This window comes from Stenella coeruleoalba (assembly GCF_951394435.1).
Source record: "Stenella coeruleoalba genome assembly, chromosome: 19".
NCBI lineage: Eukaryota > Metazoa > Chordata > Mammalia > Artiodactyla > Delphinidae > Stenella > Stenella coeruleoalba.
The window spans coordinates 30,591,622-30,733,417 of NC_137165.1; the positions used below are offsets into that span (position 1 = coordinate 30,591,622).

The 141,796-nt window shown below is 50.4% G+C and overlaps 3 protein-coding genes across 15 annotated transcripts; all 3 read right to left on the reverse strand.

Moving 5' to 3' along the window:
- Nucleotides 1-7,590: 7,590 nt before the first annotated feature.
- On the reverse strand, nucleotides 7,591-16,110 carry MRPS23 (mitochondrial ribosomal protein S23). 2 transcript variants are annotated; one of them, XM_079905025.1, is made up of 5 exons: nucleotides 15,935-16,110; nucleotides 14,925-15,095; nucleotides 12,751-12,828; nucleotides 12,320-12,446; nucleotides 7,591-11,962 (listed from the first exon to the last, which is right to left on the reverse strand). In XM_079905025.1, exons 1-5 carry the CDS (start codon nucleotides 15,976-15,978, stop codon nucleotides 11,810-11,812), a joined length of 573 nt encoding a protein of 190 aa, XP_079761151.1. In that variant the 5' UTR covers nucleotides 15,979-16,110; the 3' UTR covers nucleotides 7,591-11,809. The 2 variants fall into 2 exon arrangements, with proteins under 2 accessions (XP_079761151.1, XP_079761152.1); XM_079905026.1 differs by lacking the exon at nucleotides 15,935-16,110 and adding an exon at nucleotides 15,746-15,867.
- Nucleotides 16,111-24,962: 8,852 nt separating this feature from the next.
- On the reverse strand, nucleotides 24,963-101,306 carry CUEDC1 (CUE domain containing 1). 4 transcript variants are annotated; one of them, XM_079904947.1, is made up of 12 exons: nucleotides 101,012-101,306; nucleotides 76,362-76,435; nucleotides 45,230-45,781; nucleotides 40,842-40,969; nucleotides 35,825-35,951; nucleotides 34,981-35,173; nucleotides 33,821-33,904; nucleotides 32,124-32,195; nucleotides 31,187-31,280; nucleotides 29,817-29,875; nucleotides 28,906-28,976; nucleotides 24,963-26,501 (listed from the first exon to the last, which is right to left on the reverse strand). In XM_079904947.1, exons 3-11 carry the CDS (start codon nucleotides 45,548-45,550, stop codon nucleotides 28,909-28,911), a joined length of 1,146 nt encoding a protein of 381 aa, XP_079761073.1. In that variant the 5' UTR covers nucleotides 45,551-45,781; nucleotides 76,362-76,435; nucleotides 101,012-101,306; the 3' UTR covers nucleotides 24,963-26,501; nucleotides 28,906-28,908. The 4 variants fall into 4 exon arrangements, with proteins under 4 accessions (XP_079761073.1, XP_079761074.1, XP_079761075.1 ...); XM_079904948.1 differs by lacking the exon at nucleotides 101,012-101,306 and adding an exon at nucleotides 86,517-86,527; XM_079904949.1 differs by lacking the exon at nucleotides 76,362-76,435.
- Nucleotides 101,307-114,658: 13,352 nt separating this feature from the next.
- Nucleotides 114,659-130,745, reverse strand: VEZF1 (vascular endothelial zinc finger 1). Of its 9 annotated transcripts, none has more exons than XM_079906052.1 (8): nucleotides 130,213-130,745; nucleotides 128,161-128,286; nucleotides 127,381-127,601; nucleotides 124,800-125,494; nucleotides 123,976-124,039; nucleotides 122,736-122,937; nucleotides 121,120-121,254; nucleotides 114,659-118,038 (listed from the first exon to the last, which is right to left on the reverse strand). In XM_079906052.1, exons 3-8 carry the CDS (start codon nucleotides 127,384-127,386, stop codon nucleotides 117,611-117,613), a joined length of 1,530 nt encoding a protein of 509 aa, XP_079762178.1. In that variant the 5' UTR covers nucleotides 127,387-127,601; nucleotides 128,161-128,286; nucleotides 130,213-130,745; the 3' UTR covers nucleotides 114,659-117,610. The 9 variants fall into 9 exon arrangements, with proteins under 9 accessions (XP_079762178.1, XP_079762176.1, XP_079762175.1 ...); XM_079906050.1 differs by having other exon boundaries at nucleotides 128,127-128,286; XM_079906049.1 differs by having other exon boundaries at nucleotides 127,381-128,286.
- Between the last annotated feature and the right edge of the window lie 11,051 nt (nucleotides 130,746-141,796).

The following is a 141,796-nucleotide window of genomic DNA, read 5'->3' on the forward strand; positions in this document are numbered from 1 at the left end:
CAAGAAATACAGCCATAAGCATGTTATGTAATTGTGATTGTGATTTGTAACAAGAAATATGTATTGGTCTCTGCCCCCGGCTCCTGACACAGGGCTCTTGAAACCCCTGTAATTTCCAGGGTGATAGGAGTGTTTTTTGTTCCAATGAGGTGACTCTAGGTGGGCTCTTAGATAGCTGCTGGATGAGGGCTGGTCACCAGAAAGCCCAAGCCACGATTAGAAGCTTGGAACTTTTAGCCCCGCCCCCCATTCTCTTGAGGAGGGAGAAGAGCTGAAAATGGAGGCAATGATTGATAATGCCTATATGACGAAGCTTCCGTAAAATCCCAAAAGTATGGTGTTCGGAATGCTTCCAGGTTGGTGAACACGTGGGGGTGCTGGGAGTGTGGCGCCTTGGAAGCTCCACGTCCCTTCCCCATACCTTGTCCTAGGCGTCTCCTGCATCTGGCCGTTCATCTGATCCTTGGTCACGTATAAACTGGTAAACGTTAAGTAAGTGTTTCCCTGAGCTCTGTGAGTCTCCCTAGCAAATGAATGAAACCCAAGGAGGGGGGTCGTTGGAAGCTCTGATCTACATCTGTTTGGTCCGAAGCACAGATGACGACCTGGGCTTGTGACCTGCCGGCATCTGAAGTATGTGTGTGTGCATGCGGGGTGAGGGTGGGCAGTCTTATAAGACTGGGAGGCTGGGCTCTTAACCTGTGGGATCTGATGCTATCTCTGGGTTGATAATGTCAGAACCGAATTAAATTGTAGGATACTCAGCTGGTGTCTCAGAGAATTGCTTGTTGTAGGGGGAAACCTCCACCTATTTGGTGACCAGAAGTGAAGTGTTTGATGTGAGTCGTGAAGGTAACTGACAAGAAGAAACACCCAGGAGGGAAGAACTGGGTTTTCCCCTACAGAGGAATGTGGAAGACTGAGTTTTTCCCCTACAGTAACGCTCCAAAGATAGAGGAACCATATTAGTTTCCTAGGGCTGCCGTAACTGCCACAAACTGAGTGGCCTAGAACACCAGGAATTGATTCTTTCACAGTTCTGGAGGCCGGAGTCTGAGATCAAGTTGCCTGCAGGCCGTGCTCCCTCTGGGGGCTGGAAGGGAGAATCCCTCCTTGCCTCTTCCAGCGCCTGGTGGTTGCCAGCAAAACTCAGCCCTCTTTGGCTTGTGGCTGCATCTCTCCAATCTCTGCCTCCGTCCTCACGTGGCTGTCTTCCCTCTTTGTGTGTGTCTGTTTCCAAATATCCCTCTCCTTACAAGGGTGCCAGCCATTGGATTTAGGGCTCCCGCTAACACAGTATAACCGCATATGAATTTGATTACATCTGCAAAGACCTTATTGCCAAATGAGGTCACATTCACAGGCACCGGAAATTAGGACTTCAACGTACCTTTTGGGGGGGAACACAATTCAACCCAAAGTAGAACCTTAGTAGGAGTTACTATACAGAAGAACTAGGTGGAAATACACCCCAGTGGAAGGAAGAGAGAATCTAAGTTAGCTCAACCCTCATCTATCATAGCAGGAAGCCCAGACACTGTGACTGCGGTGGGTAAACAAGAAGTGGTGGTATAAACTACGATTTCTGGGAAAGTAATCACCAGAGGCACTAAAACCGGAAGTATTTAACAGTGGTTGACCCCAGAGACAGACCTGGGGTAGGAGGAGTCTGAGAGCCTGTTCAGGGAACTCTGGGGACATCTGAATATGGACTGGGTATTAGGCGATATTAAATTCATTTTTTTGGCTGCACTGCACGGCATGTGGGATCTTAGTTCCCCGACCGGGGATCGAACCCGCACCACCTCCAGTGGAAGCGCAGAGTCTTAACCACTGGACCACCAGGGAAGTCCCTAAATTACTTTTAATTACCATCTTATTAGGCTTAATGATGGTATTGTGTTGATGTAAGAAAAGGTCTTTTTTTTTTCAGAGAAGCAGGCTGAAGCCTTGGGTGAGGGAGGTCATGTCTGGACTTGCTTTAAAATACTTCAGAAAAAATACAGGCGAGCAAATATGGCAAAATATTAATAAGGGTTAAGTCTACACGATGAACGTATGGAGGATCATTACACTATTTTCTCTTCCTTTACGAGGGCTTCCATAATCAAAATTGAAAAAGTGAAAAGATTTTAAATAAGTACTTAGTAAGTCTTGGAACGTGCTCGCTCGCCCCATCTTTGTGGCTCTTCTGGGACCCACAGACCCAAAGAATAGGCCTTCTGAGGTCTTGTAGTTCAACCCCTTATTTTACAAATGGCTGAAAAGGTTTAATGACTTTCCAAAGTCACAGCCAATTCGTGGATGAGCTGGGGCCGGGCCGGGGTCTCCAGGAGCCTCAGCCGGTGCTCCATCTACTGTCTCAAGTCTTCTTCTCCTGCGTCGGTTTTGGGCTTAAGGGAGCTATTTTTAAATGTTAGTAAGAAGGGGCTTCCCTGGTGGCGCAGTGGTTGAGAGTCCGCCTGCCGATGCAGGGGACATGGGTTCGTGCCCCGCTCCGGGAAGATCCCGCATGCCGCGGAGCGGCTGGGCCCGTGAGCCATGGCCGCTGAGCCTGTGCGTCCCGAGCCTGCGCGTCCCGAGCCTGCGCGTCCCGAGCCTGCGCGTCCCGAGCCTGTGCTCCGCAACGGGAGGGGCCACAGCAGTGAGAGGCCCGCGTACCGCAAAAAAAAAAAAAAAAAAAAAAAAATGTCAGTAAGAAGCGGCAGCACACTCAGTTGTTTTTTTGTTTCTTCTTGTGTTGTGTTGTTAAGGCAGACATCACCTATGAGTTCTCATACGTACGAAATTTTGACTATACCCTGAAAGTTTTATTCTCTTCAACGTGACAGTAAAGTACATTCAAGTCCTTTAGATCTTAAAGTAACCCCTTTGGGGGTTGGCAACGCATGCCAGTTGAGCAGTAAGCATCTGTCATCTATCCTTCATTAATATTAATTATAGGTGGCCAGCAGCTCAGGGGAACAAAGTCCTGTGGGTGAGAGTTTCCTAAATTCGACCTTCCTGACTTTACAGGTATTCAAGGTGGTTCTTTTCAGAAGCCAGTCTGAATTTGATTTTGATTACTTCAGCAATCAAAAGGGAAGGAATAAACAGGTCCAACCTTAAGAACATGCTGGATTGGAGGTTAGGTTGCCCAGGCCAGGAGAGACCCGGCTGGAATGCTGTAGGACTGTGGAATGTTCTGGTGCCCATTATCTGCCTGGAGCTCAGGTTACCAGACCGTTCCTACTCACCTGGCCTGTCTCCCAGGGCCCCTTCCTCTTCTCACACATCCAAAATTGGGAAAGTGAGGGGATGGGGCAATGTTGCCAAAGACAAGTTTGCCTTCTTAGGATTTAATGTGGAATTTTTCTGACATTAAGCCTCTTGTTCTAACCTCAGGGGCCCCATGAGTGTGGCTGGACAGCGAAACCGGGAGCCAGGGCTCAGGCACAGTCACTGAGGTAAGCCAGGCCCTGGGCTTGCACCCTTCCTCTGCCCGGTCTGAACTGGAGACCCTGCCTCGCTGTGAGAGGTGACAGCCCAAGGCTGGCAGCAGTGACAGCACAAGCCCATTGTTCCTTGAATTATACCCTCAGGGGGCTGGAAGGGAGCCAAAGTGACACATAGGCCACGGCAGGGGGATGGATCCCAGCAGGAAGCCAGGCCTTGGGAAGAGGATGCGCTCCAGGAGAGCGAGGAGGCCATGACCCTGCCATGAGCTGGAGCGGGGCCATTTCACCTCACTTGGCAGGAGCCAGGGGAAGCTGGTGCTAAAGCTCAGGGTCCTCCTCTCTCCCCGTGTTTAATATTCTAGAGATAATCCTGAGCATGTCTAGAGTTTCAACTGAGCACGCCGGGAGGGGGTTTGAGGAACAGTGGGCATTTCCTGCAGAATTCTTTAGCAGGAGAGACGGGACCATCATCCTCTCCTGCTGTTCTGCACCCCTCCTGAGGCCACAGTCTCCGGCTCTGCTCTCCTGGAAGAAGCCCAGCCCTGCAGCTCCACACCCATTTCCATCTTCCCACACCTTTATTTCACGTAACTGTAGAAGGCTTGAGAGTTTACGAAGTTCTGCCACACCAGCATCTTGGTGGCATTCTGCCCCCCAAAGCATCCTTGGTGCCAGTACGATTATCCCCATGACATAGATGGGGGAGCATTCCTTTGTTCATTCACTGTGTATCAACAAATACACTTTCAAGGACCTATTAGGCTCCAGACCCTGTGCTGGGACTGAGTGTGGCTTAGAAGGGTTAAGTGACCTGCCCAAAGTCGCAGTCACACAGGGAGCATCAGGATTTGAACACAATTCTTTTGACTGAGGCCTCGAGAGGAAAGAAGGCAGAGAGCTCTTCCTCCCAATGCACCCGGGTGGCACCCTAAGCCTTGTGCTCCTCTGACCTAGCATCCCGGGTGACCAGAGGCAGAGGGGTCCCACGACCCACCTGCAGACCAGCCAGGGACAAATGGAGGGAGACGGGCACTGGACAGGGGGAAGGACAATGAATAGATCTTTCTGGCTCTCCGGACCGCACTCCCATCCGACCCACCATTTCAGCCCTGGTACCCACGACCTCCTGCCCTTCATTGGGAGGAGGACAAGAGAGAGTTCCAGAAACTCCTGCCCCAACTGCTGAGCAGCCCCGGGTCCCAGAAACAATGTCTCTGAGGTCTTCTTCTGCTGGGCCTCTAGGTTGTGACCCTCTAGCTTCCCTCCACAATCTGGGGTGCAGGGGGGAGAAAGAAAGGAGAAAAGTTTAACATAAGGAGGGCAGGGGAGCAACAATGAGGAAGGAAAGAAGGGACAGAAGGAATGCCATTAAGAAACTGGTTTCTACACACACACACAAACACACACACACGTACACACACACTATCTGCCTAAGCAATAACTAAAGAAAAGCAGTTTTTCAGTGCAACCTACCAGCGATGGGTAAGTTCCAATAGTGGACAAGTTTGCAGGCTGGTGTTTGGTTTCCTCCTTTGTCTTCTTTGATTGATTGATTGACTGATTGATTGATTGGGTGCTAGAAGGCTGGAAGAAGATAAAGGAGATGGTAACTATTAGAGGGGAAGGGTTGAGAAAAGATAAATGGTTAAACAAGCGGCTGGTGAAAAGGTACTCGACACCACTGTTTGGTTTCTTCTGCATTTTGATCTAAAGCACATTCGTCTCCACCCAGTGGGAATCAACAGTTGCTGAGGCCTTCAAGCAGGGAGAGCAAAGACACATCTGATTTGTTCACGCTCATTTGCTCACAACTCCAAGAGGTAGATGTGAGTATTCCTGTTTTACAGATAAGGAAATTGAGGCACAAGCTATTCATTCACTCACTCCCCTAACGTCACAAGACAAAGCCATCTATCTGGGTTTCAAACCCAGGTCTGTCTCTGCAAAGGCCCGGGTTTTTTCCACTACTCCGCGCTGCTCCCCTGCCTGCAGCATTTTCTCCCTCCATCCTCCGGAGCAAATTCGCAGATGTGTCACTGACTGGAGGAGGTTAGAGAACACTGCTCTGGGCAGGGTCCCCAGGGGCTCAGCACCAGTTAGGGTCCTTCCCCTTCTGCTCCTATTATGATGCAGACAGTGCTGGATTCCCCGCCCCCTACCCGGTAAGTCTTTGTCATCTGCCCTGAGGCCCATCCGCTCCCATCTCTACCCTATCCCAGGCACCCCAGGACCTCAGCTTCCTAAATCTCAGGCAGAACACCATTTTACAAGGACACTCTCCAACCTTGAAAGGCAAGGTACCCCGAGGCAAGGAAATAAAAATGATTGTGGCCGATCAGCATGAGAGTGCAGCGCCATCTAGCGGTGCTGGGGCCAAGGTCCCAGGCGGTGACATTTTCAAACAATCGATATCTCATTATTAACCATAATCACAACCTGATGTTTACTTTTGGAGAAATGTTCAGCAGCAAGGGATGCAAGTGCACTTTTCTGCATGTTTCAAGAGGTCTGCGATCCTAAATGCCACAATGACTATTAAACAGTGTCCTGCCCATGAGCAAACAGGAGGGAGCAGAGATTGATCGTATGTCTTTTCATCTAAGCTGCTCACCAAAAACAAAGCATCCATTGAAGCGACTGACCTTTCACTAACTGCTGGAAAGAAAATGCTTGATAAATAATAAATAGACCACTACTGGCTGTTACTTAGAATCATCTTTTAATTAAAAGAACTGAGCAACTAGAAGGTCAGGTGACTGACATTTAAGTTCCAGTCCAGGAAAAGCATCAATCGAGGGTAAAACTATCCCCCCGATGTAATTTCATTGTCAGCTAACATTTAACGAAAATCCCTTCTCTGTAATCTGCCCCGATGGTGGGGGGTAGGGGGTGAGCCAGGGAGGCGGCATTTGTAGGGAACATAGCACTTAACTTCCGGCCTCCTTTGCCTTCCCCTAGCAACCTTTTCATTTTCATGCTGCAGCAATAAACACTTGTCTGGTTCAGCGTCTCCACAGAAACTGCTCCAGTGCTGGGCTCATCCAATCGGAGACCCACTTGCCACACTGAGCGCTACCCTAGGAGTGACAGGAAAACCATTTCCTGCCTTTTCCACAGGAGGGCAGGTGCCCTTCCTCCATCAGCTAAGGTGACCTCAACCAAGCTGCTCACTGAACATGCTCAGGCATCCATCTCGTCGAGCACCATCAAAGGCTCAAAACACACGATTAACCCAGCCAGCTGGTCCTCCACCCTTTGGCTGTTCTGGAATAGAACGCAGGAACACAGGGACCAGGAACAAAGTAATAACCTTGCCCCCACCCTCCCCACCCCCCAAACACACACGACTCACCTTTCCTTGTTCCTAGCTCCACGGTGCCAGCCTGCTTCCATTATCGGAGCCACACCATGTCACATGCCCCAGGTCCCAGTAGTCAGGGAAACAGACCGCCTGGTTCTGAGCAAGGCTTGGTCAGAGCTGAGAGCCTAGAAGGATGGATAAGGCCGCACAAGGCTAGCGTGCCTCAGCTGGGTGCCCAAGAACAGAGGCAGGCACCAGTGCTAGCCTCAGAGAAAATCTCGTCATCCCACCTGAATGACTTTGTTTAAAAAAAGAATCTGTTGAATGTTTTCAAGTGGCAAGCCATCATTTATTTAGGGGGAAGGGTATCATTCTAACAAAATCAGGAATCCTTTGGAGGCACAGGTTTTCTGTAATTCCACATTCACTATCAGGAAAACAGGACATTAAATATTATATAGACAGTCCCCGACTTACGATGGCTTGACTGACAATTCTTACACTTTACAATGGTGCAAAAATACGCATTCAGTAGACACCGCACTTTGATTTTTGAATTTTGATCTTCTCCCAACCTAGCAATATGCACTGTGATACTCTTTTCTTTTCTTTTCTTTTCTTTTTTTTTTTTGCGGTACACAGGCCCCTCACTGTTGTGGCCTCTCCCGTTGCGGAGCACAGGCTCCGGACGTGCAGGCTCAGCGGCCATGGCTCACGGGCCCAGCCGCTCCGCAGCATGTGGGATCTTCCCGGACCGGGGCACGAACCCGTGTCCCCTGCATCAGCAGGCGGACTCCCAACCACTGCGCCACCAGGGAAGCCCTGCACTGTAATACTCTTTTGTGACGCTGGGCAGGGCAGCTCCCAGTCAACCATGAAATCACGAGGGTAAACAACTGATACACTGACAACCATTCCGTCTTTCACTTTCAGTACAGTACTTAACAAATTACATGAGATATTTGACACTTTATATAAAAACAGGCTTTGTGTTGGATGATTTTGCCCAAGTGTAGGCTAATGGAAGTGTTCTGAGCATGTTTAAGGTAGGTTGGGCTAAGCTCTTATGTTCAGTAGCTTAGGTGTATTAAATGCATTTTTAACTTATGATATTTTCAACTTATGACGTGTTTATTGGGACTTAACCCCATCGTAAGTTGAGGAAGACTACACAAAATTACAAAAGACTTGTGCTTGCCTTTTAAGGACACACAATCAAGGATCGGTTCTACCCAACAAAAGCAAAAGAACTCTGTAAAACCTGGTGAATCTGGGACCACTTAAACAAGCCTCTCTATTTAAATGATGGACGATGCAGGACCTGTTTCATCTGCTGACCTTCTTGTTCCCCCGTCCTGGCTCGGTCCCCACACCCTGTGTCTCTCTACCCTCCCCCTGGAGAGCTCATTCATTCTCCTGGCTCCAACCCTTACCTGTGCTAAGGTTTCCTCCGCATCTCCCAGACACCCAACCGATCTCTGTCTGCCACTTGAACATTGAGCCACGACCTCTAACACAGCATGTTGAGAACTGAAGTTCTCTTCCCCACCTTGCTGTCTGTTAGTGATATCGTTATTCTTCTGGTCACTCAGGTTTGCAACCTTGAAATCCCTGCCTTCAAGTGGGATGGCTACAGAGACCAAAGTCTTTCTGACATGTCTCTTCTTCCCTCCCTCCCTGCCAACTCCCCCAACCCTATTCTTTATGTCACATCTGGGTGAACCTTCCTCTGACCTGACAGTTTTCATGATGTGTTACTTCCTCGCTCAAACTTCCTTATACCCACTCAAGTCCTCTGTGTAGTTCTCGAGGCCACCATGATCTGATCCCATCCTATCTGCTCAAACCTGTTTTCCACTGCTCAAGAGAGTAAGAAAGGCACCTGTCACACATGCTACAAGTGAGTTTTGCATTCATTATCTCAAGTAATTCTCACAGTACTAACTGGAAGCCAAAGAGGCAAACGTCATCCCTGTTTTGTAGTCAGAGAGATGGTGACAGGCACAAGGTCACACCAGTAAAAACTGGAACAACCAGAACTAGAACCCAGACCTTCAGACTTGTCTGGTGCAAACTTCACTGTAACCTGGACACGTGCCTTCCTTGGCTTCAGCTCAGCAAACCCACACGGAGGGTCTACTCCTGATTCAATGACGTAGTGCATACAAACAAGAATTTCTGCTGTTGTTCACACTCTCAACAGGGAGAGGACAGTTACCTCTGGCATGGAGGACCAGGGTCAACCAGGCAGGAGTACAAAGAGCGGACCCAGGGTATGAATACAGTGAGCGCAGCCTGGAAGTGTCTCGACAGGGACTTGAGACTCAGTTTGGATGTTGGTAAACCTTGCGAGCAGAGATAGCTTTTGAAAGGGCTGTGAAGGTGTGGTTTCTAAACACTGCGGTGGCAGGGAGGTGCTCCTGGCAAAAGAAACAGCGCACACACTTCACGTCCCACCTGCCCTTCAAGGCTCTCCAGGCAGTGGTCCTAGACTAGTCCAGGGCTCATCCCTCTCCCCGACTCTCTACACTTCCGTAATTCAAAACGATTCCTGTTCATCTTGTTTTGAAAGTCACTCTTATCTTCCCAACTAGATTTTAAGCTCCTTAAAGAAGGCCGAGAATGAGGTCATACTTCCATTCTCTCCAAACACTATAGGGACCTGGTGATGGCTTTTGCCCACACTGACCATGGAAAGAGTTCTGAATTCCCCAAGGAAGCTTCACACCTTTGACAATGTTTTGTTTTTTTCTTTTTAAAGATTTCCCATCCTGGCTTTCTCAGAAGCCTAGACTTTGGTCACCCACCCCCCTAGCAGCTGCCAGTGGGGAGGGGGGTGGCTGTTCAGGGATCCTTCTGTTTGGGGCGCTGGGGCTCCTGGGTTCTCTCTCTGGCTCGGGATGGGGGACAGGGAAGGCGGGAGCACGCTCACAACCCAGCCCCGCAGCACGCAGACCTCTCCTCATATCGTGCAACCCAACCCGGCTCTGTGGGAACTGGCAGCCGCCACCCAGCCGCTCACAATGACATTCCCTTTGACTGTGTTTTGATCACTGAGGTTCAACCTAAAGGTTTGCTACGCGTCCATACGAAGGATCTCTGAGACATTAAGTGGAAAACAAGGTACAGAACAGTATACGCTGTGTCCCCCTGTACACACTCAAAATTATTTCTGGAAAGAAAGGTGATAGTGGTGGCCGCAGGGAAGGGAAAATGGGAGGGGAAGGGAAAATGGGAGGGCCAGGGAACAGGAGTGGAAAGATTGACTTTTCACCTTCAAGTTTTGAACCATGAGCATGTATAACTTTTTGTTTAATTATGCAACAAATAATTTTTTTAAACGTCTTCATTTCTGTGACAAAGAAACCACCTTGGGCTTCCCTGGTGGCGCAGTGGTTGAGAGTCCACCTGCCGATGCAGGGGACACGGGTTCGTGCCCCAGTCCGGGAGGATCCCGCATGCCGCAGAGCGGCTGGGCCCGTGAGCCATGGCCGCTCAGCCTGCGCATCCGGAGCCTGTGCTCTGCAACGGGAGAGGCCACAGCAGTGAGAGGCCCGCGTACCGCAAAAAAATAAATAAATAAAAATTTAAAAAAAAGAAACCACCTTTTAAATCCCAGAAAGATAAGGTTTCTGAGCATGAGGGAGCCACGATCGCTCTTCTGAGAACAGAACCAACTGCTCCACCTGCCGCAGTCTTCCTCCCAAGGCCAGGCCCGGTATCTGGCACCCAATGGTTGCCTAATGTCGAATGGATGTAATTTACTTCCCCATCTAAATGTAAAGCATTCCCTAAACAAGAGGAATTGTACAACAGTGATAAAGGCGTGGGGGAGAAGCAGCATGGCTGAGAATGGCTTTTGCCTCATGTACTCATCGACCTTCCATTACCTGAGCACCATGTGCAAGGTGTACAGTCTGTGGGGTGTGGGCCCCGCCCTTGACATGCCAGGAGACAGAAGAGACTGCACACAGGAACAGGGGGGAAAGCTACACAAGTTTTAAAGTAAGAAGTTTCTGGAGCAGCAAATTACTGATAGCTGAAGGGTGTTTTATTTATTCAGTAAAAGATAAGGAAATGAAGAGAGCAGGAGAGTTGGTAAAAACTCGTAAGCACACCCTGACACCAGGGAGGAAGGCGGATGCCGGTGAAGAGCGCCATCCCTCTTGGCAACCCAGTTACCTACAGAGAAGTCATCTGAATTCAGTCTTCAGCGGGATGTAATCATTCATTCACTCAACAAATCTTTCCTGAGCAGCCTACTACCTGCAGGTCTATGCTAACCATCTCCAGCACTCAATCCATGAGATTAAAGTGATAGTCTCGGCCTTGGCCCATCATCAATGATAGGTCCTCATTCTCACTGCAAAGCACAAGTCAGCCTGGCCTCTCAAGCAGAAAGTACAAAGATTAGCTGCAGACACAGTTGGCCAGGGAACCACACCTGATGTGCAAGTAAAGTCAGATGGATCAAGAGAAGAGAAACGGGCTTCCCTGGTGGCACAGTGGTTGAGAGTCTGCCTGCTGATGCAGGGGACACGGGTTCGTGCCCCGGTCCGGGAAGATCCCACATATCACGGAGCGGCTAGGCCCGAGAGCCATGGCCGCTGAGCCTGCGCGTCCGGAGCCTGTGCTCCGCAGCGGGAGAGGCCACAGCAGTGAGAGGCCCGCGTACCACAAAAAAAATAAAAATAAAAAAAAAAGAGAGAGAAGAGGAACATACCAGAGAATCAAATGTGAACACAAAACCCCAAGCAAACCTACTAAGAATGAGTCCCACTCAAACAATACTTACAAAGGTTTCCTCATGCTATTTACAGTTTTAAAGTAAATTTACTTTATAAGCACCGAGGAATTCTTTGTTTAATACGGCCCTAACATAAAAGTTCACATAACTGCTTCTTCAAACCATGATACAGAGCTTTATGACAACCTGGAAGTGGAAACCAAGAGAAGGCAAACGTGATGCCTTAGAGATCGAGAAACATTTACACAGTTCAACTGTTAAAAACAGTACAACATTCACACAGTGAATCCAGTCTGGATGTCAGTGTACACAGCATACAATTCTTCAGGGAGGTGAGAGGCCTGTCGACTGCTCTCCAGGTGCCCCCAAATGCTGGGCCTGTGGATCTTCTTTCAGAGACTGGTTCTCCTCCAACGCAGTCTGGGGCTCGACACCCATGGGTTCAGATTTCCAGGAAATGTGACTACCATCCTGTTGCTTAAAAGACCAGATATAAGTACGTCACACAGATGTTATGACTTTCACTCAATCAGCTGAAGCTATATGACTAGCACATTCTATCACTGACTCAAAAATCTAACATTAATATCTCAGGTCAAATTTGATTACAACAAATAATAAACATGATAAAAGTCTCTACAGAACCACAATTTTAAAAGCCCTCGTGACAACTCACTTGTTCCAAGCCGCAGTCCTTACCACAAAAATCTAGTCTATTCAATCTAACGGTATTTGACCTGGAGCCACGGTCGGGGAAAGAAAACCAAGCCTTCCTTTAACCTCTGACAAACAGACAACCAATCCTAGTAACAGTTTTGCTAACAAAATACTCACAGTCCTTGCCTCTCCTACTCGTCTTAAAATGACACCTTCTGCCAATAAAGCCTTCCCTGCTTCCACAAATAACTTCTCTTCATCTGTTTCTCCAAGTTTCTGTAGCTCAATGTACTTCTCCACAAACCTAGAATTCCAAGCAGTCACATCTTCAGTCTGTATGTTGAGAGTCGTCAAGACATGCTATTACACAGTCCTGAGTATTCCCTTAAGAGAACTTCCTAGGGAGTTTGGGATTGACACGTACACACTGCTCTATTTAAAACAGATAACCAACAAGGACCTACGGTTTAAAAAAAGAGTTAATTAAAAAAAAAGAGATCTTCCTATAGGAACATCTTTTTCCTCAAGTGGAATGCAACAAAACCCCTCAAATTGACAACTAAATCCTAAAAAAAGAAAGGTAACCAAAGACTTATGGAATGGCTTACCGTTGACAGGTAGACTTGAAGTTTGGATTGAACAGATCAAAAGCTTTTGGACCAGATCCATAGGTTGAATAAAATTTCCTAGAAAGTACAAAACAATACAATATAAATCTCCAGTTATAGATCATGGCCAAGAATGGAGGAAAGAATAACTGCTGGGCCCTGAGGAAGCGAGTACAACATGACCTACAGACCTTTTTAGTTCGTTTTAAATAAGCAGTGCAGGCACATGGTAAATACATCAAATGTTACAGAAAGGTATCCAGTGAAAAGTAACACTCCCCCTCACCTCTGCACCCTAAACTCCCAGTTCCCCTCCCCTTAAGCAACGCTAACCCGTTTCTTGTGTATCCACCCAGGAATGTTCTACAACCGTACATGCATCTATCATTCCCTGTCCCCAGCCACGCTGTTTAACCCCAAGGATAGTAAACACATCTTCCCTTTTTACTTAATATTTCTCAGAGATCATTTCAAATCGGGGCACGTAGATTGTTTCTAGTCCTTTGCTACTTTAGACAGTGTTGCAATGATTACCTTTATCTATATTTCTTAGTGTACCGTGCAAATAAGCCTGTGGAATAATTTCATAAAAATGGTATTGCTGGGTCAAGGTATGTGCCTTTGTAATTTGGCCTTGCAAACTGCCAGAATGCTTGCCAAAGGGGCTGTGCCAACTTATACCCACACCGGGAAGGCAGGAGACCGCCTATTTCTATACACCCGCACCTAATTGTATCTCCTGACGTTTTGACCTTTGTCCATCTGACAGGTGAAATATTATAATTCATTGTAGTTCTGCTTTTCTTATGAAACAGGTTGAACATCTTTTCATGTTTAAAAGCAAATGAATTTCCTCTTCTGTGACCTGTCCACGTTCATTGCCTATTTTTCCTTTTGGTCTTTCTCTTGACTCATAAGCAAACTTTATAGCAATATAAACAGGAATTAGCCCTCTGTCATACATGTTGCAAAATTTTTTCCCAGTATGTCACCTGACTTTTGATTTTGCTTATGGTAGTTTTTGTGTGCAGACATTTTAATATTTTCATCTATGGCTTCTGGGTTTTTATATCATGCTTAGGTAGGCTTTTATCACAGAGATTATTTTTTAAATTACCCCATAGTTTCTTCTAGAACTTTTAGGACTTCACTTATTACATTTAGGTTTTGATAAACCTGAAATTTATTTTGTTGTTTTAAGTTCTTAAAAATATCAAAAACACCAAAAAAAAAAAAAAAAGGCCGAAAAGATAAAGGTTCAAAAAACGATTTAAGTATAAGGTGTTATTATTTTGGCCTGAACGGCAATAAAAGAGGAAGCAGTAAAATATTCCACATTCTCCAGTGACCATCACCCAGTTCCACTGCTACGCACACAGTAGAAGCACAAATGATTTTAATATGTAAATGACCTTGAAAGCATCCTGACCGAGAGCATGCAATGGACCTGAGCAGAAAACTACTGAAGAAGTATTTAATGCCCCAAAGATCTCTGAAAATTTACAAGCAGAGCCAGAACATACTTGTTCTCCTACCTCAAAGGAGTGTCGTGGGAGAAAAAAAAAAAAAGATTCGTCAAGTGAAAGGTGCCCGGACCTCAATAGAGAAAATGACTTTATAAATTGTTTTCTTACATCCAGGAATAGGTATAAGAATAAGGTATGTGTATTAATTTCAATTAGGCACAATCTCTGATCTTAACATTTAAAGACGAAAGAAACTGTACACACTCTGGATACTAAAAACTGACATCCGTATTTGAGGGAAAGGGCTTTGTCAGTGAATTCCCAGTAAGCTGACCTTGAGCCTCATTGTTCTCATGACTAAAATGGAGACAAGGATACCGACCAACCCTGCAGGGTTGAAGACAGACCTAAATGAGATAACGTTGGTTAAGGGCTTAACACGGTGCCAGCCACCAAACAGATGTGCAGAAACAGGTAGCTATCATTGCAATGATCAGTCAGTTGTTGGGCTCCAGATTCTACTTCTCCGAACTTCTGCTTCTCTCACATGGGTGAGGGGCTCTGATTCCCTAATCCGGCTAGATAGACAAGACCGGCTTCACAGAGCAAGCCCAGACTCAATTCCTATTTAAGTTGTCAGACTGCTGGCTAAACCTTTCCTTCTAAAGTTCTGCAGCCTCCTGTCCACCATACGGGCCCGGCACTCACGCTCTAATCCGATCCTCGTGGTAGAAAATGTCCTGGATGTGAGCTTTCGCTTTGCCGTATCGCAAGTGGGGCCTTCGGAAGACCGGCTCCCTCAGTGGCGGGAAGGCATTATATATGTCAAACCAGAGGGGCTTCTCCTTCAACACACCAGCCCGCATCAGGTCCCGCGTCCTGAAGGAAGGGTAAAGAACGAAGGTCAGAGGGCTTCCCTGGTGGCACAGTGGTTAAGAATACGCCTACCAATGCAGGGGACACGGGTTCGAGCCCTGGTCCGTGAATATCCCACATGCACGGAGCAACTAAGCCCGTGTGCCACAACTACTGAGCCTGCGCTCTAGAGCCTGTGAGCCACAACTACTGAGCCCACGTTCCACACTACTGAAGCCCGGGCGCCTAGAGCCCATGCTCCGCAACAAGAGAAGCCGCCGCAATGAGAAGCCCGCGCACCACAACGAAGAGTAGCCCCTGCTCGCCGCAACTCGAAAAAAACCAGCGCACAGCAAGAAGACCCACTGCAGCCAAAAATTAATTAATTAATTTAAAACCAAGGTCAGTCAGTGAATCAGTGTAGCCGCAGCCCGGGACACCGGCGGGGTCACAGAGTCCGGAAGACACCCGGAAGGAGGGCAGGGCAGGAAGTCCCCTACCTACAGGTAAGATGTTTCCATATTCCAAACCAACCTAACAGTGCTCGGGAGTTAATCTTCCACCTTCTGATGTGCGTCCCACCCCCCTCGCCCCATCCCCGTCCCGTCAAGGAAAATGCAAAGACGGTCCAGCCAGGCCCATCAGCCCCTTCCTCCCTTCCTCTTCCTAGAGACCTCCACTCGGGGAGCGGACAGGTGCGATCTTGAATGTGAGAGCTAAGAAATTCAAGGGGTGACGTAGTCAAGCACAATTCTTCAGAAACAGGAGAGAGCACAGGAGAGGCCTGGCCGGGCTCAGACCCACCCAAGAAAGGGCGTAAAAAGGGGAGGCGCCCTCGGCCCACCCCGGCTCCGAGCACGCACCGCGAGAAAATGCTCCCCACGGTTTCCAAGCGGCTCCCCGCCATGCCCGGCGCCTCGGATCCCGTGCGGTTCCTCGTACCGGAACCGGAAGCGCCCGCAGCAGGCAAAGTGACTGTAAGTCGCGGGCCGAGCCGCGGATCTCTGGGCTACCGCCCCGGCCCCAACGGGAGGGCGGAGCCAGGCAGAAGCAAAGGATGGCCGCATCGGCACGCCATCGGCTACACGCCAGGTTCAGACAGGAGCACTCGATAGCCGAGCCGCCAGGGAGGGAGCGAGCTAAAGCCCGGCAGAAGCAATAAATGACCGATCCAGGGGAGGGGTTAATTGTGGTCGTTGGTTTACCCTCCCTGGCCTTATTGAGCCAACTCCGCCCAAGAAGACCGGGCCGTGCGGAGGGAAGATGATGGGGAGGGAGGAGGGAGGCGCAGCCTAGGTCCTGGGAGAGCCAACTAGTCTAGGAATTCGTAAGGCAGAGATAAGAGGTCACCAGCTCTAGGTACGGGCTGCACCTAATTTTGGTTGGAGCCAAAGACTGCCCGGAAGGAAACCGAGGCCCGGGGAGGAACGTCACCCGCCCAGGGTCACCCTAGAGCCCAAGCCTCCGTCCGCCGTCTCCTACAGTTTAGCGCTCCCCACTAAACCTTTTGGCCCTGGAGCGCCACCTGCATGCGCTCTAATGGGGATGCTGCGGGCAGCTAGGGTTTTCTCCCCGGGAGGCGTCGCTAGCTAGCTGTTCCTTAGAGCTTGAAAAGTGAAAGTGTCCGGAACAAACAAATTCCGAGAAGGAAACTCAAAAATCTGGGGAAGTATCCTCTCAGGATAACCTTTTGTCCCAACAGTCATACTTTGGGTAAAGTACCCCATAGAAATTAAAACACAATTTCACGAGGATATTTGTGCAGAGATCGTCATTGCAGCATTGTTTGTAATGCACCCTCCCAACCATCGAATGGGAGATGGCTGGAAAATTATGCTTCATATAATCTATGGAGTCCTATGCAGCTATTGAAATGAACGAGCTAGAGCCATACGTATTGACCTAGATGAATGCCCACGACTTATTGTTAAATGAAAAAGGAAATTGCAGAGAAGGTCTTTAATCAAAAGAAAAAAGAAATCTTTTAGACGTGTTTGTATGAGGATAGAAACTATGTGGAAAGGCACCTATGGCTGTGAACATTGATTATCTCCAGTGAGATTGCAGGAGGGGAAGGGAGAATTTTTTTCTTTATGTATTCTTCAGAGTTTGACCTGTGAAGAGTTTGTATTCATTTTTGAACTTTTTAATCCAGTGAAATGTCCTGAATCACACACACACACAATATGTCCGGGGAGCCCATTATCTTTGTCATCAAGAAAGTGTCAAGTCATCCCAGAGTCCTCCCTGCTCTCTGGGAGGCTGGTGAGGTGGAGGGGGATGTCTGATGAGCAGTTAATGCTTGCTTGTGTTCTCTCACCGAATCCACACACCTACCCACAACTGGCTGTTGTTATCCCCATCATAAATGAGAATGTGAGGCCACAGGGAGTTAAGTAACTTGTCTGATAGGTAACTGACAGAGCCAGGCTTCCAGCCCCACCTAGGCACTTTCTAGGACCCCACAATGCCTCCTTAGCCATGCCTCCGGCTGGAGACTGATGGGCTGAGAAGTCAGGTAAAACTGGCGCCAGGGGCAGGGGACAGGTGGTCTGAGGCCGAGGGCCGAGGGGTGGGTTTCACTGCTGCTTCAGGACCCTCTGGAGCAGGGAAGAGAGAGCACAGCTCTGGCCGCTGGGCCAAGCATGGAGTCCTAGGCAGGTCTACAAGACTTTGCTCTAGGGAGAGCAAACATACTCGCAGCTAAATATAGTCTTCCCAGGCTTCAAAACAAGTTTCTAATTCCATCCAAGTAAGAACTAGCTGCCAGCCCAGACCACAGACACACTTCCCTTCTCATACTCGGGACTGCCCTGTAGGCCACTGCTGTTACCCAGTTACCGCTGCTAAAGAATTAGAAGGGCTTATTGCAAGTTCAGGGAGGGGAGCCAAAGACCCAAACGCTCGATGGGGGAGGAATTGCAAGGTGGCAGTTTTCTCTCTAGATCTTCTTGGGGAAGTCCCTTCCTCTTCTGAGCCTTTCAAGTTTCCCCTCCAGCATCCTATTTCATGCTTCTGTGACTGAGAACGGAATGTTGGTGGGTAGTGTAAGGAACCATGGAGATGTGGGAGCAAAGATGCATTGGGAACCCTCTGAACCTGCAACAGGAAGTTGCATCCCAGGGAGCATTCATTCATCACGTAGGAGGGAGCTGGGGGCCGGCAGAATGGACAGTAGAGGTTTTCTGTCTTCTCACCCGGGCCTCTCAAAGCTGCAAGAAGCTGTGCACTCATGCCATGCACCACACCAGGGACCTGGATTATCTCCTTCAATAGTTCAACTACCTGAGGCCATAGATCATGTCCTGATAATCTTACAGATAAAGGAATAGAGCTTGTAAACTCTCCAGAAGGTCATATTCCTTCCACAATACCGCTGGGCCCCATTTTGTCCCGCTGCATCACACTGCAGATGTGCCCATTAATCCTGTCATCTTGGGCGCTTACATAACTTTTCAAGCCTCTCTTTCCCCATGGAACATTTAGCGGTGTCCGCTCATTGCCAGAGTAAAAGCGATCATTCGTGTAAAGCACGCATCACAGTGCCTATACGTAGTAAGTGCTTGTAACAGGCAAGTCTAGTGGCTGTTGTTACAGCATCACTTCTGTTGTGTCCTGTAATCCACTGATTGCCCCCTGAGACTGCAACATTTTGATGATATTCCATAGATCGCCTTAATGTTTGATTTTCTTGTTAAATGATCCATTCATCCCACAAACATTTTGGCGCCCACCTGACCCTGTGCTGAGTCCTGGAGAAGCTGGCTGTCCAGAGGGGGAGACAGAGAGGCAAATGCATAATTGATAAGTTATGTGCTGAATAGCTTATTGACTGTTGGGTAGCTAGGGCTGCCATAACAAAATACCACAGACTGAATGGCTTAAACAACAGAAATCCATTGTCTCACAGTTCTGGGGACTGGAAGCCAGACAGAGATCAAGGTGTTGGCAGGGCTAGTTCCTTCAGAGGCCTCTCTCCCCGTTTGTAGATGGCTGTCTTCTCCCTGTGTCTTCACACGGTCTTCCCTCTGTGTGTGTCCATGTCCTCTTCTTATGACTCCAGTCATATTGGATTCAGGCCCAAACTAATGACCTCATTTTTACTTAAATACCTCTTTAAAGATGCTATCTCCAAACACAGCCACATCCTGAGGTACTGGGGGTTAGGACCTCAGTGTATGAATTTTGGAGGGACACCATTCAGCCCACAACATTGATCAACAAGGACCGGCACTGAATAGCTTCCATTTGCCTGCCCAGAGCCACACCCACTCTGTGCCCTTCTTCACCCAGCTCTGCTTCCGCCCCCGGAGGCTGACTTCTAGGACTGCATCCTCCAGCCCCTTGCCCTCTGTTTCACCAATGGGAGGCATTGGCCAGGGACTGGGAAGAAGGAGGAGACAGAAGTCATTCCCACCCCTCCTCCCTATACAATCCAGGACTGTAAAGTCTTAGATCCGCAGGGCGGCCTCTTCACACCCAGCTCTCTCCCCAGGTTCCAGTCTCCTCCCTTCTCTTCAGGCCTAGAGACGGCCAACTGTGCCCCTCTGTACCACCCGTAGGGTCTAGGCCATCCCTTGCGGCTTTCCTACAGTCTGCCCACATCTTTGTAATTAGCGCCCAGGAGTTTGTCTGACAAAAAGAACAAGCGCATCTCCAATAGCAGAAGAGCTTTGGCAAGTGAACCCCCCAGCATGCTGATGAAATCATGAATACTGCAGAGAGCCAGGACCAGAGAGCAGTTAGATGTTGCTTTAAAAGGGGAGGAAAACACTAATATATATTCAATCCACAGGACAGGGCCCAGGAAGAGGAAGGGCATGGAGGGGGGGTCTTCAAGGAAGAGGCAGGAGTGCCCCCTCTCACCTCCATGCTGTTTGTCTCCTGGCCCAGACCCTCCCTCCTTGGAGGCCCACACCTCCACTTCCTTTCAACAGTCAGGCGGGAAGGCGCTTCAGCCCCAGCACACACTCAGCCAGACCGCATGGATGTGCCCCCGGGACCTGCTTGCTCCCTCACCTTCCCTCTCTCACTTTGCGGGCCTGGCGTTGTAACTGTCTGCTTGTCTGAGTCTGTCTAGCTGGGCCTCTTTGAGGCAGCAACCAGGACTCTTATCTCTGCCTCCCCACGCCCAGCCTGGTGCTTGGCCCAGAGCTGGCTCATAGAAAGAATTTTCCAGTTGAACAGCACGGAGAAATAAAACCAAGTTAGAGCAAATGAGGATGCAGTGACCTCAGCCCTCCTTTGCTGCCCTCCTTCCTGGAGGCCTTCCCTGGATACACCCATAGGGAGAAAGCTGTGGTTGAATGGAAGCAATCCTCCAGCCTATCAGGCCCCTGGTCACTTCCCGTTCTGGCTGTCCTCTGTGCCTCACTGATAGGATAGATCCCTTTTTATAAACCTCTGAGCCTCAGCTTGTCTTCTGTGAAATGGGCATCATCATAGCACCCACCACATAGCCTTGTTAACACCTATAGTTAACCAGTGGGTTAACAAGTGTAGTTATTACCAGTGGGTTAATATTTGTAGAGTGCTCAAAACTGTGCCTGGTGTATAGTAATTGCTCAATAAATAGGAGTAATGATGATAACAATTTCTGACCATTCCATGCCCAAGAGCAACAGATCACGATGTATTCAATCACACCTACAATTAAATCTCATCTAACAATTTTCAAGGCATTTTCTTTCTTTCTTTCTTTCTTCCTTCCTTCCCTTTCTTTCTTTCTTTCTTTTTTCAGGGATTGAACGCAGGCCCTCAGCAGCGAAAATGTGGAGACCTATCCACTGGACCACCAGGGAATTCCCTCAAGGCATTTTCACATGGCTGCCCATTCATTTCTTCAGCAAACAGCAGCCTTGCCCCCAAGGAGAATCCAGTTCAGGCAGAGGAGAGAGAAGCACTTTGTGCCTACCTGCCCTGGGTGGTCTGTATCACTGTGGAAACAGGAGCCAGCTAGGTCTGGCCTTTCGTTATCAGAATTAAAGTCCAGTGGGAACCACGCTGTGGAGTTTTCCCAGCAGAAGATGAGACCCTTGCAGGCACACATTTCAGGGCTGGGGTAGGCCCCTCTTTTCTTGGGGGAGGCAGAGCCCTCCATCTTTAATGTGTACCTGAAGGTCATGGGGTTCTTGGAAAATGCAGATTCTGACCCAGGAGTTCTGGGGTGAGGCCTGAAACTGCATTTCTAAAAAAACTTCCAGGCTGACGCCAATACTGCTAGTCTGCAGATACAGTAATCGACTCACCCAAGTTTGCCACGGACTTTCCTGGTTTTAGCATTGAAAGTTCCACATCCCCACATCCGAGGAAGCCACTCAGTCCTGGAAAACCAGAACAGTTGGTTACCGTATCCACAGACCACGCTCTGAATGGCAAGGTCAGAGCAAGACAGGCTCGTGCTGAGTTTGTACTGAGCTTCACAACTCCTCCCTGCAGAGTCCCTGGAATAATCCTCCTGGCCTGATAAAGGACTGTGACTCTTTATAGAAATGACAGGCCAGGTAGATGCTGGTTTTGTGGGGCCCGAAGCTTATGTAATCTCAATGGCCCTTTTAAGAAAATGGTACAAAAATATCCTTGCTTTGCAAATTTTACCAAACAGAAGACCATGTGAACAGAGTAAACTTCCTCGTCTGGCTTCAGGCCACACAGGTGCTCGGGTCTTCCTTCTGGGAACATGGTGTTTGGGCCCCTCGGTGACCAGCAACTGCCGCTTCTGAGAGATCACCACCAGGTGGCAGTAGATCTACACAGCCCCCTTCAACACCCCAACCCGCCCCCTCACCCCACCATCAACTCCAGAAACTTCCAAATCTTTCTCCAGCTGGTCTAGCCAATTAATCCAATGAATATTAATCTATGCTGTGATAATGGGCAAAAGAGGTTCATGTGTGGCTCTCAGCAGCATATTTGCCATTTAATGGAAATGGTAAGATTGTTTCAAAAATCAGATAAAGAATGCTAATAGGTGACTTCCGGGCGTGCTGTTGAAGATGTTTTTAAGCAGGTGGACCTTTCCGTGCTCTACAAATTGCATTTATGCAGGGGTTCTAAGTCTTATCACCTGTTCCCGCCACCCCAATATATAGCTTAGTGTTTAGGCACCAGCTCTGGAGTTCAGCTGCCTGGGTTCAAATTCAGGCACTACCACTTACTGACAGTGATACTGAGTAAGGACCTTAACATCTCTGGGCCTCAGTTTCCTGATCTGGGAAATGGGAGTATAAATACTGATTTCATATAATAGTTGTGGGATAAAATAATTTTTGTAAAGCACCCCAGAAAAATGACTGACATACGGTAAGCACTGATAAGCAGCTCTCAGCATCATCATCCCACACCTTACCTGCCTGCTTCAAACCAAGTTCTCCTGTGTTTCCTCCAACCTCAACCCCTTACCAGTTGCTTCAGGAGAACAGAGGGAGGGTTGAGACCCCAGCATGGTAATAACCAGGCCAGTTCTTCCGGGCACAGCATTCCCCAGCCCCATGAGCTCCTCGCAAGCTGGGACTGAGCCCTGAGGACACCAAAGCATACAAAGGGGGAGGAGCATTGGCTGGACCAGACTCCAGATAGCCCAGCTCAGCATTTTTGCAGAAGATGAATCTACAAGTATCACGTTGTGGATATCAAGAGCCCAGGACTTGCAGATGAGCATGGTGTGAGGCTGGGTGGCTGAGGCAGTCACCTGACCCAGCCCGACTCCTTCCTGGGTCCTCTACACACTGATCAACTGGGAGGGACTCATCATGGAGCAGGGGCTTCCTCTTCTGCACTCCTGTTGGACCTGGTAAGCTTTCTTTGCCTTCTTTCCCTGCACCCCCCTCTCTGGTTCCAATCACCTTCAGCCTCATCTACACTAATAGGCATAATAGTGAGTGTGCTCAAACTTTGCCGCACATTAGAATCACCCAGGAGCTTGTACGATCTGATTCCCAGGCTAAATCCCGAATCAATGAAACCAGAATCTCTGGGAATGGGACCAAACAACAGAGATGATCCCAGTGGGCAGCAAGTTTGAGAACCAGTGTTTCTCAAGCCTTACTGTGCACAGAAGACAACTGAGGAGTTTTTTAAAATGCACATTCTGGTTCAGTAGGTCTGGAGCAGAGCTGGGAATTCTGTTTCTAACAAGCTCCCGGATGATAGAGATGCTGCTGGTCTGCAGACCAGACTTTGAGTAGCAAGGTAGTAGAACTGTGGTTCTCAAACGTATCAGAATCATCTGGAAGCCTTGTTCAAATATACCCCAAGTTCAGATTCAGGAGGTCTGGATGGAGGGCGGAGCACAGGTTCTGAAGTCAGGCAGCCCTGGCCCCTTTTCTTACTTCACACCTTGCTAGCTCTTAGGTAAGTTACTTAACCTTTCTGAATTGTCATTGCATCATCTGTAAAGTGGCCATTATTGGGCAAAATTAACTGGGCTAATATGAAACACCTACCAGACTGCTTAGCGTGCTGGTCCGCAAACTTGAGTGTGAACTTGAATTACCTGAGGCGCTTTCAAAGAAACCAACCTATAACGGCTGATTTAATTGGTGTAGGGTACTGAGCATCAAGATTTTTTAAACTACTCTGGTAATTCTACTCTGCAGCCAGTACTAGGTACTGACCTAACACCACGGCTCCCAAACTTTAGTGCATATCAGAAGCACAGACTGCTGGGCTGCACCCCCAGAGTTTCTGACTCAGTTTGGGGTGGGGTTGAGAATTGGCATTTCTAACAAGGTCCCAGGCGCTGGTGTTATGCTGGCGGTGGGGGGATCTACACTGATCAACAGCTATCAGTAAAGAATGCACAGAGCAGGGATGAGAGGATAAGCTTGGGTTGCTGAGGTCCAAACACCAGGTCTGGAGCATTACCAGCTGTCCAGGTACGTCAATTTACAAGCCCACCTGGGTCTACCTGGGCTAGGGGCAGGGCAGGGGTGGGGGCAGAACATTTTTGTAGGGGAGGCAGGAAGAACCTGCATTGTTTATCCAGGAGAAAGGCCACTGAACTCAAACATGGCATGGGGACGGGGGGACTTCCCTGGCGGTCCAGTGGCTAAGACTCCATGCTCCCAATGCAAGGGGCCCAGCTTCGATCCCTGGTCAGGGAACTAGATCCCACGTGCTGCAACTAAGAGTTCACATGCCGCAACTAAAGATCCCTCATGCCACCACGAAGATCCCGCGTGCCGTGACTAAGACCCGGTGCAGCCAAGTAAATGATAAAATAAACAAATAAACATTAAAAACAAACAAAAAATCATGGCATCAGAGGAAAAGCAGTGACTTGGCCTGGGTGACTCGGAGCCCAGAAATAAGTTGTGTGGGTTGAAGCCACAAGGAGGCCCACAGCTCAACACCAGGAAGAACTTTTTAACCTTGAAAACCGCCCTGTCTGAAAAGGGCACCAGCCTCCTCCTCTGGCAGTGAGCTCCCTGGCGCGGGAGGTGGTTCACCGAAGCCTGGTAGTAGGGAAAGCGAGAGGGGTTTGAACTGGAAGATGTCTGCGGGCCCTCTGAAGCCCGACACTACACATCCCCGCAGCTCCAGGCGAGACGTTATTCTGGCAGCTTTCTGTTTATTTAGGAAGGTGACCGGCTGGAGCGCTCGCAACAGACTGCTGTTTCCCTGGCCTGCCAGCAAGCGGTTTACTTTCCCAGGCAAACAGGAAGGCGGGCAGCGCCAGCAGGTGGGCCGCGGTGCGGCACAGGGGCCACCTGAGGGGCGCTGCGGGGATGCCGAGCCCCGGGGCCCCGCGGGCACTGCGGGTGGGCCAGGCAGGCGGCCCACGGGCGTGGGGTGCCGGGGGGAGGGGGAGGCGAAGAGGAGGGTCAGCACACGCGCCGCCACGTCAGAGCACCAAGAGAACACCAAGTCTTTATTACACGAATTCCTATGAAACTGCTCCAAGATAAAACCCACACGCAGGAGAAAACACAAAAACAAAAAAACTGACAAAGCCACACACACGGACGGGGGGTGGGGGGCGGGGGGCGACTGGCGCTCCCCCTCTTCTGTGCCCGGTCATCAGGAGCCCTTGGGGGGCGGTGGGGATTGGAGGGCGGCAGCACTTCCGCACTCGCTCGGGAGGCTGAGCCGGGCCAGGGTCCCCCTCCGGCACCGCGGGGAGCCCGCCACGCCCTCACTATCTCGAGGTGGCTTAGGGCCACCAAGCCCCGCCAGGCTTGGCGCCCGCCCCCAACGCCCCACCGCCGTGCCGCTGGGCTGGCTCCCCGCTCGGGCCCTAGCCCCGTGCCTGCCCGGCTCCCCTGTTCTCCCGAGGTCGGCGCCTTCCCGCCTCCAGCCGGGCCACGGAAGCCCGGCTGCCCCTCCCTCACTCCCTCCCTCCCTCCCGTTGGCAGTGGTTGGTGCCGGGTCAGGTTCGTAGGACCCTTGTTTTCCTCCTGGCCATTTGCCTTCTCACTCTTGGCAAGGGGCACCCAGCAAGCCCTTCTGCCCCAGAGGCTCTGGCCCGGCTGGCAGCCTCTCCTTCTTGCCCCTCAGTCCTGCACCTTCTCAGGGTTACTGAAGAACTGGCCGCTGCCCACCCTTAATGACAGCAGAACTTCTAGTCCAACTGGGGAGTCAGAGCCCCTGGAGCCTCCACTGTCGTGGGACTACAGGATCCCATCCAGGACTGACTTTCGTCTTCTGTCAGAGTAAACACTACCCCTGCCTAGCTAGAATCCGCCAGCTCCGGGGTGGCCAGCCTCCCCATCCCTGCTGGGGGCCCTTGCCAGCCCCTAACAGAGGCAGCCCGAGGGGCCCAGGCAGGGTACTCAGCAGATACCTCTCTGCGGTGGCCCATCACTCCTCAGAGCGGGCCCGAGTGACTGCCCAGGGCTTTCTCACCCAGAGCTCCGTGCAGGGGAGTGCCAAGGACCAGCACCCCTGGGGAAAGACTGAGATGCAGAAGGCCATGGGAATAAAGGACCCTAGGTGCCCAGAAGGGAGCTGCGGATGGCGGTATGGGATCAGGCAGTGTCTGTGGCCCGACAGGAGAGACCAGGACAAGAGGGGGGCAGGGGCTCCACCTTCAGGCCAGCGAGCCTCTGGTAGGATCATCCTCCCCTTCTGGGTACTCCAACCTTTGCCAGTTTTCTGGGTGGTTTTTTTTTTTTTTTTAAGAAGAGGGGTTAGATCCTACATTTCCACTCGTTCCCCACAGAACAGCCTGGCTACGAAAGGGACTGTGGTTGGCTGCTGCCTCCACCCTCAGGCCCTTCCTCCAATCACAGCATGCAACTCCGAAGTTCTAAGTCCCTTGGGAAGTGGCAGTGGCAGTGGCTGGGCTGGACTGTGGCTGGAGAACCACTGGGCCTCAGAACTCAAGCACCATCCGTCCGGCTGCAGCTGGGCTCTTCAGCGGAGGGCCGGTTTGCTCTGTGGCTGCCTCTACCGGGTCAGATGGTCTCCGGCGAGGAGAAACTGCTACATCTGGCAGGAAAAAGGGATGGGAGAAGTCTTTTTCAGTGGAGCCCAGGGGTCTTTCCTCACCACTGGTTCCTGGAGAGATGGTTCTGGGCAGAAGCTTCTAAAGACAGGAGGCTTCTCCTTCCCCCAGGGACTCTGTGTCAGCCTTGGAACTCTGCCTGCGGTCACACCCACCAATCCAAGCTCCTAGAAACATTCCAACTTGCAAAACAGCAGGGACTCTGGCAGCTAGAGATGGAGTGGGGCGGGTGGGGTGAAGCAGCTGTCTGTGAAGGGCTGAGAGGTGTGCCTGGGTGCCTGGCCTGTTCTGTGATACAGCGGTAGCCCAGCTGAGCTACACCAAGGGCACCTGTAGGGGCAGAAAAGTAAAATGGGATCAGAATTTGGTGGGACGCCCACACCAAGCTGAGGAGACTTCGCTCGGAAGACCCGTTCAGAGAGCAAGGGAGAAATGGAACTGTAGTGGTGTCCTGGCGATGGGTAAACAGAGCAGGGGCAGTGAAGAGACCAGCAGCTGTTAGCCAGGCGATGAGAGTCTGCCAGGGCAGTGATGCGAGGAATAAGAAGAGAAACGAACCGGGGAAATCGGAAGTGGGACTGTCTAGCTTTCAGTGAGTTGACAGCCAGGGCTAGAAAGACCATCGTGGGCACAGCTGGGGCCGTGGAGTGGATTTGGAGAACTAAGAGGGAGATCCGGATTTGGGAACCAACTGCACAAAAGTATTGCTGATGCTGTAAGAGAGGCTGGTGGCACCGCTAGGGAGAGGGAGTAAGGAGACTTTGAAGAGGGTCAAGCCCAGAGCTACGGGGAGAGCTGGGATTGCGGGAGTGGAAGGAGCCACGGGAGCCCCAAAGCGCACAGAGAATCAGAGGCAGAGAGAAAGGGGATCCAGGATTCCTGGGGCCACAGGAGCCAAGGGAGGGCAGTTTCAGGGGAGACGACGGGCATGGCGTGCAGAGACAGCACCAGAGGATGCAGAACAGGAAAAGGCCCAGGACCTGGCAGGTGATCCTGAGTCAGTCTGGGGGTGGGTGTGGGGGTGCCAGCTGGCAATGGGTGAAGGAGGGTGCACTTTTCTGCAAACTGGGTGATGATGGAAAATATTGAGGACTCTTGGTTTTTAAGATGGGACGAGGAGGATGTAGACCTGAGGAAGGAAAGGGAAAAGCTGGAAGATTCAGGAAAGAAAGAAATTATGAGGAAGGTCCTGATAGGGGTGGCTTTGGGCCAGCACGTTTCCCGGGGGACCAGTGGGAAGGAAGTGGTAGCGACACTGCACGGGAGGCGGGGGTTCTCCCCTCGGCTGGCTTTATTTCAGCATTCTGGATACCTGGGAAGCCTGGGTGCGGCAACATGGGTGAGGAGAGCCTGAGAGAACAGAAGAGGTCTGGAAGGGCCTGGTGGAGGGTGGCGAGTCAACTAGAGGTGACGTGAAGGCCAGCCGCCCAGGCTGAGGGGAGAGGGCGCCTGTACTCTTCCTGGCTGTGTCCTCCCCACCCTGGTTTCTCCCCTCCACTGCTGTTACCCTGAGGGTAGCAAGTATTTCTCCATAGCCTGAAAAAGGGCCATACCTGCCACACCGTGAGCTCAAGAAAGCCCTGTAGGGCTTCCCTGGTGGCGCAGTGGTTGAGAGTCTGCCTGCCGATGCAGGGGACATGGGTTCGTGCCCCGGTCCGGGAGGATCCCACATGCCGCGGAGCGGCTGGGCCTGTGAGCCATGGCCGCTAAGCCTGCGCGTCCAGAGCCTGTGCTCCGCAACGGGAGAGGCCACAACAGTGAGAGGCCCGCGTACCGCAAAAAAAAAAAGCCCTGTAGATAGCTGACCCCTGGGACCAGGACAGCGGCTGGGGGCAGGGTGAGCAGGCAGCTTCCTGATGGGGGAGGGGCTGGAAGAGGGACAGGTTCCCCTGAGCCCTGGAGGAGGTGTTGACATTCCCTGTTTCTTCCCCAGGGATGCACTGGGATAGAGGAGGAAAAGCAGCCTGGAGGCCCATGGCTCCAGCCAGAAACAGAGCTGTCTTGAGAGGGGCCGTTCCCTCATCTTCCCAACCACCAAAACCCGAGGCAATGGCAGAGTTCTGTGTGGACGTGGCCGGTGAGGCCATCTCAGTTTTTCTTAAATTAGTGTGCTGTGTGTATCCTGGACTCTCTTCTCAACTGTGTTGTAAACTATTCAAGGTCAAAGCTGGTTTTTCTCTTCCTGTTCCTAGCATCTGGCATAGGTGTGACTATCTTCTGTCAAATGAATAAATAACGCAAAACACTAGTTCCCCCATGCGCACGCCCCCCGCCGTAACAAGGGAAAAAACCCCGGACCTGCGCCATCTAGTTGCCTGAGCCTGATGCCTCTGGACCACGGGGAAGACCACCCTCTGCGGTGTGGGGCAGGGCAGTCCTGCACCTTACCTCTTACTGTCCTTCCCTTAGTGCTTCCTCCACCTTGGGCACCTCCTGTCGCCTTCCCCGGAAGTCTTCGTCTGAAAAGCAGAGGAAAGCACCTCACCCTCCACCCTGCACGGCCTCACTCAGACACGTCTCCCAGGCTGGGCAAGACAGCTGAGCCAACTCTCTCCACCCTTGTTTGCCAGGGCACACGCTGATCCCCGGGAGCGATGCGCGGGTCTGGTGAGGGGCAACTGGGCACAGTGCGGGGTTAGGACCCCTGTCTGCTGCTCTGTCTCTATCGATGAGCTCTGAGGCCTTGGACAAGTTCTTCCCTCAGTTTCCTCATCTATAAAATGAGATGGGGAAGTCGGACTGTCCAGATGACCTCCAAGGCCCTTCTAGCCCTTGTTTCTGGATGTCTCCTGACACCAAAGGGCTCCTCTGCTCTGAGGCCTGAGGATCAGGGTTCAGCTGTGGGCCTTGGAAGGTCTGAGGCAGTGTCTGCTGGCCCACACGCCTTTGGGAGGGACTGAATGAACGCTGGAAGGCCTCTGGGCCCCAGACACTGAAACTGCCCAGCGCGTGGCTCTCAAGGGGAGGCCCTTCCATGTGGGTGGGCCTGTCTGTCCCCTCACACCCCAGAGAATATTCCCCAGAAACAGCACTCGGTGCTTTGTGCTCCAGGTAAAGATTTAGGTGGAGATGTGGCTGGGCCCCTTTTCAGGAGTGGAAGGGAGAGGCGATATGGACCAAGTCACGAGGGGGACCCATTCCCTTGGGTCGCCTGCCCACCAACCCTGATATGTCCCCCAGGTTCGGTGTCCCCTCCTTTACAGTCTGGGTTCACCTGTGAAACACCCAGGCCCTCCTCTTGGAGGACCACCCAACACAGGCAACTCAGAGCCCCGACTTCCCTGCCCTCCCCGCCTCACCACAAGTGTGGCCCTCCACGTCGTCCAGGAGATTGGCTGTTGATGCCGCAGCCCCCAGTCTGCCGGACCATTCAGGAAAACTGTCCCAGGGATGGGTGGGCGCTCCCTGTCCCTGGACTTCTACCCCCGCCCCAAGCTCAGGAGGCCTTCACCGCACCAGCCTTATCCCCCCAAACTCCCCAATACCTCCTGCAGACTCCTTTTCTTGGGGTCAGCTGAGCAGCCAGGTGCTGACTCTCTCCCCCAGCTCCCATCTCTGGGAACAGAGAAGGAACTTTATCCCTGTTCTCCTCTGGCTGCTCAGCTTCTATAATAATATCCTGGGCCCTGTTTGACAAGCATGGATGGAAGTCTGGGTAAAATTGTGGAAAACCATATTTTTACTGGAGGAACTAAGAGTGAGAAGGCAGGGCCAACACGTGAATTGAGGAGGTGGAAAGGTCTGTGGATCAATTCAACTTAAGAAATTAGGGGGGTTTCCCTGGTGGTGCAGTGGTTAAGAATCCGCCTGCCAAAGCAGGGGACACGGGTTCGGGCCCTGGTCCAGGAAGATCCCACATGCCGTGGGGCAGCTAAGCCCATGCACCATAACTGCTGAGCCTGCGCTCTGGAGCCCGCGAGCCACGACTACTGAAGCCTGTGCGCCTAGAGCCTGTGCTCTGCAACGAGAGAAGCCACCGCAGTGAGAAGCCCGCGCACCGCAACGAAGAGTGGCCCCCGCTCTCCACAACTAGAGAAAAACCTGCATGCAGCAATGAAGACCCAACGCAGCCAAAAATGAATAAAATAAATAAATTTAAAAAAAAAAAAAGGAAATTAGGAAAAGGTTTGCTTATTTCCATGGAAGGACGAAGTTTTCTCTCAAGACGCAGATTACCCCAGACAAAAAGTTAAAAAGTGGTAGGACAGCTTCTGAGCCTACAGGGGCCTACACTGGCCTGTTCCCCATGCCTGGTGATGGGAGTCAACACTGGTGTCAATAGATAGGTCAGGGCTTCCCTGGTGGCGCAGTGGTTGAGAGTCCGCCTGCTGATGCAGGGGACATGGGTTCATGCCCCGGTCCGGGAAGATCCCACATGCCGCGGAGCGGCTGGGCCCGTGAGCCATGGCCGCTGAGCCTGCGCGTCTGGAGCCTCTGCTCCGCAGCGGGAGAGGCCACAACAGTGAGAGGCCCGCGTACCGGGGGGGGAAAAAAAAAAAAAAAAAAAAGGGCAGCGCCAGGCTGGCAGCAGGGCCCAGGGTGGGAGAGGGGAGAGTCACGTGGCCCGGTCCCACTCCGGGGGAGGGTGCAGCCTCAGGGAGTCCAGCCCAGGGTTTTCAGCACCCTTAGCACCCACCGCTGCCACCCGGTGCCAGGCTGCAAAGGATACGACTGATGCTTCAACAAGTGTTTCCTCTTTGACTTCCTCATCTTGGTCTTCTCCGAGAAGGCCCTGGCCAGTTCAAACAGCTTCCTCCGGGTGGCTAGGGGCAGAGAGACCTGTGAGCCGGCAGCGGGAGCAGCAGGTAGCTGCCCCCCAGGACTGGGGCAGGTGGGCAGGCCGGTGGGGGAGGGGAAGAGGTGACAGCAATCGCAGACCGGGGTCAGGCTGGTGCCCTGGCGGAGTGAGGCTGCCATCCTGGGTCGGCCGGCAGAGGCCGCACAGGCCACCGGGAGCTTGGCCAGGGGCCGCAGCCAGCAGCTGAGATCCGGGTATTCCTCCTTCCCCAGCTGTGACAGACGGCTTCACGTCTTGGCTTTCTTCCTGCCACCTCCCCTTCTCCCCTCTCCACCTCCAGGGTTGGTTCTGGGATTTCCATGACTAATCCGAGATTTTCTCTGAAATGGAGCCTGAAAGGATGGCAGCCTCATTCACGCATGGTTGTGTGTCTGGGGGGTGGGGTGGAGGGGAAGGCGGGACCCGGCTGGCAGGACTTTGTGGGAAGGGGCCACTGACCCGGTGGACCGCCCACCCACAGAACGTGGACTTAGCTTGGGCCTCCCCACTCAGGCCCAGCCTGGCCAAGCCCCCTCAAGCCACAGAGAACGTGAACTCTAAAACGGCGGGGGGCAGGGGGGCGCGGTGTCCAGCACATTATTATTTTTCTGCAGACAGATGGCCCAAGAGGATTTAAAACTTAATTTGTATCCAGACTCAGTTGCACAGGGAAGAGAGGCAGGAAAGCTGAGGGAGCCAGCCCGTGATTAAAATGTCACTTTGGTTCACCAAGAGTCAGCTGCATTAAAATTCCGGGTGGCTCCCTCCCTCCCAGGAGGCCACAGGCCTGCCTTAGAAGAGCTGGGGAGGGGGCGTACGCTGGACTCACATTTTCCCATGTGTTTCAACTTGTCCCTGAATAAGGCATCTTCAGACGCAGCGGGGTTGTTGTCGCTGGTTCCTGGAAGGGGGAAGACACCTCTGAGGGCCAGTGGCTGCCCAAGGCCTGGGGAGGGGGGTCAGGGCTGTCCCCACAGGACAGGGGCTCAGCCCCACCCTTCCACTTGAGGAAGGGAGCAAAGAGCAGGCTTCTGCCCTAACCAGGAGGGAGCTTATAGCAAGGAGGACACCGGGGTTCAAGGAGCATTTCTTTCCCCACCCAAGCCTCACTCTCCCCTTTTCTGTAAAAAGGGTCAGTGGTCTGGTCTGTATGTGTGGAGGGCCGGCTCCCGCAGGCTCCCAACGGTCCGTTCCTCTGACCACTCTGCATTCCGTGAAGGCCCTTTGGTAGCTTGAAATCAGCCACGATGGGAGTGTTTACAGCATGGAAGCTACCAGATGCTAAGCACTGGGGCTTCCCCTGCACCCCGACAGGCTGTCACACATTCACCAGCACGTGGCCAGCCTGCCTGCGTCCTGACGTGGTACGCCGAGTCTCCCCGTTCACTCGGCACCCACTTGGGTCCCTCAAGGCCCTTCTAAGCTCCCACGCTAATCCCGAGTCACCTTGCCTGCTAAGTCCCTGTGAGTCATCCTGATCCACCTCGGCGGTCCCGGTGTCTATGGTTAATTTGGGATCAAGGACAAGAGGCTGCTGTTAAACCCCCAGATGCGTATCTGGTGGGACCTAAGCTCCCAGCCTGTCGCTTATGAATCAGTTCGACAGGATTTTCCCTCTTCAAGCTGGGATCAGCTGAGCTCCCCATCCTTCTGCCCCCCTCCCCCATTCTACCACGCGATGTAAGCTCTGTTTCGGGCAAGAGCTGCGGATTCTTCCTCTGAGGCGGGCAGCCTGTGTGTGTGTGTGTGTGGTGGGCACTGGCTGACCAGGGGCCACTGTGCACACACACAGGCAGAGTCCAGATGTCGAGGATGGAACCGGGACCTTCAGGGTGTCCCCAGCTCCAGCCTGACCCTCGTCCGTGCAGCCCAGCAGCCTGCTGTCCACCCCTGGCCCTCCTTCAGCCACTGAGGCAATTCTTGCTTCTCACCACCTTGGACGTGAAGCTTCCAATTCTATTCCTCCAACACTAAGGCAGAGCCTGGCCTGTGGCAGATACTCCCCAGGTACTGAATGAATGAATGAACGAATGAACTCTTCCCAGATTGATCCTGCCCTTCCGCGCCGACATGTTTTTGCCGTAATTAACAAGCGTGTCTTCAGCCTTGCTGCTTCTTCTGCCTGTTTCTCGGATGCATCTCCAGTGTTTGTTCCCAGTAAAATCATAAGCTCCCCCCGGGCAGTGACCCAGTCTCTGAGTCCCTGGCCACCCCAAGCCCGACACCCCGTGGGACATTACGTGGTGTGGTGTGTCCCCTTCTTGCCCGTGCTCCAGGCACCTCCAAGGAGTTCAGCCAGTCCGTTGGCCAATCCCGGGTGTGGGTTGCAGCAGCCTCTGGGTTGGTAAGAACCCGGGGCTGCTGAATGGAGGGGCCATCTCCCTCTCGGAGAGCATGGAGAAGAGGGAGAAACCTCCCCACCAGCCTGCTTCCTCAGCCTACCCCCAAACTCCAAATACGCAAACCACAGCTGGGGTGTGAGCCCCCTACACCCTCCAGGCCTCTCTCTTAGGAAGGCAAGGTTACCTGGGACAGGAGCGGGAAAGTCAAAGTCATTTCCCACAGCTACGCTGCTGGATGTAGATTTCTGGGACTCGTATTTCAATCGATCTGGAAAAGGACCACATTCTGGTCGGGGAAGTTAGCTCCCACCCAGGGGCAGCCTGCGCTGAGATGCAGGAGGTTGTTAGAGGCCAAACCCCCAGAATCACACACACACACACCTGCACACACGAAATATGTGCACACACGACGCCTACGGGCTCTCAAAGAACCAGAACTCTCAAAGATACAGAAACGACTGCCCTGACAACCTGCAGTGTCAGAGTGTCAAAATGAGAAGGACCCTGGGAAGTCAGACAGTCCAGCCCTTCATTTAAAAGGAAAGACCCCGGGCTTCCCTGGTGGCGCGGTAAGAGTCCGCCTGCTGATGCAGGGGACGCGGGTTCGTGCCCCGGTCCGGGAGGATCCCGCATGCCGCAGAGCGGCTGGGCCCGTGAGCCACGGCCGCTGAGCCTGCGTGTCCGGAGCCTGTGCTCCGCAATGGGAGAGGCCACAGCAGTGAGAGGCCCGCGTACCGCAAAAAAAAAAGGAAAGACCCCGAGACCCCCAGCACCTTTAATGCAGAGCTGGGTCCAGCCTTGGGCCTCCTCTGTCTCAGGCCAGACTTCTCCCTGCACACCGTGCTCCCTCCCCCAAAACACAGTCAGACACACACACGCGCACACACCCACACCCCTCTCCCACAGGCCCCTCGCTGTACCCCCATCAAACACTCCCACCCTGAAGGGGGAAGGCAGCCAGGCTGGGGCCAGTAGAGTGCTGGGCCCAAGGACAACTCAAACACCCAAAAAACTCAAGAGCCCCTGCTCAAATGTCCTCTGCTCAGGGAGGCACCCACGGACCCAATCACTCTATTCCTGGAGCCCCAGACATATGGTGCCGAAGCCAGTGCCTGGCACAGAGCAGACAGGCAGGGGAGCAAGGGAGGGGCACCCCTCTCTCTCTCTGAGTTCCAGAGGAGGGAAGCGGTGGCTGGTGACTCAGGTCCCTGTTGGCAGACTTCTGGGGCTCCCACCAGGATAACTCAACAGCACAGAGGCCACCCCGAGCTCCAAGGCTAAAGCCAGCATCAGCCCCTCCTTAGCCGTGGAGCAGCGGCCGCAGCGCCCCACCCGGGGCACCACCTCTCTCCAGGGCAAGGAGGAAGTCGCGGTTGCGCTGCAGCTCCTTCATGAACTCCTCGTTCTGCAGGAAGAGCGCGATCCTCTCGTCCTCCAGGTATTGCTTCCAGCGGTTCTCCTGGTCCCGGGGTCCGGGCCCGGCCGTGAGGGGCCGGCCTCCCTCCGTGATCGCAGGCTTGGAGCCCCCGGAGGTAGCCTGAGGAGGGGAGCGAGCATTTGGACCGCCTACTCACAAGGATGCACGCTGCACAGATATCCACGCGCACCTGGGGGTACACGTGTCCTTCCCAGGATGCTGTGGCCGCACACTGCGGCCAGCACCTCCTATCTAACTTCACAGGCCAGAGCCCTCTCTGCTGAGGAAGCAGCAAGGGCTTAAAAACTACTCCCCACCTCCTCCACCTTGGACGCCCCCCCACACCTTCCTTCATCAAAACCTGAATAGTCCGGAAGAGTGATCTGCGAACTGCTCAGGGTCCCCAAACTCAAAGCTCTCCCTGTCTAAGCTGTCTCAGGGGAGACCCCTTGCAGAGGGCCAGCCTCTGGGGAGAAGCACCTCTGCCGTTGACAGTTCCCACCCCCTGCCCCTGCCCACCTCCCTCCAGCCTGGGGTGATGGCCGCAGCCAGGGAGCGTCCCCAGGGCTGTCACCTTCCTGGGCGGAAGAGGAAACCTCCATGCCCAGACAGGAAATGAGGCTTTTGGTTCAGTGTTCTTTCCCTACAAACCCAGGGCAACAGAAACAGCTCAGCCTGGGCTTAAACAGCAGGGAGTGACACTGGCTGGCATGAACGGTGTGGGCAAGCAGGGCTGCTGCACAGGCCAGGGGCGGGGGAATCCTCCGTTACCTGTATGCTGTCCAGCTGCTGGGGCAGGATGCGGAGAAAGTCTTCGGGGAGGTTGCCTAGCAGTGGGGGGTTCCAGTTCCGATAGCGCCTCTGGCCGGAAGGGGGCGCGGAGCCCAGCACGTCGATGCTGCGGGGTGAGAGGTGACGAGGAGGAGGGAAGAGTCAGGCCCAAACACAGGTGTCCTGGCCCATCACACCAAGATCCTGCTCAGACTGGCACTGCTGCTCCAGAGCCTCCCGTGGCCTCCGCTGCCTCTGGCACAAAGGCCCAGCACGCCAGCTCCCCTTCTCAACCAGGCTTCGGCTGACCCCCAGCCTCTGGGCCTGGGCTCCGCTGCACTGGATGTTCCACTGCTCAGCGCCTTCAAGGCCTCTGGGCCTAGAGAGCTCCGTGTTGCCGGCGCACATACTGCGTGTTGTGGATTTTGACGTGGATGTGGCAGTCACGGCCCTTCACGCTTCTATCCCTAGCACCTAGCAGGACGCGAGCTCCTCCTGCCTGCTGAGTGCCAGGCGTGCTCCGAGTGAACAGACACAGAGCCGCCGGCAGCCCAGCCCGCCCCAGTGCTGGTTTGCTAGGGTCGGGGGACATGAGGACACCAGGATCCCTAGAGGGTAAGTGGATCTACGCTCCAGTTCTGGCCCAGCCACAAGCCAGCCACGTGGTCCTGGGTGAGACCCTGTCCCCTCTGGGGCTCAGTCTCCTACAAGCTGCTGTCTCCCTGCCCAGGTGCGTGGGAGCCCCTCGGGAGGCTGTCTCGAACAACGTGCTGAAAAGGCACATGGAGGTGTGGGATTGGAAGGGTCCTTGTTCCAAGTGGCGCGGGGAACCGCTCCCCTGGGCCAAGGCGGAGGCCAACAGCGAGGCGGAGAGGAGAGAAGGAGACCCTGGCACGTGGCCTCCCTGACCCCCAGCCTCCCGCCCTGCCGTCCTGGCCTGAGGGCGGCCTGGGGCCTGGCCAGGAGCTCCCCACAGCTCCTCGGCAGCCTGCAGCGTGGCAACCGCAGGACACGTGTTCTGCTGAATCAGGGAAATGACACACAGAGAAGGCAGCCGAGGGCCGGGAGCCACTCTCTCTCGGGCCTGGCTCTGATTTGGTCTCGAGCTCCAGGAATCCCGCCCGCCCCCTCACTGGAGGGGAGCTTTTCCGGGCTGCCCCTGACTATGGAAATAACTTCCTTTCTTTTTCTATTTTGGGCGGGTGGCCTGGCGGGCCCAGGGGGAAGGGCGGGGGCGGCAGCAGACAGGATAACAAGCCGCTAAATGCCTGGTGGGAGCTCAGCACTCAGACAGGAGCCAAGGAACCCCAGGCACCCTCTCACTGTACAGATGCGGGGATGGTCCAGAGAAGAGCCTGCCTTACGGCCCGGGACTCCCATTCCTGGGCGCCTTTCCTCCTCCATCACTCATCCACCTCCTATCACTGTTGGCGGCTTCATTTTTCTCCAAGGGCCAGATAGTCAAGGGGGTGGATACCCCATCCCTCTGGGACTCGAGGACCTTCTTTGGTCGACCCCGGCACCCTTCCTCCAGCTTCAGGGTCTTCATCTGGGACATGGGTGCCCACCGCAACTCAATCACATCCACAGCTACCCAGGAAAGCCATGGAGAGAGAGCCCCGGAGTTGCAGCTGGACCCCTCTAGCCATTTGTTACTGAGAACCCAAGTCGGGAGGGGGGACGAGGAGTAGAAGGCTGAGTGTCCCTCGCTGCTGGGCCCGCGGTCCTGGAGGAGGGGCAGGCCCAGCCCCCTGCCCTGGCACCGGCTGAGATGAGGTCAGCCCACAGCTGTGAGAGCCAGGGGGACGCTGAGCACGGGCGGCCCAGGCAACTCCACTGTGGTCAGAAAGGAATGTCAGAAATGAGCTGAGAGGCAAATAAAAAACTTCCAAGGCTGTAATTTCAATGGAAGAACAGCAGGTGGCCTGTGAGGAGGGGTGCCTCCGGGCTTCAGAGCCTGTCATTCATTCAGGAAAGGACAGGCTGGGCGAGGGGAAGGAGAGAGAAGGCTGGGGGGGGGCTCTCTGGACCCCGAACTAGAACTGCATGCCCCATAAGACCCCCAGGCCTACCCAAAGGATATCAGAGCCCAGAAGGATTTCAGCAACAAGGCTTCCAGGCAAGATTTTTGGTAAAGACTAGACACTGAGGCCCTGATGGGGTCAGGCCTGTCCTGGAACACACAGATCGTCCTGCTAAAACCTGGGCCCAGGAATCCTGGCATTCCAGGCACGCTCCCCTGGGATCAGCCTGCCTCTCTGTGCCCCAGCAGGGCCAGCTCCCAAACCCTCTTCATCTTCACTCTCAAAGGCACCCCAGAGACTGGAGGTGGCAGAAGGGAGCCAGGCCATTCCTGCCCCCAACCCCCCCACTCAAATCTGATTGGCCCCAGCAGCCAGAGAGAGATTCCTAAAACACTAACCTCACCCCGTCACTCTCCAGCTTAAACCCCTGGCTGGAGGATAAGGTCAAAGCTCCTTGGAGGACCCTCAAGGGCTTCCACGATCTTCTCACCCCTCCAGCCTCACCCAGACATTCCATACTCCCTGGAGTTCCCTCAGATGGTGCCCCCTTTCCTGCCTCCAGGCCCTTGCACGTGGTTTCCTTTGCCTGGAACGCCCTACTGTCCTCCGCTTTACCAGCTAACTGCTGGGACATCAGTTCCTCTAGGCTGCCTTCCCTGTACCCTGCCGCGTGCGCGTCTCTGCCTCCCCCAGACCCTGATCTCCTTGGGAGGTCAAGGCGGGGCTGTATTCATCTCTGTATCAGGTGACTCCATAAATGCTGGAAATGCACGTCCTGGATGGAGAGACCGAATGAGGCCCTGGAAATGGGCTGGGGGTGGATCTGGGCCTAGCAGGGCCAACCCGGGGCAAAGGGGCACGTGCTCAGAGGTTGGCCCTGCCTCTCCTGAGCGCTGGCCTCTGAGGGCAGCCTTACCCCTGGTCTCACTGTTCACTGTCAGAGCTGACCTCAGAGGCCCACTGTGTAGCCAGGGGCAGGAGGGAGCAGTAAAGCACTGGGGACAGGTCTGGTTCATACCCGGCACTGTGCTAAGGGCCCCCCCCACAATGCCTCATTCAACCCTCACAGGAGTGCTGAGGTGGGGATTAGTATTCCCATTTCACAGATGAAGCAAATGAAGCTCAGAGAAGTTAAGCAGTAGCCCAAGGCACCTCAAGAATCACAGTTAGGCAGCTAAAGGAGGCAGGGTGGGGGGACACTCGGCCTCTGTCCGACCTCACAACTAAGTTCTCTTCCCTGCATCCACCCCCAGGCCAGCAAAGCCTTCATTTCCGGGTCAGGCCCCTGAACCTGAGGCAAGGGCAGTAACTTGTCCAAAGGTATGAGCAAGACCTCCTGAGCCTTGGTCTAGGGCTGAGGTCATTTTGCCCCCAACTGGGGCTCCCATCACTGGGCTACACTACCCCTGCCCTAGTTCACCCCACCATGCACAGAGGAGGGGAGGGAGGATGCGGCCAGGATATCCATGCCAGGTTTACAATGGGATTCTGTCTCTTATGGGCTCAGTCTTACCTTCTGAAAAATAGGTAGAACTATTCTGCCTAATAGAAACTGAATTTTTTGCAAAAGCATCTTGGGATATTAAAAAAATGTCAAAGGAAAATCATTTAGCCCTGGGCATCATGACCCATCCTGGGCTGCAAGTCCTGCCAAGATCTCACCCAGACCTATCCACTTACCCCCTGCTTTGCCCCATTACAGCCTCTGGTATCACTTGTGATGGAGGACCTCAGCTCTGCTCCCGTCCCTGAGTCGAAACAATGCTTCCTCCTCCCCCCATAACTTTCTAGGCCTCTATCAGCTCCCTGAGCTGCAATCACAGAGGTTTTTCTCATTAGGGGGATGACAGGACACAGCAGGGAAGAGCATTTGTTGGCTTTGGAGTCAGAAATGACCTGGGTTCAAATCCCAGCTCTGTAGTCTTAGGGAAGTTATGAAACCTCTCTGAGGCTCAGTTTCCTCATCTGTAAAATGAGGATGACAACAGTGCCTACCTCACAAATTGTCAGATGGTTTGAATGCGATGGCGTAGGTAAAGAACCTTGTCAGTTTCAGGAATTTGAAGGGCACTTAGTAAATGGTACATGTTATTATTATCTATACCTGTATGATCACAGAGTTCTCCACCACCACTGTCTGGGGCTCCCAAGATCCCCAGAAGGGAAGATCCACTGGAACAAGTTCCCTGTCCTATCGTGTCCCCACACCCCTCCCCACCCCAGGCCTGAGTTCTTCTCAGGACCAGCAGCTCCAGGACAAAGAGGCACCTGGGCTCCAACGGCCCTCTTCAAACACAGAGCCCAGAAAAACAAGCACTTCAGAGACCCAGGGACCCAGCTGGCAACCAGCTTCATTTTAAACTTCCAAATTACAGAGTCCCTGATCTGGACGAAGTCTCCAGGGACCTAACTCTTCTGCTTCCAATTATCGAATTACCCCAGAAAAAGAGACTTACTTGCTCCCATTGCTTAAAAATCCCCACAACGTCCCTAGAACAGGGATAGCAAATAGATATCCATTCCATCCATTACTGATGACTGTCTGGGAGTGCTGTTTTGAGGAGGATTCTCAGGTTCTGTCTCAACTTAGCAGGAAAGAACACAGTGATCAGTTAGTAATGTTTGCCATGGGCTCAGGAGGGGAAGTGTCAGTACACATTCCATGCGTCTGTCATCCCCAATCTGCATCTCCCTTGACTATAAGCTTCCAGAAAGCAAAGGCTGAGCATCGTTTATCTCTATGTCCTGTCCAGTGTTCAGCATAGCATCTAGTCTGGAGTAGGAATTCAGTGGATGTCTGCTCTTGCAATCCTTACAGTTTGAAAGTCCTCTTTGGTATCCAGCTAAAATGCCTCTTGCTGCAGTAGAAGCCTGTTCCTGGTGGGACAGTATACCGAAGGGTCCAGTCAAGTTTCCCACCGTGTTTGTACTCAATCCCAAACGCTGATCCCCTTCCCCATTGCCTTGCGTTCTGAGAGGAGATGGATTCTTACCGGGGAGGTGGAGTGGGGGGAGCCAGAGGGTAAGGCCTGTCGAACATGTGCATGTGGTAGGCTGGAGGGGAGTACACAGGCGGGGGTTCCTCGTCAGAGCTATCAGGTTCCAAGGTCCTTTCCAAAATCTGTATCAGAGACGACAAAGAAAGAAATATTAACAATCCTTCCTTGAATTTAAATAACATTTAGACAAAATCAAGTGTGGGCGAGGATGTGTAGTAAGGGAACTCTGCTGCTGCTAGTGGGAGTGTAAAGTGATATAACCAGCACTCTGCAAAACCGTTTGGCTTCCTGTACTAACGCTCAGCACATGGGCTACTTCTGAGCCCACGATTCCAACATACACAGCAGACGTGAAAGCACTTCTCCCCAGAGGGAAGCTCCATGCAGCATTAGCCATCCAAGTAAGGTTCAAAACCAGGCAAAACATGGGGCTTCCCTGGTGGCACCGTGGTCAGGACTCCGCGCTCCCAATGCAGGGGGCCTGGGTTTGATCTAGATCCCACATGCATGCCACAACTAAGAGCTCGCAGGCAACAACTAAGGAGCCGGCGAGCCGCAACTAAGGAGCCGGTGAGCTGCAACTAAGGAGCCCGCCTGTCGTGACTAAGACCCAGCGCAACCAAATAAATAAATAAACACGTGGGGGTAAAAAACAGGCAAAACAAATTTACAGGGAGTGCAGTTGGAGCAGTGTGACCTCTGGGGGTGGGGAAGGCTGAGAAGGGGCACAAGGGGGATTCCAGGCTCTGTTGATGTTTCTTGATCCAAGTGCTGATGAAACTTCACCGAGCTGCATATTTGTGGCTCGTGGACTCTTCCGTCCCTGTGTTACTTTTGGTAGATAACTTTAACATCATTCCTACCCTCTCTCGAAGTACTTCCACATCGATTATGTCACCTGAAGCTCAAACAACTGGGCAAAGTAGGCTGTGGATCATTACCCCCATTTTACAGATGAGGACACTGAGGCCCAGGCTGACCGATTAACATGGCAAGAGCCACACACTGTTTCTACAACTGAGTCTTTAACTTAGATGTGGTCTCTACAGCAAGAGTGCCTCCTTCAGACACAAGGCCTGCACACCCCGGTTGGGTTCTCAGGGAGATAGCAGCAAAGGGAGAGCCCAGGCTCTTTCTTGGCCTCCTCTCCTCATGCAGGAGCCAGAGAAAGGGGCAGGAGAAGCCAAGGCTGGGCAAGGGCCAGGCTTCCTGCCATATGGACTGACCTGAACCCTTCTGCAAAGGAGTCTGGAGCAGGAGGGAGCCATCAACCTGGAGAGCCCAGGTCACACAACCCTACCCCCGCGTCCTCCTCTCCAGCTCTGTGCCCATCTCCTCCAAGACCAAAGAATGTGGGAAGGGCTCAGAGGCTGTCAACTGGCCCAAAATTTGAACCCCAAGTGAATTTGCAGACATCACTGCTAAGATGCCTCTGCACATCTCTGCCCGAGCCCAGCCATGCCCAGGCACCCAGTCTCAAAGGGACACCACGGCGGGTGGGCAGGTGGGTGAGTGAGCGCGCACACACACACGCGCGCGCGCACACACACACACACACACACACACTGCCACGCTTTGTACACGTACAGCCAGCCTGACCCAAGGAGGCCTCCTGCTCTGGAATGCACTAACGTTCTTTCCTTTGAGGCAGAAAGTACTTAAACAGATGTTTTTGCAGAGAAAGAAGAATGCAGCTGCTTTTCGGGCCACTGCTCTCCTTACCCCAAATTTCCACAAGAAAAAGAGAGAGAGAACACTGTCAACTCCAGCCCTGCTCACTGACACACACTTGCACAACCTCCAGTGCCCGGCACACAAGTGCTCTAAGGGACAGGGTTCCACGCTGGGGCCTGTAGGCCGAGCCCCTCCCACTCAGTGGCTGGCTTGGACTGTCCCCCCCGAAGCCGGTGAGACGGGCGAGGAGGAGGGGAAGCCTCAGTAGGAGTTGCTCCCAGAAGGAAGCCGCTTGGGGTTCCTCTGACTGGGGCCCATAGCAGCCGCCCCTCGGGCTCAGAGAGATCGGGCCTCCACAGCCGCGCAGGGGGGCTTCCTCCCCTCTCAGCCGCTCCTGCCTCAGCGCGGCCTCCTGGGGCTACAAGAGCCAGACGCTCATCAGAGGCTCCTGGAGCAGAATGAGGAAACACCAAGGAGGCAGACAGCAGGCCAGGCACGCTCCGGAAAGGCTGATCCCCAGTCTCCAGGGAGAAGTAACCCCAGCCATGTCTCTGGACTCCGCCCCCCGCCCCGCCCCGCCCCCTCCCCTCCCCCACCAGCCACAGTGAGGCTGTTCTTCTGGCTCTAAAGGTGCTGAAGTTTTTGGTTCTGTGGCTTCCTGGCTTAACTCCATGTGGGTGATGGATGCCTGCCAGGTGCTCTGGGGGCCAAGGTCTGGGCCATTTATCTGACAGGAGATATTTCTCTGTGGCAAGGATACCCCTCGGGCCAGCCCACCATCCATCAGCCCCCAGAGAGGGGGCTTTTTCAGTCAGCAGTTATTGTCATCCCAGCTGCTGCTCATAAATTTTCCGCAGCACTTTCCGCTGGCTCAGGAACCGCCTGCCGATGGGCCCACGCAGAGCTCCAAAGATGGGGGGGTGGGGAAACAGCCAAGGAGGGGTGCTGAGAAGGGGCTCAATCCGGAAAGCAAGATTCTTGGGAAAACAGAAGCGCACACAGTGCAGGCCCATCTAGGGCATCAGGCAAGCTTTGCGGAGGGTCACAGGGCTGTGGGTGCCATGAACAGAGAAGGAAATATGATCCTACCTGCCAGACTGTCAGAACAAATGAGACTGTGGAAGGGGGTCAGCGTTTGCAGAGAACTTTCCTTCCAGCTCACACTTAAAGGATGTACCTGCACACGCATACACACACCTCCCTTTCACAAAGAAGATCTGGTTTTGCCAAAACTCCCTCCACTGGCTAATCCAGGCAGAGCCAAGGAGTGCTCTCCCGGAGAAAGAGACTAAAGAAAGCTGTGCAAAGACAGCAGCAACATTCATTCATTCAACAAACACTCCCCGAGTGCCTGCTATGTGCAATGACTCCCGGGTGCTGCGCGTGACACAGGGATGAGCCAGATGCCGTTGCCCACAGGGCTTCTCCTCCACCCGGAGAGAGAACTCCCAGGCAGCAGCCCTAGAGGAGGAAGAGCAAGCGGGCTTTGCCCTACAGGATGACTCTGATGAACGGAGAAGAGCCACCTGCAGGGCTGTGTTGAGAAGGACTCTGAGGCCACATCTGGGTCTAGGCTTCCCACTGTAAACGGGGGTAATAATAACGCCACTTCACAAAGTTTATGAGATTCGAAGAGATGATACACCTAAAGCATGTAGGATGGTGCCTGGCCCAGGCTGGGACTCAGTGAAGAGCAGAGCTGAATCCGATCTGCTGCGGCCTTCCGTCCTATCCATGGCTGCATGTCCCAGATGCCCCTGTGGGCAGTGACCCTCTCGTTGAAAGACTCTGAGTGCCCTTCTTCACCCAGCACTGCACGTGCTGCTGAGACTAGGGGCTCAGACATCTACTGAGCTCTTGGAGGGGCTGAGGAGGACTGGCCACACCCAGCAAGTGGGCCTTGATGCAGTGGGGTGGTCCCTTCGCCCTCAGCCACCTTCCTGGAGAGAGGAGGGAACTGCTTGGGTATCGCGCGCCTCGGTCAGAGGAACTGAACTTGCAAGCTCTCCTCCACAGGTCCCTACGCTCCAGAACACACCACACTCCTTCTCAACCGCAAGGCCTCCTGGTCTCTGCGCACTCTAGGATCCTCACAGAAGGTCCTGCTGCCAGTTCCCTAACACTCCTGCTCTATCTCACCTCCGAGCCTTTGCACAAGCTGTGCCCTCTGCCCACACACCCACCTTTCCCTCACTCTTCACTCTTCCTCTGGGAAGCCATCCCCTCCTCTCTGTTGCTTCCATTTCTCCCATCCTAGCACTCACCCCTCCGGGCTGCCATTGCCTGACACCTGCCTCTAGTCCTCGCTGGACTGTGAACTCTGTGGGGACAGAAACTCTGACTTGGCCTTAGCGGGTACCTGGAGGTTCAGAAAATACAGACCAGACAGCTCCAGCCCGGAAGTGGGGTTCGGGACGTTGGGGTGGGGGCTAGGTGTCTACATTTTGAACAGGCTCCTTCATTCTGATGACCCCTGACCCAGGGTCTCGTACCGTGCCTGGCACAGCCCCGGAGTAGTGCTCAGTGTTTGTTTAGTGACCGCATGAATTTTGCCCATAAAATAAGGCCACGGGCTGACTTGGGTACGTTTCCCTGGGAGAAATAAGGCTGCTTGCTAGGTAGAACCTAGACAGGAGTATAACCCAAGTCCTCTAACAGGTTCAAACAGTTGTTGGAGCTCCTGGGAATTATCGGGGCCGTGCCCCTACCTCCGGGGGGATGCTGTCCTCCGAGTCCGAGCTGTCCTCGTAGACGCTGCCGCCACCCGCCTCCAGGTTCATCTGCAGCAGCTGGTCGATGGTGGCGTCCACGGCGCCGCTGTTGGCACGCAGCACGCACTCGATGATGTCGTAATCCATGTTGGGGAACATGGTCTTGAAGTCGTCCATGGCCTGGTTGAACTCGAGGCGGCGCACCTGGCGGGCGGGCCGGCTGTTGTTGAGCTCCTGCGAGGCGGCCGCGCTGCCCCCAGCCCCGCGCGCCGCCGCCGAGCCGCCGCCCCCGCCGCTCCGGCGGAACAGGCTGGTCATCTTGCCGAGCCGCTGGGGGAAAATGTTTCCCGCCGGCGCCGAACCCCCTCCCCCGGGTCCCTGCGCCGTCGCCGCTCGCTCGGCGGCTTCTGGAAGCTCAGTCCCGCGACGGGCGGGGTCCCCGGGTCAGGAGACAAGGGCGCGGCATCCGGGCCTGGGCCGTGCGGGGCTGGGCGGCTGGTCATCCACACCCCGGGAGCATCCTGGGTCCGGCTCCACGGACCATCCCACCTGAAACCGAGGGAGACAAGAGTCAGGGGCAGAATGCAACGAACTCGGCGACCCCCGCCAAGCCCACGGAAGAACAGCTTCTTTCTGCTTTCTCTCCAGCTGCAGTAAACAGCCACAGCTCTTTACCAGTTAGCAAGGGCTTACATCCTGACACCACTATGAGGTAGGTGCTATCATCCCCCTTATGCAGAGGCACAGACCTGAGAAAGTGGAGGAGGCGGGGATTTGAACCCAGCACTATGGCCCCTGAGCCACTGGTCTCAACCACTACACACTGCCAAGGACTCCTAGAGACTTGACTGGGGCAGGAGGGGCTCTGTATAGGCAATGTCCTCCCCCTCTGGTCTCCAGCCCATCCAGTCTCTGCTTTCCTTAGCTCCCTCACCTCAGGGCCCCACCATCATATGAGGCATCCACTTGTGCAGAGCTCCAGTAAATCTGCAACAGAACGCAGTGCAGCCCACTCAGAACCAGGCCTGTAAATCACTTCTAAGGTAGCACTTCTGCTAGTGCAGGTAACTGAGAGTTGAATGTGTCCAAAAACATCAAGTTCTGACTTTCTCATGCTTATCCCAGGATGTACGGTAGTTTTGCTAAGTGTAGAAAAGTGGCAGCTTTATTTTAAGGGACTGTTCCAGCACAGGATATTCTTAAGTCCTTTTCTAGTACTGGGGGTCATCATCTTAACAGATGATAGAGAAGAGCTGGTGTGAGCCAATCAGCACGATCTTCCTTGCCATGATCTCCACAGTTAACTGATGATGAAAGGAAGACCAGACCAGACCAGACCGTGTGGAAGGTGCAGTGGGAGCGCCCTCCCTCACCCTGAGACCGGAAGACACATCACTACCACTGATTCCTTCTGTCCCTAAAGGCTAGTCCCCTCACAGGTAAAAATGGGGCTTCATACTGTCCCCCAGTGCCTTCCAAGGCCACCATGCTGAGATTCTGATCTCCGTCAAACCTCCACCTCCTTCGAGGGACGTGGAAATTGTCCGGGGCTTATGCTCGGGGGCTTGCTGGGTGGGTGTCTGCCTAGTCCCAGGGAGGCGGGCTGTGTTCAAGAGCAGGAAACTAGAAGCACATGGGCCCCATGCAGCCTCCGGACACTGATGTTACAGAACTATAATCCCCTCCCACCGCCAGAGAAAACCTCTTAACACTGGAATATCTACATGCAGATACATGTTTCTAGGCACATACTGCCATAAGTATGAATTCATTTTACTGAAATGTGATCAGACCATAAATTCTACTATGCAACTTCCTTTTTTCCACTTAATGACTGATTGTAGCCATCTTCTCATGTCAGAACATAGAGATCTCCTTCATGGTCTTTAATGCCTGAGTAGTATTCAGATGACTGGGTGAAGTATGACTTATTATCCAACCTCCTCCACCCCATCGCTTCCCAGACGAGCGAGTCACAGCTCAGAGAGGCCAAAGCCATTGCGCAAGGAAGCCCAGAGGAGTGACCTCAAAGGATCTGTCCAAGAAATGTGTTATGAGGATGAACACAGGAGGGGAGTCAAGTGTGACGTGGCCTCCCACAGCTGGCTTTAGACACCCCAACTCCCCTCACCCACACCTTCCACCCGCCCTGACACACTGTAAGGTCAGAGGATGCTGACAAAACACCCTCCAAAGCGGGGCTCCACCCTGGTGTCTACCTTCGTCCTGAGTTCTGGAAACTTGCCCTGAGGCTTCTAACAAGGACCTCAGGGCCAGGAGGCCCCAGAAGCCGTGCCCTGGGCTGCAATCTGCTGTCCTGGTGTCGTCACACATGGGGGTCCGTGCCTTGTGCTAACGCGTCTGGAGTCGGCCACCTTCACCACCTTCGCCCTCCCCCTCGAGTAATTTCATAAGAGAGATTGAGGGACCTGGCTCTCACTTTGCCAAGGGCAGCCCCTTGGAGAAAGAGGCCAGGACCTGATCCCCCCCTGACAGAGGAAGAAGGAAGATGATGGGGTCCACGTTTTCCCCATTAACAGCCCTCTTTACAGGTCCCTTGGGCTCCGGGCCTGAGTGTCGGGAAGCCCCCAAGAAACCTTCTTGCCCTCCTACCATTTAAGTAAGTGCCCTGATTCGGCCCCAGGCTGCAACTCCCGCTCTGCCGCTCCAGCTGTGGGACCTGGTACCCGTCCCCTGTCCTCTCTGTGCCCAATCCCTCACCTACATGAATGGGGCTTCCATGAGAATTAAACAGGATAATCCTCAGCACGGTGCCTGGAACGTGGTTAGCTGCGTGACTGTTGTTACCGCTGCCCCACAGGGCCGGCAGAGAGCCAGGGGCCGTTGGCGTGCCAGCCAAGCTGCTCCTGGAGTGGATGGGGCGGGGGATTCTAGGCGGTCCTTCCCCAGCATCTGGATATCAACCCCCCGAAATTCTGTCAGCCCTTGGGAAGGAGATACCGATCCTCACAGCCCCAGGGGAGGCTGGGCCGCAGCAGCTGCTTCCATTTACCCCAGGTGCAAAGCCTTGAAAAAGAGCACGTTGTGTGTCTGCCGCGACATGAGAACGGCCGACAACGCTACAGCCTGCTGCACATTACAGATGAAGAGCCGAGACCCAGGACCAGAGGAGATGCCCAGGACACAGAGCAGGAGCGGTAAAGCCTTGACTTTTCCATCAGAGAGCGTTTCTGTGGATGAGGAGAAAGTGGCTCAGAAACAGTAATGGGAAACAGGATTCAGTGTAGAGAAATGCTATTTTCATAGGACTCTGCAAGGACCCACGGACTCCCAGAGCCAGGCTGCCTACAATTAACACCAGGAGGGGTCGCTGTGAGGGCCCCCACTTCTCAGAGGACCATCTCCCCAGCGCTCGCTGAGCTCAGGTGCAGAGGCTGAGGCCAGGGCTGAGGTTTGGCCAGCGTGGCTGGGAGCAGGGAGAAGGACTGTCCTCAGGGTCAGAGTCATCCGTGCCAGGCTGCCTTCTACAACCGGCACAGCTCAAATGAAAAAAAATGTTAAACACATGAAAAAATGAAGTAGGCAGCTTAGGTGTACGAGCTTGTGCCAGGCGCTTTCACATTTAATCTTTTTTTTTTTACAACTCCAGAGACAGATGTTATTGTCCCCACTTTATAGCTGTGGAAACCAGTTCAGAGAAGTTAGGTAACTTGTACAAAGTCACACAGCTAGTGTGTAGAGAAGCCAGAATTAGGAACCCATTTCCTAAGAGGCAAAAATGCCAAGTCAGGCTTGCAGGGCTAGGAGCGGAGGAACCTCAGAAAGGCTCAGGAGACGGCACAGCCTGGCTGACATTCCAGCAGAGGAAATGTGACCCAGACAGCACTGGCGGAGGGAGGGCAGGGAGGGGGTCTGTTGGCTCTGCCCCAGAACTGGCTCTGTGACCTTGGGGAAATCACTCCTCCGCCTCTCTGAACCCTGGCTGCTGGGCACTGGCAGGGAAACAGAGGGAGATAACCCCTGACTTCTGAAAAAGGAAGTGAATCTAACCTGCTGAGCCCATTAGACCTCTTGGAGGCAGACTCAGAGGCTCTCCTGAATTCACAGGTTGTGAGCAACCTGGGGATTGGGAAGCAGAAACCCCACACCTGTCCTCCCCCAGGTCCCAGGGAGCCAGGCCTTCCGCCTCCCCAGAAAGGAATCCAGGCCTGGCAGGGGCGGCAGACAGCCAAGCTTCCCTCCAAGTGTGTGTAGACAGCCAAGGCCTGAGTCACTCCCGGCCTGGCCCAGGGAGGTGGGCCAGCTGCCCGAGAGTCGGAGAGTCATTCTCCCGACTTTGCCCAAGGTCATCCCAGCCAGTCTCCTGCAGGGCCAGGTAGGGCCCACATGGGGGATGTGAGAGCCCAGGAGCCAGAATGGATTCCCATTCTGCCTGGGCCTGGTACGGCTGTGTGACTTGGAGAAATTATTTCATTTCTCTGAACCTCAGCTTCCTCATCTGTCAAAGTTGGGATCATACCTACGTGGAAGGGGTGTTGTGATAGGATTTATACGGGTGCCTCAGCATAGGAAGCACCCAACGAGACAGGTTGGTGCGACCTCCGGCCCGGGTCTTGGCCCTTTTCCTGAGCTATACTCAAACCTTGAGTGATCTTATCCAGTCCCACAGCTTTGACACTGTCTGCACGCCGAATATTGGCTCCCACATGTCTCTCGCCCTGAGGTCTCCCGGGAACACGCCCTTGAACTCCACACTTGCACAGCCGACCCGCTGCCTCCACGTGGATGTCCAACAGCAGCTCCAACGTAACTTATCAGGTGGATGAGTAAAGAAGGGAAGGAAAGAAGTTGGAGTGCAGCAACTGTGGGTTCCCTTCCCCTCTCTTCCTTCTCCGGCTCATATCAACGGTGGGGACGGGGTGCTTTCTCCATTTCCAAAGCCCTGTCTTCTCTGCATTCTCATTCAGTCCTCACAACAAACCTATCATTTATACAGGGTGTGCATTATTACCCCACTTCACAGACGAGGCGACCGAGGCCAAGGCTGCTCAGTGACACGGTCAAGGTGCCTGAGCCCTCTGCCGCCGGGCCTGAGGGCCTCCTCCCTGGCACACAAGGCTGGTCTGTTGGTCTTCTTTCCAAGCCAGCGACAGCTCCAGCGGGCAGGAGCTCGACCCCCTCCAACACCTGAATTGATACTCTGCTGCCTCCCAGGAGGACCAGGACTCAACCCCAGAAGGTGGGGATTAGAAGAGGAGGCCTCAGGAGGAGGTATGGGGCTGGGAGGCCAGAGGTCCCAGTTGCCAACACTTTTCTGCACGCCCCCCGCCCCATTCTTCTGAAGTGACTACCCGAGGCCAGCTGTGTCCCTGCACACCCCTGGCTCCCTCCTCTAAAAACTCCCAGGGACAGACCGGATCTTGTGATCTATCTGTAACTGCTGTGATCACAGCCTGCAGAGGGACTCGCTGTCCCTTCTTGCATAAGATCTGGGCCCAGCCCAATGGCACTACCATTCCAGGCCACTAGGTGGTGTCCCAGGGCTCAGGCCACAGCTGCTCCCAGGAAAGGGCATACAGATCAGCTTCTCTCCAAGAACTCAAAAATCAGCCCCACCCCCGACTCTCGGGCTGACTAAAAGGAAGAGGAGCCACCCAGCCACTCCAGGGATCTTAGAATCCAAGACTGGAAGAGTTTCAAAATAATTTATTCCCAAGGTGCGAAATACAAGGCGCACACGCCACTTATTTATATCCTGTGTCCTTGGCAGACATCACTAATCCATCTAGGTATTGTCCTATGGAACCCACACAGCCTCAGAAGCCTTTTCAACTCAGCCCTCTGGGCAAGTCACTACCAAGTGATTAGAACTGGCAGGCAAGATACACCCTGCTTGCCAGCCCTTTCATTTCCCGTATGAGAAGACCAGGCCCAGGCTTATTTTGTCTCATTAGGAATCTGGGCTGCAAAAGCCAGCAGGGCCAGAATGAGGTCATATGACCCCTGGGATGCTTGTGTAACCATGGTTAAGTCCTGGGGAAACCTCAAGTGGGTAATGGCAGTGTTAATGGAGAAGCCGCTGGGCCTGGGGCAGCTGCATCCTTGTCCAACTGTCACCTCAGACGTGATGGGGGCAGGGCACAGGGAAGTCTGCCTGAGCTTCTTGGCTTCTGAGCTAGAGAGGCCCCAAAAGGGGAGAAAGGAGGGCGGGACAAGAGACAGAGAGAGGCTGTCAGGGTCTGTGTGTGTGTGTGTCCGAGTGTGTAAGTGTGTGTGTATGCGCGTGAGCACCCGGCGGGGGAGGGGGGGCGGGCACAGCCCTGACAGAGGCGCCTTGTCCTCCGGTCCCTGCACAGTCTTGTTTTCTTCCCAAGCTATTAATGTCACTGCAGCTTCAAACGCCCGGTGACCTTTAAATGCCGAGCCTCCTGCTCCAGACCAAGGCGCGGAAAGGGCTTAATGGAAACTCAAACGGCCACAGCTGCTGGGGCCGCAACAAAGCCAGCCTCATTCATTCCCGAGGCACCGGGAGCTGCTGGGCAGCCACACCTGTGCCCACCCCCCGGGGAAGGGGGTGTCAGGAAGGGCAGAGAGGACCCTCGGGCACGGCCATTGGGAAAAGGAGGCCTTATTGGACCTAAGAGAAGAGGAGGAGGAAGAGAGGGAGAGGCAGACTCAGTTCTGCCATGCCCGGCTGTGTGACCTTGAGTTAGCCACTTACCTCTCTGGGCCATCCCCCATCAATGAGTCCAATCTAAGGCTGGGGCAGGAAAGAAATCCACCTACCCCACTAATATCTTTTAAAAATCTATAGGAGAAAAAAAAACGAAAAAAGATGTTTTCTTTCCTAATTTTTCTCTCTCTTGCTTCAACTTCTGTGGGCAGGTCTATAGCTGATGGGGGCTGTTGGGTATGGACTAGGGCAAGAGGTTTCAAAGGAAGTTAATAAGGTCCCTACCCTATGAAAGGACTGGCCCCAGAGCTTCAGTTCTAAGGACACCATTGTTCATCTTTGTTCCTGAGGCCCAGACATTGGGCTTGGTTGCTGTAAAAGGGCTGAGAAGTCAGCTCTGCCTTCCAGTTGAAAAGATCCAAGATGAAGCTCCTCAGGCATGAGTAACATGTCATTTGTTCGGCTCATCTTGGTAGAATGACGGTAATAATAGCAATAATGATAACATAACACTTATCGCCTGCTTCTTTATGTACCAACCACTATTCCAAGTGCCTTATGCCTGTTAATAACTCTTTTCATCCTCTCTACAGCCCTAAGAGGTACATATTACCAATGCTATTTCCACTTTATAGATAGAAAAATGAGGCACAGAGGAGTCGAGGAATTTGTTCAAGGTCACACAGCTAAGTGGCCAAACTGATCTGACTCCAGACCTGGCACTCTTAATCCATCAGGCCTGACCCCCTTTCTGCATTCCCGAGGCTGAGCACGGAGTCAGGCACACAGCAAGAACTCAGTAACTGTGAACTGAATTGACTCCTAATGGGGCAGAGTTGCCCCTGGAGAGGCTGGGGGTACCTGGTGCTCATGTCCAGGGAGGAAGGGAGGAGGAAGGAGTCCAGGCAAAGCCTACCAGAAGGAAAGACAGAACCGTGGCAGTTTCCCTACAAATCCCTTTTCTCTACTCCACCCAGGTTGTCAGTTGCCTGGGCAACCAACTGTTTTCCATCTCTACCTGAACTGGTTGGGACTATTTCCACAACAATCCGTCTCTCCATCAACAAGCGTTACCAGCTCGGCCAAGACACTCAACCCAGGCGCCTGGGAGGAGATCAGACTTCAGTTGACAGAGGGGAAGCTGCTCCCCGCTGCCCCACCCAGGGACTGCAGCCTTGCGGAGCGCCTCTGGGCTGGCAGGAATGTGTTTGTACCTGGGACCAAGTGCAATGGCCCAAACTGGGAGAAGGGGGCACTGGCAGCTCAGGTGCCAGGCAGTGAAGCTGGGCTGGCTCCAGGCATGAGCTCTTGCTGGCCCAGTTCCAGCTCCTTGGGAAAGAGGGGCCAGCTGCCCCTCCCCGGGCATGTCCTTCAGGCGGTTAAGCTGAAGGCCCCTCCACAGGCTGGGCCTGCATGGTCTGATGCTGAGCCCTGAAGTCTGGGCAGGAGATGTCTCTGGGCCCCTGGGACAGGTGGTCAGTCAATGATGCCACATAATTCAGTATCTGAGCATGCCCAGGGAGTCCAGGCCAAGGAACCAAGATTAGGGAGGGGTGCTCAGAGCAGAGGAGGGTCCTGGGAACTGAAGTCCCAACTCCTGTCCCCTTACCCCACACTAGCACACACTTTGCACCCACCCACTGATCCATGAATTCCACTTCTATGGAATTCATATAACACATTTGATGGAACACTATACAGTGGTAAACAGAAATAGGGCATCTCTGTATGTCTCTATGCCCAAGACCTGTTGCTTAGGGGAACAATGCAAGGCACAGAAAAGTAAGTATAGTCTCTATACTATAGTGCATTAGGGTATGTGTATGTCTACATATGGAGAGGGTGAGGGAAAGGGCTCTGAAAGGATTCATAAGAAACTGATACTATAGGCTTCCACTGGGGAGAATTAGGTCATAAGAGACAGATCAAGAAAACTTTTCTCTGTAAATCCTTTGGTACCTTTTAAATTTTGATTCATGTTCCTTAATTTTAAAATTATAAAATAAGCAGATAACCTACAAAGAATATCAAAATGATAGCTCTGCCAGTGATCTTCTGTTCTCTTTGCATATGCATATTATCTACAATTGACGTGAATTACTTTTTAATAATAGTCATAGCAAATATCTGTGAGCACATACTGTGTGCCACACACTTTCTAAACACGTGGCATGCATCATCTCATCAAAGCCACCCCACAGTAAAGCAATTATACCCATTTTACAGATGAGGAAACTAAGACTCAGAGAGTGTAAAGAGCTTACGTAGGGTCACACAGTCAGCGACAGAGCCAAAATGTGGATGCAAGCAATCTGTCCCCAGAGTCCATGCTCTTCTCAACCTCCGTCTTACACTGTTCTCTGATTTTAAAAAACCAAGTCAAACCAAACCAAAAACAACTGAATGATGACAGAAAGAAATCTTAAAAGCACAGAGCCTCCAGGGCTTTAAAACTTTTGTGATCCTTCGAATCCCAACTCCATCCCTCCTACCCGGACTATCTGGGCAAGCCCTCCCTGGCCAGAGCCTCAGCCTCAGGGCCAGGGCCCCACCTATCTCCTGGGAGGGTTGCAGGGTACACAGAGATTCCCGGTGGGCCAGGTGATGGCTGATGCCACAGCTGTTTCAGGGGTCAGACCACAGTGTGGAGGGCCCACCGGAGCAGCGCAGTGGGGCGGGGTCTAGCCAGGAAGCTCCCCGTGGAGGGGAAACCACAAGTTGGTTTTTACCGGCGCTGTGTCTGGGGTAGGAGCGCAGCGGTTAAGGATGGGCTTGAGCTCAGGGCTAACCCCGGCTTCCATCCCGATCACTGCTGCTTGGGTGAGTGGAACATCTCTGAGTGCGTTTCCTCATGTGTAGAACAGGGACACCTGTATGTCCTCAGACAGGTTCCTGAGGGGGATCACGTTCTCTCAGTCGGGGCAGCCGTCAGTAAGACTGTCTGTGTCTAGAGCCTGGCCCAGGAGTCAGGCCTGGGGTTATGATCTTTTTTTTTTTTGGCTGCGTTGGGTCTTTGTTGCTGCGCGTGGGCTTTCTCTAGTTGCGGCGAGTGGGGGCTACTCTTTGTTGTGGTGCACTGGCTTCTCATTGGATGGCTTCTCTTGTTGCACGGGCTCTAGAGCACAGGCTCAGTAGTTGTGGCGCACGGGCTTAGTTGCTCCGCGGCATGTGGGATCTTCCTGGACCAGGGCTCGAACCCGTGTCCCCTGCATTGGCAGGTGGATTCTTAACCACTGTGCTACCAGGGAAGCCCCTGGGGTTATGATCTTGAATCCAGCCCTGAGCGGGGAGAGTATGCAGCATTAAGGCTCTTCTCAGGTGCCTCCAGGACCTCAGGCTGGGGTGCTCTGGGACCCCTGCGTGGAGCTCCCGCTGCTGCTGGGGGCTGGGCTGGTTTGACAGGGGCCTGCCCCCAGGGAGGGGCTCCGGGCTGTGCAGCAGGAGCACGGGCACACACAGGGCCCTTCTCCGAAGTGCTTCCTATAGCAGCTGGGGAATGCAGGTCCGGGGCTGGGGAGCAGGGGCTGGGGGAGGGGCCCAGCTTCAAACAGCAGGAGGCAGCTGCAGCCCGAGGGCCACCACCCCTCGCAGGCAGGCAGCCGGGACACCATCAGAAATTCCGCCCCGCCCAGACAGCAGATGGGACTGTTCAGAGCCACTTACCAGGCCCGTGCTACTCTCCCCAACCGCAGGCTGCTCGCTCCCCCGCGCCCCTCCTCTGCCACCGCTGAGCTAGGTATCCCTCCCCACCTGTGGCCCTCCCTCACCCACACTGCTCAACTCCAGTACCCACGTGCCCACACATGCCCTCAGGAAGAAACCCCATGCTCTCCCTGCCAGATGGTGTGTGTTGCCTGAGGTCAGAGCTCAGTGGCCACAGAGCTGGGATCTGAACCCAGATTGTGGCCTCCTGGGCCAGCGCCCTGTCCCCGTGTGGGCGTGCACCCCAGCGCAGCGACGCACAGCTCATGCGTCTGCTTGCGCCACATACACCAGCTCCCTCCAAGCCTTCACTGCACAGGCGGGTGCCACAGATGCCTCAGGCCCTCACAGCCAGGGGCCACGCTCCCTTCCTTTAGATTTTCCTGGACCCTCCCGCCCAGCCCAGGCACTCAGTCCACTCCTCTCTTCACCCAACTTGGAAGCTGTGTTCTTCCGCCAGACTGTCCTACACACACGCTAACGTGCACTAACCGCCCCCTCAGCCTTCCCACGGCCCACCCTGCAACCCCTCCCTTCGCTAGGCTGACAGCAGGGCCAGATGAGGCCCTGGTCCCTCTCTCTCTTCCCCGAATGTGCCCAGAATGGTTTTTACAGCATCAGGTGCATCAGTGGTGAGGGGTGAGGTCAGGCTGACCTGATTTGCAGCAAATCTGGCCAGAACCAGAACCTGGAAGTGGCACACCCTGGCCCAGAAATCAGCTTTCCGGTTCCCTGCAAAACCAACTCCCAGATGGGAGTGAAGGAGGGCTGCAGGCCCGCTGGGGCTGGTAGCCCTGGCCCTCAAATCTGACAGTCAGGGGAAGGGGCAGGAGATCCTGGCGGTCCCAGAACCAGCCTGCTTTGCCTCCAGGGGGCCTCAGTCTCCATCCCTAGAAAATGGAGAGAAAGAGTCCCTGTTCAGTCTGACCTTCCCCATCACTGAAACCTCCCAGAGATGCAAGGACATGAGTTGGGGTGGGGGACGGATCAGAGCCAGAGAAAGGCACCACCAAGCTAGGTACAAACCATGGTGACACCTCTGCAGAAGGGGGTGGCTGCATCCCAGTCCCCCAGGGCTGGAAGGACCTGGACCCTTTCTTTAGCTACAGAACCGGAACCCTTGTCCTCAAATGACATCCTCAGCAGACATCCATTCCATAAAGACATAAAGCAGAGGCCTGCCCTCCCCTCCCTCCCCCAGCAATTATCGATCAGAGAACCTGCCATTTACTGAGTGCTGGGCTGTGCTTCCCGTGCACTGTGTTAATCCTCACGATAATCTAGTACCGCAGATTATTACCTTCTACCACCATCAGAGCCATTTTACAGATAGGGACAAGGGGTCGTCATGTGTGACCTAAAGGTCGTCCAGGGCTGCACCACATCCAAATTGCATGGCCTCACAGGAAAGAAACCAGTGTGCTGTCAAGTCTTCTGACACACCAGTTTCTTGCAACCTGTTTTAAAGCCTAGGTTTAACCAGAGCTGTTTGCATCTCTGCCTGTTCCCCGCACTGCTACCGGCCTGCTCACGAGGCTCTGGGAAGAGCAAATGTGCTTTTCTATCAGTCTAAAAGCAAATGCCCTTTGCGTTATAGCAATGTATCTGAGAGGATGGTGGAGACCGCCTTCACCAGACTCCTCTGAGGGGTTTGCTAAGGACACACATTCTTCACCCCACTATGAAATCAGAATTTCCGGGGCTACAGCCTGGGAATCTGTATGTTAACAAGTTCCCCAGATCATTCGAATGTGCAGTAAAGTGTGAGGACCACTACCTTACAGAGTGATGCGGTTTGGGGCCCCAGATTCTGACTTTAGCTCCATCACTGACCAGCCAAGGGAACTTCAGCAAGTCATTTCACCGCCTGAGCCTTCAGGTACCCATCTGAAAAATGGGCAAGGAGGACTAAATGATCTTCAAGGTCCCTTTCATTCTTGGCATCCTCTGTGTGTGCCCCGAGTCCCCAGATGGTCCACAGCTGTCTGAGCTGAGTTTCGTGGACTGTTCAGTCACTGGAGCAGCTGAGGTACACTGTAGGCACACATTAAAAAGAATTCCTATCTGGCTGATTTACGGAGATCTGCAAAAATACCTTATCTCTGGCTCCAAGCCCTGAAAAAATGGCTTTTGGATTATCCATGCCACCTCCCTGCTCCCCTGAATAGCCATTTTTTTCATTCCAGCCTGAGCCAATCAGGATTCTGTAAACATTAGGCCCACACACCTGGGCTTAATCCACAGTCATCAAACAAACGCTCTGCCACTTCACCCCACAAGCCCAGACTCGCAGCCGCTCTGTCCCTCCCAGGGAAGCCGCCAGCCAGGGATGTGTGGACCCTGCACTCCCTTCCTTCCAGTGTGGGATGGGCACGAGGGCTGGGTCGGAGAGAGCGTGTAGCTGGAATGGCCCCAGCCTACAAGTGGGTTGCAAGGCACCCAGACTTAAGGGGTATGAGGCGACAATGAGGACAGTCCAGCAATTGCTGGGACCTTTCCAAAGCAGCTGGACACTCCTTAGTCCCGTGTCTCCTTGATGAGCACTGTTAAAACACGAGGTATTCAGCTAGTGCTCAAGCACTTCTTGCTGGTGGCAAACACGACTGACTCATCCTTCAAGGTTTATGAATCTTTGACAGAGGAGCTGTAGTGGTTTTCAGGCCCACAGCCCACAGACACGGGGTGAATCCGGATTCATGCTCCCTTTGTGTGGCACAAAGGGGGGAACCCATGTGCGTGTGCCAAATAACCAAAGAGGAAAGACCAACAGGAAAGGCAGGAGTGAAAACCCAGCTTCCACAGTGGGAAACATCTGTGAATTGTAGCCAAGGTCTGCTGATCCCAGCCGTTTAAAAATCCTGAAATAGATCATTCTCTCACTCTGAACGTGATGACTGCCCCCAAATGATTGTGCTTTACATGTGCACAGCACTTTACAGTTTCCAGTGCTGGGGGCGAGTTCCACAAGCCAGGCTCTAGGCTGGGCCCGTTCCCCGAGAGCAGGGGCTCAGCTGGCACCATGCTGGGCACTTCACCTCCATGGAATCCTAGCAACAGCCCTACGAGGTAGGAGGTGTTACCTTGCAGATGGGGAAGCTGAGGCACAGAGGAATTAGATACCAAGCGGCTAAGTCAGGATTCTACCCCCAAGCCCATGTTCCCAACCACTCACTGCACTGTCACCCTACTTATAATGAGGAGCCTCTGATCTCTGTATGGGGCACAGAGGGAAACTGAGGCTCCAGAAGGGTTGGGAACGTGGGGTCACCCTGGGGCAGGAGAGAAGCGGCTGCATGGATTGGCCAGGAGCAGGGAGATAGAAAAGAAGGGGGTGCAGTCCAGCTCAGAGCAGAGCAGGCCGGTCCTGCCATATGCCTCCTCTGCTACAGGGGTCCCAGGGCCAACAGGACCCTGCCAGGCTCCGGCTCCCACCCCCAGCAGGGTCCCCCTGTCCGTCCCTGGGCTCTTCAAGCTGGGTTTCCATCCCAACCACAGCGGGCAGCAGCTGAGTGAGTCGGGCCCAGCAGGAGGAAGTGGCCACACTTGAAAATCATTAACATGCAGGGCTGAGCTCAAGCCTTTGTTCTTGAGCAAGGACTGTAGCATTTCACTTTCAGGAAGGAGCTGGGAGGGTGGGGCAGGATCAGAATTGCACAACCAAATGCACAAGCTCAGACACACAGAGGTCCCACGTGGAAAGTCTGCTTAGACGGCCCCTGCGGAAAAGTACGAGCAGACCCACGGACCCTCACATACGGCGGGTCCACACAGAGAGCACAGGCCAACTCATACCCTCTGCTTTTTAAATCAGAGAGGCCTTTCAACAGGGGTAAATCAGGGTCATGTGGTCAATCGGCTTCTAAGTCAGGGACGCCAAGCAAAGGGAGGATGCAGACAGGCATAGAGGGAGGGTGGGAACTCAGGCCTCCCACCCGCCTGACCACAGCGGGAGCCCCAGGTCGGAGAGGGACAGTTCGCCCCACGTCTGGCTGGCAGGGGCAGCCCCAGCTCTGGGTGACTGTCTTCCTACATGCCCCTCTTCCCAAAACACAGCATCCCTCTTCCAACCATGTGCCCCCCACATCCACCCTGCCCATGTCTCCCAGATGCAAGGAAAGCACAGCAAACAGCCCTCACGGGCACCCCCAGCTGTGAGTGTCCAGGTGAACGTTTCAGGGCTGTAGCTCTTCCCTGAAAGAGTCACATCTCAGCCACCGGCAGTGGTGGGAAAGGCTGTGACGTGAATTAGTTAATTCTGGGACAGGGTGGATGAAGGTTGGGGAGGTGAGAGGAAGGGAAGGGAGAAAAGTCAGTCAACAAGGAGAAACCTGTTTTTAAAAATGTAATACAGGGGATTCCCTGGTGGTGCAGTGGTTGAGAATCCACCTGCCAAGGCAGGGGACACAGGTTCAAGCCCTGGTCCGGGAAGATGCCACATGCCGCGGAGCAACTAAGCCCGTGCGCCACAACTACTGAGCCTGAGCTCTAGAGCCCGTGAGCCACAACTACTGAGCCCGCGCGCCTAGAGCCCGTGCTCCACAACAAGAGAAGCCACCGCAATGAGAAGCCCGCGCACCGCAATGAAGAGTAGCCCCCGCTCGCCGCAACTAGAAAAAGCCCGCGCACGGCAACGACGAACCAGCACAGCCAAAAATTAATAAATAAAAAATAAATAAATTTATTTAAAAAAAATGTAATACAGGGAATTCCCTGGTGGGCCAGTGGTTAGGACTCCGAACTCTCACTGCCAACGACGCGGGTTCAGTTCCTGGTTGGGGAACCAAGATCCCACAAGTCGCGCAGCATGGCCAAAAGAAAAAAAATGTAATACAAACAAGAATAAAACAGCTTTGAGCGAGTCCCACGGCCCTTGGAACAGGACCGTCCCTAGATCCCAGGGAACAGACCCCCTGCTCCCCTCCCCACCTCGCAGGGGTCAGTCAGAGGCTGAGGTTTTACCCTGCTCCCCTCCTGCACCTCATTAGAGCTTAACCTCCAGGCCTTCAAGGAAATTGGTAGAAATGAGACCCTTGTCCTTTGTCAATTAGGCCCTCTCACACTCTTGGACAACCCCCTGTTCTCTTTGGGGGTGGCAGAGGGAAGTGGAAAGGAAAGTGGACTTGTTTAGGGAAGCTGCCGGCTCCCAGAGTTGTGGGACGTCTGGCAGGGGCAGGCCACCCACCAGGTCCAGCTCCCCCCCCTCAAAGCCCCTCTGTTTTTAAAGGGCTTTCGGGGACAGGAAGCAATAAACAGAGTCAAGCGTCCAAGATGCAGGGGCTGATTATGCAGTTTGTGGATTTTCCAGGCCTCTTTGTACTCTCCCACCAGCTGCCTGGGGCTCTGCAGAAAAAGGTGCTGGCAAAAGATAGGCTGGTCCTTGGCTTGAAAGGTGGCCTTTTGCCAGGCCTAAGCTGGGTCTGTCCAAGTGTGTGAGGGCACAGCACGCCTTGATGGTCCCACAGCCTCCTTCTCAGAGCCCCAAAGAGAAACCCCGCCCGCCCCATGCTGTGAGAGTCTGGACTCTCTCTCTCTCCAGCTGCAGCTCACCTCTCTGCCCAGCTCTAAGTTACCTCCTCACTTCAAAGGAGGCTGACTCCCAGAATTCCCAGAGGGGAGGGTGTGCCACGCCAGGCTGCAGCTGGATGAGGCCAGGTGGGTGGCCCTCCCTCACAAAACACAGCTCAGCCAGTTTAGCTACCCCAAGCGTAGAGCAACTTGGGAAAAGCTGAGACTGATGGGGAAGGTAGTTCTTGGCCACATGGCCTCCCCAGTGCCAAGGTCAGCTCTGGCAGCCGACGTGTGCAAAGCTGTGAGTGCATAGGGTTTGTGAGAATTGTCTCTCACTACCCGGGAACCGATACATGACACAAGTGCATCCACAGAACGGAGAGGCACACAGCCGAGAACTTCAGGTGCAACATGGGATGACATGGAAAAAAACCAAGCGGCAGGGCCAGGTGTCCCACTTTTGTTGAAATGTCTGAGTGTATGCTCGTATATTTGGAGAGGTACAGGGGGGGTCCAAGTGGATACACACCAAACACTAAGTAGCAGTTGTCTAAAAGGGAGGGTTGCATCGTTACTTCATGTACCTCTGCATCCTTTGAAGTTTTGTTTTCTTTGTTGTTTTTTTTTTTTGCGGTACGCGGGCCTCTCACTGCTGTGGCCTCTCCCGTTGCAGAGCACAGGCTCTGGACGCGCAGGCTCAGCGGCCATGGCTCATGGGCCCAGCCGCTCCGCGGCACGTGGGATCTTCCCCGACCAGGGCACGAACCCGTGTCCCCTGCATCGGCAGGCGGACTCTCAACCACTGCGCCACCAGGGAAGCCCTCCTTTGAGGTTTTTATAACAAACATGCATCGTTTTTCTAGTTGAAAGTTAAGAATTATTTTAAAAGGTACACTGCGACATAAAATGTACCACTGCTATGGAAAACAGTTTGGTGGCTCCTCGAAAAGTTAAACACAATTACCATACGACCCAGCAGTTCCGCTCCCAGAGATGCAGAATTTGAACACCCGTGTTCATAGCAACATTATCACTATAGCCCAAAGGTGGCAACCACCCAAGTGTCTGTCACCGGATGAACGGATGAACAAAATGTATCTGTACATATGGAACCATGGAATGTTGTTATTCAGCCCCAAAAAGGAATGAAATTCTGATACATGCTATAACATGGATGAACCCTGAAAACATGCTACGCCGGACACAAAAGGACAGACACGGTATGATTCCACTTTTATGAGGTACCTAGAATAGGCAAGTTCTTAGAGACAGAAATTAGAGCAGAGTTTCCCAGGGACTGAGGGGACGGGGGGATGGAGAGAGATTGTTTAACGGGCACAGAGTTCCTGTTTGGGATGATAGACAAGTTCTGGAGACGGACAGTGGTAATGACTGCACAACACCGTATGTATACTTAATGTCACTGAATTGCCACTTAAAAATCGTTAAAATGGTATGTCATGTTCATTTTATCACAATGAAAATAAAAGACAAAATCAGGCAGGATGAGGCACTGGGTTGTAGAAGAGACTGCGACTCACCGGGCAGAAGGGGGCTCTCCTTGGGCTATGCAGAGAGAGGGCCAACAGCACACAGGAAATCCTGCCTGCACAGAGGGGCTCTTTCCCCATCTGCATGGAGTAGGCCAGGGGACAACGACAGCCCTGTTGACGAGGAATGTTCATATGGTCTGCAGAGTCACACATGCCACGGGGATGGCCGTGCAGGGACACTCTGTGGGACATTTGTAACGGCTGAGTTATGATACACTAGGAAACAGCTATTAGAAAAGGTTAGTGTGTCAGAACATGCGGCGTACATCTTGAGAGCCTCGGACGGGAGCCGGGAGAGGAGAGATGGCTGGCCTGCCCTGCAGGGCGAAAGGAAGAGGACGAGAGAGAGAGGAGCAGCAGAGGGCTGTCCTGGAGGCGCTCTGGCAGGCAGAAACCACTTCTTCACTCGTTCATTGAACAAATATCACAGAGCACCCCCCCAGGTGCTAGCCAGTGGGAAAGTGAGGGCGAGAGGGGGATAAGAGGACCCACTCAGCTGGTGACGACCTTAAGGCACCTTCACCCCACCACCCACCTTGCTCAAAAAATATACCCATATATAAAACAAGAAATTAAAAGCTGTTCCTCGGGCTTCCCTGGTGGCGCAGTGGTTGAGAGTCCGCCTGCAGATGCAGGGGACGCGGGTTCATGCCCTGGTCCGGGAAGATCCCACATGCCGTGGAGCGGCCGGGCCTGTGAGCCGTGGACGCTGAGCCTGCGCGTCCGGAGCCTGTGCTCCGCAACGGGAGAGGCCCGCGTACCGCAAAAAAAAAAAAGCTGTTCCTCATCCCCACCTTCTTGAAAAAGGCAAAAATCCCTCTTACTTGAGCTGTTCAATCCAGAACAGGAAATAAGATCAAAACTGCCAGCGTAGGCTCCCCCCCAACCCCCCGCCGCCCCCGGGGCCTGGGCCTTATTCCCAGGAGAGGACCTGTCCGCCAGTTACCAGGCATCCACCCTTACGGGATTCTTTTTCCTAAAGGGCAGGAGCAGAGAGGAGCACGGGCACGCCAGGGCGGGAGACCAGAGTTTGCGTCCTGTGACCGATGAATCCAGACTCACATGCACAGTTTCCTGAGGTCTCACACCCCTTACCTCCACGTGTGCAAGGACGCAGAGAAGCCACATGTGGGGGCACGTTTACGGTCAATGACAGCTCTGCCTCACTCGAGATGAGAATGTTTAAACAGCGAACTTTGTTATAAAAGGACAGTGGGACTTCCCTGGTGGCGCAGTGCTTAAGAATCCGCCTGCCGATGCAGGGGACACGGGTTCGAGTCCTGGTCCTGGAAGATCCCACATGCCGCGGAGCTACTAAGCCCGTGTGCCACAACTACTGAGCCTGTGCTCTAGAGCCCATGAGCCACAACTACTGAAGCCCGTGCGCCTAGAGCCCGTGCTCCGCAACAACGGAAGCCACCGCGATAAGAAGCCCGCGCACCACAACAAAGAGTAGCCCCCGCTCGCCGCAACTGGAGAAAGCCTGCACGCGGCAAAGAAGACCCGACGCAGCCAAAAATTAATTAATTAATTAATTAATTATTTTAAAAAAAGGACATTGTGTCCAGGGCCTTCCTGAAACTTGTAATGTGTGTATGTGTGCGCAGAGGCAAGAGGGGAGCAGGCAGTATAGCCTTCTCAGACACCCGCTCCTTCCAGAATTGCACTGCCCAAGAAGGTAGCCACTAGTCACGTGTGGCCAGATAAATTTAAATTTTAATTATTTAAAATTAAATAAAATTTAAAATCGGTTCCTCGGTCATGCAACCACATTTCAAGTGTTCGATGGCCGTCACGTTGAACAGCACGTGTATTAGAACATTTCCAACATCACAGGAAGTTCTATGAGACAGTGCTCTTCCAGAACCTAAGGGGAGCCCTCCTCCTCAGCAGCATGATGTCCCGGCGTACCATCATTGGGGGGCTTCGTTACAACGATCTGGGGGGGGACCAAGGACTGTGGACAATTGATCCCCAACAGAAAAGCCCTTCCACAACCTTCTGGGAAGGGCAGGTAAGTGCAAAGATCCCCTTCTCCTGGGCAGGCAGAGCTAGGGTGAGTAGTAGGCCCACTCCCCACGGGTGTCCTTGGCCTCAACCAAGATCAAAGCTTTGGCCCGGTTCCCATGGTGAAACCTGACACCCAGGCAGGGAGAAGCAGGAATCCAGCTAGGAGCCCGAGTCTGGTTTCAGGAGCTGCAGGGCCCTGGGCTCAAGGACCTGATTCAGAAAAGCGTCTCCCGCTTGCCCTGCCAGGACGAAGGAGGTGCTTAGCATCGGCAGGGCTCATCCATTGTCCCCTCTCCTGGCTGTGCCCCATGGTGGCCCTTGCATTGCCTCCTTGGGCTTCTGGGAAGGAGTCAGAGGAAAAGGGCAGCTGAGGCAGGGTGTGTGCTGATGGGGTATGGGAGGGATACTGCTTATTAAAGAAAAAAACCATTTGTTTCCAGGAACCCAATGCACCAGGCTAAGGAAATGAATGCAAAGGGAGTCTGAAAGCACACAGAAGCCTGGGTGCTTGAGCCTGTAGCTCAAGAAATCGTCAAGGCAGCTCCTGCCCCTGCAACACACACACCGCACACAATGATAGAAATGGCTGAGACAGCTTCACTCCTGACTTAACTGATCTCCTCAAGAATTTCCCCATTTGAGTCAAAGGGGAATCCCTGTTCTCCCTGCAGGCTGTCTCAGCTTGGCCCTGAAAGTCAACCAAAATGAGCTGTAAATCTGAAGTTTTTCCTGCAAGCTGCAGATTGGGGGCTAGGGGCTGGGAGGTGGGTGGGCAGACAACCCACAAAGGGTGGGAACAGCTGGAAATGAAGCCCAAGGGAGGACCGGTGAACAGGGGTTCCGGTCCCGACTCTGCCACACAGATCCTTGAGCAAGCTCCTTTTTCCTTTCAACCTTTTTACAAAAATAAAACAGATACAGAAAACTGCACAAAATACATGTAAGTTTAATGAATCATCATAAGGCAAACACCTTTCAACCACTCAAGTCAAGAAATGAAACTCTGCCAGGTGCTCCAAAACCCTCTCCACGTGCCACAAACTGTTTGCATGGTAATCGCTTCCTTGCATTTCTTAACCCTCAAATGTGCATATGCCTGAACACTATACTTAAGTCTTGCACAGTGTCTTTAAAGTCTATTTTAATCTACAGGTTCCCCCTTCATCCCTTTTGTTCCTTGTAATTTATGAGCTGAACAACCCAGGCTGTTTAACTCCAGACTTCCCTACTATCTGAAGTTCATGGAACAAGTTTCCTTTTCTCCCTGAGTCTTAGTTACTGCTTCCTTACCAGTGCCACCCTGCCCACCTTATGGCGCTCCTGTCAGCAACAAAAAGAGACAGCCTCAAAGCACATCAGGAAATGCTTATGAAATTACGTTAAGCAAAGGATGCAGGATGCAAACGGATACATATGGTGTGCTTTCCACTACATAAAGGAAAGATGCCTAGGAAAATGGAGCAGAAGAAATACTCCAATCTATCAATAGTTGTCCTGGAGGTTGGTGGAATTCTGTACCCCCCTTTTTCTTCCTTGTATTTTCCACAATTAGCATATAACAATGTGACAGGGGACAAATCACTTTTAAACATTTTCAAGAAAAGAGCGCTCTGAAAGCGCGGCGCGAGAGCGAACGTGTCACCGGGCTTGTCTGCTCTCCTGTCACAGGACCACCTGGCTTTGCTCTCTGCTCCCACGGCCACCACCAATCCAGCTGGGATCCTCGGCGTCCCGAGCCTGCTTCCCTTGATGCCTCCTGGCTGGTCAGCCCGTCTCCTTCCTGTCTTTGCTCTGTGCCGCCAGCAGAAGAACTCATCTAAACCGTGCCAGGTCGCTTCCCAGCCCCTCAGTCTCTTGTGTAAAGATCAGACCCCTTCCTTTTTCTGCATCAGCCGTCACCACACTCCGTGAGCATCAGGGTCACCTGCAGGGCTTGTCAAACACACACTGCTGGGCTCTACCCCCAAGGCCACTGGTTCAGGGACCACGGAGCACAGCCGTCTGCACCTCTCCTCTGTCCTCATAAACAAGGCCTGTCCAGCTTTCACGCCCCTCTCAGGTTCCCCTTTTCCGAGAGGCAGTCTCTGGAAACTTCGGCCAGTACTGATGCCCCTCTGCTCTTCCAGGTCAGCCACAGCGCTCAAAGCGGTCTGGTGGCCTTGAAGAGGGGAGAGAGTGCTGAGTGGCCGTGATGACGGGCAAGGTGGCACGTCATCCTTTGCTGCCTCCTTCTATCAGACCTCTATCAGACCTCAGGGCAGACTCAGGGAGGGACACTTCTTCAACGCCCCCACGCCACCCAGGGGGTGTTCTGCATGTACCAGGGAAACTGGGTCTGTTTCATTCACAGACACCCCAGCGACATTCACACACGGGCTTCTAATGATTCACTCATTCATTCACTGGCAGGCAAAAAACACTTAGGGAGGACCTACTGTATGCCAGGATATACAAGATAAAAATCTCTTTTCACAAAGAACAAGAATGACAATAGCGTGGGTTACAGCAGAAAGGGCTCTGTGAGGAGCCCTTCCAACTGCAGCACGAGAGACCGCTGCGCACACACAGGCGTGGCCTGAGAGGCAGGTGTTGGTGCCGCCAGTAAGCACACACAGGTGTGGACGCGCCCTTGTGCAGCCATGGGAAAGGCTTGGCTGCCGGTCACAGGCTTCGTTGTCCCCCAGCTAAGCCACCCTGGAGTCGGGGACAGGATTTATGGGTAGATACTGTTAGGAGAACAGATGTCCAGGCAGGCGGGCAGAGCAACTGGGAACAGTGGTCGTGATTGTGCCAGCCTGGAACCCAGCGGAGGGAGGCAAGAAGACACTGCGGTGTCTGAGGAGCAGACCCCTACCCCGCTTCTTCGAACACCCAGGGCTCGGGACCCTTAGGCTCTCTGCCCAGCAAGACATTCAGCAGGTTGAAGACACCATGGACTCTGTAAGGCAGGTTCTGGCTTCTCCATGACCTTGGACAACGTTTACTTCCTTGTGCCCCAGTTTCACTATCTAATAATACCTTTTTAAAAAGTAAGTAAAGCCAAAAAACAAGATGATAGAGATCACCGTCGGAAGAATAAAAGGACAGATTAAAAACAAACAACAACGGGCCTCCCTGGTGGCGCAGTGGTTGAGAGTCCGCCTGCCGATGCAGGGGACGCAGGTTCGTGCTCCGGTCCGGGAAGATCCCACATGCCGCGGAGCGGCCGAGTCCGTGAGCCATGGCCGCTGAGCCTGCGCGTCGGAGCCTGTGCTCCGCAGCGGGAGAGGCCGCAACAGTGAGAGGCCCGCGTACCGCAAAAAAAAAAAAAAAAAAAGAGGCTCAGGGGTATTCTGGGCCGCTCCCAGTGTATCTGGGATATACTGTCTCAGAGGTGAATGGCAAATTATTATCTAAAAGAGGGGGAGGGAGGGACAGTGGCTGCAGGGAAAACATCAAGGGAGCTCAGAGACAAGCTGGAGGCGAGAAGGAATGTCAATATTGAGGTGCCCTTCCTTTCTGCTCCCCACTCCAGAAATCTGGTACTGGAGAGGAGATAACCTCCTCTTCGCACAGATTGACCAGTCCTCCAGGGACCTGCTGCTTCAGCCACGTGTGGCCGAGTCCTGGGCTGCTCCTTCCTCTGGCCACCATACCATCCTAGCACTTTTCCCTAGTCCCGTGCTCTTAACTCCTCGGCCCTAACAGCCTCACCCTGACCAACTGCAATTTTACGATTCAGAACACAGACCTCCTCCTCCAGGAAGCCTTCCCAGATGCACTCCTTGGCTCTCCCCTACATGGCCTGGGCCTGTTAGATTCTTGCTGCACCATCAAAATGGCAGCACTAGTCACATGATATCAAAGTTACCAATGTGCCGGCTGGTGGCCCTGACAGAGCAGGCATTTTTTGGTCTCATTCAGCTCTCTGTCCCCAACGCCTAGTTCAGTGCCCAGCATAAAGCAGGTAAGCAATATGTACAGGCAGACCTCGATTCATTGCCATTCACGTTACTGCACTTCACAGATGCTGAGTTTTTTACAAATTGAAGGTTTGTGGCAACCTTGCATCGAGCAAGTCTATTGGTGCCATTTTTCCAACAGCGTTTGCTCAGTTTGTGTCTCGGTGTCCCATTTTGGTAATTCTCACCATTTTTCAAACTTTTTCATTATTATTATATTTGAGCTGGTGCTCTGTGATCAGTGATCTTTGATGTTACTACTGCGACTGGCTGAAGGCTCAGATGATGGTTGGCATTTTTTTCTCAGTGAAGTATTTTTTAATTAAGGCATGTACATTGTTTTTTTTAAAGACATAATGCTATTATACACTTAATAGACCACAGTATAGTGTAAACATAATTTTTATATGCATTAGGAAACCAAAAAACGTGTGTGACTCACTTTGCTGCGATATTCACTTTACTGCGGCGGTCTGGAACCGAACCTACAACATTTCTGAGGTCTGCCTGTATATTTATGCTGATCAGGAGAAAGGGAGGGGAGGAAATTTTAAATCAAACAACGGCACACTTTTCAAAACTCTAGGGAAATTATAGCAAATATTTTCTTTAGCGCTGCCCATGTGCCACAGAGAAGCCTGAGACACAGGGAGGGAAGGGTGGCCACGGTGGCAGAGCTGGGTGAGAATCCAGGCAGTTTGGCTCCAGAGTCGCTGCTCTCAACCACTCTGCCATGGTACCTGTGGTTCAAAGGGAAAAGAAAAAAGAGTAAAACCTGGAGAAAATAGCTCCCTCTGCAGTCCTTGCTCCTGTGGCTTGGGGGTCACCCTTCAGACAAAGCAGAGATTCAGGCTGCTGCCCACGGGAGCAGAAGCAATTGGTGAAGGCCTCTCTCAGTGAGGTGCCAGGGACCCTGCTGCGGCCCCTGGGAGAGCCCGGAAGTTAGCAGTCCCAACTGGGAGCTCTCGGAGGTCAGTTTAGAAACAGGGACAGGGATGATGCCATCCAGGGCCTTTTTGCTCTGGGCCAGTGAGAGGATGTCCCACCAGCCCAGGGGGCTTCATTCAGGAGAGGCTATGAGGAAAAGCAGGGACCCGGGGCGGCATAAAAGTAGGCAGAGAGAAAATGCATTCAGAGTTAACCGGAATGATTGAAAATGGACCATACGCCAGGCACTTGGTGACGTGTGTCCCCACGGGATTTAATTTTCACACCAACCCAGTGAGGCAGCTGCCACTCTCTTCGTCTTACCAACAGGAAACTCGGGCATTGTTCTGCTGGAACAAGAGAGAGCAGGGAGGCAAGGCTCCCAAATCAGGTGTGTTTGGCCAAGGCTGAGTAGAGATGTAAGGTCTTTGGGTAAAGCATTAAGGCTACTTGCCCTTTGTTCTCTTTCTTCAAGACAGACCAAATAAAATGGGATTTAGGTGAGACTCCAGAAGAAACTTTCTTGACTGTAAAGAGGTGTTAGAAAGAGCACTTCCCAGGAAAGACCCCTGAACAGTGCATCACTCCAGCAAGTGCCTGTTCTGCAGCAGGAGACGGGACCGCCTGACCTCTGTCACCTGACGCACTTGGAGTTCCCCTCAGACATCTTGACTCCAGCTCCAGTCTCAAGGGAGGCTTTTGGACAACACAAATCTGAGGTTAAACACATCCTTTGCTAAATTTGACAAGCAGATGGGTGGAGAGTTCCGATACTGAAATGAAGCGTGGAGTTGGCGTATTTGATCAACGAGTAAAGCTGGCACGAGCGTGGTACTGAGTGATAAAAGCCTACTGTTTCGCCTGTTGGATAACATAGCTTGTCAAGCCAGTAGCGACCGAGATGACCACAGGAAGTGTGGCAGGCAAGCCGCTCAGGCAGAAAACTGCTCAGGAAGCCCGGTCCTGCATGGGCCACCCTCGCGTACTTGCTACTGAGCTGCTGGGGGTCCGTGAGGACACAGAGCAGATCTGCTGTCGCCCTGGGCTGCTCGGGCCAACACTTTTGCCTTGACCTGGAACAGCAGTCTCCCTGCCGTGACCAGCCCGGGAATGCAGGACACCCTGGGCAGGAGGAGGGGGCACCTGGGGGCCTGGATCACATGCAAAAATGCTCAGTCTAGTCTAAAGAGAGGCTCCCAATTCTGAAGTTTCATTTCAAACCAGGCAACTCACTGGTTTGAGTCAAACACAGAATTTACTATTTACCATAGAACAATCATATGACAATGATTTTGCAGTTTACCCAGATGTGGGGCTTCCTTAAGGTAAAAGGGGTCACAGTATCAAAGAGGTTCAAAACCTCTCCACCCTCCCCGGAGAGACCAAGGCCTGGAAAGGTTAAAGGCCTCGTGCAAAGTTCCTGCCGGAGGATCAGCAGGTCCCAGCTCTCCCACCAGCTTCCCGCCCCAAGTGGCCAGCAGCTGCCTCTGTGCTGTGAGTACGGGGCGGGGTGGGCTGAGTGTCTATAAACCATGGCGCACTCGCTCCACCCATGGCCTCATGACGCACGAGGCTCCACCACACAGGCCAAGCCCAGGCACGGGTCCCCAGCTGGAGGACCGACTATGGCTCCCCCAACCTGGGAGCTCCAGGCCACTGCAAGTCTTCCTGTGCGGTCCCCACCTTCCCCTTTGACTCCCAAAGAGGGGAAGAGGGTGGAGAGCAAAGAAAAATCCCCAGCCGGCAGGCATCAATTTGCCCAAAGCAAAGGCAACGTAAAGGCTGCGCCTGTTTCCATGGAGACGCGATGGGCGAAGCAAAACAGAGCGATACACAAACCGTCACCCCCTTCTGGGCCAGTGTGACCCATGTTGTCAGGCCAGAGCCCTGACAGGAGGACATCGGAAGGATTACAGGCAATCAGAAGAGCCGCAGACACACCGGAAGCCCTTTCAGTAGGTAGAGAGCGAGGCAGCACCCCCCACCAGCCCCCAGGCCTACAGATTAGCCTGGCCCCCACTCTTGAGAAAGACCCTGAACAAAAAAAACACCAAAGTCCAAAGTGAATCATTATTCACTTTACAAAAGGATTCTTTGCTTGACAAAGGGATTCCTTGAAAGGGCCAGAGCCCAAGGTAGACTGGAGCTTCGCTTTGTTTCATTATTTACTTCTGTGGGCCAGAGGAAGAGGGGGAGAAGGGAGTAACTTGCAGCTGAAAGTTTGTTAGAAAAGATGACAAAATTCCTAAGGGGAAGGCGTAGAGGGGTGGAGACAAGACTGTGCTTCTAAAACATTTGCCGGGAGAGGCCCTCGAGACGAGCCAGGGCAGCTTTCAAACAGGAGGCAAGAGAGCCGAGTGCCTGTGGCCCGTCCCCCGGGAAGGGCACAGCACAGGAGGCGGGCAGCAGAGTTTCCAACAGGTCCCCACGGGGTGGACCCCAGAGCCATCAGGCTGCGAGGAAAAGCAGGGAGCAGTAAGGGGCAGCAGGAAGGCAGGAGGCCAGCAGCAGGCTCAGCAGGTGGCAGGGGTGTCACCCTTTATCAGGTGACATTTATTTATGAAGCATCTCTTTGCATGTGCTTGCCATCCTGGGGAGGGATGCCCTGCCCTTGGAGAGTCTCAACCAGGCCTTCACTCCACTCGGTCTTTTTCATAATTCCTACGAGGAACAAGAAACAAGCGTTGCAACAGCAAGAATATTTCCTGAGTGTGCGAACTAGCCATTGTCTCCTGTACCCCCTCAACCGCCCCGTGAGGGAGACACTATTCTTATTCCCATTTACCCATGTGGAGACAGGCACAGAGAGGTAAGTAACTTGCCCAAGGTCATGCAGCTAGTAAGTAGCAAAGCCAGGATTCAGATGCAAGTCTGCCCAACTTCAAAGCCTGTGAACACTAGGCTAAATGCCTGCCGCATCAGCCCATTTCACAGACAGAGATGCCGAGGAGGAGAGAATGCAAGCGAGTTGCACTGAAGCAGGGGATGGACTCTGAGGACCAGCTCTCCTGACACACCCAAGGCTTGTTTGACTTGTGATACCGCCCCTGGGAAGGCAAGCCAGCTTTCTTGGTGGGGTACGTGGACTGCTCTGTGGCCATTAAGTCACTCACCCGGTCTGGGCCTCTGTTTACCTCTCTGCCATTCATCAGTATAGTGTGAGTCCCCCACTACCTCGCTGAGAGAGAGGAACTCGGAAGAAACGTGGGGCAAGGTCCAGGGCTGTCATCAGGGAGCCCACGGGAGGAACAGGCTCAGTCCCAGCTCCAGAGATTCACAGAGATCCACAGGCTCTGGGTTGAGCAACGTGATGTTCACAGAGCAAAAGCCTAGGCAGCATCTCCAGGAGGCATCTGGTTCAATGGTCTGCCCACCAAGGTACACCTGGGAAACTCGGGGACTTCCTGACATGGTTGGCCTTCAGGGAATCAATTTCCAAAACCTCCACTTCTCCCTGGTGTCCTTCCACATACCAGTGTGCTGGGAACCATCGGAGCCCACCAGCTCTCTTTCGAGGTGGCCCTCCTCAACGCTTCCCCGAAGAAAGGCCCATTCCCCCAGCCACCCAACTTTACTCTGGTGCTTTGCCCTGGTAAAAGCCACCAAACAAGGGGACAACTCAAGAATGCAGCACTCCTGGGAGGAGTCTCCTGAGGATGGACATTGAGAAGGGAGCTGGCCTTATTTTACCAAGACCTTCTCTAGCTTATCTACCCATCTGTTTATTTTAGAATTAGGAAGGAAGGAAGCTGACACAGGGACACCTGTTTAACACATTTATTGGAATAAAAAAATGGAGTCAGAGTTTTTCCAACACAAAGCATGATTTGGCTGACGGTCTAACAACGAGGTCCAGCTTTGCCAGTTAGGAATTACGGCAGACATTTTCCATAACTGTGTGGGCGGAGTTTGCCGTTCTAGGTTTTGACAAAATAAGCCTGGAAATACGCTCTGCTTAAAGTTATGAGAAAAAAATTTTATATGTGAAGTTTTAAATGTGTAAGGAGATACAGTTTTTCAAAATTCTTTTGGCAGGTGTGGGAGCAAAAAAAGTTTGAAGCGTGTGTCTTTACTTCCCTGGAGCCACACTCAGAGGCTGTAGCTTCCACACCACCCACTGGGCCATGAGAGTAATAGGTTCTCAAGAGAAGGCAGCCGCAGTACATATGACAAGCATTCGACCTGGACCCAGGGTGCAAGTTTATTTCTGCTACTTCTTAGCTGTGTGGATCTGGTTAAGTCACCCAAACTCCCTGAGACTCAGCTTCCCCATAAGCAAATGGGAATAATACCATATGAAGCATATTAAAAATCCTGATGTGGGGCTTCCCTGGTGGCGCAGTGGTTAAGAATCCACCTGCCAATGCAGGGGACACGGGTTCGAGCCCTGGTCCGGGAAGATCCCACATGCTGCAGAGCAACTAAGCCCGTGTGCCACACCTACTGAGCCTGCGCCCTACAGCCCGCGAGCCACAACTACTGAAGCCCGCACGCCTAGAGCCCGTGCTCCGCAACAAGAGAAGCCACCGCAATGAGAAGCCCGCGCACCACAACGAAGAGTAGCCCCCGCTCTCCGCAACTAGAGAAAAGCCCGCGCGCAGCAACGAAGACCCAACACAGCCAAAAAAAAAAAAAAAAAAAAAAAAATCCTGATTTGATGATGATAACATTAAATGAATAACAGAGAAGTGCACGGAACGAACAGCACCAAATAGTAGCCAACCAGCAAGTGTTTTCTGTTTGGCTTGGACAACCTGATGGCCTCTATCTCCAGATGGTACTAATAACTGATATTTACTGAGCACTTACTATGTGCCAGGCACTGGACTAGGTGCTTCACAGGCCCCAGTTCATTTCGTCTTCACATCCATCCTATCGGCAAGGTGTCATTCTTATTCCTCGATTTATAAGCACAGAAAGCTTACACACTTGCCCAGCTCAGTCGGCTAGAGGTTAAAGGCCCAGTGGGTCTGTTCAGTTCCAGAGCCCGTGCTCTAAACCCTCCCTATTCAAAGTGCGGCCTCCGACTGGCAGCATCTGCACCGACTGGGACCTTATTAGAAATGCAGGATCCCAGGGCCTATTCCATACCTACTGAATCAGAATCTGCATTCTAGCAATATCTACGGTTGATTCCCATGCACATCCCTGTTGGAGAATCCCTGCTCTAGATCACCAGTCCAGCTGATTTACAACCTGGTTTTATCTTGCTGAAGGCAATATTAGAATGTTTGCTTTCTCCACACGTGCACACACACAGCTGGCAAGTAAAGCAAGCAAGGTGGTTAAGGGTTACAATAATCCATCAGTGACACATGCAAAAGGCGTATTTTTAAAAGTGCTGGGAGGACTCACGTCAAACACTCATCAGTGGTTACCTCTGAGGAGTGGTATGGGATGGGGAGAAGGGGTGGTGGAAGGGGGGGCCATTTGTTTTATTTGTTTATATTTCTCGTTTTTAATATTTATTTATTTATTTGGCGGCACCGGGTCTTAGTTGTGGCATGCAGGGTCTTTAGTTACGGCATGCGGACTCTTAGTTGCAGCATGTGGGATCTAGCTCCCTGACCAGGGATCGATCCCGGGCCCCCCGCCTTGGGAGCATGGAGTCTTAGCCTCTGGACCACCAGGGAAGTCTCAGGCCATTTGTATTATTTGAAATTTTTAATAAAAAGAATGGAGTTGTTTATTGGTTACACAATTTTTCATAAAAAGCATGACAGTTCCCCGGAAGGCCAGGAAGGGGGTCCCTAGGGAAGTGTTGGTAGAAGAAAAGGGTTGCTGGGCTTGTAGTCATAAGACCTGGATTCAAGGCCAGGCTCTGCCCCTAATTTGCCTTGGGACAGCAGGGCTCTCACTTGGCATCTGTGGGCCTGTGTTTCCCCCACTATAAAGGGGGGTCGCCCCACGTACCCTTCCAAGCCCCACAGCATGGGTGCAGGGACCAACCGCGCAGCGAAATGCACAAGAGGCCTGTGTGAAGGGCAGGGTGCTGTGTTTCTTGAAAGGAAAAGCGACGAAAGAAAGCAGTGAAACATTCCCCCTCACTCATTCCATTCCCCAAACACAGGCAGTCCATGACTTTATAAGGAAGACACACACAGCAACCTGGATTTAGAGTCCGTGGGAGCCCCAGGCTGATTTTCAAATCCTTATTCGAACTTAAAAGTTAGGTTTGGACGTGGTTCAAAACACAGAGAGAAAGGGCTTTCTCAGCATCTTGCCCATTCTCTTTGCTCCTCGCCGGGTTTCTCTGCAGGCTCAGGACTCGGGGATGCCGTGTTGGGGCACAGATGCTCCCCTCTGCTGTGCTTTCCATGTCTCCCCACACATGGCCCCAGCCCCGGCGCTGCCTCCCAGCTGCTCTGAGGGTCCACAGTTCGGCTCCCTCTGGCCGATGCCTTAGTTTCCCCACTTTTATCTTAGAACCGGAAGGAGCAGCAAGTCCTCCCCTAGCTTGTCTCGGGGGAGGGGTGGAGTCTGGGTCCACAGGGATAAAGGCACTCGCTCCAACCCACAAAGCTAGCTTAAAATAAATAGAGCTGGGTCGGGTTCTCTATGACCTTTGGAAATACCTCCTTTTCCTTAAGATTTTTCCATCATTCCTTTGCAACTTGTCCCCTCATTCTGAGAGATGCACAAATCTGAAGACTAAAAGCTGCTGTGCTTTTCCTCAAACCGAATGATCCTAAAACCACACAGTCTGAAGGTATCATTGAAACTGAGCCAGAAAAGAATCCCGTCAGATTTTCCAGTGAGAACCAGGCCCTTCGAAACCATCATGAGCTTCAGCTACAGTGAAGTAATGGCGAAAGAAGCCTCCACGCAGGCAGTTCCAGCCCCAATGTACTTACGTGGCCTTAGGCACCTAACGTCACCTCTCCGAGCCTCAGTTTTCTCATATGCGAGACAGTGAGAGAACCGGCACCTTTCGGGTTTAAAAAGAAGATTCTAGATAAGAATAAAGCCTTTCGTGCAGAGTAGGAGCTCAGTAAATAGCAACTATTACCATCATGATCATCTCACTCAGGACCATCCAACCCAAAGGACAGGGGTCTGTCTAAATCAGTTCTCCACTCTTGTCACACATTAGAATCAACTAAGGAAAGTTTTTTCCTTTTAAAAAAATACCAGTGCCCAGACCTTATCCCCAGTGACTCTGATTCAGTCGTGTGGATTAGGCCTGAGGGAATCAGTACATTTGTTACAGCTCTCCAGGTGATTCTAATGTGCACCTGTGATTGAGAACTGTGCTCTGAATCCTTGCTTCTCAACCTTGAACGTGCACACGAATCTCCTAGGGGCCTTGCTAAAATGCAAGTTCTGACTCAGCAGGGTTAGCGTGAGGCCTGAGAGTCTGCATTTTCAACTAGCCCCCAGGTGACGCCAGTGCTACTGCTTCATGGCCTCAGGAAGAACGGCACCCAAAACTCAAGGTCTTGGGCAGATGGCTGGCAAGTTTATAAGATTCTTCTCTGGAAGTCTCAAAGGCTGGCTCTGTCTAGCCAGGCTAGAGCTCACTGCCTCCTGGAAGTAGACAGCCAACTATATGCCCTCAGACTGGGGCACAAGGACCCAGAACCAGAGCTTGTCCTCAGATGACTCTCTCTTCGGCTTCATGTTGTTGTTTTTTGGCGGTGGTGGGTGAGGCAGGGAGGGGTGGTCTTAGCAAGAGCCTGCAGACACGCGTGGCCACAAAGGCACACTAGCAAGTTAATCATGACACCGCACCCTGCATTCCTGTGGAGTTGCCTTCTCAACACCGTCGAAGACAAAAGCCAGAAGGAAAGGGTCCTAGTTACTTTCGCTCAGATCGGCGGGGTGTAGGAGGGCATGGCCTGACCTGGCACCATGGCCCATCCAGAAGGAGCTGAAAACAACTGCGCCTCTGGTCCGCCTGCCTCCTCTGATCAGCCAAGCAGGAAAGCTTCCTGCCTGGAGCTGGCTAGGTAAGTGCACAGTTGAAGGGACTCCAGGGAAACATGAGGTGGGAAGGGGCTGGACGGGCAAGTCCCTCCGGCTTTGAGGGTGGTGCATTTTGTGACCCTAAACAACATCAACAACCCAACACTGACGGGGCACCTATTACGTGCCAGAGAATTTTACAGAAATACTCTAATTGGATCCTCACGTCAACTTCGCAAGTCAGGCATCACTGCTTTCATTGTACAGGTGAGAAGACTGAGGCTCAGTGAATAAGTAATGGAACCTACAGAGGACAGAGTCAGGATCGGAAGCCAAGCTCAAAACTTAAAATCTCTCGATGCCTCAACTTATCCGTTCACAAGAAAGGGAAAAGCGTATAAATGAACAGAACTGAAAGTGGCTTCGTTATTAACCATTATCCTCATCAGAAGTGTAGTTAAGAGATACTGGGAGAAACGGTTGGTGTCTGTCCTGACGTTCAGGTGGCTAAGCCCAGACCCCTGCAGTCCCCAGGCCCTTGAGGGGAGGGTGAAATGCACCTGACGACTCCAGGGTGAGTACAGGAGACTTCAGGGGAAGGCCCGGCTGTGGGATACAGCTAGGGTCCAAAAACCCAACAGCTCAAGGAAGGAGACGGAGCTGAGTCACAGCTGCATGTTCCCAGCACCCGGGCCACCATGCCAGGCCCAAGGCTGGAAATGTGCCCATGGGCCCTGAGGGCCAACCTGAACCTGTGCCCCATCGCCTCACCCCTGCATAAGTCATGGAGGCTTCCTGAAACAGCCGGGGGCCATTCAAGGACTACAGCACCAAGGGCCAAAGAGGCCATGCTGGGAGCCTCTGTCCCATTGGCCCCAGGCCCCTCCTCCCAGCACCCTTGCAGCTCTGGATTAATATTACACCCATACAACCCCGACAGTGGCTCCTGACCATCCAGCTCCGTGAAGGTCTGAGGCTTAACATACAGACAAGCTGGAGATGGAGGGGAACAACAGGGGATGCACAAGGAGGCAACAGCGTGGCCACTGAAAATGTTTTAGAACCACACCATTTCATTAAGAATGCTCATTCTACAGTGTTACATGAAAAAGCTACATGCAGAAGTATGTCATCAGTAAGATAACAACTGACTGTTTAAGAATCTATGCACATTAAGATGAAGAACAGGGCTTCCCTGGTGGCGCAGTGGTTGAGAGTCCGCCTGCCGATGCAGGGGACACGGGTTCGTGCCCCGGTCCGGGAAGATCCCACATGCCGTGGAGCGGCTGGGCCCGTGAGCCATGGCCGCTGAGCCTGCGCGTCCGGAGCCTGTGCTCCGCAACGGGAGAGGCCACAGCAGTGAGAGGCCCGCGTACCGCAAAAAAAAAAAAAAAAGATGAAGAACAGAGGGAGACACAATCAAATGTTATTGGTGGCACCATTTAAGTGATCAGAATGATCACTTTTTTTGGAAATTAAGCATTTTCCAGTTTTTCTGGAATGTAATGTAGAAGGTAAACTACACAGGGGTCAAAGGAGCACATTCTTTTTTTTTTTTTTTGATTGAAGGACAGTTGATTTACAAGAGGAGCACATTCTGCCTAAAGTCCGTGTGTCTGAGGAGTCAGGATGAAGACTTGCAGAGAGGGCACAGCCCAGGCGAGACAGTTCACAGCAATGAGATGGAACAGGCACATCTGCAGTCCAAGGCCACGGGGCTATGGTGCTCAGACCTGGGCCAGCGGGCCAGTGGGGGACCCTTCCCAAGGGGCTGGAATTCTCCAGGGAATATAACAAAAAGCCCCTTAATCCTTAAAGTGCTCTAAAGGACTCTATTGAAAGGCACCTACTGAAAGAGTGCAGTCAGGTGCTCTGCCCCACGCTGGGGGCAGCAGACAGCTGCCACTGCAGGCTCCAGCGTCCCTCGAGACTCCCGGCCGAGGAGGATTCCTGCCTGTGCTGCAAAGCCCCACCAGCACAAGGACAGAAGAGAGCTGAGCTTCACCATATGGGGCTCAGGAGCCTCCTGGGAATGCCGGCGGGAGGGGGAATGGCAGGTCCCTAAGCCCTGTGCAAATGTGAAGGAGGGAAGAGGTTTAAAGTGAAGGAACAGCACCAGCTGTCGCCAAAACAACACTAATTACAGGGGCTGTGCCGCCTGCACCAGGCCGGGCTCTGCAAGCAAAGATCCTCCCAGGGGCCCGGCAGTCACCCAGCCGCCTGTGCTTTGCTGCCTTGTGGATGGGCTGCAGGCCTGTCACCCAACTGGGCAGGGAAGCCCAGGCCCAGAAAGCAGCTTCCACAGGTCCTGCTTACTGAGACGTCCCCATCACAGGGTCAGTTGCCTGGGCTGCGGGCCAGGGCCAGGAGACACTGGAATGTGGACAGGACTAGAGAAGCTCCTTCTCTGGAGTTTTGTTTTTTTTTTTTAAGTTTTGGCTGCATTGGGTCTTCGTTGCTGCTCGCGGGCTTTCTCTAGTTGCAGCAAGCAGGGGTTACTCTTCATTGCAGTGGGCGGGCTTCTCATTGCGGTGGCTCCTCTTGTTGCAGAGCACGGGCTCTAGGCGTGCAGGCTTCAGTAGTTGTGGCTCGCGGGCTCAGTAGTTGTGGCTCACGGGCTCTAGAGTGCAGGCTCAGTAGTTGTGCCTCGCGGGCTCTAGAGTGCAGGCTCAGTAGTTGTGGAACGCGGGCTTAGCTGCTCCGTGGCATGTGGGATCTTCCCAGACCAGGGCTCGAACCCATGTCCCCTGTGTTGGCAGGAGGATTCTTAACCACTGCACCACCAGGGAAGCCCTCTGGAGCTTTTAAAGACCTAAGTATCTGGAATAGCAACAGTAAAATAGGAAAAAATTGATGTCCTTGTCCCTTGAAGCTGGGGAAGGGGCAGAGTCAAGTGGAGAGACCAGAAATGCCAGTTCTCAGGGGCTCCTCACTCGCAGCTCACAGCTCATCACGGCAAGGAGCTCAAGTTCACCATCACTGACGGGGCGTGGGGGCGGGGGGTGGGCCCTGGACGTCCTCCTGCCCAAGGCATTTCTGCTGAGACCCTGGGGTGGACTGAAAAAGGCCCACACTCAGGAAGCCAAGGAGGTAGGAAGCGCCCGGGTCCAGACCCAGGTTTTGTCCCTGTTCTGTGGCTTCCTAGCCATGGGGCTGGTGCCAAGCTGCTTCACTCCCCTAAATTAGGTGTAAGCGGTACCCATCCTCGCTACTGCATCAAAATGTGTGCGGATCCACGAGAAATGCATGCGATGGTATTTCTAAGACTATCAAATGCTAAACAAATGGAAGGTGGCATTATGACTAGCGGGGCATCATTATAAAGCGGGGGCATTTTGCTTCTCTCTCATGACAACATGCAAATTAGAAGCAAAAACAGACACATGCTTTGTTTTTCAAGCCCTTCACCCACACACTCTAAAACAGGACTGGATGGGGCAGCCTCAGGAACATAGGATGGGGCTCCTGAACCGGAGGGGAAAGGGAAAGGGAGAAAGGAGTAAACAAAACCAGCGAGACTAGGGAAGAAGTAAGAAGGTTAGAACCCAGATTCTGGCCTCCTGGGAACGAGCCCCGCGTCCCTGGGAAAGAGGCCGAGATGAAAGAGAGGCGCAGCTGGGGGAAAACAGGCCGTGAGAACAGGATGCGATTGTTCACCAGGACAGGCTGAGCAGCCACCCCGGCTTTGTGCGTTGATGTAATTAAGGCCCAGTAGGTGGGGGCCGAGGTTTGGAATCCTTTAGCTCCTCGCTATTCTCCCGGGACAGCTGAGCCCGAACTTGGGGCTGGAACTGGGGGTGGCTCAGCTAAAAGGGGGCAGCGGCCCAGGCGGCCAGAGGCGAAGCCCTCATTCCTGCCTGAGAGGCACTTCCTTCTCCCCAGTACTTTCCCCGGGAGTTCCCTGAAGGCCGGCCTCTGCCCTGACCCCAGTTAACACTCCCACTAATTGCTGGGGCTGCGAGAGCCCAAAAGCCCAGGGAGCAAAAGAGCCTGAGTTAATTAAGGAGAGAAAAAAAGTCTGCTTCTCTGTTCTTCCTTCCCCTCCTCCCTGCTCCTCTGGGTCGGGCGTCTAGTTTCAGGGAAGCTCCAGAGGCAGGGATCTTCAGCCTGGAGCCAAAACCAACAATGGCACATGGAAATTACTGAACGGGAGCAGCTGGGCCGCGAGGGCTTCTAGAAGCCTTGCTCCAAAGCTGTCCAACTTTCCAAATTTCCCAGAGGTATGTCAGGGGGCCACTCCACACCCATCCAAAGGAAAGCCTCATGGTCTCAGTCCAAATACTGTTTGCTCTCAAATCAGCACAGCACAAGTTCTTGCTACCAAGGTGGGATTCCTCCAGAGGGCAATGGGCATTCTGTAAGCTAAACAGTAATAATGCAACATAGGCATTTGACAGATATTACCTCATCTAATTTCACAACTACCCTGTGAGGTAAGTACTATCCTTGTCCCGACTTCATAGATGGGGAAACTGAGGCTTAGAGGAGATAATTAATGTACCCAAGTTCAACAAGCCAGCAAGCAGCAGAGGAACGATTCAGACCCCTGCACTCTGACTCCACAACCTGCCACTTGGATATTCTAGTACACTAGTAACAAGCCTTGTGGAGCTTCTTAGCCAAGGGTCCTTGAGGTTTCGATGAGGTCCAGGGATCTCCCCCCAACGACATCAAATGCACAATTGAATGTGTTTGGGTGTGCATACACTCTTCAGGGTGAAGGAGGGTGTCGAAGTTCTCTTTAGATTATCAGAGGGGTCTGGAACCCAAAAAGAGGTTAACAAACATGGACCAGTGAGGTGACACCCCAATCCATGCCTGCTAAGTTGACTCCAGAACACAGATCTTCTAACTTGAGTCCTCTACTCTTTCACTTCATCTCCTCGTTCTGATGAAACATCCAAGCGGGAAGCTGAATTTCTCCGCAAAGAGATGATGCACTGGCCGTTTAGAATTAGGCAACTTAGCACTGAAAATCCACCACCCGGCGGGTGAAAGGGATTTCCTATCCACTGCTTCTTACTTCTTTCCACCGCTGCAAAACAAGTTCCAACATTGTCCCAATCCTGATCCTTGGTTTTGCTTGGATTCACACAGAGGAAAATACATTACCTGCAGCCCTAAACTATCAGAAATTCACAGGGGGAAGAAAGTTTCTGTTCCAAACGAATTTTCTACACTTTTAAAGACAGCTGTCTATCTAAAAGCAATGGTATTCCCTTAACTGCAGCCACTGTCCTCATTTTCAGATGCTCCAAGACAGCAAACAGTAACAGTGCTGCTGCTGCCCACAACTGACAGCCAGTATTATCGAGCACGCATTCTGCGCTCCACCCACGCTGACCTCATTTAACCCTAACTCCAACCCTAGGAGGCAGAGGCGTTATTATCTCTGACTTACAGATGACAATATTAAGACTCAGAGAGGCTAAACAGCTGCCCAAGAACACACAGCAAGTTAAGTGACAGAACCAGGGTTCAAACCCAAGTCTATTTGACCCCAAGATGGGGCCCTAGACCAGGGCCACTTAAAGCAGGTCTGCAGACCATTCAGAAACTGTTAGTCGTGGATCCTTGGCAAGATAAGCACAGGAAAAGAGAGTAAGTAAGGATTTAGAGACGTTTCTAGCAATTTGATATTGCTACCACATTCAAGCATGCGACGGGAGACTTGCCTCTTTGAATAGGGAAAGCATATAGACCAGTTAAGACTTGTGCAGAGGGTCATGCTTGTCGGGCCACACATCCGTCCCCAGAAGAATGAAATAAACCACCCGTCCTTTACCTCAGAGTTTGAGAAGCACTGCCCTAAAGCGCTCTGCAAGGACGGGCACCTACGCCCCTCAAGTGAGGCCACCCCCGCAGTTGCCCCCCTCAGCGAGCAGTCTTCTAGCAAGGCACTCCTCAGGCTTTTACGTGCCCACAAACCACCTGGGCCTCTTGTTAAAATGCAGACTGACTTGGGCAGCCCGAGGTGGGGCCCAAGACTCTCCATTTCTCACCAGGTGGCGTGGGTGCTGCTGGTCTGGGGACCCGACTTGAGGAACAAGTTTCTAACGGCACATCACACAGGGGCAGATAAGGCTGGTTCCAGAAACTCCACTGGACAAAGCCAGCCAGAGCCCAGCAAAGGGCCCGAGAACAGGCTCGCCCCCCGGCACTGGCTGTGAGGGGGCAGAAGGCCCTGCATGGGACCGGGTTCCTATCACAGGCAGCCCTAGCAACACACCTTTCCCACCCCAACCTGAGCCTGGGACACCAGGGGCCCTTTTTTCCTGAGTTGCAGAAAAACTGCCTTAAGGGCAGAGAAGAGCGGCTCTGAGGCATTTGCTACCTATAACCAGACCCGAGAAGAGAAGGTATTCTGATTAAACTGTGCCTCCTGCCTCAGCTCTGCTCATGCCACCCTGCAGCTGGATCTCAGCCAGTGATGCCCAGGGAGGACCACCACACACGTGTGTTTGGGTCATCCCAGGAGGGCAGAAATGGCTCCTCAGTGGCCACTCCTGTGGCCAGAAAGGGCCACGAGCAGGGGAACTCCAAGGGGAAATGGTTCCCACTTCCTTCAGGTTACCTGTCTTATTCCCTGGAAGTTCTTGACCGTAGAGACTTTCCTCCTTATTACCAGTCTGTCTCTCCTAATTTAACTTATGGCCCAAGGACTGAAGGACTATGTACTTATTAAAGGGGCAATTCACAGTAAAGGGCTCAGATCTCCCACTCATTCAGGGGTTCACTGTTTCATTCAAAACTATTTATGGGGTAACTGCCATGTGTCAGGTACCATGATGGACTCGAAAGACGAGGGACACTTCCTCACTCTTCTCTAAGAAGTAGGGAATAAATGACCGAAGGGGCCATGAAGCCAAGCCATTAACTAAGGCGAGGGGCACTGCATCTTCCTGGAGCCAGCGGGAAGGCGAGCTTCTGCACAGTAGCTTTCATATATGCATGGACTTAGGGAAAGTCAGTCCGAGGGTGGGGCTGGGCACTTGAGGCCGATGGTACCTGACAGGGGCTCCTTGACTTGACTCACAACAGGGCGCAGAAAGGCCTGAGGGTTACTGACACACACAGCAAACACAGAGGGGCTTGACGTCCAAACCAAAAGTGTCTGGACAAGACACAGACACAACTCTGGGGAAAATCAGGCTGAAAAACCAACTCCGGATCTCAGCTGACTCTCATGAAACCACGAGGCTCTTTCTTCTTTGCGAAAGCAAACCACATTCTCCTACCTCCAAACCCTGCCATGTGCTATTTCCCTACAAGATGCTCTCACCAATGTCAGTAGCACTACCACCCCTAATTGTGATAGCCAAAAATGTCCCCAGACACTGCCAATGTCTCCCAGGGGACAAAATCATCCCCATTTGCAAACACTGCACTGGAGGGATGGCCGGAAACCCTGGCTGTGCATGAGAAACACCTGGGGAGCTTCTAAAACTCACCCATGCCTGGGTCCCACCCCACACACATTCTGATTCTGGTCTAAGATTCTATACGTAAACAAGAATGTCTGTCACTTTACAGGCCCTTAATGTTGCTTTAATGTGCTGGTTGACTCATCCATTAGACTGACTCTCTCCAGAAGCATGAACTACATCTCTTATTTCCCTCTCTCCACAAAGCTCCAGACAGTGCTCCACGCAGTGCCTATTTTATGCTAATCAGAAGAGTCTGGAAAGTTCTTGAGCCCTCTCCACCCCCACTTCAAATGAAGAAGCCACTTCAAATGGCACCATCTCCCCCAGATGCAACAGTAGATGACAAGAAGAATCTACAGCCTCCAAACCTCAAAAGCAGGAGGGGACAGAGGAGATGGGGGCCGATGAGAATGCAGCCACCTGACCTGGGTCTCAGTGTCCAACCTCTGAATGAGTCCCCCTTCATGCTCTCCTGTGGGTGTGAGGACCATTTGCTAAATGGCCAAGACACCCACCTATGTATACTCAAGTTTATTGACCCCCCACTTTTCTTGACCAGAATGGGGGCAGCAGCAGCAGTAGAAACTCCAGTCTACCTGATTGAACGCTGTTTTCCTCAGGCTGATGGTGACCTGAAAATACATGCAGGCCCAGAATCAGCTCCTTTCTGAGCTGGAAAGGTTAGGATCTTTCCCAACACCTCGCTCAAGGATCCCCAGGGGGATCTGGAGAGCTGATTGACAGAGGCCTGGCCAGTGTTAACAGTTAACTGATGTAGTCAAGTTCATGTCCTGCCTCCCCATCTCCCCACACCTGAGGCTGCCCCTGCTGGCCACCCCTTCGGACAAGGCCAAAGAGGGATGGAGTGTCAAGGGAGAAGATCTGGCTATTAACCCCTAGCCGCCCTAAGTGGAAATGCATTCATCATTCACACATTCGTTAACAAATGTACAGAGACTACCTTAAAAGTGATACACGTGCTTAGAGAGCAGACATGCCATTCTTCCCAATTTTTATACTTGAGTTAAAGACAAAATGAAGGGAGGGAAATCCAGCAGCCAAGCTCCCCCAAAGACAGCAAAGGCTATTCAAGCTCCCAAGATCAGCTTTCTCACTAAATTTCACTGGCTAATACATAAGAATGTAAATTGCCATTTGGTTACATTACACTGAACGAGTGACTTAGTATTTTCTCTGATATTTTCTCATTTGCTATTCATTGCCCAAAGGATGCGTGAGTCTTAAAGATCTGCTTCAGGTGGCCCTGGCTAGCTTGCTAAAATCCGTCTAGGGCAGGCGTCCGCAACCCCTGGGCCGCGGATCGGTAGCCATCCGCGCGGCCAGTTAGGCACCAGACGGCACAGCAGGAGGTGAGCTGCGGGCGAGTGAGCGGCGGGCGAGACAGCCGAGCTTCATCTGCGCCTCCCCATCGCACGCACAACCGCCTGAACCGTGCCCCAAACCCCCCAACCCTCTGTGGAAAAACTGCCTTCCGCGAAACCGGTCCCTGGTGCCAAAAAGGTTGGGGACCGCTGGTCTAGGACACCGAGGCCTTCCATTCTTGGAGGCCAGCAGGATAGGGATTTTTTTTTTTTCCAAGCTTCCTTCCCTCCCCTCAGTTACACACAGACACACACACCCTGTTGCCTGGAGACTGAACACATTCCTCATGCTTACGTTTCTTTTCATTCTCCAGAAGCAGGATCTGTGGAAACTGGGGCCTCCAGGAAACAAGCCTGGGGCGGGGGAGGAGGGGACCCAGAGTGACACTTCCTCACCAACAGGCCACCCCCTCCCCGCTGCCCCCCTTTCCTCCCCGGGTCTGAAAAGCCCGCTGGCTGCAACTGAAGGGCTCCCACAGGGAACAAGGCCCCCTTTGAAAGTCCGTGTTGACCGCAGCCCGGCCGGGGTTGCCATGGCCACGGTCCTCCCGGCAGCCCGGAGCCGGCGCAGCGCCGGGACACCCGTCCTGACCCCCTCCCCGGGGCCCCGCGGGCCCCCGACACCCCTCTCCTGCACCCCGCAGCTGCTGGAAGCGCCGATTTCCCTCAAATCAGAAAACATCCTCCTAAAGGGGACGAAAGGGGATTAAGGCTCCCCCCGGAGCAGGCCGGAGGCGCCTCCCTCCGGGCCCTGCCTCCCCGCCCGGCCGTCCGCTCACGGGGACAAGGACCCGCACGACCTCTTTCTGTCATTCATTCTCGCAGTGCCCAGGGCCCAGCGGCCAGGGAGGTCGGGAGGGGCCGGCTTGGGCTCGGCCTCGGCCTGAAGCCGCGGGCCGCCGGGACCCCGGGCCTGACGGCGGCAGCCGGGCAGCTCCAGCCTCGCCAGGCCCACGTTCCTCCCGGTCCCTCCCCCCGCCCCACCCCCGCCCCCCGCCCCGCTCCGAGAAGCCAGAGGGAGCTGGGCCTCTGAATAATTCAGCCCTCAAATTGCTCTGTGGTCGGAAGGGTTTCTTCATTTATTTTTTAACTCTCCAGGAGCTGCAGTTTCACCACGGGAAGCACTTTAATCCCAAACGTGGATCTGGTTTGAGACCCGGGGCCTCCCAGGACTGCAGGGAAGGGGGTCACTGAACTTCCAGAATCCAGCCAACCGCCCACCCAGCGCCAGGGCTGGGAAGCGGCTGCAGGTCGGGAGGAGGGCGCAGGCCTCCAGGGAGGAACTGAATTACTAGAAAGCCCTGAGTATCAGCCCCCTAGGCTGCCTCTAGTGGGCCATGCCCAGCCCCCGCCCCCCAGCTTCCCACCCTCCCTCCCCACAGTCCTGATGTTCAGTCTGACTCAAGAGGCCTGGAGCACACAGTGTTACCACGCGGCCACAGGTCCCTGGCAGCGGGCAGCCTTGGCTTCCGTTAATCATGTTAGCTGATGTTTTACTGAGCCTTCATGTCATATAACCCTCACAATAACCTAATGAGGTAGGTACTATGAATATCCTCATTTCACAAGTGAGGAAACAGACTGGAGGAGGTTAGGAAATGTCCCCAGGTCATACAGCTAGCAAGTGAAGGAGGATTCACACCCAGCTGTCTCACTGCAGACGGCAAGCCTTAATGCCCATGCTACATGGCCCAAGCATACGCTGCACACAGCATCCTCAGAGAGCAGAACTCAGCCCGAAGAGGTGAAGAGCCTTGCTCGTAGTCACACAGCCCACTGGGGCAGTGTCGGACGAGGACCGAAATGCCATGATCTGGGCTAACATCCTTTCCACAATCACAGTGTCAACTACCGAGGCAGGTGAGAGCACACTCCAAGTATTCCCTCTTTTACAACGTTACGGTCTAACGGCCTATAATCGAAGCTTGACCCCTGGCAATGCCCCCACGCTAGTCCTGTCCACTCCCTCCAGTCTCTGCTCCATGACCTTCCAACAAACAGCTCGCCTGCCTCCACCAAAACTTAAACCCTCTCCCACAGCATTATAATCTCTCCCATCCCCCTCCAGGGCAGTGCGATCTCCAAGACTCCTAACGAGAAACCCCACACCACCCTGCCAGCTCATATTTATGCAGCACTTTATAGTTCTCAAAGCGCTCTTACAGACATCATCCAATCAACTCGACAACCCTTGAACTAGGTAAGCACCAGCACCTTTCTGAGGACTGCCCCCACCCCCATCCACAGGGGACAGCCCCCAAGCCAGGTGCTACTATATGACCATGTGTTCCTGACCATCACTGCTTGGACCAGCAGGAGACAGCTGACACAAAGGAACAATCAGACTCTTTCCTCAGGAATTTGAATCAAGGTTCTGAGATACAATTCAGTCTGATAGTTACTGGAAGGAGGATGGGTATATTTGGGGGCTGAGGACCCATGACATCTGGCACACATCCACAGACGCAGTGGCATCCTCCAGTTCCAGGCACTTGGGAGGCCAGCCGTATTTCCTGCCCTTGATTCCTTCATTCCCCCGTGGCTTCAAATAGCTCAAGCTGGCTTCTGTTACTTGCAGTCAGTAGAGTCTGAACTAACAGATGGGTGGATAATTATCTTCCTTTTGCAGATGAGGAAAGAGGCTCACAAAGGTGGAGTGACCAAATGAATATCACATGACCAAAATGTAGTAAAGGGGAGGTTAAAATCCCTGCGAAGTGACTCTCCTTCAGTGCCATCTCTTGCCTCCTTCCCTGGATTAAAGAAAGTGGCAGGTGCTCCCTTCTTGTTAGGTTTAAAAAAGAAAAATTATAACTGAGGATAAGTGATTAGGCTGGAGGCACTCCAGTGGTTTAAAGCCAGAGACAAGAAATACAAAATCCTCTCCTTTGAAACCATGAAGACAACCCTTTGCTCCTCTACATTTCCCAGCCTCCTTTGCAGTTAGGTTGGAGCCATGTGACCAGTTCTTGACAAATTAAATGCACACAGAAGTAACAGGTGTCAGTTCCTTGCTAAGGCAGTTAAAAGCCAGGGGCTGGGGAACTGTGATGGCCCCATATTCCAGATGGTGTGGCTACAGGTGGGGGAGGGCTGTCTAACCCACGTCAGACTTTCCATGAGCACAAATGAACCCTAGATGGTGTCAAGCCACTGGGATGTCAGGGTTTGATTATTACTGCAGCACAGTCTAGCTTCTCTCCTGGCTGAAACACATGAATCATTCAACCGGGGCCCTTCAGCACATTTCTCTGGTCTGCAGGACGCTGTATTTGTTTGTCTAACATTCATTTGTTCAACAAATATTTCTAGAACATCAAGACTAGATGCTGTCATGTGTCCATACAGCCAAGAGCACAGTAGTGAAAAAGACCCAATCCCTCTCCTCAAGATGCGCCCTATCTGGTGACCCACAGGCCCTACATTGGCACTAAAAGGAGCAGTCCTACAGGTGTGAAAGCAGGACCTCCCACCCAGCCACTGGCTAAACTGAGCCCAAGAAAAGGTCAGCTTCCAGGAGGCAAAGACAGCTTGTCCCAGCAACTCCGGGAGGGTAGCAGCCAAGACTGAGTTCACACCGGGTTTTCATACCCTGGGCTGTACCAGCTCCCCTCCTGCCAGCCATGCGGCCACACACAAGTGCCTCCCTTGCCCTGGGCACAGAACAGAGGGGAGAGGGCATCCAGGAGGAGTCATCAAGAGAGCAGGTGGCTGGAAGAACACAGGAGCAGCAAAAGACACGGCTCATCTGCCCTCACCCTCTTCTGCAGCAAGAGTTATCTCCTCTGGGAATTACACTCCTGCTTAATTTATTTTAGCCCCCAAAGTCCCCAACAGCTGAGCTTTTTTCCCCTGACCCCATGTAGTTGAGGGCCAACCAGAGAAATCATCACTCTGTCTCTTTCTGCCAAAAGCTAGATGAGGAGACAAGTGAGGCAGGTAGGGCCACCACATAGAGTTGTACAGGCTGTTCACTGCACAAGGTGCCCCTCCAAAGGGGCAAATGGGGCTGGAATCCAACCTATGCTCTGCTTACCAAGCTGCATACCCTGGAGAAAGGGTCCCTTCTTCTAATTCACACAAAGGTGTCTGCTCTATGCCGTGGCCCCAGAAGCACTGGAGCAGGGGCTTCTCCACAAGGAGCGAAGAAGTTTGGTGATGGGTCCGTGGGAATGTACTGTACTAGCCTCTCTCAATTTGGAGTCTATCTGAAAATTTTTACAATAAAGTTTAAAAAAAAAAAACCACATCCCACTCAGTAAGTGGCTGTATTACTTAGGCATGTTACCTTACCCCTTAGCCCTCAGCCTTGGTTCCCACACCTAAAAAGACAATAATCCCTGGCTCATAGTTTGGTACAGGACTAAATTAAAGGACTGAAGTGAAATGCTTGAAACGAGTGAGTCCTCTTACACATGGGAGCTGTTAACAGTAGCTACTGCTGATGGCTGGGGCAAGAAGGAAAACGAGGCGAAATGGGGGCAGCGGGGCCTTGCAGAGAAAAGCAACCGCTCTGGGGAAAGTTCGCCATGAAGCCAGAGGGTGTCTGAAAACGGCCGCCATATTACCATTCCTAAACTGGGCTTCCAGGGGGGCTGATCTGAGGGAGTTTTCTTGCAATACCTCCCTCCCAGGTGGACTTTGAATTCCTCTGGGGACTCCAGCCTCGGCTCACAATCCAAATGACAGTCCACAGAAAGGTCACAAAGAGTGGCTCAGAAAAGGATGCGCCCCCTAGCTTCCTCGCAAACTCAGAGACACACAGGGCGGCTTCTGGGTGAGGCGGGGCAGGCAGGGAGTACTCACACCTGGAAGGCTCCTATCTGAGTTCTAAAGAGAACAAGAGGGCCCCAAAGATGTCCCAGGGGAGTCAGGCGTTAGCACAGGGAGGGCCCCACCCCCTTCATGGGGTGGAGTCCAAGTGGCCATTCACGTCCCTAAAGGTCAAAAACTATGTTTGCAGTGTCTCTAGTTGTATGTGATGAATTTTTACATTATTATCTTCAAAATTATCACTGCTATGTATGAATTTCACCAGTGGTTTGCCATTTGAAAATGACACACACACCCCAATTTATTTCCCCTTAAGGCCTATTCCTTCCCCAGAGCCTCACAGGGATGGAGAGGGCTGGAGGTGGCAGTGGCACAAAGCTGGGAGCCCTTCCCAAATCCCCTGGGGGTATCTCACCCTTGGCTCGAGCCACCAAGACCCTCTGCGTTGGCCTGGCCTCTACCTTGGGATACCCAAACAGAAGGCCTCTGGTTTCAGTCAAATGCCACCTCACTCACTCGTGCTTTCTTTTCTTTCTTCTTTTCCAAGATGAAAGCTAATAGGATGATTCATTCTCTTAAGTCAACTCACGAGAAGAAAGGAAGTCACCCAGGTTCCCAATTCTCTCTCCTTTGAACACCAGCCACTCCATGGCTCACCCCCATATGCATTTCAGAGAGATGCAATAACAAAGAAGAATTTCCACTCAAAAGCCCATCCTTCACCTTGCCTTTCATGTGTCAAGAATTTGCTATCTGTATCCATAGCAGTTAGTTCTAAGTTTCTGAAGCTGTCACAGCTGAGGGCTGAGTTGGGCTGTAAAGACAGGCTTCCAAATAAAGTGATAGGAAAGGGATAGGAGATCCCTATCCAAATAAAGTGATAGGAGAGCAAAGAGACACATGGCCCTTAAATCCACAGCGCAGCCCCTCACGGCAGAGAGTAAAAATCCACCCAGAAAATGTCCTTCTCTGTCCCTGTCGGCTCTCTTCAGCTCTGTCCCAAACTTAGAAACAGCTGTTTCCCTATAACTCCAAAAAAAGCTCTCATATGCCCCATCTCCTCATTCTTTCCAACACTGTGATCTGTACACTTAATCTACCTCCAGGCTCAGCTTATCCCTCCCTCAGCTTGTCAAAGAAGAAGAGGAACAGTCAAGGAGTAAGAAGTACAACACGACAACAAAGCCCTCTTGGAAACACCATCTACAGACTCAGCAGCCCGGCTTTCTGAGTTCAGATCCCAGCTCCTCGGTTACCTAACTGTGTGACCTTGGGCACGTTGACTTAACCCTCTGAGCCTCCGTCTCCTCATACGGAAAGTGGTAAATAATACTATACTCATACGGGGCTGAGTAAATAAATATATACTCTTAAAATGCACAGGAAGGTGATTGGCATGCAATAAATACGTAATAAAAATGTTATCATTATTAGACCATCACAACCATCTAGTGCAACAGGGATTATTATTACCAGCTCTACTTAACAGATGTGTTCAAAAGCCATTTGTTGCCGGGGTACAATAATAGATTAACCTCAAGAAAAGTACAAATTAAAAAATTAAGTGATCTGCTCAGCACAACACAGATGACACAGTCCATACATGGCAGAGCTCAGCCTGGATCTCTCATCTTGGACTCCAAATCGCACGCTCAGAAATTTCACACTTTAACATGCTCCCTTCCTCAGGCATGGAAATTTGAGAAGTCCCATGGATAAGCATCAAAAACAGACTTCAATTCTATAAGCCCCAGAGAGTGGCAGTATCTCAAGGGAATGTTGCAGGATTTGCCAAACAAAATTAATTTCCATTTGTTTTCATATTCCAAGAAAATATACCAAAACGGCCTTCTACCACCTCACCAAAGGTGTCAAAAGACCCCTCAAGGCCAAGGATCACACCCACCTCAACAATAGTTCAGGCTCCCTCGAGAGGCTCCCAGGCTGTCAGCAATTTGCAAAAAAGGTCAGTGCAAATCATTTGGGAAGGCATTTGTGCAGGCCTGGCCTAAGACATGTAGACTTCCACCAAGCCCGTAGTTTTTAAAACCATGCACTGTCTTCACCCTGGGTAAATAGCAACCAGGCTACAGAAATATTTCCATCACACCCGAAAGCCTGCTTGCCACCATAACGCATTGAAATGGATGTTTCCAATTCGAGGAGAGCTCAACAAAAATATCGAGAAACACCCCAACCTTTCCAGCAGAGGTAACCATTCTGGCATTTAGGAAACCTCTGAACACTAGTAAAGGATGTTTGTGGACACAGATTATTTGGGAAACATATGCCCTCATGCCCAAAGTCTAACTATATCTAATACATGGATTGAGCCCATTTCTTCCAGCTCTATTATGAACGTTCATTCATTCGAAGATCTCTACACAAGTACTTTCATCAGTGCTCTTTGTGTATTTCAAGACTGTGATGAAATGATCTTATGGCCATGCTGGAGAGAACTAGGAGTAAAAAGAGTTTAGCACTGGAGCCCTGGCTCTACCACTAACTAGCCACGTGATTTCATGAAATGATGATAATAACAATAATAATAACAACAGCAGCAGCAGTAGCAGCAGCTAACGTTTATTGAGAACTTACGATTTGCCAAGCACGTGCTAAGGGCTTAATAAGTGATCCTCATTAGCAACCATTAGGGGATATTACTACTCCCATTGCATGGGTCAGGAAACTAAGACTCCGAGAGCTTGAGTAACTTGCCCCAAGAACACAGCAGCAACTAGCAAGGGTGGATTCAAACACAGGCAGTCTGACTTGCGGTTCTTAACTACATACCATAGTTCTTTTCAAGGTGCTTAATGACCCAGGACCACAAATCCCTCTATAGGAGCCGTCTGGATAATCTTCAAAATCCTTTCTGGCTTTGAAATTCAGTGATTCTTTTAGAAATAAAATGAATTTATGACTTCGAGGAATAAAATGCAATGATGCTCTAGCACTGCTAAGGTGGGATGAAACATCTGTGTCTGCCACACCCACATCCGGTCCGGGGAGGAAAAGTGCTGATTTTCTAGGATAATGATGCCCTGTGAAACCACCAGACTGGCCCCAAACCGTCTCAGGAAGAACGACAGCTTGAAGACAGCGTCTTAGAAGATGCTCCAACTTGCAAAGGTCTGCAAGTCTCAACTATCAGCTCTCAAACCTTCATTTGTCTCTCTTTTTTTTTTAAGGAAACTCAAACACAAGAAGATGCAAGTTTTAAGGATACCGGTACAAGGTGGGTGTAGGCCTCATGGCACACTTACACCTGGCTTTCCTCTCAGCTCTGCACCTGCTCGTGGAAAATCCACCTCATCCAGGTAATCTGTGTTTTACAGCTTCCCTACAACCTCCCAGCTCAGTAGTCCTGTAACTGTGCGGGGTTTTGCCCTGTGCACACCTGCTGCTATCTTCCTTCTTACGCTGCCTCCCAGCCCATAGACACACACATGCTCAATGGCCGCCTTCCCCGACTCCAGCTCTGATTCATCTTCCTCCTCTCCCTGCTCAGCCACAGGAGTTCCCTGCCCACCCACCTTGCCACTAGTGGCAGCCAATGGTGAGACTCTCCCAGCTCACTTCTCTCACTCGCCCTAGCTCCCCGCGCGTGCTCTCTCTCTCTCACTCAGCTCCTGGTACAGCCTGAAACCGAAACTAATCTCAGACCTGAACGAAGTGAAATAACGATTTCCTACGCCTGATCATCCTACACGACTACAAAGAATCTTCTCCGCAGAGCTCCAGATCTAGCGTGTTGGTCGCCGGGAAAAACAGAGTTCTGCAGGTGCCTGCTAAAACCCGATGCTTCCTTAATGAACAGGCAGGAGGAAGGAAGAGATCCTCCACAGGGTTTTCTGCTGCTGCTGCTTTTCTTTAATTTGCACAAGTTAATTTAAATTCACCCCAGCAAGTAAAGTTCACCACCCAGTATTTTAAATTCCTTTTCCAGCATCGGTTCGTGTTTGGCTCATTCTTAAGCAGATTCTCTTCTGAGAGCAAGCCTTGCTCCCTTTGGAGATCTCTGCAGCCATCTTGCTTGCTACGCAGCTTAGATGGCTAGACCACATGCTTTTCCTAAATTCGAAAAATGCAGCCTTTACTTTCACGCTGGGAACAAAAACAACAACTACAACAAACGAACAAAGAGAGCAGGTCATCGTAAATGAACATAAGGTCTGCCCTTGAAACCCTTTCAAAGAATTATACATTCTGAGAAAAATCCCAAACTGTTCTGTTCATCATTCTTGCCCCCAGCATGCTTTTGGACGCCTTCCTCTGTTGCTGGGGGCATCGTGTAATGATTCAGTTGTCGGCTTGGGCAAAACAGAATTGAAATGGTAAATGTACTGGCCCAACAAGTGTTTGGTAAAAGAGTAATAACTTGTGGATCGTCTGCTATTCACTCTTCATTCAACAAAGTTTACTGAAGGCCCTGTAGGTATGCCTGAAGCTCATCTAGGTGCTGGGCCAGAAGGGTGAATAAGATGACCGCTGGCTCCGACTGGGCCATTCTCAGAAACATCTCGTGATTAGGAGCTGAAGCTTTTCTCTAGTGCCAGTGGCCAGACAAGCGGTCAACTACTTGCAGGTCTCCTGCAGCCCTCTTCACGAGGCATGGACTCCACCCAGTAGGGCTGCGGAGTGCCCCCAGAATGCATCCCCTCTGACAGGGATTGACACAGGGCAGCACACGGCTGCTTGGCAGATGTGGTTTGTGTCTTGGCTCATTAACTAATGAATGAGCCACTTACGGTGATGGGCACTCTTCAGCCACTTCAATGGTAAAAGGAGGGGTTAGGCCAGATGTGAGCAACATTCTAGCTCAAAAATTCCAGATCCTTTTCCCCTCCCGTTGCTGAGCTGACACAGATCTCGAGGGGCCTCTACTTCATCTTCCTGTCTCCAGATGAAACCTCTTAAACCACAAAGACAAATGGAACTTGTTCCCATTTCTAAAGACCTTCGGGGATGGCGGTTCCCCTCCGCTCCTGTGTCACTTGTTCTCACATCTCACATCCTATCTGCAACACTGTCCTCAGACCTTACTCGAGTCCTTCCTCTGCAGTTTACATTCATTTGCCTCTGGTTCTGCTTCTAAGTACGGAGAGACAAGAGTGAATCACTGTGTTCTGAGCAACAACTCTTACAAGATTTTTATTTCTTCTTCAGCATGTTCACTGCAGGCAGTATAGGAGGTGACTTTAAAAACCACAAAAGCATCAAGGTAGCCAAATAAGGCAAGGGCGTTGCAGGATCCAGAAAATTCGACCCTCGGTTCTACTCAGAATTCACAGAGTGGGAGAGCAATACACTCTGTGGTCAGATCGAAAGCCCATGGGAGGCTTCCCTGGTGGTGCAGTGGTTGAGAATCCGCCTGCCGATGCAGGGGACACGGGTTCGTGCCCCCGTCCGGGAAGATCCCACATGCCGCGGAGCGGCTGGGCCCGTGAGCCATGGCCGCTGAGCCTGCGTGTCCGGAGCCTGTGCTCCGCAACGGGAGAGGCCACAGCAGTGAGAGGCCCGCGTACCGCAAAAAAAAAAAAAAAAAAAAAAAAAAGCCCATGGGGCAGCAGCCACCTTTACCCTCACTCAGCTCAACTGCCCCCTCCTGCAGGAAGCCCTCCCTGTCCCAGCTCCTCTTCTGGCTGGAAAAGCATCCCCTTCTTCAGCGCTTCACCTCAGTGCAGCATTTGCCATGGCAGCTACAGTTCTAGGCTGACATGTTTATCCCCCCAACTAGACTATAGCCATCTCCCAGACAGGGGTCATGTCTTAGTGACCTTTGTACTCAGGGTCAGGCCCCAGGAGAGTGTCTGGCACTGAGCCAGTGGTTCTCAGTAGGCTGCGCTAGGCTGAACCCTCCAGGCACGTCCCAATGATGCTTGAATGTTGCATTATCAGCCCTTCACCCGGAGCACGTAACCCCTCCAATCCCCCCACCCAGCATCCCCGCCTCCCAGCCCTTGGCTCAGTAGGGGTCTCTCTGAGAATTTCCCTAACGATGTAAGCTCTATAGCCAGGCCTCTTGGGTTCAAATCCTGGCTCTGCCAGTCTCTAGCCATGTCACCTTGGTCAAGTTACTTAACCCCTTTATAGCTCCGTTTCTTCACTGAAAAATAGATATAATATCTCATAGGACCTTGTGAGGATGAAAGGAGCTGATCCACGAGAAGCACTTGGAACAGGGTCTGAACCACAGCAAGTGCTCAGTGAGAGCTGGAATTATTATTTACCAAGCCTATTGCTTCACAGAACCCCTGACCTGCCCCTGGCAGCTTCCACTCCTGACTGACATTGGGCCTGCCCTCCCCCCACTAGACCCCCTTCCTCCAGGCCCCTTCTGCCAGTTCCTCCAGGACCAATATTAGCATTAACATAGAAAGCCATTCAACCCTTTTTACTGATTATGATCCTCCCCCCACCCCACCCCCACCAGCTTAGAGGGCAAATCCTCCAAAGAGAAGGGAGAAGAGTTGGTTCCACAGCAGGGCTACGAACGCCGGGTCATTCTGCCCCCAGCTATGTTTCTCTGTCATCTCTTGACATTTCAGCTCATCATCTCCCCTCTGCTCAAAATTTAAGCCTCATCCTATCCCATCCCACCCCTCCAAAAGCCAGCCTCAGCCTCTAGTTTTTACCAAAGATCTTCCTTAGCAATAAGAAGCCTCAGAACATTAGCACCCAAGTGAAGAAATAATAATAATAATAGTAGCTTCTGTCTGGCATAGATCTCCTTTCATTTTTTCTAAAGCTGAGAAACTGAAGCATCTACAAAGTCATAGAGTAAGATGGAGAGCTGGAATTGCAACTGGGAATATGTATGTAACTTCAGATCCTGCATTCTAAGCCACTAAGCTATTATGGAAATGGGCACAGAGTGGCCGGATTGCCTCCTGGGGGTGGAGGTTAGAGGGATTTGGAAAGTTTTCATCCCACCAATCATTCCTCAGTGCATTTCACATTTTATGAAAAGGGAGTTTATGTTGACAGGCATTGTTACTCTATTTATTATTTATGACCTGTTTTAAAGATAAGAGCCATAGCTGCATTATTAGGAGTCCATTATATTACTCTGACACATCAGAGACGCCTACTGGGAGGTTAAAAGCAGAGAGCATCAGAGAAGAACTGAGTGAGCCGACATAACCAGCATTCTAAACTCACCAACCTGTGGCAGCCGGTGTAGCGGCCGACAGACAAGTCCTGGCCACCGATGAATGCGAATCTCTAGTCACCACAACGGGACCCTTACATCCCACCAACACAACTTCCAAGTTCCCAGTCAGGGACCACTGGACCACAGTGTCTCCAAAGCCCTTTATGGTTCTCACTTCCTGTAAGTCTAAGAGCCAACAAAACGGAGACATCACCTCCTCCAGGCCACCTTGTATAGTCAGAGGTGATCCCTGTCTGACTCCCAGCTTCTTGCCCCCCAAGGCTCCAGAATACACCTGCCTATGTTGCTTATTGCCAGGATCGGGGAAATCCATAAGGGCAAAGTAAATGTAGGAAGCTCTGAAGGAACAGACTAGTCTGAGTGCTACCACATGCTCAACACTGCTTGCTAGGCAAAGAAAAGTCTCCATGGACTACCATTGTCTGGGGGCACCTGAACCTAAGAAGGGCTTCTCAGTACCAAGCAGAGAAGTCACAGACAGCAGACCCTACTAAAGGCTCTTCCAGATCCCCAAGTATAAATGCCACCAACACCTGAGCAGCAGCCCAGGGCCCAGTGAGCTTTGGCTAAGAAAGAAAAGGCAGGCCAGGTCTCCTTGGGGGTGCACTGGGGATGGTGACAGCCATTCCCTCTGGCCCCGACTTGCCTAGTCCAGAAGGATCTAAGGAACCTAAAATACCTCGATCCTGGCCTTGAACAACTCTGCCCAAAGACCTCCTCAAAAGGAGGACTGTCTTTCATGCTTACACTCTCCACTGAAGCACCTTCTCCCACCTCAACCCCGTGGCCCCAAGAATGAGCTGGGGCTATTAAAGCACCTCGCTCCTATTCTGTTGAAACACCAGAATATCCGTCCCTCACCCTAGTCCCTGTATTTACCTCTAATTCAACAGTTCTGTGGCCCTGGCCCAGTTAGTGCCCAGAGCCTTCTCACCACATAGACAGCAAAATCAGCCCCTGGAGAAGGGCCACCACATCAGCCCCCATCCTCTGGCTAGCTGTAGGGAGCTGGGATCTGGTCCAGGGTTTCCAGGTCTCTATGGCCACGGCCCAAAGTCGCATCGGAAGGTCATGAGAAAAGCCCTCTTGAGAGGTCTGCTCTCCGCACCCTGGGACTATTCACTGACCCGACACAAAGGAGAGAACTGCTCTGAATGGCCTAGGCTGGACCAGACTGTAGATCAGGGGTCTCAACAGGGGCCCCAGTTCCAAGGGGCACAGTGACCTTCTGATACTACATACAAAATGTGTCCTCACACACATGCACGTGTCAGAGGGAGGGAGGGGGGAGTTAGAGTTGTCACCGGATTCTCAAAGGGACACATAACCCCAACTCTGGCCCCAAGTCCCTCCCCCCCGCCCCATCATATCATCATCCCTAGACCATCCTAGCTGCCCAAGGTCTCTCTCCTATTTAAGGATGTGCCCAGGCCCGAGTCCCCACTCCTGATCCCCTGTCTCCTGCTCCTTCCAGCTGCAGAACGTGAGCTGGGGTGGGGTCCCTCACACACCCTCCAGCTTCCTGGTGACCTGAGCCAGGTTTCTCTCTCCAGCCCAGGGATGCCATCCTCCATTCAAACTGAGGTTCCAAAGGCCTCGACTGCCAACAACAGAGAGGGACCCATTTCACACTTGATCCCAAGGGGGCCAAATCTCATGGTGAGACAACTTCCTTCATGAGAGAATTCCTGGTGTCCCTCACCTCCTTCAGGCACACCTGGCCAGCTCCACCCAGGCTGTAAAGATGAGCATGCCTGGCAAAGAAAAGGAATGAGAGGCCCAAGCACCTCCCTGAGTCCCTTCTCCCGAGCAGGGCGGCTCAGGGTACTGCAGGGTAACTAACAGGAAGGCACCCTCCCCGTGCTCAGCGATGCTCCTGCCGGAGGGTCAGGTGGGGAGTGAGAAGGTCTTGTATCCTCTATCACCTCTAGGACAACTTAATAAATTCCCAGTCACCCTCCACTCTAACCACAAAAAGGAAAATCTAAAACCTCCCTCCGCTTAAATCAAATTCCTCTCCCGGAATTTCATTTCTTGGAACTAAAACTTCTTTTAACGGGAAAAGAAACGGGCAAGCCCGTGCTAGGTGTAAGACAACAATGCAACCAGAAAATGAAGAGGAAAGAAAGAATTAGCGCCGACACCAACCCCCTGGAGCGTAGAGCCCTGGGCACTTAGGGCCGGACGGGGTGGGGTGGGGGGGAAGCAGGGGCGGGGACAGTGCCTGGTGAACTTTCCCTGGCCGAGCCACGAGAGATGCAGCTCCCAGGGGACCGGGTGGAACCAGAAAAAGCTGAGCCGACCTGTGACATCCGCGGGGACAGGAAGCGAACCTCCCCTTTTCCTAAAAGGAGCTCTGGCCCCGGCAGGCGCCCCCCGCCCCGCCCCCCCGCCAGCCGTCGCCAAGCAGCCAGCGCCCCCCCCAACCCGGCCCGGGCCAAGCGAGGAGGGGCGCCCACACACACAAGGGGGAGCAGCCGGGGAAGGGGCTCCGGGCGGCGCCGGCTCGCCGAGGCCTCGCTCGCTTTCCCCGCGCTGCCCGCCCGCGACCACCCCTCTCCCCGCGCGACCCGCTCCCAGCCCCCAGGTGCCCGCTCGCCCGCGCGCCCGCGGCCCGGGAGGAGGCGGCGGCTCGGGAAGGATGCGGGGCCGAACCGCCGCACGAGGCTGAGGCGGCGCGGGCTCCCGGCAGCAGCGGCGGCCGCCCAGGGAATCAAACTCGCGCCCGCCCGGCCCTCCCGGCGGCGCCTCGGAGACCGGGCCCGGGAAGGTGGGGCCTGGCCGGGTCGGGGCCGCGCGCGGGCCGGGCGGCGCCGGCGGGGAGCGAAGGGAGGTCTTACCGAGCAGCCGCGCGCGCGTCCGCTCCCCGCGGGCCGGAGAGGCCGGGGGCTGGGGGGAGGGGCGCGATCCCGCGGCGGCGGCGGCGGCGGCGGCGGCGGCGGGCCGGGTGCGGCGGCGCGGCTGGGGCGCGGGAGGCGGGGAAAGCGAGGCGCGGCCGGCTTCCTAGCGGCGGGCGGCGCGAAATGCAGCTGTCCCTGCGCGGCCGCCGCGGGGCCACAAGTGGGGCTGCGCGGGGAGGAGCGGGACTGCGGGCCGAGCGCGGGCCGGGCAGCGGCCCCCAGACCCTCTCCGATGCAGACCCCTCGGAGGGAGGAGGGAAGCGGTATCGGGGTCCGCTAGTAACGCAGTCGCGGGGGCCGGGGGCTGCCAGGCCAAGACGAGGCGGATCCCCGCCGGACCCCCGCAGCAGCCGCGGGGACTCCCGGCTGGCGGGCCGGAGGGCGTGAGCGGGGAGTCTCGGTCCCGGGCAGAGTGGGTGCGGGGCGTCCTGCCCCACCCTGCTCGGGGAGCGACGCCGGGAGGGAGACCAGAGACCTCGGCTGGGGGCGGGGGAGACCTAAGAGCCGGACTGCCCGAGAGGGTGCAGAATGTGGACACGCATCTGGGACCTGGGACACCTGTGGTGGAGGGGAGGGAGGCCCCCCGGGAGTAAGGGCTCAGGAAAGTAAACAAAATAAAAGGCTGAGGTCAAAGGAGATGGTGGGGAGGAGGTCAAGAAATCAAAGTAGTACCCAATCACACCATCAGATGTCACCTGCCATCTCCCCATCTCCTCTCAAACATACCAGGTCACTTCAGGGGCGTCTGAGCCCTGAGATCTCCCACAGAAGAACTTGTTTAATAAATGGGAAATCAACTTTGGCTCTTCTTTTCCACATGGTTTAGTTTCAGACTCCAACTGGGGGGTGGGTAGGGTGGGGCAGGTGGTGGGTGACCTGCCAAGCATCCAGCTTTGAAGAGGAGCTACCTAAGGAAGGGATCTGAAGCTGACAATGGCCAGAATGCAGGTCCAGCACTGCCCCCAGACAGCTTGCCAAGGCCTGCACCCTCCTCCTGGATAAGCGTGCCTTAGAGACCCACTTGCCCATCTGGGTACAGATCTTAGGGAACAGCTCCCTCTCCCCTCCTCCCCTGAGGGCTTGCAGTCCCCTAGCCAGCTGAGACAAATCAACGTGCTCAGCCACAGAGACATCTGAAGGTAAAAACCACAAACCAGAGTGCCCCAGACACCCGTGTGTTTCCATCATTTGCGTGTCGAGGGTAAGTTTCTTCAGCAGGTTGGGAACCTGGGAGAGGGAGAAACCTCAGAACCACACCCTCTGGGGAGGCCCAGCAGTAACTAGCGTGTGGAGTTGAGCTCCAGGGCCAGTTTCCCAACCCCCTCCCGGGGATCTCCTCTCTCCCACCCACCTGTCCCCAGGCCCCCTCACTTGGTGGTACATTCAGTTTTGGGGGCCCTTGAAACTCCAGGAGGTGGTCCCTAGACCCCAGGTTAAAGACCCTTAATCTGGAGGGACTGACCCATGCCTCCGTGCTGACTCCTGTCTCCTTTCCCAAAGTGGTAACCGAGAGCTCACTCACTAGATTATGTTACACTTGCCCACAGTGCAGTTCATGTCACTTTTCTGCTTACTTGCAAGATCCCTCTGCAGTTCCTCTCCCTGTCACCTTGGCATTTTGGAGCTGGGAAAATGCACCTGCAAACTTGGAGATTTTGCTGTTTACACTGGGAGGCCAGTGCTCACAAAATCTTTTCATGTATTACTCATATAGTCATCAAATGAAACCGATCACCGTAATGGACGCTCTTCCTTGAAGAACACTTCTTAGGCGTTGGTAACATACTCTTCCTCTCCGGGCTGTCTTCCTGGAAGCTTTTCCTCAGACTCCTTCCCTGCCTCTCACACCCCACTGGGTAACCTTGCTTGCTCCCACCACTGCATCTGAGCTGAATGTTCCCCAGGACCCCAGGCCAGCCCACCCTCCTGGGCTCCAGCCCATCACACCCAGCTGCCTACAGAGGCTTTCCACCTGCAGGTCCCTTGGACACCCCAAATGCAAGGAGGCAAGAGGTCCAGAGCATTTCCTTCCCAAGCCCCCCCGACCCCAACCCTGGCTTCACAGCTGGAAACCTCAGTCCGAAGCGTCCCTTCCCCTGCAGTCTATTGGTATGGAGGCCTGTTCCTTCCTCCTCACTCTCCCCATCCTTTGTTTCCCTGGCTTTACCCTGGTTTGGGCCCCTCTTGTCTCTGCTCATCTCAGAGCTTGAGATGTCCCTTTGCTTTCAGTTCTTTCTCTCCTCCCCCCACAGCCCGCCCCGCTTCATACCCACAAACACTACAGAATGTGCCCTGGTAAGACACCCGTACCCCAACCCTGCCCTACCCTCAGGCCATTGCCCTATTTCTCTCTTGCCCACTCATCAGGAGACTTAACATCCTCTCTCTGCTTCCTCAGTCCCCATTCAATCCTCGAAATCCAGCTTTCTTCCCCATCATAACCTTTCCATAGGAGGCACCAGCGGCTCCCAGTCATTTCAACCCACTGGCCTCCTCCCCACCTCACCCTTGGGCCCGCTTGTCACCTGGGATGCCGTTAACTCCTCCTTGAGGGGACTCTCACCCCAAGGCCTCCTATCCTCTTGATTTTTCTACAGACTCCTTCATTTTTTTCTCCTTTTGGCCACGCCACACGGCTTGTGGGATTTTAGTTCCCTGACCAGGGATTGAACCCGGGCCCTCGGCAGTGAGAGCGCAGAATCCTAACCACTGGACCGCCAGGGAATTCCAACCAACTCCTTCATTACTTCAGCTCTGCCTGCCTCAGAGGCTTTGCCAGGGCACAGTCCTCTTCACTTTTCCATAAATCCTGCAATTCCCAGGGTGCTCTCACGGAGGGAAGAGAGCAGAGTGGGTACCAAGCCCTGACCGTGCCACCTGCTGCCGCATGACTCTGGGCAGGTTACTTAACTCCCTCTGTGCCTGTTTCCTGATTTGTATTTGGGGCTCACTACAGTGCCTACCTCAAAAGATTGTACTGAGAATTAAACAAATTCACACGTGAAGTGCCCAGAACAGTGCCTTGCACCTTAAATGTTCAATGAGTGCTGGTATTGGTATAATAAAGAGTGTGTTGATGGCCCATTCCTACACCTGCCCCCTCTCTTGAACTCCTGATTGGACAGGCTGCACCACAACTGCCTCACCTTCAGCATGGCTGGTCCGGAACCCTTCATCTCTGCATCTCCTGTGCCAGAATTCTCTGTCCTGGGAGAAGGCACATCCCATTCACTCAAGCCACCAACTTCACACACTGCCTTTCTCCTCTCCCACGTTCACACCCCTAAGTAAACTTGGGCTTACTACTTCCTGAATTTCTCTGGACTCTTTCCCCTCTGCATTCCCACTGCTCAGGCCACCAGGTCCCCTGCCTTTCAATCCGTCGTCCTCAATGCTTGCAATTATTTTCTAAAGCATAGACTGGTGATCTCTCTGCTTTGTTGAAAAGATGTGGGTGAGTCCCCAGGGCTGGGAGAATGAAATTTAAATGCCTTAGGGAGGCCCTTCCCCCAACAGGATGTTTCCCTTGGGGAGTTCCCCAGCCCAGGACAAATGGCAGGCCTGAATGGTGACAAGAGCGTGTGGCTGAGGTTTTGGAAGCAACCACATGGTCCCAGCCATCAGGGGACTCCCTCCCCTCCTCGAACCACCAAAGGTAGCTTAACAAGGCCCAAAGTGGGAAAGAAAGTGGGGTAAACAGCCAGATGATCTGCGTCATCCTATCCCTTTCTCCATCTTCACTGATTTGACTAAGAAACTCAGAGGAAACTTTTAAAGAATTGGTAATTTCACTTCGGGGTTTTGAAAGAACACATGGGTGAAACGTGGAAACAGTGGCCCCCCAAAATGAGTAAATGACCCCCTTCTCGGACAATAACTAAATGGATGCCTGTGGGATTGCCAGTCTGGCTCCCACCTGAGAGAAGGATTCCCTGGGACGCTTACCCTTTCCCAGAGCGCCCCAGCCAATGTCACGCCTGTGGCACCTCCTTTGAACCCTCTTGCCCTTGTGTAACCAACTGTTCCCATGCCGTCCCTTTGTCCATCCTGCCAGCCTCTATAAAGCACATGGTATTGTAGCTGGTCTCTGAACGAGCTCCTGGGAGGTAGGGGGTGTCTTCTGTCTCAGTGCCCACACCTCCCAGCCCAAGGCCTGGCTGGCCCCATGAGTGAGTAAATATTTGCCAAAGAACTGACTTCTGACAGGTGGTGAGACATGCCTGGTTTGCCCTTACAAAAACCATGTGTCTTCCCTTCGTTGGTAACTGACTGTAAGGCTCCAGGTGTCCTGCCTTTCTGTTCAGAGGCTGTCAGCTTGTCCTGTACAAGGTGGTGGGGTGGAGATTAGGTGTAGATAAATGGAACTCTGTGCAACCATTAAAGTTGTTTTTAAAGAATATTAAATGTCTGTTAAAATATCCAAAATATGTTACAGGAAAGGAAGGCTACAAAACAGCATATGCAATGTGAGGCTATTTAGTAATTTTTATTTAGTTAGTTATAAACATAGAAAAAACCATGCCAACATGTTAACAACTGTTGGATGAGGGTTTTATAGATAACTTTTACTGTTAGTGTTTTTCATATTTTCCTAGATTTTCCAAACTTCCTACACCGAACATACATTCCTTTATAATCATACACACACACACACGCACACGCACACGCACACACGTGCGCGCGCGCACACACACACACACACACACACACACACACACACATATATATATATATATATATATATATATATATATATATATATATATATATATATATATAGCTTTCAAGATCATTATGTATGGGGACCTCCCTGGCAGTCCAGTGGTTAAGACTCCACGCTTCCAACTGCAGCGGGCACAGGTTCGATCCCTGGTGAGGGAACTCAGATCTCATGTGCTGCGCAGTGTGCCCCCCCACCAAAAAAATCATTATATATGACTGCAAAGAGGAAAGTGAAATATAAGTAACTTTCCTCCATAATTTTGTCTAACTTCGACTATTTCAATCCAGTTGCATGACCATTTTTGTTGACTTCCCGTGTACTCATACTGAGACCCCAAAGATGAACAGTATGTAGCCCCTCTTCACCCCCACTCCAGATCTAAGGGCAAGGTGGATATGGAGCAGCTAGCAAAATAATACAAGGCAGAGTGTGACACTTACTAAAATCAAGGTGTAAGCAGAGGGCTCTGGGGCTGCTCAGGAAGGAAAAGGTTAATTCTCATGAAGGACCAGTCAGAGAGAGCACCTTTGAACAGTTGGCTTTTTCGCTGTGCAAAAGAGGCAGGAGATGAAAAAGATTTTAGCTGGGGATAAGGGCATTCCCATCTGTGGGCACAGCATAAGCAAAGGCAAGGAGGAGGGAATGTTGAGGCGTATTTGGATGTGGGTAAATATCCACTGTGGCCAGACTGCAGGGTGGGTGGTGGGTAACGTAGCAAAATGAAGTTGGAAAGGTGAGGAGGGTGTGACAGTGGATGGCCCGGAACACCACACTAAAGAATCTGCGGAGAAGGCACAAGCTGGAATTTAAAAATAGAATATTAACATTTATTTTTATTTTCTTGACAATACCAAGAGTTTGAGGCAGTGAGGTCCCCTGGTCCTGCACCAGACCAGCTCCTGGGGAAAGCCAGCCTGGAGTTAAACATTCACAGAGGTTAAATGTTCAATCCCAGCTTGAAGCAGCAGATTCCTTCTTCCTCCTAAACTCCCTCTAACCTCCTAAGTATAGCGTAGTGGCTAAGCGCCCAGACCTTTGTGCCAGTCAGACCAGGGTACAAATAAATCTCAGCTGTATCCGTTTACAAGCTGGGTGACCTTGGGCGAATTACTTAACCTCTCTGAGTCCCTCATCTCTAAAATGATGATAAGAATATCACCTTTCTCCCCACTAGGTTAAAAATAATAATAATAAATGATAAATTTTCTTGAACATTTACAATGTCTAGCCCTGTTTTAAGTATTTTTGCACATTTTAGCTCATTTGGCCTTCAGAAAAACACCAAGGGGCAGGCGTTATTACCATTTCTATTTTACAGATGTGGAAACTGAGACACAGGGAGGTCAAAAGTGTTCCCAAGGTCCAGCAATAAGTGATGGAACCAAGACACAGACCCAGCCTGTGACTCCAGAGCCCATGCACTTCACTATACTCCTGGAGATAACAATTATAATAATTATAAATTAAACCCATAATACCAGTTAACATTTACATTGTTAACTCATTTACTCCTCAACGGCCCTGTGCTAGGTACTACCATTAGGCCCTGTTTACAGACTAGGAAACTGAGGCACAGAGAGATTAAGTAACTTGCCCAAGTTTCTTCGCAGAGGCAGGAGAGGAACTCAGGTGGTCTGGCTGCAAAGTCTGTTCCTCGTCACTCTAATACACTTAATGAATGATGCCTGTTTTACTTATTGTCATTCTTTTAATTCCAAGGAGGTCTGCCTGCGATCAGTTTCATCCAGATGTTCAGATCTGATTCTCTCCGGTGATGAAGATCCATGGAAGAGGTTGGGGGTGGGGCAGGATGCATATTCCTGGGGGACTTGGGAAGCAGGGCCACGGGTGGAGAAGGAGCCTTCGGACCTTGCAGTTCTGGGGAGGGCTCCTTCGTGCTTCGGGCGAGGGAACCTCTGTTGCACCAGTAAATGGCCAGGAAAGGAAAGAGAGGGAGCTGGCACTACTTCCTCAGCCCCTGAGCCGAGCTCTGGGCACTAGGAGAAATGGCAAAAATGTCTTATTCTTTGGCGGAAGAGCATCCCTGGGGTTATACCACAGCTAGTTCCAGGGTGGTGGGTGGAGGACCCTAAAGGGCTTAGTGACATCTTTGAGGGAGATTTCACTCACCAGGTGTCTCTTTAAAAAGGAAGATAGAAACCTCTCCCCAAGGGGCAGGACTGAGCCCCTCGGGGCAAGACAACCCTGACAGGACTGGGTTCCTAGGGTCCAGACCTTCAGCCCAGGTCCCACACTTGAGGCTGCAGGGCCTGCTCCCTTTGGGGTAGGGGGAGGTAGAGCCAGGGCTCAGTTCGGCTCCATTCCCTAGTCAGGGAACTGTCACCTGATGGTGCCTGGTCAAAGGAGCAGCACAGCTGGTGTGACAGCATAAAGGGGCACAGCTGCCACTGCAGGGTTGCTTCCCCAGAAAGCGGAACTGAGAATTAAAGGAGCAGCAGGATACACTAATTCATTTACTTATGTCTTCATGAATTCTTCCTTTCCTTCAAGAGCTTATAGTTTTTTTTTTTTGGCTGCGCTGCACAGCTTGCAGGATCTTAGTTCCCGGACCAGGGGTTGAACCCGGGCCATGGCAGTGAAAGTGCCAAGTCCTAGCCACTGGACCACCAGGGAATTCCCAAGAGCTTATAATTTATTATTATCATTATTTATTATTAATTTTTTTTATTTTTTATTTTTTTATTTTTTGTGGTACACGGGCCTCTCACTGTTGTGGCCTCTCCCATTGCAGAGCACAGGCTCCGGACGCACAGGCTCAGCGGCCATGGCTCACGGGGCCCAGCCGCTCCGCGGCATGTGGGATCCTCCCAGTCCGGGGCACGAACCCTGCATCGGCAGGCGGACTCTCAACCACTGCGCCACCAGGGAAGCCCATATCATTATTTATTTTGATGCTTAGATTGTTCCGGATTTGGCCATTTGCTGGCCCTGTGTTCTTTTGATACATTCCCATCCTGCCTTTCTTGTGCAGAGATGTTTCCACCATCATCATAAAGACTGCATCAGACCTTCAATAGATGCTAAATCTAGAGGGAAATTTTGATGAGGAGGAGGATATTTGAATGGTCTTAATGTGTTTCCCCACAGACTTCTTATTAGTTGCAAGGGGGAAAACAGTAATTATATGATGGAGAAACTAGGCAATGTCTTGACTGACTGATCTAAAGTAACATCACCCAGGGAGATCAGCTCGGTGCTTTGTGACCACCTAGAGGGGTGGGATAGGGAGGGTGGGACAGGGAGGGTGGGAGGGAGAGAGACGCAAGAGGGAAGAGATATGGGAACATATGTATATGTATAACTGATTCACTTTGTTATAAAGCAGAAACTAACACACCATTGTAAAGTAATTATACTCCAATAAAGATGTAAAAAAAATTAAAAATAAAGTAACATCACCTATGAGGCACAGAGGGCTGTCATGTGCCTCTAGATATGATATCCTGAGGACACATTACCTCAGCAGTATTCCAGCTAAGAATGAATAATCTCAATTTAATCACGGAGAACATCAGACAAACATAAAATGAAGAATGTTATATTAAAAAAAAAAAGCAGGGGTGTGTAATTTTTTTTTTAAAAAGCCAGCTATACAAATGGTCCAAATTTAGGGAGACTAAAGAAACACAGCAACTAAACGCAACACCTGACCCTAGACTAGGCCTTGTCCTGGGAGTGAAGATGCTCTCAAGGACATAATCTGATCGTAATTGGAATGTAAGTTAACTAAAAGTATTATATAAGTGTAAATGTAGAAAGTTAATAACTCGACTGTGGTGTAAGAGCTTATCTTTATTTTTAGGAAATATACACAGGAGTACTTAGGGGTAAGGTCCATGATGTATAAAACCATGGAATGGTTTGGAAAAAAATATGTATATATAGAAATAGAGAGCCCATATGTGATTAAGCAAGGGATAAAACGTTAGCAATAGGTGAATGTGGGTAAAGAGTATACGGGTGTCTCTTGCACTATTTTCATTTTTGCAACTTTTTGTAAGTTTGAAATTATTTCCAAATAAAAAGTTTTTCAGAACTCTTCCAGGTTCACTTTGTGTTCTCCCTGCCCAAGCCCTGCAATCAGCTTTTTCTCCAGAGGAGCTAGTGAGCAGGAATATTTAACCACATTAAAAAAAAAAAAAAAAGTGAATGAGAAGGAAAAGCATTCCTACCATATGGAACAGCATGGCAAGGAAATGTGAAATATAAGTGTAGATGATAGAAAGGATCGGTGCTGGGAAAATGGCTCTTCTGAAAAGCTAACGCAGCAAATGGCATCCCGGGATAAACCCTAGCCTCACCCCAGAAAGGCAAAACACAGCCCTCCTGCAGCTTCTGTCCATTCACCGGCACATGTGTGATTTGGAAATGGAATACAATAAACTGACAGATTCGGCCATCCTTCAGTGGGCCAACACTATATTGCGAAGCACATCATAGAACTTAATTTTATCTATTTACATAGAATGTGAACAACTATTGTGCAGACTGTAGAAAGTGAAGCAGCATTGGAGTAAACTTCAGCGGGAGTGGAGCAATGCTCCCTGTGAATGAGCACCCTCACCCGACCAATCAGAACGCAGGAGACATCAACCAATCCCGGCTCCTCAATGCTCTAGTCGGGGCGGGGCTGACACGCCCAGAGTTGTTTGTTTGCCTCCGCTCTAACCTTAGTCTACGCTGGGCGGGGTCGGGGGCGCGGACCGCGGAGACGAGGCAGGCGAAGTAGATTTGGCCAAACGGTGGAGGGCATCGGATGTTAGGCCTGGCAGTTTGGGCACCGTAGTAGGTTGACTGACTCATCCCTGACAAAACCCACATTTGCCGCGCGCTCTGCGGGGCTCCTCTCTCAGAGCGCCGAGTCCAGGACGCCTTCGGGAAAACAGGTTGGAGCTGATGAGGGCTGATTTAGGAGCGAGCAGGTCTGAGAAGTATGTCAGGCTTCTCTCCCACATCCTGCCTGGGTAGGTGGTGGCGCTCCCTTTCCTCTTGGGAAGGAAGGAGGTCAGGCCCGTGCCAGGCTAGCGGCAAGCTATAAGAACTAACTCTGTCAGGATGGTGAGATTGCAGAGGGAAACTGTACAGGCGACTTCTCTAGATATTAGTGCATCTTGGTGAATGACGTGAGATGGAACGACTTCTCTGATAGGCACATATCCTGACATTTTCCATGTCTCCCAACCTGGTGACTATTCCCTCGGTGTAACTTGAGCCCTCCCTGCCACATATTGGGCAGCCTTCAATTAGCTGCTGGTCAGATGTGTCTCCCATCTAAATTTCTCCTTCCCGAGATGAGGTTCTGGCTCCCATGCTGGATGCCAATCCTCAAAATCTCAGCGTCTGAGATGGGGAAGCCATGAAGGAAGGCAATCAGCTCCTTTGCTCTTTTGGAGAACGCAGTTGGTGCCTCTGAGGGAATTGATGTTGCTGTTACTACATAGGGTATAGGAGGACCAGGTGGGGGGAGTATATTGAATCTGAGGTTCCTTCCTCTATATCAGGCTCTGTACTAAGCACTTTACATGAATTAGATCTTCAAAAACTTTACTAGGTTGGAACTATTATCATCCTTGCTTTACGGCTGAGGAAACTGAGGCCAGAGAGGTTACATATCTTGCCCAAGGACACACAGTTCCCACTGGCATAGCCTGGATTTACACCCCAGCCTGTCAGACTCCAAGCCCCTGCTCTTAATTGCAACCCTATATTACAGCACCTCCCAGCTGTCCCTTATGCCAGGCCTTGCCCTGCTCTGGATCTTCTGGGGGCCTTACTTACCTGTTGCTGCTGTTTCTGGCCTCGGTACTTGGTGCCTTGTGTTTTGGGCTTCCTGAACATTGGGACTCATTGATACAAGGGCAAGTCAGCAGCAGGTTGCCACGGTCCCACTAATTTGGAACCAGAGATTTAGGGGATGTGGCAAAACATTTGGAATATACAGTCCGACTTAGGAACTAGCCTCCCTTCTGTGGGGCCCTGGACTACCTCCACTTTATTTGGGTAGCTCCCAATTCTGCCTGTATACCAAGGAGGAATGAACCAACTGCCTAAAAGTTACAGGGAAGGCTTCGGAGGGAACAACATTTTAATTAGACTTTGAAGGATATCTAGTAGTTCACAACAGAGAAAATGTGTTGGAGGGTTGCTTGGGGGAGGACATTCTAGGCCTAAGGGACAGAATATACAAAGGTTCTATCTCCTTCCTCTTTCCACAACTCCACCCTCTCCCCAGTCTTCTCCCTCAGACATCCTTGACAGCCACAGTTTCTGGTGTTGGCAAAGTGGCAGAACTTCACTTGTGTGGGACAGGCCACCCTGGAGTCTAGGCCTACTCTCCTGGGATGAAGCTCTAGGATTTCAGGAAGGGGGACCCCTACCTCCTCAGCTGGAAGGGGCTCCTGGGTCCCCACCACAGGTGGGGATTCCCTACTAATCACCTGAATCTTGCCTGTTTCTTCAGCTACTGATTTTGTTCTTTTTCTGGCTAAGAAGAGCATGTCTTCTTTTCTGCCCATTGACTGGAGCTGAAATCATCACAGCTGGCTTACACTAGCAGCCTGTCTCAGGGTCCTCTGAGTAATCATGTCCAGCTCGGGGCAGATGCATGGAAAGGGGAGGAGGACAGGGTGGAGATGACACCACAGGAAGCACAAGGACAATTTCTCCAAAATCTCTCTCTCTCCCCCTTCCCTGGGCCTCTTTCTAACCTCCAAATTCCCCCTTTCCCTTCTCTCCCTCACCTCATAAGCAAAGCTGATTTCTCTCTGGCTCTTTTCCCACCATTAACAAAGCTCGGAATTTCTTGGCTCATGACCAAGGGCCTTGGGGATCCAGGCTCCTTCAAGCCTGATCTCTGAGTGGATTTAGGCTGACTCAGTAAGAACCATGGCTTTGGTGGCCTCCCAATTGCCCCTGAGGTTGACAAAGACTTAGCTTCCTGTCCCAGTCTCTGAGGCTGGCTCCCCTCTCCATGAGCAGCCTCTGGAATTGGTACATTACTCCTCCCAGCCTTGGACCTGGGCACTGACTGCCAGACAGAGCTGCTGGACCAGTCACTAGAAGGGCATGTCCCTTCCATTTCCCTTGGTCTCCTCGTCCTCTCTAGCTGCCGTGCCAAAGGAATCGCTCACAGGCAGAATGAAAAGTTGTCCTCAAGTGTCCATCGTTAGCATATTAGTTCTTGCCCAGGGTCTTTATAGGTGTACTTAGGAAAAAATGACATTCAGGTGAAAGGGCTGACCAGCCAAATGCAGGTGGACCTCACTTTGAGAAAACTCCATAAACAATGTAAATTTACCAAAACACCCAAGAGAATTCTTCTTGAATGGTTGGCAGTTATATACATCAGAAAGGATTCACTACAATAAGAAGACTGACTTTAAGTTCTTCTTCTTCTATGTACTCTTCAAAGAGATATTTAACAGTTGGGAAGGTGGGATGTCAACTTAAAGATCATCAGGGATGAAGACAATTTCTGAAGCTATGATGCAAGTCAGTGGTGATACAGAATCTGAAGTGTGAAACTCCATTCCCTTCCCATGACAGGGCAGTTTTTGTAAATGACAGAATACTTGACCCTCATGGTCCAAGGCCAAGATCTGGGTCAAGTGCCTGTCTTGGGAAGAAGAGAGCTAACTAGTCAACCCCTGATGGGCTGGTCCAAGGGGAGGGCTAGATCACACAAAGATCCTAAGCAGAGCCCTGGACCCTCCCTCCATTCCTTCCTTGGGAACTACATGGGCCTTTGCCCAAAAGCGAGCAGCCAAGAGAAGCTGGAGTCTAGATCAATGCACAAACTCAGTCAGTATTCAGCCGTGAACCATAACGCACTGATCTGCCTGGCCCCTACTTTTACAAGACAGGGAGAGATTATCCAGTAATCTGCCAGGGTCAGATCAGTTGTGGGGGAGATTTATAGGCCCAAATGGGGACAAATGGCATTCTTTCAGGCTACAAGACTCTTTAGAGAGGGAAGAGTACAGGACTGAAGGCCAGATTTATTAAGCCTGGGAGGGGAAAGTGATTACCATTCCAGGCAACGATACTTGAGGATACTACAGGGAAAACCTCCACCATGCCCTCTACATCCCGAACCCAGGTCTCTCCAGAGAGGACCAAACAGCAGCGCCCCTTGAGAAGAGTGGAAACACCTGGACAGCCAGGACGGTTAACTAGCAATTCAGTGAAATAACACTTCCCATTCCAGACAAAAGCAACATAAGGAACTCTTCCTCCAGCTGTTTTCACTGAGTCAATAAAGAGACTAAAGCAATTATCAGAGGAAGTTTGGAAAGCCTCAATTATATATGAAACAGATGTAGGTATCCAAAACTTTTTAAAAAATGGTGTGAGATCCATCTTGATTTGCTGTCTGGTGGTACTGTCACTTGGGTACTTGTCATACCTCTCTTAGCCTCCTTGGAGGCAGCAACCATGTCTTAATCACCTTTGTGTGCCCTTTAGTGCCTAACAGTGCCTGGCACATTGTTGGTACTCAGTAGACATCTGATGAATCTAGTTGAACATAAATGGGTAGGCAACCCAGCCTAAAACCCTTTTCAAGTAAAGAAACTGGGTTTAGAGCATGCAAAGAAATGTTTGAAACCCACCTGCTCTGGGCTTTACTCAAGCTGACTGGAGGAGGTTACTTCTCTTACTGCAGCCAGTCTGGTGCATTTCCACTCTCCCTTCTCGGTGGTCAAACCGGCCTGACATTAGTCCTTCCCTCTCTCTCCAGCCCAATATCAAGACGTGTACACCTGGAGAAGCAGTGCTTCAAAAATTTCTCTATCATCATGGTGAAATGGTGAAGCTTCTGAGGTATTAAGCAATCCATCATAACGTTTGTGACCGGTTAACTTTAATTTGTCAAAATAAATCTGCAGTTTTTGCATGTTAGTAATACAGTGCTGGTATTGACAGGAAAAATCATCCATCTGCTTACATAGAAACCTTCGTTTAGGAGCACACCTTAGGAGGGAAATGGATACACAATAAAAGGCAAATGTAGGCCAAGCAGCGAGCCCTAGAGCGTAACAGGCTGGATGTCAGATTTGAGGATGATCTAATACAACTGTTTAGCTGCCAATCTGATAAAGGGGAAGCTCTCAACCAGGTTACAACCAGAAGAGAAAAACAAACTCTCTGCTTTTTTCGTGAGCGGTGGCCTTCTTGCCTTCAACATTTGGTTGAATCAGTTCATCAGCATCAAAACTCAATTCCAGTTCCAAGACAGGAGAATTTCACCACACAACCTACTCGGCCCCTGCTTTCAGTGGCCCACTGCCACCCCCAGCCTGCCAACTCTCTCCCTCCCAGAAGAAGACACGACGTGGGTTTATTATTGCAGACAAGCTTAAGTGAATAAAGAATGCATACAAAATATCATTTTAACTGAAGTCATACAATGAATTCTCACTCCTGTTTATTATACAATGAATTGATAAAGCAATCATTCCTAGTATATATCTTTTTTTTTTTTTTTTAAAGAACTAATACTTTTAGGGTTCTGACGACCACACTCTAGCCTGGGGGTAGGGTCCACACCTGCCCCCACTGAGGACTGCTCCTTGGGCCATTGTGGAGGAAGCCAGGGCCATCTCAATCATGGAGGATTGTGATTGCCAGCCCAGCCAGAGAGAGACGACAGGTCCTAGCGGGCAGAGCCAGAACCCGGTCCTGGGGCTGCATGCCAGGAAACGTTGGCTTCCTCCAAATGTGGCCAAGACCTGCCCAATCCAGACCTCAGCAGGGCCACGCATGGGCCTTCCCTACACGAGTCCTTCCAGTAGTCCACACATAATGCTCTACATATTAAAAACAAACCATTTTGGTACTGTGGATAGGAACAGTTGTAACAAAGTCATAGCTACATATTTTTCTCTACATTTTGTTTATTGAGACAAACTAATTAAAAGGCACAAACATAGGGCATGTTTACATGGACATTATAACAAACATATACATTAAAAGTGTAGGAATGTGTTGCCTTCCTGCTAAACAGAAAGTTCCTAAGCTTTTATATATACAAAAGTTGTACAATTTAATGTCCTAAAGTACAAAAGATCATTTATAAAATTATTTTACACTAAGTACTATTTATTTTACTTTTTTACTACGTAGTTCAACCCCCTCGAACTGTTTTGTATAATGACACACAGATACCTGTCCCTGATGTAGGAAGTCTGCCTCAGATGCAAGGTATTTTGATGCTTGAACTGACACAGTGGGGTATAAATGGAAGTCATCCAGTTTGATAGTCAGTCCTGCAAACATTCTGCAAGATTAACACAACTAATGTCCATTTCTCTTAACTGCAAGATTAAAAAAAGGAAAAAAAACCCAAAACATATTGCAACTGAAAAAATAATCACAGCGCCTTGGTTTTAGTAACTTCTTTTTCAAAACACAATGCTTTAAAAACATGAATGTGTGACATGATGGTGTAAAGAGTATCTGTCTCCCTAGCTTTTGGTTTCTACTTTGTACTATGTACAGAGATAAAACATCCTGCTAAGAAATAAAAAGCACATGTCTTAACGTGCACAATCATTGCTGGATTTCTGCAGGGAGTGCAGACAGCTGTCTCCCTGAAAACCCGACAAAGCTGATACAAGTGTTTTCTCAAAGAACAAAAAGTGATGTCCATATTTACAAAGTTGAACAAATCTGCACAATACTTAAGAAACAGAAGGAGAACTTAAAAAAAAAAGATACACTCTGCTTGTTCTGAAGGGGCATACTACCTAGTTAGTGGTTAGAATAAAAACTGTATACAATTTAATATAAGACATAAACTCTAGTGAGCAACTAACACACCTTTCCCTGTTGAAATATCAACAGGCTCTGATTGGGAGAGAGAGGGGCATATCACATCCCAGTGCCTCCAGCGTCTTCCAATTAAAGCAATATATTTTAACTGTTCCAAAGTACTCCTTGACCCCTGAATAGGAGTCCCATTGGCCTCTGTTTGTTAGGAGTCTGCCTGTCCGCACACTTGACTTCTCCTCTGTCAGCTGCGGCCTTTTCTTACCAAAACACAATGTGTATATTTTGTTTGTTTTTTTAAGTTTTTTAAAAAAGTCAACTACAATGCTATATTCCATCAGGATTAGTATGCTGAGCAATATTTACATCTCCAAATATCAGGTCACAATCCCTATTATATGTTGAAGATAGAATGATAAATTATCATATGCTTTGCATATCAGAGCTGGTATCACCTTTCCCATAGGGAATGCTGCCTGAAATTAACATATTCCCAAAGGTAAAATGCATATTCTCTGAAATGCATTTTATTATGACAATGCATGTATTTACTCATAAAAACAATAAACACAGACAATTTTACACTAGCTCTCAATCCCTGGATTTAGAACTTCAGGTTAAAATCAGCCATCCACCTTGTATATATGGGGAGAAGAGTTCTGCTAGTGTTCAGAATAAAATGATTTCTTGGGATCAAAAACAGTAATGCTGCTTTTTAATTTTGAAATGGGTTTTGCTTTTTCATGATTGGTTTTAATTCCGGCTTTCATCTTGCCAACTACTATCCTGTTTAAGCAATGCTGTCAGCTAAAAGGAATTTCTGATTAAACTAAAGTGGTCCAGTGATAAGTGACATACACACCCTACTTCGAACAATCCCAGCCAAATTGGAGAATAATGCTACTACACTATTATTAACTAATGTAATAAATCTCCCAATTTCATGGTTTACTTTTTGCTTTAATAAACTAAAAGTAAGTTGCTGGTAAATATTTACTTGAACCCATATTTTGATTTTATAATACTGTTTACCAAGGTGGTGATGTAGGCAAAGCTTGGGGTAAGAAAGGCATGCTCTCTACAGGCCTCATTGCTATATTGAGAGGGGCAGCTAACGTCATAGGCGTGGGCAGGTTCATTGGAGACGTGATCGTGACAGGGTGTGCTATATTCACTGGGGCAGTGACGGGGGTGGGGAGGTTGACTGGGGTAGTGAGTGTTAAAGGAGAGGTCATGGACAATGGACTGGTTATAGTCACAGGGTGCCCTATGTTCATTGGGCTGGTTATGTTAACTGCACTTGAAACATTTACTGGACTTCTCATGCTCATTGCAGCTGCCACTGTGACTGGGTTTGACATAGTCCCAGACGACACAGAGGACGTTATATTGAATGGAGTAGTGAGAGTCACAGGTGTCGTAGCAGCCGTGGAGGTTTGGCACAGGTTAGCAGCTTCTAAAATAAGAAGACAAAAGGGCCTTTAGACTCTCAAAACAGTGAACACAATTCAGTTTCTGAATCAACTTCTTTTAATTAAAAAGGACAAACATTTAATAAATTAAATTATAGTTTTCTACCCTGTGGTCAACAGGAAGGGAGGATCCTTCTGAGCACAAGACTGGGGGCCAGGAATCCCAGCACAGGAGCAGATCTCTTCCGATGCTGTGCCTTTCACAAGACTGAGGCAACTGGCTTAGCCTTGGTGCTTTTGGTTTGGAGTTTAGATTTACTTACCTACCTCACAGTGATGCTGGAAGATCAGGTAATTTCTGCAAGGCACTCTGGGGGGCAGAGATATCAAGTAGGGCTAAGTTTTCTCACTACCACTTCCATGTAGTTCCTCTGAATTCTAAAGACTTTCCCGGGAAGAACCAAGCACCCACAGGCCAGGCTGGAAGAGCTTGTTTACACAGAGCTGGGCAGATGGTTACACAGTAACAGATAATCAGAAAAATCTTCTCACAAGGCATACTGTAACTAGCAGAGAGAGGTGTGTGTCCTCGATGCTATGTACTCTAAAGCCTTCTCAGAGGTGAAGCCACATTCTGTTAAGGTTTTAAAACTCCATTAAGTAGGGATGGATAAACAAGCTGTTTTAATATCATCTGTTTATTTCAGTCTTAGAAAAATCATTTTAGTTAAATAATCCTGTTGTTTCTGGTTGTTTCTTAACGTTGTTTAGAATGAACAAGTATCCCTCAGTAGGTTTATGTTCTCCTCCCCGCTCCCGTATCTTCTTCTCTTTCTGAGGCTAACATAATCACCTACTTTATGCCTGGTGTCATTTAACTATATGTATTCCACACACCACCAGCCATACCAAGGGGGACTAGCCAGGCTAGGAGACCCTGCAGTGAGCTGGGGGACCCTGGTCCTTGTTATCAGCAAAGCCTGGGCACTTCTTAAGGAAAACTTCCCTCACAGGTGACACCCCTTACACCACCCCGCAACAAAATTCAGCACCACCTGCTGGTGTGTCAGAAAAGTGCAGTAAGAAGACAGATGGGGGTGCTGGCTGTGACTTGGCTGTCAAAACGGAGAAATGCATTTGAGACTAAAGATGGAGGTCTGCCCGCCGGCCACGCATGGTCAAATCACCTCAGGTGGACCCTTGAGTCAATGAGCAGCCCTTCCTTGATGAGCATGATGTAACCTTGGCATTGCTCCATACTCTGTATCAGGGATTCCCAAACCTGGCTGATGATCAAAATCATTTACCTAGGGAGGTTTTTTTGAAAAAAACTGCTTCCCAGGAAATTCAATTGTGAGATTTAGATGGAACCTGGATATCTATCTATCTAAAAAGCTGCTGAGATGATGATCTCATTGTCATCCAGGTTTGGAAACTTATATTACCTTATTTAAGCCCAATATTTAAAAGGGACATGCTGATTCAAGTTCAGGTTTTCAGGTCAGGAGTCTCTTCTCCCCCCAGACGTGACATTTACTAACATGAACACAGAAGTTTCTAACATCAGTGGTCGTTTCCAAAGAGATTCATGCAACAAATGGGAATACAATAGCATTTTGTTTCACGCAGATCAGAAGATGAGCTAAACAACTGAGTCTTATTGTGCAAGCACACTGAAATACAATACCAAACAGAAGAGTGCAGAAGAAAAGAATGAGGGAGAAAACCGACTCACTTTTGAGGTGATGGTAGCATGCTAAAAATATTCTCCTCCTGTTTTCACCAAATAAGCTTTCACTTACTTGGTGGGTGTGCCATCTCCCCACCTCCCCTTCATTTTCTTTTTAATCTAACCCTATCCCTTTCTGTAACTTAAACACTTTTACTTCTTCTCTGAGCAAAGCATCCTTCGTATTTCAACCTTCGCTTTCAACCCACTATGCAATTATCACGGCACATACACACATATAAATTTTTCTCCCCTACCCACCATTCTCCATCCCTTCTCTTTATCACAAAATATTTAATCAAAATAATGACAAATATTCATTTGGAAGATAGGAATAAGCAGCATCTGAGGCAAAGTGGAAAGCCTATCTGAACTGCTGCATTCTTTCCTCCAGTGCCAGTAGATATATGGAAAAGCTATTCCTTTTATCTTTTTCCAAGTACAGAATGTTTAGAAGGGATCTGAGGAAGGGAATAGCTGCACTACATGAACGCAAAGGATGGAAGAAACTACACAGCAAAGGAATTACAGCACAGCCTACATGCAGGGGATTCCTTATGAATTTAAAATAAAACAGTAAGACATGACAAGGGTGGGGAAGGCAAAACGGAATTTAGGAATCTGTCCTGTGGCTGATGATACATTGACAAAATGATTTAACTGAAATGGCTGCACAGTAGTCCAGAAGCCAAAGCTACAACTACTAAGTTAAAAAACTGTGCTGAAAACCGATACTCCAACCGCTTCTTTATAAGATATATATGAGAGAAAAGCAAACCATGCCCAGTTTTAGTAACAATTAAAGTCACTAACAACTGAAGTACATACATGTTAAGCTAATGCCAGCCCCAGTGACAGACTGAATTAGATTAAGGGTGAGACCGAGAAAAAAGACATCAGTGTTATAGAGTCTGAAATATGTAATAAATAATACAATTCAGAAAGAACACTAAAGAGCAGAAAATAACACAGTTGTAAGAAAATGAACTTATGTACACATAAGGATATTTCATCTACCTTTAAGAGTGGGACTATTTTAAAAACACAAAAAGGAGCCTTTAATGCATGAAGGTTGACATAAAAATGAACATAAAAAGGAACTCTGAGCGTACACAGCAAAGGACCAAATTTGGCTACAAATGTGTAACAGAATTAAGTCACAAGAAAGAACCTGACAAGAAGTACTAAGAATTTTTATTTCCTAGTAAAAAAAACTTACTTGGAAGCTTGGAAGCTTTGTTGCTAATAACTTTACCAGGTATCTCCTAGCATACAGTATCTCCTTAAAGTGTTTCCATAAAGCCGAATTCTCTAAGCTGTGGCTGTTTTACTTTGTTACTTGGCATACTAGATGAAAACACTAGCCACGCTGTGAGCACTGGATGCCTCATCTTACCTTTCTTTCTTGCTTTGACAGCTTCTTCCCACAGTCTCAGTGTCTCTACCTGCTTCCCTGGCCAGCTCGTCACATGCTGCTGCTGCTGCTGCTGCTGCTGCTTCTGGCTGCTGGTCTCTTCACTCATGCACGCTGCTCCAAAGACAAAGACAGAAACGCTATTATTTACCTGGAAAAAGTGTGGCTATTTTTTCAAAATCTGAACTTAGATACTTTGACTCCTCATGCCTCTATGATCTTTATCATTTGACCTGATAGTTTTTTACTATAGTACATCTCTTGTGCTGCTGTGTCTCTACTGGTCAAAACAGATAAATTTTAAAACTCCAGAGAGCTAGGGAAAACCAACATAAAAGAATTCTTTGCTACATTAAAAAGCAAGTATCTTTTAGAATGGAACTTGGGTAATATTAGCATGGAATAATTAATGCTCATCAAAATATGTAACATAGTTAGTTACCTGACCACAACGATGTACATTAAAAGTAAATTTCTGTAAAGTTAACAAAGTTTGACGTGCTAGATGATAAACCCAATGTACTTACAAAGAAGCAAAAACGAATGAGATTGAAACACATTAACCATTCTTTCCCATTCACTTTTGGCCACCTATTCTGAGAATCTGATGTTTCTGCTGCATGAAGTACATATATAATAGAATACAGAATTAGGAAAACACTTTCTTCTGATGGTTAGGGAGATCTTAGAAAAAAGCCTGGGTAAATGCAAGTATTGAATTTTATCCACAAGTCCCTGGAATATTCTATCTTTTCAACTCTGAATTTAAGGTAAGCAAAGCATTTAAACGTTCAAATGGGTACGCTATCCCTTTTCTCTATAGATTTGGGTTTGAGAAGTAAAATTATGTAACACTGCTTTTATCTTTAGGTTATGAAGGACATGTTATTAATACTATCAGGAGTTAGGGGGCACTCGTGCCTGAGAATCTTCCTTACATTAAATAACATCAGTTAAAATTGCCTGGCATAAGATGCAGCTTCCTAGTATGGCTTCTGCTGCCACGATCCTAACACACTAAAGCTTTTTATTCAAACCCCATAGAAGAAGGGACACACTGAAAAATAGCTGCAGGGAAATTGTGCTCTTCTAACTTGGACGTTATTAGTAGACAGTACAGGATTAAAAGCAAAATAAGTGGAGAGTTTATCATTGTTGCCTGTATACATGTACGTAAAGTGTATTTCCAACACTAATATACACCGTCCATTGACGCGTGTTTGCATACTTTAGCAACAGGAGGAAACAAGTAAGGTGAACATTAATATAGTCCTGAGAACACAGGTGAAAATATCTTCAATATATTATAAAAAAAAAAAATCTAGATTCCATCAATCTGAAACGCAAAAGAAATACAATTTGGGCTTCCCTGGTGGCGCACTGGTTGAGAGTCCGCCTGCTGACGCAGGGGACATGGGTTCGTGCCCCCGTCCAGGAAAGTCCCACATGCCGCGGAGCGGCTGGGCCCTTGAGCCATGGCCGCTGAGCCTGTGCGTCTGGAGCCTGTGCTCCGCAACGGGAGAGGCCACGACAGTGAGAGGCCCGCGTACTGCAAGAAAAAAAAAAAAAAAAGAAATACAATTTGAAGTGTCACCTACTTTTACTGATGCCTTGTTTACATGTATTACAGTTGATACTTTGGCTCTGCCCGTGTGTCTTTAAGTGGCTGGTGATGTATGCTGCGCTCAGGAGCTTCCCACAGATGTTACAGGATACCTTGCCTTCGTGGCGTACCATGTGTGTCCGCAGTCTGTCTTTGGTGGCAAAGGCAGCAGTGCACGTCTGCATGAGGGAGGAAAACTTTTTTTAAATATAGACTATCCTGTTCTACTCATTTTAAAGTACGTTATATTCTAGGTATTACCCTACTCATGTCAGCAAGCAGACTGAGTTAGCTGAATTTTAACTGCATGTGTTACCTAGAATTGTACTCACGATAAAACACCTGGTGAATTTTAGACTCTTACATTTTGAGGGGAAGAAAAAAATATCAACAGAGTAGTGAAAGATGTGAGCTGTAGAGTCAGTTAAACCCGGATTTAAATCCAGCTCCCTGACTCACTAAACAATGTAATACTCAGCAAGTTAGCTAACCTATCTGAATTTATTTCATCTGTAAAATGAAAATAATACCTACCTCACAAAATTACTGGTGGATTAAGAGCCTGGCCCAAAGCCTCATGACAGGTAATCACTCAATGACACTAGCTTCCTTCCTCCAATTGGATTTTTCTTAGAATTCGAATCACTTACTTAATAAAATCAGTCATTAACAAAATTTAACTGAAAGGAGCACAAAAAGACTTCCAGCAAAAAACCAGAATTACTGACGCCTAACACGGTCATTTCATTTAGCAAGATTCTTAACCTCTTCATTACCACAACTTATGTCATTAGAGAATGCTCCAATTTGGCGATAGCAGACAAAAATCCAGTAAGTGGTAACATTTGGGAGAAAATTCATATTTTCTTAGATTATGGTTAAAACAACCTCAATCATCAACCCAGAAGTTAATTTAAAACACTTCATTCATTTATTCTTTTCAAATAAACGACCTTTGCAAGACAATAAATTTTTTTTCTTATAACAATAAATACTGTTGCCCAAGGAAAATGAAATGTAGCTTAACAAAAACAACATTTACATTTTTAAATGGTCTTGCCTCACAGAAATAGAAGCTGTCATTTATATTTTATAAAACCAGAATTCAAATGGACCACATTTACTCAAGTCAGTGATTTTACGACTATTCAAGAAAGGTGAGATTTGACTGGCTCAGACCTTCTGGATAATGTGCATTAAGTGCTACACTAAGGATAAGTCATTTTAACTCTTACTTGGCATTTGAAGGGTCTTTCTGTTGAATGGACATGTTTTACGTGACAGCTTAAGTGGTCAGGCCTGTGAAAGAGAGAGTTTCAACAGAAGATGTAATGGAACACACATAGAGAAATGCTACTTACTGTGATGTTTACATGCTTGGCAGACACGGGTGGGGGACATTTTAAAGAAAGACAGCAGAATTACCAACTCCCCCACCCCCCAGTGCAAGCCTCCTTACCTCTCTTACCATAAACAAAAGTCTTAGTCCTTTATACCTGTTAATTTTCTTTCCTAGTCAACATCAAATCATATTAGGTCTTGATTCTTTACAATTACAAAATACCCAAAGTTTAGTCCTAACACTTGCCAGAGACAACTGCTACTACATTAACTTTAAAAGCCTTTAAAAATGAAAATTAGTGAAATGTTAGTAACCACAGAAAAATGGAAAAAAACGTTCTCTTAAAAGTTTTAAGAGATTCCAAGGTCATCCCAACTTCCAGGATATGTTTCTTTGGTTTGTGCAGTGAATCTCATGTCCAGCCACCCAAATGAATTGAAAACTGATGGTTTCGCAGTGATAAGAAGTACTGATGTGCCGAAAGAAGGCCTGAGTCCACCAAGGCACTTCTTAAATGAAATAGTAAGTTAATCACTATGTCACCACTTGTCAGCCACACCAAACTGGAATTAGACCTGGAGGTGTAATACTTTATCTGTCACCAATCTCCTCTAATAACACAGGCCTGCAAATATCTATTCTCACATAAACCTTCTAGATCACGCAGAGATCGTACTGATACCATAATGAAAAAAAAAGCAAAGCAAAATGCAGTACCTCGAGAAGCCTTTCCCACAAACACTGCAAGTATAGGGTTTGGTGATGCCTCCTTCGTGAGACCTCACGTGGTAAGTCATCCGGTCCTTCCTCTTGAAGCGCTGATTACAAATAGGACACTCGAAGGGCTTTTCGTCCGAATGGGAGAGCTTGTGCCGATTGAGGTGGTACACATCTCGGAAGGCCTTCCCACACATCTCACAAGCATGGTTCTTCTTGACAGGCTTACTGGGTTTCTTGACAGACTGCGTCACGGGCATAGCTGTGGTGCTGGCACTGCTGCTGGGGTTGGTGCCCGAGGAAGATGTAGTGACTGTTGACAAGATGCCTGCAATGGTTGAGACCAACGAAGTTCGGCTGCTGTCCCCAGCGATGGTGGAGATAAGGGGAACCACCGTGGTGGGGGTTTTCTTTGGCCGGGACACCAACTTGATGCCTGTGTGGCAGGACTCGTGGCGCCTCAGGTGATAGCTGTCCCTGAAAGCTTTACTGCAGTAAGTGCACACAAAGGAAGTTTTGGGTTTTTCTTTTTTAATCCCAATGGCATCCTTTAATGTTTCTGGAGCAGCCTGAGGTTTCTGAGTTATTGGTATTGGAAGCAATGGTTTCTGATCAGGGGGCTCCACAGCAGAGCTCAGGAGGGGCAGCAAGCTGTTCTGTGCTGCCTGCTGTTGGTGATGGGAGGCTTCGTGGGCCTAAAACCAAACATTTACACTTCAGAAATTCAGCCTCTCACAATGACCTTCAAAATTCAACATGCTTCAGACAATAGAGACCAGAAGAAACAATCAAGGAGCCTGTAAGCTACTCTCTGCAGCAGAGATCCAGCAACCACCTAGCTACTCTCAGAGCTCCCAATACAAAGCATTAAAATCACTGCACAGACACAAAACTTTTGCGAGTAAGTTGCTGACAGTGATCTTGCTTTCAAACAGCTGACTAAACTACACACCACCCTGGTTCATAAGGGACATACCAGCTGATGAAATGAGTCTGCATTAGTCTGTCAGTGCTGAGACCAAGTTTAAATAACTTGTCAAAAAAATTACACTCCAGACTTAACTATTTAACAGTACCTTACTGCAGTAAACCACAAGCCACACACTCACACATACACATATAGACATGTAATCATCTACTTGTCTATTTTACCTAGGAAAATAGATGTCTCTCCCCTTCCATCACAAACTCTCAGTGACCGAGGAAAGAGGCTGTTGCTAAGTAATACAAGGAATCTAGGTCTCTGAATACATATGCTAGTGGTTAAGTTTACTTTTAAAGTTTCCACTTAACTCTACTAAAAGATTTGGTTGAAATGGAATCTGCTATTAATCATCCTGGAAGGCATCTGTGAAGGCAGCCCCCATCAAACACCTGTCAATTGTTTCTCAGTTCATTTAATCTTACACTAGAAGTCTGCATCCTTTAGCAACACTAGCTGTTCAAACCCTAAACTCAGACTAATAAGAAAGAACAAACTATAAATAATTTAAATTCCTTTCATTTTCATCTTCTTCTAGCAGTGGTAGGGCGAGTTAAAGTATTGGACATTTGCTGTTATAAAGTGCTTTTCCACTCCAAAACTGGGAGCTGGACAATGTTTGGAAATTTTCTTTAGCTGCACTGAAACCAAAATTTCATTGTGGGTCAGGTTCTTGGTATTTATGAGTAGTTACTCACTTGGTTTTGATTCTTCCAAAATTCTCCATACCTCTATACTGATTAACATTTAGGAAATGATGGGAAAAAATTCCTGAAATAGTTCTTCCTAATATGCTGTATTTGATCAACATTATTTTTGAAACTCTGGACAGTGAGCTCGAGCCCCTATGCTTGAGTTTTGTCATCCTAAAAGGATACATGCACTCAGAGGTAAGAGTTCCAAATATTTTAAGCATACAGTGTCCTAGGAAGGGCCCATCCCATCATCTCAGACACTCTAGACACTTATTTACCCTTTTCACTCTAAATCTAAGTTCTACATTACACTCCATTAAGTAAAAAAATATGGAGACACACAGACACACTCACACAGAGCTCCTCTCCTGACGAATAAGAACACCTACCACACACAGCTCCATGTTTACTTGATAGCAGCACAACAGCTAAGCCTAGAACCAGACTTCCCTAAATCATCAGGAGGTGTCATATCCAGAGTTAACCACTTTCAATTTAACTATTTTGACTGAATCTTCCTTTGAGTCCTGGAAGTACTCATAGAAATTGTGTGCTTACTTATGAGTATCTTTCTGGACTTAGTGCTCACACTGAGTCCACTTTTAATTTAATTTATGGAGCTCCTGTAATTGTCAGGGTCTACCCAAGTGACTTTAGTAAAAACTTTATAGAATTTGGACTCTAATCTTACCCCCTTTCCAACCTGGCTGTAGGATGCCCAAGCTTCCGTACAGTATACAAACGGTTAATAGCTGAAGATAGCTCAAGATATACAATTTCAAAGGCTAACAGATCAGATAATAGGGAAAGCAAATCTTCTGGACAAAGTTCAGACTTATAGTGTTCAGAGGCATTTTTCAATTCTAAACAACCATTAGTTCGATGGAGTACTAAAAGCACTTACTGCCATTTTACCAATTCAGATGTCTGTGGCAACATAAAGTATTTTTACAGCATTGCTGAAGCTCACTCTCACAGGAGGGTCACACCAGGTCCCTGCTTCTCGGGTGAAATGCTGTAGAATGCCTCGCCCACTACGGGAATCACTCTCTGAGGATTCCTAGGATCCCCACACTTCTATATGAAGCCTTCTAAGAGGGGAACTGGGTTTCCCCAACTTGTTCTCTGAGGGAGAGACAGAGTAAAATAACAACCATGGCCTGCCTTCCGTTAAGTGATTTTTAAAAATATATAACTTCTGGGTAGACTTTTATTTGACTAGCATCATCAAACCAAAGTTTTAATTTTATCTCCCATCTCTTTCAACTGCAAGGCTTTTTTAACCCTGCCCAAGCTTTCCTCTTCTGGGGCTGGCAAAAAAAAACAAAACAGAAATGTTATTTCATCACCCAGGGTGGTAGGATATGGCACCATGAAATCTCCAGTGCCAGAGGGTAAAAGATTTTGTTCTGAAGGAAACTGGCATCAGTGAGTCATATCTTGAATGTCCTATTAGGAGAATCATTCATCAAACACTTTTAACAGATATGGGTTTCACTTTCCACCAGGTTATTTGGAAAGCAAGCAGGTATTAAATTGTTTTAAAATATAAATTCAACAGGATGCTCCAGGAAACAAATGAGAGAGTTTAACTCTCCATTTCCCCAGTGAAAATTACTTAAAACTGGAACTGAGTAAGTCTATTCATACCTTTCCAGAGAAAAGACTGAAATATTCTCTTTACCCATTCAACTGTCCTCGGCTCTAAATTATAAGTTTTCCAACAATTTTCACTGCACACATTGCCAAGCCCAGGATCAAATATTAGCTTTCACACTTCTCCATCAGGTGGAAAAAAAGATTTTAATAGCTGAAAAAAATTAAATAATATAAAATCTAATTAAAAAGTTGATCATTAAATGCTTGGCATTTGCTTTCCCCAGGAAAAGAATAATAAAAGTATTCCAAAAGATTTTTCAACTAGTTTTCCAAAAATTAGTTACGGGGTTTTCCTTTACATAAAGAACTCTCGTTTTTTTCCAATCTCCATTGAGAGCACGTTTAATATGGTAAATCTAAATCATTCCTCATGTGAAAAATCACTGCAGTGGCCCATTAATCCCATATTTTAAAATGACCATTTGAAAGCTTTTTCTAGAGAGGGCATTTGCCACCTTTACACCAACCTGGATGCAAGCTAGTTATGTATCATTTTTTTCCAATGCATTTTTAAGTTGACTTATCACATTATCAAGCTCATCAAAGCACTTGTTAAAACAATACAAGATCACAATAAGGGCCAAGTTAGTGAATTCCGTAGTTTTGGGTATGTTCAATTTTAAGAAGCCCGAATATATTTCAATTACTTAAAAATCAAATTACTCACATTCGAAAGAATATGTCTTAAAACAATAAACCATCTCTACACAGTAGGCACTGTTTGAATTATCCAGTTCCTTATATTAACTCCACTGGGATGGGTCCAGTGGCTGGGAGGATTTTTTTTGAAAATTCTGCATCCGTTCCTGGTTAGTTCCAAAAGGTCTCAAGCGCCCAAGCTACGCATTTGGGATTTCACGAAGTTATTCAAAGAAGGAAAATAACTCAGAGAGGCGGGAAGAACGCACTTAAAGTGACGAGCTTCCTAACCTCCAGTTCCTAAGTTTCCCCGTGAGCTCATTACTACTGCCCATTAAGTGCTTCGTTTTCAAACAGAAACGAAGCGGGGAAAAAATAAGTTCTAGGTCTTCCAAATAGGGGTCCCCACCTCAGATGGGCGGGCAAGAAGGTTGCCAACGCATCGGCTACAGTCACCTTCAAGTTTCTTGCAAAAAGTGAAGACCAACACCCCACGAATGACTCATCTGGGGGCTCTGTAAGCGGACTTTGTTTGCTCTCTCCACTGGCCGTCTCCCCCACTTGGTTGGAGGAAACGCTAAAGGTGGGACGAGAGAGAAACGCGCCCCAGCAGAAGGTGGGGCCTCCCGGAGTGCCGGGCCCCCGCCCCCCCCAACCCCCGGCCGGGGGATTCCCCGGGCTGAATGGGACGGCGGTAGAGCTGGACAGAGGGAGAGGGTGTCAGCTGCCAAGGCTCGGCACTGGCTTGGGAATGAAAACACGTAAATCCAACGAAAAAGTTTGGGGAGGGGATACACGTTTACAGCACCCCCCAACTGGGTAAACATGAGGGGGGCGGCGGGAAGGGGGAGTGGCGGGGAGCCCAAGGATACCCGCTATTCGCGGGGACTCGAGCGGGGGGGCTTGTCAGAAAGTCAACATATACACACAAAAAGAAGACAGGGAGGTGAAAAGAACGGAGAGCGAGCGAAAAGATGGATGAAGTGGGGGGGAAGTGAGCAGGACCCGGGGACCCCCCTCACCCCACGGTGCGGGCCCGGGCCCGGCGCGCCGTGGCCGAGCGGACCGCGCTATCCAGCGGCCCGGCGCCCTCCTTTCTCTGGGCCGCGGCTGGTGACAGCGACCGGCCTCCTCCCTTCCCCTTCAGGGCGGGAGGGAAGGGTGTGTGTGTGTGTGTGCGCGTGTGTGTTTGTGTGCTGGGGGGGGACCGGGGGTCACCCCGAGGCCTGCTCTCTTCCCCGCACCCCGTGAGGCCGCCTCCTTTCACCTCAGCAGCCCCGCTCCGCCGAGGCGGGCGGGCGGAAAAACAAAGGGGGATTAAGGCCGGGCCGGAGAGCGGAGCCGGGAGGGAGGGGAGGAGGAGCGCCCGCCCGCCCGCCAGCCCCGGGCCCGGCCCCCCTGTCCCCCCCGTGTCCCCCCCGGGGGGGGCCCCCCGTACCTGGAACAGGAACGCGGTCCAGTTGGCCTCCATGGCTGCAGCGGCCGACCCCCCTCCTCCCCACTCCCCCCCGCTCGGGGAGCCTCCTCAGGCGGAGGAGGCGACAACAAAGCGGCGGCGGCGGCGGCGGCAGCGGCAGCGGCGGCTCCTCAACATGGCAGCGCCGAGCGCGGCCACTTCCGGTAACCTCCGGGACGCACCACCGCCGCGGCGAGCGCGGGCGGGGGGGGAGCCCCGACCCGGCCGCCGCCGCCCCCAGTGGCCCGGACCCCTCCCGGGCGTCCCCGCGGCCCGCTCGCCGCCTCGGAGCTCAGCCAGTGCCTGCGGGCGGTGGGGTCAGGGCCCCCGCGGGGGGGCTGGGGTGGGGCCGGGGGCGGGGATGGGGCGCGGCGTCCCCCCCCGCGGGGGTGTGTGGTGCTGCGGTCCGTGGCTCAGGCAGCTGGAACAGGGGGAGCTCAGGAGAGAAGATGGAGGACGCCAGGGTCTGGCGCTGGCTCGCTGGGCACGGCCGGGCCAGCTCCCGTGACTCAAACCCGGTGCCCGACAGCATCGCGTCCCTCTCAGGCCCTCAGCAGAAGGCACAGGCCACGGTGGCCCCCGGGCTCTTCAGTTCCTTTCGCGCAGCACAGCCCCTACCTCCAAACTGGGGGAAGCCCCTTCGACTTGCAGTGTCTTTCCCCTCTGGTATTTCATTCCAGCGAAACCTTCCGCACTCTTGCTGGATACGCATCTACCTCTGAGTGGCCTTCCAACTCAAGCAGGGAATCCCACTGGGGTGCAGCCTCAGATCCTCCCTGTGCGGAGGGAAACACTTCCCACGCGTAGAGGTGTCATTACTGGGTTATTCTTGGGTGAAGGGCTGAGCTTCCCCATCCTCTTCTTAACTCCAGATATGATGTGAAATTCTATCGAACACCCCCCTCTCCCGCCAACAAAAATATTTTTTTTTAATTAAAGAGAAAGTACAGACAAAAAATTGTTTTAGTGCTTTAGTACAGTCTACTTCCTCACCCCCCAAAACAAGAATCGAACTTCTGGTTGGACAGCGCCAGTTGTCACTGAGGTGACCCCAGCCTCTGTTTGCAGTTCCAAGTCTTCCGTGTAGGCGTCACTGCTACTGGAACTTTGTACGATGATGCCCTGAACATTTTCTATCAAAGACAAGCTGTTATTAAACAAGTGCCTCCAGTCCAAGAAGTCTCCTGTGGCGGGAAATGAGGAGGCAGCCTCTATCAGTGATATTTTTGTAAACTCTGGCTTTAAAAAATTCCACAGATGGTCACATTATTTCAAGACTTCAACCTCTTTCATAACCGACTGTCTCTTATCTCATTCCCTCCATTTATTCCTCTTAAATCACATTCTAATCAAGGTCACCATCTCCAACTTCCCCCATACATACACAATAAAAAATAATATGGTTGAAGAATTCTATTGGTAAAAGAAACTGAAGAGGTATAGTAATTTGACAGTCTGTGTTTCCTTTCCATCGACTACACATATATACCTCCTTCCCACACTTTCCTTCCCTCAGTCACCAGAATGAAGGGGCTGGCAAACGTTGGTCTGGTTCCTTTTAGAGTTGATTCCCTACTGGACACTGCCTGGAGGCCTTGGGAACGAATGAGAAGTTCTGCAGTTTGGATCAGTGGCAGAAGCAGGTAACACATCAGGGAACCAGTCAGCCTAAGACAGGAGGGGACAGAAAATGATGAATAGTTTCTGATTACATTCCTCAGCTAAACTGCTACAGTGGCCCCTATGTCTCCTATAAATGTCCATTAGTCTCTTTTGGAAAGAAATAAAATGGTTCAGGAAGCCTAAGTTTATATATACATACAAGATAAGGAGAGAACTAAGAAGTAAACCTAAGGAATCAACTAGGTCAACTAAAACCTTTTTGCTCTGACCTCGGACACTTCGTATTCTTTTGTTTTCATTCAATGAATGCACCTTCTTTCCTGTTTTAACGTATTCACTTCGAGGTCTCTGTAATACATCTCCTCAGTCTTCCCTTCCCTGTATAGCCTCTCCTACTTTGCTGCCTTTCAAACTGTGGTGAAAATGAAGTTTCAGGATTATAAGACTAGTACTTGATGAAGACCATTTTTCTACTGACAATATTGCCGCACTCTCTTGAACTTCTTTTCCCAGGATCTAGAAAACCTTTCTCTAGCAATCCTTCTCACAACCTCTGGAGAGGGGTCTCCCCACTACCACAAAGTAGAGGTCAAGTAAAAACAGGCCAGTTCTCATTACTGAAGAGCTGGGATTCAGAAGTATCACTTTTCTTGAGGTAAACGGCTAATTTTTATCTCTATCCATGAGATGAAACCAGAATTCCTGATTGCTCCGAATTTTCTTTCCCATTAAAAATAAAAATTAACAATCTTTTAAATTCAGATGAAATTTTAAATCTTAGGATATTTTCCAGAGAAAATATCCAAAAGTTTGGAATGAGTACTCAAAAACAATCAGCTCCAACTGTTTTGAGGAATATAATGAAATTAGGAAGGTCAAAGATTCCATTCTTAGGACAGAAAAAATCCTTAACCACAAACAAAATGAACCCCTCCTCAAGCCTGCTTCCACAGACTATACTGGGGTCCAATCAAATCACTAGCAATGTCTGAAGACAATAAATTCATATTGATTATTGTAAACAACTTTCAGTGAATGAATCAATGGTGTTACCTCCAGTTATGATGTATAACTGAAATGTCTGGTGTCTAAGCCAAAAAATATATGTGCCTACATCCACCCAAATAAAATTCAGATTCCCTCCCCACCCTGTTCAGGTTCTTCTTTCCCATCTCCCCTGCCCCAGTGTGTATAACATGTCACTTAATCTTTTAGGGCCTCAGTTTCCTCATCTGGAGAATGAGGACAAAATAAATACCTATCTCACAGAGACAGGACTGTGGATTAAATGAGAAATGTGTATAAAAAGCTTAGAACATTTCCTGGAATATAACAGGTGCTAAGCAGATGTTTTTATTGGTGCTACTGAGTCAGGTTCTAGATTAATTCTGGGGCTAGGAACTCTGCATAAGAGCTCTAAGCCAGTTCTTACTTTCTCTCAAAGTAACAGGTTTTCCCCCTGCCCCATCCCCCTCTCCTTTGAAGAGCCCTAAGGTAAAGGGCCAAAAGGCTAAGGACACACGACAAAGGAAGAAACCTACCAAGATCAGCATTTACAAGGACAACTTTTAGCAAACATTAGAAAGTAACAGGATATTTCCTTCCCATTTTGGAAAGGATTTTAAAATCCTGTGAGTACGTTAAGGATTAAGATTAGATGCAGAATCCTAGGCATAGAAACTATCTCTGCTATTGTCAATTACCCTTCCCAAGAAAGACTAATCAACAAACCAAAACCAAATCAAATCCAAAACTGTCCATAGAGTCTATCTAGTTAGAAGCAGCTTCAAATTGGCAGTTAATGAACAAACTCTTCATACAAGAAAGCTGGAAGTGACAATGAACAGATCTACTAGTAAAAGGCAAGACTGCAATACTTAGAAATACCAAAAACATTGGCCAGAGAGAAATGTTACCCTGCATTATCAGCCTCAGTGTAATCGGGGAGAAGGGACACACACCCTACCAGACCAAAGGCAACAACACACACACACACACACACACACACACACACACACACACACACACACACACACGCACGCCCAAAAAAGAGACAAAAACAAGCCTCTCTGGGAGGAAAGCAGAAGTAATCTCCCCACCCCACCTCCCCACACTAAGGGCTTAAGCCACTTGCCTGTGTGGCCCATGTGGCCAGAAGCTGGATTTGTGTTTCAATTCTACCACCTGAAGTGTCATCACTAGTTTATTTCTGTTTTAACTGGTAAGGTGAGGAAGGGGAAACAACGAAGAATTTTTTTTCCTAAACACCAATTTAAGTTCCTTGACGGCTGGAACAGTCACAGAGAACAAAGGGACAGGGAACAAACCTACCCATTTTCCTAGTAGACATTTAGTTTAACTGGTAGTTGAGGGTCCTTAAACACTCTATTGTTTGTAAGAAGGGCCATATACCCAAGACGCCCAAAACATATCCAAAGCCAATGGAAACACATTTATCACCTTAACTCTTTTTGAAAGAAGCTGCCAGAAATCAATGCTTAACCTATCAGTTTCTTCCACAAAGCATTTGAGTAGAAATACCTTCCGTTTTACAACTCCTGAATGGCTGTCAGAGGACATCCAACAAATAGCAAGCAAAACAGCATAGGACACAAGAAGGAAAGAAACTAAGATAGGTCAAAAATACACCAAGTAAGAAATTCAATACAACTGGAAAACATACTCTCAGGCACCAACATTTCTCCTTTGGACACCTGTTCCTCCCTGCCCTCAGATGCCCCAAGTCCAGGGTAATGGCTGAGCTTGAAAAAAAGTTGCCACTTAACAGGTCACGCAAACTTCGTGGGCCTTAACCAACAACTACAAAGCTTAATTCAGGACTTCCCTGGTGGCGCAGTGGTTGAGAGTCCGCCTGCCGATGCAGGGGACACGGGTTTGTGCCCCGGGCCGGGAAGATCCCACATGCCGTGGAGCGGCTGGGCCTGTTAGCCATGGCTGCTGAGCCTGCGTGTCCGGAGCCTGTGCTCCACAACGGGAGAGGCCACAACAGTGAGAGGCCTGTGTACCGCAAAAAAAGCTTAGTTCAGTTACATCATGCTAATAAGTCAAAAACATAAATTAAATCCCTACATAAGCAGTTATTTTGGTACAAAGGAAAAGCTCTTTTCAGTGGTTATAGCCTCCACCCCAAATATATTCCACTGGTTAAAAGAGGGATGTAATGACACTAAACAGCATTGTGCTGGTAGCCAACTGCGTTACCAGAAAAATGATTCATTTGCAAAAAAAATTAAAAAATAAAAACTAGTACTTGTTAATGCCTGTCCAAATGTTCTTGTGAAGAGTGGGGCAGGGCAAAAACATACATATATCAAGTGAATACTCTTTACCCAAACTCCCAACAGAAACATCTCTTCAATTTCTTCTTCATTATCAGACTTGAGGATAGTCCAGAGTTCATATGGGATTCTGTTTCTCAGAAGTCTCCAAAGAGTTACCATATTAATACATGCAGATCTTATGGCTCCCTCTTTCTGAGTTGGTGCTCCTTCCTCTCCCTTTCATTGGCCTAGATAAAAAAAAAGCCTCATTGGGTCAATATGATCTTTGACTGAGGATCCCTCCATTCCTGGTAGTGAAGGAAACAGGAAATAATGAAACAAGTGTTGAGGAACCTATGCAGTATGTTCCTTGGGTGAGGGACATGAACAGTGGTGACCTAAGACACTGATGTGACATCACAAGACTAGTTAGACTAAGCTTTACGTAGGCTGCTCCATTCTAGGCAGCAATGCCAAGAGATGGCAACACAAGGCCAGAACAGCATAAGATCTGGCTAAGGCTCCAGGAGAGAGATCTGCTTCTTTAAGGATGTTTCTTGACTCAAAAGTCTCTGAACTAGAAGCTGCCTAAAGTTCTCCAGTCAGTTATCTGATCCAGGCATGTAAGCAGGTGCAGGGAACCTGGCAAGCTGGTTGTTAAAGCTCTACACAGGGACAACAGCTGTACTCAGCATTTACTCCTTAAGCTGGGGAATAAAACATCAAGCTTACCAGCTATCCACAAATACTACTTGAAGCATTTCACCCTTGGTTGCCTGAGCAGTGGCAGTAAGCTCTTTGCTAGACCTGAAGAAAGAGGACCACAATTCCTAGATTTTGACTTGATGAACAATTTACTATGGTACACAGGGAAGATGGGTCAGATTCAGAGAATCTACATTTTTCTCTGAAGTAATTTTAGTCTCTTTAACAAAGCACACATGGCTCTACTCAACTAGATGACAGAATTAGCCCTTTACCTCCAAGGCCTGACACTGTCCTCTGCTAGCTTTCTGTTTTACTGACCTTACGTCCCCCCCAACTGCCCAGCTCCCAGCTGCTTCCTCTTATTTTTCCAGCTTCCTTGCCCCCCACCCAACCTCTCATTTCACTTTCTCTCCCCTTTCATTCAGCAGCGAATGCTCAGAGAGCAGATGGCGAGTACTCAATTCAAGCCGGTGAAAATGCTCCCTGAGTATCAGGTACGAGGCAATCCCAGAAACAGGAATCCTAGGGGTTGCGATACAAACACTCTCTGCCTTTTAGTGATTTCCACTTTAGATGGGAAAGGCATAATATGCTTATTCTTCACATATGGAAGAATATCTTCAGACCAATTTATTAAATAAATAACTAGTTTATTAATTAGTTATACTTAGTTATGTTTCTCAGGGACAAGAGGATTTTTTTTGTTTGCATCAGAATTGACTTTTATTCCTAAAGTAATTTGTCCAGGACCTAAATAGTACCTTTAGCAAAACTCATGAAGCTGTAGGAATCCCCCATATATGTCCTATACAAAAGTTCATTTCGCTAAAGATCAGTTATTCTGATCACTTAAACAAAGCATATGGAAGGATCCATGTTGGTACTACAATCTGTGTTTAGCCCTCTCCCCAGAGAATAGCTGCAAAAACTGAAAGGAAACCTTGACTACTAGAGGTAGGTTTGGGATTTGTTCCACAGTGACCTTAAAACTGCAGGAATTTTGGGATGGAAACTTACCCAGGGAAACAGGGAGGGGAGAGGGAAAAGGGCACCCCCAAGTCCAAGAGCTCCAATCAGTAAAGTTTAATTTAGTCTCTCCTGGTGGCTCTAAGAGCCCTGGTAAACACCTGGTCCTAGAGATATTGCACGGATGATACCTAAAGAGAATCAGCAGATACAGACCAAATTCAGTCTGTGCTAATTCCAACCCAGAATGACATACTCAAGGTTTTGAAAGGCCAGCCGGGACACCCCAGGGACTAACTTCCTAGTTCATAATGGATTCTAATCAATTTGAAGACAAAACAAAGACCTCCTAATGTGGATTCTCTTAGAAAAATGGCTCATGAGTAGGACTATGCCATAACTATTATCCTATTTCGGTAAACAAATATTTATCAAGCATCTATTAAACGCCAGGAGCTGTACCAGTCAGTTACTGGAATACTTTTTAAGAATCTCCTCCAGTAGAAAAATCAAAACTTGGAAAGAAATAATTATAGAACAGTTAGACGTTTATACAAAGTGCTTATAAGATCACTGGGAAGGAAAATTTTAAAGGGGCTACTTGCTCTAATACTAAATGAGACTGCACCTCATTGGTTCTCACGTGATAGCTTTGATACTGAAGATCGTCATCTAAGGTTGCTGAATATCAAAACTAATGCTTAAGAGGCTGTATGCTCAGGGCTAAGTATAATCCAGACTGTTACTGCAAACTGGAAAGTGGGAAGTGACCATGCATTGGCTTTTAAAACTGGTAAAGTAATTCAGTCCAGTTTTGTGTATTGGATCTATTTTGCTAATACAAATTTGTGTAAGTGTATACTCAGCTAACAAAACAAATGCATGTTTATGAACATTTACCCATTCTCAGAACCTTTTTTATGCTACTGTCTGTGGGGCTGCTGCCTAGTAAGAGTGACTGACCAGGCTCTGGCCGCTGTCTGACCTGCTATCCTTCTGTGGGGCCAACCTGACCAGAGGGGGTCAAAAGCTTCTCTGATGCTAGCTGTGCACTGCACACTGGAAAGACCCACTTTTTTGCTGCTGGGCTCTGGGCCACGGCCACTCCGACAAGATTAACACCAGCTTTGAAACAGCCCCCATCAACTCGGATAAGAACATGGATCAAAGACAGCACCATGGGACACCCTGGTGGCATCAGGTGGACATTACAGGTGGTGATCATTTGGGTCAAAGACTTACCTTCCCCCCCAACAACCTCCCCACTGGAAAAACGCTGTCCTTTAAAAAAAAAAAAAAGCAATGTAGTAATAAAATAAACAGGAATTTGTCGCTAGAAAACATAGATTCAATTTCTGGGCCTGTCACTTTAACATCTCTGAGCCTATTTCCTCAAACCCCAAAATAAGGCTAATAACATTTGAGAATTAAAAGGAGTCAAAGCACTTCATAAAACAACTACTTCCATTACGAATGATGAAGTATTTGTCCTATGTCCTTGCATTTTTCCCTCCAAATTTTCCATTAAGAAGGTAGAAAGGGCATGAACCCTTTAAGTCACTACTTTGGAAATAAGCCCAATCTGATTGGAGGACCACACTGCATATCAGATCTAAGCTAGGCAGTCCACCTGCCAAGGATTTCATGAACATACTTATTTATCCATAAATATTTATTAAGGTGTGTATGTACTAACATACTATCTTGGAAAAAGTGTCAAAAAGTTATTAACATAGTCTTCGCTAAGAGTTTACCATGTAGCTGGGGGAAATAAAACATACATGAGACAACCAGACAACTTAATGGCAACATGCAAGTGTATGCATTATGTGACACTAAGTATGCTGAAGAAAAGCAAAGGAAAAATACAGTGCAGTTAGTCCAAGAATGCTTTTGTCTTTAGCTGATCATGAAGGGGTGGAAGAATATTTAATGGCACAAGGAATGTGGGTGCTTGTAAGACTTGTGGGTGTCTGCTAAATGTTTGCTGAGTCTCTTGGCTTTGAGAGAACTGCTTATGCTAGCTGATCCTCTATCAGCCTAAAGACCAGGGTCAGGGTCCTGGAGTAATGTTAAGATTCCCAAACCAAGGAAATAGTATCCAGTTTTTTCACTCTGTACGTGAATGCCTCTATAGACTACTAATAAAAAAGAACCAAAATAATTCAATCCCAACGAGAAATCTGTAGAAGTTCTCACTGATACAGGACCACTAAATTCAGAGAGAATTTAAGGCTTAAGAATCACGCTTAAGCAAGAAAGATGGAAAAAGGAGACCCAGGAGAAAGCAGCAAGAGAGCGAACTCCTCTGCTCTTTTAGGAGACAATGGCATCAATTCTTGAGATCTGTACTGAAAAGTAACAACTTTTGCAACAGAACAACTTTCTTTTTGACTTTGCAAGAATGATTTTGGGGGCAACATTTACTTTTCCAATTATACTTGGCTTAGGCTCGCATTTAAGTTACAGTTGACCCTTGAACACAGGCTTGAACTGCACAGGTCCACTTATACGTGTTTTTTTCAGTACATGTTACAATACTACACAACCCGCGGTTGTTTGAATCTACAGATGCGTAACTGCACATACAGAGGGTTGACTGTAGTTATCTGGAAATCTTACACTGCGTGGAGGGTCACCCCTGACCCTGGCATTAAGGGTCAACAGTAATTTGCATTTCCTAGCTTCATATCTGAGGAATTATTTGATGCAATGTTAGGATTATTACTTTCTCCAATTATCTACCCAGTTAACCAACAGTTCGTAAAATAGGTTTCTATAGCACTTTGCTTTTAAGGAGTACTAAGTTCTTTCTCTTGTCAATCAACGTTTATTAAACTTGGCCAAATGGAGGTGGGAGACAAATCCAAATAGCATTTTGAAGAACCCTATCTGGCAAGTAAACATTTGGCTCACTGGGAAATACAAACACGACAAAAATTCCACTGGGTATAAAAATTAACAAAAATTTCAACAGTAATAAGATAAGATTGGGAGGAGACTAAATGCATCACAGAGAGGAGAGCTATTATATGGGTTTAGAAGCTTGCTTTTTATAGTTTCAGAAATTAAATTTAACTTGATAGTGATAAGGATTTGAAGCTGCAGGGTGAGTGCTAATAAGAGGGAAGGAGAAAAGTCTGAAAACATAAAATACAGAAGTAAAAACAAGCATGGTCAGTAAAATATTTACCAGATCAGCCAGAGCAGGGGAAGATGTGATTGCAAATGGTGCTAAATTGTAGACTATAACCCATTGTTTCATACTAGGGAGTGACAGTTTTAGGAAGATCAGATTTGATGGCCAGGATGGAGACGGGTCGTCAAAACCAGTTAACTAGTTTTTCATTACTTTAATAATGAATTTGGGTGCACAGACAAGGATGCCAGTATGGCAAATGAAGATGGGACACAAATCCAAACAGCATTTTGAATAACTCTATCTGGTAAGTAAACAGAATCTCTATCTAGCTCAAGTCATAGATACAATGGTACTGTGGCTAATAACTGGTGATATTAAGTCGCAGCACTTGACTCTCACATTGCTGCATGTTTACTACCTAGTTTTAGAGGACAAATGAGTCATTTAAGATTTTTTTTGTAGTGTGCTTGCTGTACTGCTAACCAACATTTTACATTCCTAGTCTTATGCTGTGGACGTCACTCTTATTTTGTAATTCAAGTTAAGAAAAAGTCTCCAAAAATTGTTAGAAACATACCAGGAGGTAAAAGGATGGAAAATGTCTTAATGTTACTTAGCTTTTTCTATAAGTATCAACTGAATAAGGATTTATTTCCAACTTGGAAACAAGAAACTGGGACTCTATTAACTGGTTACTTATTCAAGATACTCAGAAAGGGAAGTAAAGTAATGTGAATTTCTAGGTTTCTCTTCAAATGCAATTGAACTGAGTGCCTCCTCGGTGCACAGCATTGTGCTATGTACCTGGGAGGAAAGGGGATGAGGTTACGACCTGTTGGAAAGGAGATATATATGTAAACAACTCACTGATAAAGGCAGATTGGCTTAAGTTTTAAGATACAGTAGAACAATACTCTTCAGGAACAATGATGAAGGACCAATAGTGCTTACTCAGTGACTATCATGTGCCAGACACTGTCTTGGTTCCTTAGAAAGTAAAAACTCATGAATCAAGTAAGATGAGGTAGATAAGTGGATAGAGCAAGCAAGGTAGGTGATAAATGCTATACTAGACATACACAAAGTCTGTGCCAACACAGTATGACAGACGTTAGTTTTCAGAGAGGTGACTCGAGATTATTCAAGGTACATTGCAGAGGGCTGACTCCGAATGAAGAAGAGATGGACGGCACTGCAGAAGGAAGAAACAGGAGGACCAAATACAAGAAATGCTGGACAATGCCAAGTCCTGGGTTATAGAGTATATCAGGGGGAAGGCTAGAGATCAGACTAAAAGGTAGGCCAGGGGCCAGGTTACCAATGGCCTCAGATTCAGTCCAGGACTTCCAAGTCCTAGTTAAAGGCGGTAGGTTGTCTTTTGTTCAACTGATGTAGCAGTCCATTCCAAAGGATTAAACCTAAATAAACCACCTGAAAGCTTATCCCAAACTTACAAACGCTCTCCTAATACCCAGCACTTCAGGGTACAATTCTGCCATGCCATCTGGCACTTAAAACAATCTCCAAGTTTAGTCTTTTTGTTTTATAAAGAGAATTCTAGATTTTCATTTGAGCAATTTAGGATTTATGGTCTCTCTTCACAAGTTAAATCAGGAAGATATCAGAGCTAAGGTTTTTAGAATTAAGGAAAGGCATAATCTAGTGCACTTTTAGTTCTCTCAATCCAATTTGCAGCAAGGCTGCTAGTCCGCAACTACCTTCTGTAGCCTCATTTGCTACATAAAATGTGAGTTTAGCAAAGTAATCTCCACTTTGTAAACCTGATTGTATTTTCTCTTCTAAAATACCTTTATTTGTCCTCTTTTAGTGTCTTATTCTTCAAAGT

What these genes read in the sequence shown, in the direction of transcription:
- CUEDC1 (XM_079904949.1), bottom strand. Translation starts at nt 45,550, where the DNA reads ATGACCAGCCTGTTCCGCCGGAGCGGCGGGGGCGGCGGCTCGGCGGCG. An exon ending in CCTCCTTGCCCTGGAGAGAG is followed by an intron (nt 33,905 to 34,980) that starts GTGGTGCCCCGG and finishes GTCCTTTTCCAG; the next exon opens with ATCGATTGAAATACGAGTCC. An exon ending in GTTGAAACACATGGGAAAAT is followed by an intron (nt 31,281 to 32,123) that starts GTGAGTCCAGCG and finishes CTCTGCCCCTAG; the next exon opens with CCACCCGGAGGAAGCTGTTT.
- MRPS23 (XM_079905025.1), bottom strand. Translation starts at nt 15,978, where the DNA reads ATGGCGGGGAGCCGCTTGGAAACCGTGGGGAGCATTTTCTCGCG. An exon ending in GTGGGGAGCATTTTCTCGCG is followed by an intron (nt 15,096 to 15,934) that starts GTGCGTGCTCGG and finishes CCCTTCCTTCAG; the next exon opens with GACGCGGGACCTGATGCGGG. An exon ending in TTCAAGTCTACCTGTCAACG is followed by an intron (nt 12,447 to 12,750) that starts GTAAGCCATTCC and finishes TTGGAATTCTAG; the next exon opens with GTTTGTGGAGAAGTACATTG.
- VEZF1 (XM_079906045.1), bottom strand. Translation starts at nt 130,245, where the DNA reads ATGGAGGCCAACTGGACCGCGTTCCTGTTCCAG. An exon ending in AAAGACCCTTCAAATGCCAA is followed by an intron (nt 122,938 to 123,975) that starts GTAAGAGTTAAA and finishes ATTTAAAAAAAG; the next exon opens with TTTTCCTCCCTCATGCAGAC. An exon ending in TGTCAAAGCAAGAAAGAAAG is followed by an intron (nt 118,039 to 121,119) that starts GTAAGATGAGGC and finishes TTCTTATTTTAG; the next exon opens with AAGCTGCTAACCTGTGCCAA.